Source organism: Rhipicephalus sanguineus, chromosome 5, assembly GCF_013339695.2.
Source record: "Rhipicephalus sanguineus isolate Rsan-2018 chromosome 5, BIME_Rsan_1.4, whole genome shotgun sequence".
Classification (NCBI taxonomy): domain Eukaryota; kingdom Metazoa; phylum Arthropoda; class Arachnida; order Ixodida; family Ixodidae; genus Rhipicephalus; species Rhipicephalus sanguineus.
Genome location: NC_051180.1, coordinates 57,986,351 through 58,130,529, shown reverse-complemented (window position 1 = coordinate 58,130,529; position 144,179 = coordinate 57,986,351). Strand labels below are relative to the sequence as shown.

General features: G+C 45.5%; 3 protein-coding genes across 3 annotated transcripts in view; 2 read left to right on the top strand and 1 right to left on the bottom strand.

Moving 5' to 3' along the window:
* Positions 1-22,701, top strand: part of LOC119394675 (ATP-binding cassette sub-family A member 17) — a 24,183-nt gene extending 1,482 nt beyond the window's left edge. The window contains exons 2-13 of the mRNA XM_049415947.1: positions 1,639-2,641; positions 3,056-3,356; positions 7,376-7,665; positions 7,979-8,126; positions 8,769-9,081; positions 12,306-12,953; positions 13,884-14,511; positions 15,146-15,274; positions 16,274-16,610; positions 18,780-18,962; positions 20,749-21,189; positions 22,019-22,701. Coding sequence (XP_049271904.1) covers positions 1,639-2,641; positions 3,056-3,356; positions 7,376-7,665; positions 7,979-8,126; positions 8,769-9,081; positions 12,306-12,953; positions 13,884-14,511; positions 15,146-15,274; positions 16,274-16,610; positions 18,780-18,962; positions 20,749-21,189; positions 22,019-22,616 — 5,019 coding nt within the window. The 3' untranslated portion in view covers positions 22,617-22,701. The remainder of the gene's footprint in view (positions 1-1,638; positions 2,642-3,055; positions 3,357-7,375; positions 7,666-7,978; positions 8,127-8,768; positions 9,082-12,305; positions 12,954-13,883; positions 14,512-15,145; positions 15,275-16,273; positions 16,611-18,779; positions 18,963-20,748; positions 21,190-22,018) is intronic.
* Positions 22,702-40,380: 17,679 nt separating this feature from the next.
* On the bottom strand, positions 40,381-122,132 carry LOC119393670 (uncharacterized). The gene is made up of 23 exons (XM_037660787.2): positions 121,927-122,132; positions 116,954-117,060; positions 111,879-111,928; positions 108,504-108,567; positions 107,852-107,896; positions 100,530-100,591; positions 100,236-100,376; positions 97,028-97,163; positions 95,645-96,433; positions 93,622-93,860; positions 85,240-85,515; positions 81,350-81,491; positions 77,536-77,669; positions 76,647-76,864; positions 66,421-66,630; positions 62,817-62,904; positions 61,054-61,236; positions 58,165-58,372; positions 55,756-55,832; positions 47,785-47,909; positions 45,960-46,051; positions 42,030-42,174; positions 40,381-40,566 (listed from the first exon to the last, which is right to left on the bottom strand). The coding sequence occupies exons 1-23, from the start codon at positions 122,016-122,018 to the stop codon at positions 40,524-40,526; spliced, it is 3,666 nt and encodes a 1,221-aa protein (XP_037516715.1). The 5' UTR covers positions 122,019-122,132; the 3' UTR covers positions 40,381-40,523.
* Positions 122,133-139,738: 17,606 nt separating this feature from the next.
* The window catches only part of LOC119394674 (probable serine carboxypeptidase CPVL), a 17,065-nt gene continuing 12,624 nt past the window's right edge, over positions 139,739-144,179 (top strand). Inside the window, exon 1 of the mRNA XM_049415946.1 lies at positions 139,739-139,809. Coding sequence (XP_049271903.1) covers positions 139,739-139,809 — 71 coding nt within the window. The remainder of the gene's footprint in view (positions 139,810-144,179) is intronic.

The following is a 144,179-nucleotide window of genomic DNA, read 5'->3' as shown; positions in this document are numbered from 1 at the left end:
CGGCTGCTCGTGGTAAGCGGGATAAATGTCGTGCTGCACAGAGTGAAGTAGCAGGCAGTTTATGTCCAACATCTTTGTGCACCGCATTCCTTGTGAGCTCTTCCCTTTTACTTGCCCAAGAGAAGTTTAAAAATCCAGGTCATCTGTTGGTGCAGCGATCCATGAACTGCACTGAATCCTTAGCTGACAACTGCACTTTCAACTTCATGAATCTAGTAACGTTGGTCATGACGGTCGGTCATGTAGGCTCCCTAAGCTGCTGACAAGGAAAGCGTGCTCTTTCAGTGAACTCAATCAATTTTCATTCATTATCCTGGCAGTTAATTGGCCCTCATCATTACTAGAATTATGATGACATATCATATGTACTCAATATTTCTTAGCTTAAACCAGAGCCGTCGACATCGTACCAGTTTTATTTTTTTTAAACAAATGTTTAGTATATTCGGAAAACTGGAAGTGATTCACGGTTACCCGAATGATCCCCCGGTGCTTCGCCCACTCATCATCATTCACTTCGTGGATACGCTGCGATTTTCTTTTATCTTTACAGCCGGTACTTCGTCGATGTTGCCGACGCCTAAGATCATCGTTTTACAACCTCCATATACAATATTCCAACCCCGTCCAAGTTATCTCTGTTCAAGCGTTCACGCCGGCAAGAATGACAAATGAGGCCAAATACATACATAACTATGAAAAGTAATAGCTTATACGTAATTATATGTAAGGCGCGGATGAGAAACACGGTCAATGGTGTTATGACTGACGTCGGTGGCGATGCGTTGACTATGAGAATGGACGGGCGCTGCGTTCTCACACTACTGGAATGCATAGGCGTTGCATTGGCCGACAAGCGTGTCGTTGACCGCAGGATCTTTGTGGTTTCAGTGAGTGCAACGGCCGCTCAGCGACAGCGTTATTGGTTTGTGCCATGGTGGGTGGTGTCGTGTGTGTGATTGGTTGTCATCAAGAAGGAGGAGCCAGCCTGAGGGATTAAAACGATGGTGCTGAGTAAAAAAGGGCTCTGAGCCCTCGGTTACAGGCTCATCCAGTTCACTCGTCGCTGAACTCTTACCTTTTCACTATGTAATTAAGTGTACAAAAAGTGCCAGTAAACATGTTTGTTTCGTTTTCCCAACTGGCTAGCATCAGTTCCTCAACCCGGAGACTTTGTCACGCTACAAAATGGAGTCTGGGTACGACGCAGCCCTACTTCGCAACAAATGGTTGCCGCGGTAGGACGGATCTGAATACCCGGTCGCAACAATGGGCATAATGGCAATTCGTAAACAGTCCACAAAAGTGTTGAGGATTGGGCGAGTTGGTTCGTCGTACTTGAACCGTAATGCGATATACCATTTCAAGTCCACAAAAGCTTGCATCAGCATGTGCGTCATTCGCAATATTTCAGTTCCGTTGCATGTATTACACTTATGATCTCTCCCATTAACACTCGTTGCAAAATCTGCCGAAGACCTTTCAAAAGTGGCAGCGTCGTCGCATTTCCGTCTAACACTACTTCATCATTCTCGGCAACAAGTTAAATAACGGTTACATTCTTTATTTATTTATTTATTTATTTATTTATTTATTTATTTATTTAGTTGTTTGTTTATTTATCCCCTCATTTTGCAGATCCTCTACACTCCGCGAGGGCCTAACAAAAAGCTGGTCGAGACCGCCTTTCCCACCAGCGGCAGGGTTAGAACGCACGGCTACGACACCGAACGTGAGCTTCTGCGGGCATTCTACCAACTCAGCCCGAGGCCCAAGCGGGGTCCCGAGCAGCGGGTCGTCGCGCTCGTCTTCGGCAACACCAACGGCAAGCGGAAGAACGACCTCGAGTTCACCGTTCGTTTCTTCGACGACCCTTACTACGTCATGCGGCGAAACAAGGTGTTCGCGCTTTTCAGCACGCTGCCGAACCCGGTGACGCAGCGCGAGAGCGTCGCCTACTGCCAGATCGCACTCGTGCGCGCAAAGACCCAGCTGATCCATCAGGCCTCCGCCGGGAAGAAGGCCGCTGCTCGGCCCTTGTATACAATGACGACGCGACGGTTCAGCGAAGGCCCGCTGCCAGAGGACACTACGTGCCTACTATGGATCATGGTGGTGCGCATCGGCATCGGCTACTTGGTCACCTTCTGCACGCTCGTCGGCCGGCTCGTCGAGGAAGCCCAGAGCGGAATGCGCGAGAAGCTGCGGCTCTTCGGGCTACACGACACAATCTACTGGCTGGGACACTTCATGGCCGCCATGTTCAAGGGCCTCGTCAGCATCGTCTGCATCATGGGCTACATGACGACAGTCGAGGCGGACAAGAACGGACGGGTGGCCACTTTTCTCGCGGGCACCGACAAGACGGTAGTGTTCGTGTCGCTGGTGCTGTTCAGCTTCCAGTACGCCACCACGGCCATGTCGATGTCGCTGTTCTTCACCAACAACACGGCGGCCATCTTGTTCGCCATGTGCTATTGGATCACGGCGTACGCCGCGCCCTGGCTGGCGCTGGAAGACTTCGACGGTCTATCGGCGCACTACATTATGCTCTCTCGCAATACTAAGCTCGTGAGTTCGCTCCTGCCGTGCATGGCGCTGCACTGGTGCTACCGCATCATTGGATGCGCCAACGTAGTCGGTAAGGGGCCTTAACAATGACACAAAAACTTCCTGAAAAGTGCTACAAGTTTCTATACATCGTCGGAACCACTTCAGTCGACAAGTTAAATCACTACAAAATCGTATTTCCGTTTCCCCTTGCTGATACCGCGTTACCTGTGCATCTTTGCTTTAGAATCCACTAAAACACGTCTACGAGTTGCACGTGGAGGATAGCTTGCGTCTTATTTAGGGTATACTATTCCCAGCCCGATATACTATATAAAACTATAGATTTCTAAAGTATACGTCTGAGGTACATCTGGCAAACCAGTCCATGCCGTTGCCGCTTAACGGTAACAGGCAATCTCAATGTAATGTTTCCACTGGTTTCTGTACTTTTGTGGTATACCTTGTAGATTTCTAAGAAACGCACGTTTATACTGCTGATCAGGTGAACCGTACAGACTGTCGTCCGTGTCCAAGTACGTGCTCCAGCTTGACAATGTGACCATGCTGGACATCTGGACGGTTATGCTGGCGTACAGCGCCCTTAATTGCGTCGCCATCTGGTACCTGGGCAACGTGCTGTCATGGGCCCGCGGGACGCCGCTGCATCTCTGGTTCCCCATCTCCCCGTCATACTGGCTTCCCAGTCGCCAGGGCGGATTCCAGAAACTACCCCCGGCCACTCAGGACGGTGTGCACTTCGAGCCCTACCCACCAGACAAGCAAGAGGCCGTATTTGTCAACAGGTGACCGTTCTGGCACCGCATGGCACGGCATGTAGCGCGAAATCGATTACCGCTGTTCGTTAAGAACAGACTGTGTACTAAGCGAAGGCAAGCGCGCGACGGTGAGGCAGAAAGTGAGGAGGACAGGTGAAATCAAGTTTGCCGCAGCAAACTGCGCTGGAGTTTCCGCGGTGTGGGCAGTGCCGCCCTGGCGGTCAAAACGCGCATACTCCAGCCGCTCCCGCGGACGAGTGTGGCGATTGGTTGAGGCAATGCGGGCGCGTATCGCCGAAACAAAACAAAAGGATGCTGGCGGTACTGCTGCGCATTCAAGTGCGACAATGCGTAGAAATGAGGGAGGACGTATCCTTCTATGTTTTTCCTTCTAAAACATAAGAATAGGAACGGATGCGGCGTTGCATTCCGGCAATCAGGCGAGCACAGTGTGTTCTGCTCTTGGTCTCCTGTCTAGTGGCGTCGGGCGGGTTTCTTAACCGAACTTCGCGTGTCTGCTAGATTTATTCGATAGTGAGGGCCACCAGTGGAAACCGGGGCCAACGAGCAGAATTTAATCGGTGTTTTGTCGTAAATAAAACATACATATTATGCAGCATACGGCATATGTAACAATCTTTTCATCTGACCACCGCCAAGCTCCTTCTGATGCTACCGCGTGCAGTGAATATGATACGATAGGCAGCTAGTCTACATTATTTGCAAACAGTTACACAGAAGGAAAGCTGTGGGTCTACGAGATGCGTACGGGGGCACGTTCGCCGAAGCCGCTGAACTGTTAGAAATACGCACGCGATGGATCCGTTGAACTTCACTTGTGTTACAGACAGAGTTCTTGTCACGAACAAAGCAGCGGACTACTCGAAGCTTAGCTTTCTGGAGTCAGCCGACGCGGTAAAGCTTCTTTGGGCATTGGCTGCCGCGGCGAAGTGACATCGCAATTTATGCCCCACTAGAAAAGGGTCAAATGTCTTGGATTTTTACTCGCCGTTTAATTCGCCTAACGTACTATGTTAGTTTTTTCGCTTGCCTGTGTCTGCTTAGAATAAACTTGTTTGATCAACATCGACAATTGCTGGCATTTTACGTGCCAAACAAAGTACGATTATGAGGCACGCCGTAGTGTGGGAATCAGGATTAATTTTGACCGCTTGGGGTTTTTTAATGTGCACATAAATCTCAGTACGCGGGTTTCTTTGTGTTTCAACCCCATCGAAATGCGGCCACCGTGGCCGGGAATCTATCCCACGCCCTCGAGCATAACAGCGCGACACCATACATGCTATGTTAGCACGGTGGTTTGTTTGATCAACGTCCGCGTGCAGACATACCGCGGGCTGGGCATACATACCACGGCAGAAAAACGTTGACGCAGCTACCCCTTGCCTCTTAATTTTTTTTTTTTTTTTTACTGCAGGAGTGGGCAGCTGGTATCGACGCAGCACGTACTTATCAATGGAGGCTTGTGAGCCTGCGCTAGCTTGACACAAATCCCAGGACGCAACCAGAAAATGGTGACGACGGAGTCGCCACCACGGCACAGCACTGTCTCTTCGACGCCGTATGCACAGACGTAGTCTGCTTTGCAGGGCTTCTCTCCGTTTTCCAGTGCTTTTCTGAGAAAGTAGCCTTCAGACAAAGTTATTTTTTTCTAAACCATAGAGCAGTATCACTGGCGCAATGGCTGCTCGAGCTGTTTGCGCCAAAATGAAGCACGGGAACGGCGCACGCGCGTGCGCTCACCGCGGTACTGTGCGGCCGGTCGTCTGGGCGCGAGCGGCATGGCCTCCGAGATGAGCCGGCGGCGCGGAGGCCATGCGAGCGGCTGAGTTTTGTCGCGACTCCCCGCCAGGCGCCCTTTTTCGGCGCGCCACCTATCCAGCGCTGGTCTCCCATAAGCCGCTACCAACATCTTGGGCTACCAGCGACATCCGTGGAGGACATTCTCTTCCCTGCGCGGTCACCACTGCCAGCCCTGCGGGCTTTCCTGGAGTTTGCGGGAGCCGCTAACCTCCATGATATTTAATCGAGATGCGCTGGCCTCCTTCCCGTGCCAGGGTGGAAGACCTCCTCTCCTAATACCCTAGCTACTCTCCTTCTCACTATCTCTCTCTCTCTATCCCTTTTAAAGGACCCCTGACAGCAAAATTTTTGTTGGTGACTTTTTTACTGTAATTTGTAGCTTTGGGTCTGGTAATCCTTAAGTTAAATCGTAAATGCTCTAGCATATCGTATAACTAATTGTAGCGTAGTTAATTGTGACCATTTTAGCGTCACTTCAAAACGCCCGCCTAAAAACCACAAGAAACTAGCGACCCATGCGGGGAGCGTCAAAGACCACGTGCACTCAAGCTGTGGTGACGTAGAAAGCGCGGTTTTCAAATCGGAGCCCCGCGCGCGGTAGAGATTGAAAGTATGTGGGTGCCTCGGTATGGGTTAAACCTGTTAAGCGCGTGACCCTTCACGAAAACTACCTCGAGAGCAGCCCGACAACAGAGCGAGAGGGGTGCGGAACAATAGGCCTCGCCGGGTGCCAGTCGTCGTATGTGCACGTGCGCCCCGCAAACCTTCTGTGACGTCCACAATACTCGCTTTACTCGTGGAACGTCACGCGGGGCCTCTATCTACGTCATACCAGGATGTCGCAAGGTGCAGCCAACTCAAGTGAGCACTCATGCTTACTTTAAAACCAAATTAAGATATCTTAAAGGCAACGTTCGTCGCTAATAATCGGTCAGATGTGCCCCCATATACAGGAAAGTCAAACAACACAAACATCTCGAGGTTTCAATTTTGGTGTCAGGGGTCTTTTAAGCCCACTCCCCCTCCCCGCAAGGCGCTTAGCCGTGTCCCCGATACGGGAGAGAGAAAGAAGCGTCTTCTCTTTCCTCTTTTCTTCTACGTCTAATAAATAGCCACTTATAAACAAGGGAGATGGCTTCGCCCTGCAGTGGGCGTAATCATGCTGATGATGGTGACAGTTCCAGATAGCGCGCAACCGATCACATGTAATGGATTGCGAATCATATATAATTTGTCATTTATTTATCGATTACTTCTTTAGTAACGGTCGCTGTAACTCAGTTACTCTTCTTCTTGTAATGGATTACGCGTAAGCGTTACATTAATCGCGAGGCAAGCTTGTAAAAGGAGATGCTGCATTCGTATTTGGCGCGAACAAAACTATAGCGCATACCCGTCGCCGTGGAATGCGGCAGCCTTGGAAACCTGAGCGCTGCGTATGTTTTCTATGGACAGCTCGCGCGGTCTGTGTTGTCGACATTTGGCATCTCGCCTTCGTTTCGCTTTCCCATTTTTCTTCGATGAATATCAAGCTCTCGTCTACAATTTCGCCGCCCGAGCCCCGGAGTTTTGCATTCGCTTCAAATAGCAAATTTGTCATAATACAGCTGTGGAGCACACAGACGACACTAGGCCGCGAAAAGCACCGACTGACTAGATCGAGCAGGCGTGTGAGATATGCATCAGCCACATGCGGATAGCCATAAGGCCGACCGCAAAGCACCCGAACTCATACGTATGGGGAGGTTCAACTATTAATGCGATGATTCGCTGGAAGTCGTATACTTGTTTTCACTGCGTGAATTTCTGATGGATCAAAGCATATGAACTAGTGAACGAGCACACATTGCCGCAGAGACTGCCCCAATGAGATTTAGCATAAGGGCCAAAGAGCCGCTGTGTTAGCGTGTGCAATGTCTCGCGCCTGCTCGCGCTTCTTGTGACAGAGCAACACATGCCTCGTGCACGGGCACGAGAAAGCGGGTTGACCTGCGAGGCTTCAAGGAAGAAGACGACGTGCATTGTTAGAAGGGACACTTCTGTGTGCAACGCTCTAGCGGACTCCTTGATCTTGCATCTACTTTTCCGGGCACAATTAGTTCGCCCAGAATAAGCAAGTTTTTGTGTTTCCCTTCTGTCAATACTTTTCAATAGATAGCGTTGATGTAGGTGACTGACGGCGACAACAGTGACTGACGGCGACACGTTCTTTGTTTCAACAGGCTAGAATACGAGCAACAGCACACGAACGTCCTCCACGACACCAGCTTCAAGGCGTACCCCAACGAGGTGCTCGTGGTGATCGGCCCCAGTGGCTCGGGCAAATCGTCGCTGGTGAGGATCGTCACCGGCATGCAAAAGCCCAGCGGCGGCCAAGTCATCGTAGGGGGCTTCGACGTGACCAGCCAGACCGCGAGTGCCCGCGCCAGCATGGGCGTTGTGCTGCAGAGTGCTGTGCTCTTTGACGATTTGACGGCCTTCGAGCACCTGCTGTTTTTCGGCAGTCTCGCAGGTATGCTTGCTAAGTGTGCGGTGGCCTGGCGCCTCCTTCAAGCAAACACGTACCTGAACCTGGTGGTCTACAGCCGCTATTACACGAGTCAATACACCGACAGGTGTAAATTATGTAAGGAAAGGGCGTCCAAAGGCGGTCCGACAGGGTCGCGCAATTGCTAATGATGAGCAGACCGTGCTGATCAGCACAGATCCAGAGGAACAGCTCTGGGCAATGCGACGGGCCGAGGACGCCGCCAGGGCCCAAGGGCTCCTGAACCGCAACACCTAGGCCGCCGCATAATATAGTTTTATCCCCCTCCTCCTCGCAGGTATGCTCGGCGAGCCGCTGGTGCAACGAGCCGTGCAAGTGGCAGACATGATGCTACTGAACGAGCTCTCCTCCGTGCTCACAGTCAACATGGACCGAGCGTCCAAGAGGCGACTTGACCTAGCCATTGCCATACTCTCGAATCCGAGGTGCGTTATATAGTGTTTGCAGCCGGTGAGCGTGCAAAGTCATACGGTGCACTACTGATCGCGATAAGAAGTGAACATATTACAGCGGTATTAGAAGCCCCCCCCCCCCCGCACACACACACACACGCACGCGTGTGTGTGTGTGTGAAAGGGGGATGAACACACACGTCTAGAGAAACATAGTTATTAGTTCACTAACGTTGCGGCCGGTGGCCCTGCCTTCACAGCAGCGAATTCGGCTGGCCGACATTTTGCTTTCTAAAGTGTGGGAGACGACGGTAGTTCTTGATGGGCATACAAAAGCCTTTTAGGTGCGTCGCGCCACGGCGATGCAGGCTCATTTTTTTTTACACCATTATAATGGCTCTTTCGACGCACGTCAGGAGAGCGGTTGTGGATGAGTCCCGCGTAGCATTGTATAGTAGGCGCAGCATTGTGTGTGTGTGTGTTTAATATATAACTATATATATATAATGCCGACCGTATTTCAGATGCATCTGCACAATGGCGTTATTATGGCTTAAAGCGTTCGATTAGGTTGGAGAGCGAGGAAACTATTAAGTTTACGGACCTTTTAAGTCATCGTCCTGATAATATTGCTGTTGCTCCGAGCAATGTTGTTGTTTTTTACTTCATCAACAGGGTGCTCATACTTGACGAGCCCGTGTACGGCATGGACATTCCTTCCCGCTACAAAGTGTGGGAAGTGTTGAAGAATGTCAAGCAGAAGACGTGCGTCGTGATGACGACGTCGGATGTCGACGACGTAGATACGCTGGGCGACCGAGTCGCCATGCTGGGCCATGGCGGGTTGAAGTGCTTCGGCACGCCCGCTTTCCTTCGCTGGCGTTATGGCTGCGGTTACAACTTGCACGTCATCAAGGCGCCCAACTTCCAGACCAATCGTCTCGTCCTCGCCCTCAAGGAGGCGTCCAAGGACGCCCGCCTGATACAGGCAAGGAATATTCCACGCACGCGCCAAGCCGTACGGGTTTCCAGCTTCGTTTCAATGCGCGCGCTTATAGCGCTAATATGGTTGAGCGATAAACGTCGCTGTAGCCACCACTTCAACAAACGGACTTGTTCTCGCGGAAGAGCAAAGACAAGTCCCCTTGTTACATAACGTGAGCTGCAGAGATCCGCATTGCTTGTTTTCTTTGCAATACCCCGATAATCCCAAGAAAACGGGGCATTACACGAAGGACAGGACAGAAAGTGAGAATGGCGGGTCGGTTGGTTAGATGGCATGATTTAAAAAGCAAGCAAACTACGGTCTCCTTCAACGGTAGTTCTAAAACGAGAAAATGACGGTGATGAGGGCGATTTTAGAAGTGTGTTCCATTATCGGGATGTGTTTACAAAAGGACGTTGATATGAAGGTGTGGGCACGTTTTGGAGCATACAAACCATTAGAATGCGGAACTGTGGTTCGTTGGGATAGTTGGGTACACATCTTTTATATGAAAAAAGAAAAACAGCACAAAAAGAGAAGATTCACAAGCGAACAGACGCACACACGACCAGCACAGTATAGAAATGAAATGCAGTAGTGTGGTTCGTTGCGCTAGTTGCTCATATACTTGAGAAGGCCGCCGGACTTGCGTTGGGCTAGACACACAATCTGCAGTGCTGTCTCTCTCTTCGCTTATGAAGCGCGTCCTTTTTGGCGCTGCTTTTTCCACTTACAAAAACCATTATATTGCGTCTGGGGGAAGGAACGGTGCGCTCGTATGATTTGGTTACCTGGACCATGCCGCTAGCTCACCGATCACTTTGAGCATCCGCATTCCTGTGAACTTGTCTTGTTTTTATTACTATATCCTTTGTTGCGCGGACAATTTGGCGCAGACGGATTCACTAATTGTGTAGACATGACGCCAGGGCCGCACCCAGAAATTTTTTTCAGGGGGTGTTTGTGTGTAGAACGGCTAACTTTGCCAACTGGTGGTCGCTGTGAAGGCGTGAAAATATTTTAGTGTCACCCGAAAAGTTAAAGCATGAAAAAATTTCGGGGGGTGTCAAAACCACCTCAACCCTCCCCCACCCCCTCACTTGGTTACCGCCCTGCATGACGCACTCTTCCGTGCCACCCCGCCAAAGCCTTTGCCTGTTGAGACGATGCATTTCAAACATTCTTCACCGAAGTAGAGTGTACTAGAACAGGGGAGTGCTCGGAACGGCCGCATCACCAATGTACAGAAACCGTGACAGAAACTGTAGCCCAAACAGGGTCAATCCGCCTGTGGCGCTGCGATCGGCAGTCTGCAATGTGTCGTCATTCAAGAGTTGCGCGCGGCTCCGCCAAAGTGGTGCAGGGGCAGAATGCCCGCTTCCCACTGAAAAGGCCCGGGTTTGAATCGAAGCTGTAGGTAGTGGGTTTTTATTCTTAGTGTCACCTTTTAAAGCTGTATTGGTTTTCCTTTGTTTCTTGAAACTATAGCTTCTGTTGCGATGTGTTGCTACAAAAAAGTAACGCAATAAGTGAAATCTCGTTTCGAGTCCCGTATTCGCGAAAATCTCGGAGGCCATACTTTACGTTTTTGTTCAATCCCGGGCGGTGGCGCTGCAAATAACTGCGCTCACTGTCAAATTTCTTCTATTTTACTTCCCATTTTGCGTTACTTTTAGAAGCAACACGTAGCAACTGCAGCTAGTTTTAAGAAACGGAGGAAAACCAACGGTGACATGTACTAAGAATAAAAACCCACTACACACAGCTGCGATTCAAACACGAGCCTTTTGAGTGGGAAGCGGCCATTCTACTCCTGCACCACTTCGGCGGAGCCGCGCGCAACTCTTTAACGACGACACATTGCCGCGCGCAACTCTTAACGACGACACATTGCAGACTACCGATCGCAGCGCCGCAAGCGGATTGACCCTGTTTGGGCTTCACTTTTCGAGGCTCGTTCCGGGCACTACCCTGTTCTAGTACACTCTAACCGAAGTTTCAATTTACTTGACTTCAGCTTCAACGTCACTTTAATCCGCCCATTTTTTTAACCTGAACGCGCGAGCATCGACCGCCGAGTTGATAAGCGCCGTACAACGGAACGCAGCGGCGAAATGAACGAGAATACGCGCGGCTATCGTCTGCTCGGCTTTTCCGGAAACCGGACACCAGCCCCGCTTCTTTGGAGCACCGCTATTGTCATCCTTTTTTTTCTTGTCTGAACGCTGCCACCAAGTTATAAAGAATAGGTCAAGTGGTCGTGCTTCAGATGGATGGCGTGTGATTATACGCCAGCTAATTATACTACGTGCGTATCAGCATTTTTAAAGCGGAGCTTTTAAACTTTTAGTTATGCCGTGCGGAGTCGACAAAAAACTCTCATCAGAGGCAGGTGCGCGCTCTGCTCTCTTCGTTCTCTTCATCGTCTTAGTCTTCATGTTTAGTCAAGCCATTTAAATCGGGCTATGCGTTGCTAATATCAAGGTAATTAAGACCATACTAATTATGGATATTGTAATTACGGCTTTGCTAAGGGGATGTTAAGAGCTTGCTAATTAAGATCCCGATGATTACACCCTTGTTAATTAGGACCAGAGTAACACGGACATTAATTAGTTTAAAACTACTCGAATTAATAATTTGCTCATTATGATTGTGTTATGTGAGACTGATAATGAGGCCTTACTTATTAGCAAGCTTCTCATTAAAATGACCCTAACTTGTAAGGTTATAACTAGCTTGTTCTTAAAGGTGCTCAATAGCATGGTCCTAATTAGGAAGATCTGAATTATCGTATCGTAGGTAGAACTTAGAAATGTCGTAATTATATTATCATAATTAGCAAGGCATTAATTGTCAAGACAACGAAGAGAGTCAGAGAGCGCTCTGGCTGCTGATAGCTTCTTGTCGACTCCGCACGGCATAACGAAAAGCTTAAGAGTACCGCTGTAAAAATGCTGATACGCACGTAGTATATTCAGCGCGTGTAATCACATCCCATCCAGCTCAAGCGCTACCACTTGACCTTTTCTTTATAACTTGATGGCAGCGTTCAGAAAGGAAAAAAAAGACCGCTCGCGCATTCAGGTTAAAAAAATGGGCGGCTGTACACGCTATTCCACCACCCTCAAAAACAAATGTTAACAACCGAGTAGCGAAATTGCGTAAGGTTCGTGAGGTGTTGCAGCGGAAAGTCAACGCGAATGAAACTTGAAATCCGCCCGCAGGACCGCATGCGTTTCGCGATCATAAACCTGGGCGAACAGAAAGCCTACGACACCGTGTCAGAGGCACTGCGGATCGTCGAGCACCGGAAAGCCGAGTATGCCATCCAGTCGTACAAGGTGTGCGTCATTACCATCGCGGACGTCTTTCTGCGGGTCATCATGGAGGTGGACTCCGGCAGCCTCCAGAGCAAGCGGCGCGCCGCCGCATTGAACAAGAGCCGTGTTCCTCAGGGTGCCGACAAGCAGCAGCCCATGGGCACGCAGATAGAGCACACCGAGGGCAACATGGAGATGGCCACCGCGAACGTCGGAGGCGTCACGCAGGTCCAGTCGGAGGCGTACGAGTCGTCGGTGCAGATCGAGCAGCACGTGCACGCGCTGTACGACCTGGCGGCGGGCCAGCCCCGGACCGCCCAGATCTTCCTCGCGATGCTGTTCAAGCGGCGCCAGTACATGCGCCAGACGCTGTCCACGCCGCTCGCCTGCTGGCTCCTGCCTTCGTTCCTAATGTTCCTCGTGTGCCGCTTCGAGGCCAGCGCGCAGGAACCGCTGTACCTGCACTTCGCGGCCGACCGTCTCGTGTACGACCTCGCTCAGCTGCAGCCGCGCACGGACGTGCTACTCGCACGGGACAGCGCATCCTCCAAGGTATTAAAGCGAAATCCTTAAGCCTTAGATGTCTCAACACTGAAAGTAATCGTCGGCGTCAAAACGAGTGGTACAAAAATCACGTGATGACGTCATTATATGACGTCATCATAACGTCACACATCGCCAAAATTTATGACGTCATTATAGCACAATCACATGGCATTGTCGCTTGGTAATAGTGGGCCGATCACGTGAGGTGCAGAAAGCTTCCAGTGCCTCTGACTCCGGAGGCAGTGCAAAACCACGCTACGTGCAGAAAGCTTATTCGACTGAGAAGAAAAAGAAAAAGATGGCTTTCGCCGTCGAGTCCTGGGCGATTGCATAAGGAACCGTGTGAGTTTCAATGGTGTCCATTAAGCGCCTCCACTATCGACTATTCGCTCGAACCTCGATATTACGAAACTCGGTTTTATAGAAATATTAAATGAAAGAAGCGCCAACGTATCGCCTGATACAAGTATTATAAATTTATTTAGTTACGACAAAGCAAAATGTTTTGGCCCCACATCTATCGTTAGTTAACTCGTGGTTTACTGCATATCGCAAGAGAGAGCGCGCTTGGCTTTGCGATACGGGAAAACATGTCTTCGCCGAGAATACAATTACGGGGCAGTAAAAACCAGCCAAGAAGCAGGGAAGTTACAAGAAACGGAAGCTGAATTCACATCGGTATTTTTTGGTAAGTACTAAGTGGCGATTTCGAACTCGTGTATACGATTCAGCGCAGATCCAAAGCACATGTTCGCATATGCATCCACGAAATCATTATCATCAATCACCATCTAAAACTTAATCCCCGCTTCCTTATAGGTAACTGGATCCGCGCTAGATACGAATAGCTAGAGGCTGTTTGATTTTGTGATCGATTCTTGAAATTTTCTCACTATAAGTGCCTTCCGATCACGAATTATGCAATGTACGTCGCAGCTAGCCGACTCAATCTACCTGCCCAACATCCACTCCAAGTCGCTCGCCGTGCGCACCGTGGCCAGCATGGACACGTACATGGCGAAGCTCAAGCAGGACAGGTCGGCCCCCAAGGACGCCCTCGCGGGAGCTCAATTCGTGGCCGAAGAGGGACGCGGTGGCGCCACCGGCGCGAGCGGTCGGGCGGTCGCCTGGTACCAGGGCGACGCCTACCACACGCAGTCGGCATCGGCGAACCTCGTGGGCACCGCTCTGCTGCGCTGGACGTCCGACGACCCCAAGGCCTCGATGCTGTCCATGTTGCAGCCGATGCGGCGGCAAAACCGCAGCATCTACTCGCGAACTCTGCGCCGCTACCACGTTGCCGAAGAACTGCACCTGGTGCTGTCCCAGCGCCTGATGCGGTTCGTGCTACTGCCGGCTGCCATGTCGGTGACTGCGGCCAGCTTCGTGCTGTTCGCCATCGAGGACCGCGTGAGCAAGTCCAAGGCGATGCAGCTCATGTCGGGCGTGCCCCCTCTGGTGTACTGGATGGGCAACTACGTCTGGGACATGCTCATGTCCCTAGTCTCGCTCGTCTGCATGTTCTTCCCGATCACGTTGTGCTTCCCGCAGTTCTTCAGCATTGGTACGTCGACACCTCGTGCATACACTTCGTGATGCGGGTGACTACAGTATGTTTATGACGCAGGAAGTTAATTACAATATGACGTAATCGGTGTAAGAAAAAGAAAGCTGAGATCAAAGCATATATAGCTGTCGCATTAAATAGCTGTATGCATTGCAAGTTTGTACACACTCGTCATTTGCCTGCTACACACCTTGCAGTCACTTTGCAGTCACGATTTGACCAGCGTCTAGTCTTCTCTCTCTCTCTCTCGCGCGCATCTCGTACACACACACACTTTATATATATATATATATATATATATATATATATATATATATATATATATATATATCTATATATAATATATATATATATGTGACGCTATGAAGGGGAGACGGTCCAGCGGCACAGACGCCATACTTTATTATTCTATTCACGCGCCACCTCTTCTTCGTACGGCTTCTAACCAGCCATTCCTTCCTTACGTCATATATATATATATATATATATATATATATATATATATATATATATATATATATAAATAGTTTTTGTCAAAGCGCGCAAATCGTATTCCGCACTGTAACACACGTAAAGCACACCGATAGAGTGCCCCGAACGGTTTAGAACATCGGCCATTGTTGTGACGCAGCGCCGGCGGTGATAAGCATCTTCATGGCCTACGTGCACAGCGTGTTGGCGTTGGTCTACTGGTTCTCCTTCTTCATGAATTCCAGGCTGGCCGGCTTCATCCTGGTCAACGTCGTGACGTCTCTAACCGGTACGTGCGTTTCCATGTTTGAAGAAAATAATTAATCACCATCTGATCCTTCTTTGAAAGCCAAGCCTCCTTTGCATTCCTACCGCCCCTCTTGTTTCACCTCCTGTTTTCTTACCTCGTCTCATCACTCTCCCGCCAAAGCCTATGACGTGATTTTTTTTTTATGAAGATGCACACGTGCAGGCTCTATAACTACTGATGAGCGAGCTTTTACTAATGCTATGTACGAGTACATTGTAGTACGAGTGAGCTAGTTCTCTCAAACGCGACTACCTCCGCTCAGATTGACAAATACACTGTCTAATTACACCTCTTCACACGCTCAGCAAGAGGAGCTCCAATCCGCCTTTTTCACGAGCCACGGCGCGTGCGCCCTTCCCCTGGCGGAAGAGTCGCGAAATGCCCCTTCATCTCTCAGGCTTTTTCTACCCGGCCCCTACCAAAACCCTACCAAAACGCCAGAGGGAAGCACAGAAAAATGGAAAAGGCGGATTGCGTCATACGTGGCACATCAATGGCGCCATCTGTGCAATCGATTTGCACATAATGCAAAATGGCATGTTGGATAGCATGCAAGTTGGATAGCATGCTGAGCCTCTAGCATGCATGTTCCGACGCCAAAGGCGCATGACACACACAAGCAAAATACACATCTGTGCTTCTCTTGCTTATGTCGCCGTTTATGCTCCCTTTGCCTTGGAACAGCGATGTCAGTAAGGCGCATGAGTATACAATCTCATATGGTTTCTCAAGCCCCACGCTGACCGAGCTGAAAAACGTTGCATGTCAAAAGCAAGTGGCAAGCATGGCGGTGGATGACTTCGCCACACTGATAATAAATAATAAAATGGGACCTACACTGCTTCAAGATGTCCGACTTTGCGTCATCTCTAACAATCCTGCAAAAGCGCAAACACTACAAAGCACAAGGCGTAGGCCCGACATTTCGACGTTCGAGACATACCAAAAGCGCGTCAACGCGGTGTATAAATGTCGCAGGCACGGTGGCCGGCCTCGCCTACCAGCTGTCTCTCATAACAACTGAGCAGGGCTCGGAGCTGCTGACGATGAACCCTCCGCGGGACGCGCTGCTGTGGGAGCTGTACCTGCTGCCGCCCTTCTCCTGCACCTGGGCTCTCATCAAGACCTTAGAGAAGACATCCGAGGAGCGCTACTGCACCGGCGATACCATCGACGTGCGCGACGTGTGCGCCTACGTGCACAACAGCCTGGATGAAGGCGCCGTGCTGCTTCCGAACCTGCGCTACTGCTGCGCCAGCTTCTACGCCTCCAACATGACCAGCGTCCGCTTGCTGCCGTCTTTCTCATTCCACAGGTATTGCGCGACACAAGAAAAGTGGTGTTAAGTATTAATTTACTGTTTCCCAGGGCCGCAGCGATGTTATAAACGAATGATTGCCAGTAAACTTTGTAGACGTCAGCGATCATGCAGCTTGTAGCCCCTTGCCAATTTCAATGTGCTTTTCTGCATGATACAAGTGTACTGTGGCGAAAGTGACTTAAGCGTTCCACGCGCGATCACAAAATTTTATAACTGACGCATTCATAAGCGTGTATACATATACATGCAATGCTTCGGAGGCAGGTTCAACCCCTTCCTCCCCCCGAAGTACTGCGTGTATATGTATACACGCACACATAAACACACACGCACTAACATACATAAAGTGTGGTTCCTGAACTATTCTCTTTTCACGGTTGCGCTAGCGCTGTTTTTCGGGTGATTTATGGCCGCGCCCGTACAAAATTGTTCAAGGGAGGATTGCTCAAGATTCGAGAGTCTCCCGGGCAAATCGGGAGAGTTTGCAGGTATGCAGTGTCGGGAGACATTTTCTATATGGCTTTAGAATGATATAAGCTCACAGTAACTGTTACCCTGCACCGCATCAAAAATGAGTGAAACACATTAGACAATTTGAGTTTAGCGTCAGCGTGATAGCGGGGGTTAAGGGAATAGCGTTACCGTGCCGCAAACGTTCGTTGAGTACAGCGTTTACGTGCCCAAGCTTAAGGACGTTACCCAAGCTGTGACTGAGGCGTCACCTGGCGGAGGATGGACGCGATAAAAAAAGAGAAAAGAAAACTGAAAATGCTTGCCTGCCCCTGCATCAGGCCCGTAGTCAGGAATTTTTTTCCGAGAGGGGGGGGGGGGACGCGACGTGCTGAAAACCTTGACTGTTTGAGAAAAACACATATTTTCATTATTTTTTGGTAAAAACACCTACATCAAAAATTCGGGAGGGGGGGAGGGGGCCGGGTCCCTAGCTCCCCCCCCCCCCGCCTGGCTACGGGCCTGCCCTGCATGAAGCAATATTACTACTTTTAGTAATAATAAGGTATCATCCGTCTTATGACTGTTAAACCTCGATATAACGAACTTCAATACAACGAAATTATTTATATAACCAAGTATTACACTTCTCACGACTTCATGCCCCTGGAACAGCATATATTTTGAACCTCAATACAACGAAGCATGTTATCCGTGATTTCAAGTTTCAATGCTGCCCTAGAAGAAGTGAATCCTTCAACAGCAACGCCAACTTAAGTTCGAAGCGCGCGTCCGAAACCACCGCATCTTCTACGTGCACTACGCAAACACGGTAAAGGGAAGTGAAAAATTGCGGAAAACGCTACGGCTCGTTTAGCGTACTACGCATGCGCATTTCGGCCCCGCGGTTCCCCTAAGGCCGTTAATCTATACATAGTTATAGTTTAGCGTTAGCGTGATAGCGGGGGCTAAAAAAATTGCATTACCGTGCCGCAAACGTTCGTTGCGGACAGCACGTTTTAGTTTGCCGGGTTATCGTTTACGTGCCCTAACGTCACCGTACCGCAAACGCTGCGACGGTGGCGTCACCTAGCGGAGGGCGAATGCGCTAAAAAAAGTGAAAATAAAATAACAATCGAGAATGCTTGCCTGTATCCCCGCATGCAGCAATATTATTGCTTTTTTTAGTAACAATAAAAGTAAATAAATATGAATACCACGCATTAAAAGCGAAAAGTTTTATCTTGCAGACTTGTTTACACCTATCTTCTAGTTAGGCCTAGGGACGTTCGACATAAGAAGCGATCTCAAAAACTGCGCTAAGTTATCCGTAATACTCGGTCGTCGAAGCTATCTGAAGGCAAGCGAAGCCATTTTACACGGTTGTTTGCTGCGAAAGAAGTGGAACCGTCCACATCAACGCTAATTTCAGTTAGAAGCGGGCGTCCGGAACCGCCGCCATGTTTTACTTCCACTATGGTCCCTTACTTACACTACGTTAACCACGCAAACACGGTATCGTTAAATCTGAAGTGCGTACGGTAAACGCTACGGGTCGTTAGCGTACTGCGCATGCGAATTTCGATCCCGCTATCCCGCTAAGTCCGCTAAACTATAACTGTCTTATAACTGTCTGTTACGTACAACGACCTCTTGCGTTGTTCAAGTCGTTTCCTCACGTCTAACCGGACCATCCTGTGCGTCTCCTTTCAGAGATGGCATCCTGGCCGAGCTGCTGGTAATGGTGGCCGAAGGATGTGTGCTGCTCCTGCTGTTAGCGCTGTACGAGAAAGTCTTATTCCGCTCCTGGGAGCCCGGCCGGGGAGGTGACGCCATGTCAGCTGGCAGCCAGATGTCCCTCAAGGACCTGCCTGCGGACGTGGCATCCGAAGTGAGGTACACGGTATACAGCGACGGAGCGCAAGAGACTTTGCACATTGTCCATTCTTATAAAAATCGCCGTTCCGCCGCTGTTGACAGAAGCACCCGTCTTATATACAGATAAACCTTGATATGACGAACTTCAATACAACGAAATTCTCGATATATCGATATAACCAAGTATTACACTTTTCACGACTTCATGCCCACGGAACAGCATACATTTTGAACCTCAATACAACGAAGCATGTTATCCGTGATTTCACGTTTCAGTGCTGCCCCAGAAGATCGATGTGATAAAACTTCCGCTGGGTCCAGTCGTCATATGGTCGAGCAAACGCTTTTTGCGAATCCTTATCCAATATTGCCACAGCGCGTAAGAGACTTTTTCGCCAGCGCAGCATCAAGCAGCGGTCGCCGGCTATCAGGTTAAAAAAAAATGTAATCTTTCCTTCATATGTTATCGAAATGAGTTTTTGTATTGCCGTATTACTACAACATTCATCCGGCACTTCCCGGGCAAAAAAAAAAGAGGAACCTTTGGAGATTACTTGGCTTAAAAGGTCAGTTTTAAATTTAGCGAACTTTCGTTACGACGCAGTAAATTGCCGAGTTTACCGGCTTTCTTTACATAGAGGTTTAACTGTATATAGCAGGGGTGAGACAGCTGCGCATATTGCGCATTTTTGATACAATTCCGTTTTCCTGCGCCAAGCTGCTCCAAAAGCATGAAAATCGCAAAAATTGCGCCGAACTGCTCCAAAACAGCCTCGAAAGCCAGAATTTCGATGCCCACGTCAGCGCCGTTGGGAAAAAAAAGGCTTAGTTGACATGATTTTCCAAGTTCCTCGCGTTTCTTCGTGCTCCTTCAAGACAGGCGACCCGTTTCCTCTCTGCATGAGTAGCCATCAACGGCAGGCCTGACATGCGGTGTTATGTTATTGCATGCGCCCTCCGTGCAACAGGGATCGGTCGGCTGTTTTCATCTCTGCCTCAGCCGCGTTCGACGACCTCGCTCGTGCGCTTATTCCCAAGAGTAAAACATATGACGCGCTGGGGATGTTATCGATTTGGACTTATTACAGAACATGCTGCGATGCCGACGGCAAAAACCTGTTCAGAATGTCCATATAATTGCTATCGCAATAAAAGCCAAAGCAGTAATCTGCTAAATTAGGCTATATCACTAGGGGATACTGCTATGTAACTGCAATAATTGCGCAATCACATTCTTTTTGTTGTTTTTTTTTTTCACATTTTTATGAAGTGAACTGCAGAACCTTTTCTTTTTCAATTATTTCATGCATTTCTTACTCGTGCTAGATAGGTCGCATAGTATTTAATAGTTCATTCCTGGCGATACTTTCTCTAAAGGCTGCTTCAGTGTTACTTGTATCCTATAGGCCAATTTAAATACGTACTTTTCCCCCCAAGTTGCTACAAATCTGTTTTTCAAGCTCCTGAGATGACATAAGAAATTCTGCTATTTGCTCCAAATCAGGGTTCTTCTGCTCAAATTGAAATTTTGCTGCTCCAAAAACTGCTCCCAAATCAATTTCAGCTGTCTCACCCCTGCTGTATAGTGATGATCACCTTCGTTGCATGCAAATGAGCTGTGACTAATGAGTTACTGGTGCCTCTCGTGAAATTCTAGGTTGTATGCGAGTTCGAAGGTTGCATGCAAAATTCAAATAGGAAGCGAGTTTGCGCATTGCACATTGCACATTGCACGGCTGCGAAACGCGCACTGAAAGCGGCACGAAAGACCAGGGACAGTAAGGATCATGAATGCTTGACGCAGACGCGTGAACAAGGCCATCGCATCGCACGACCTGAACAAGCCGGCACTGCTGGTGCTTGACCTGAACAAGCAATACCAGTCGATTGCCGTGCTACGGGGCCTCACCTTCCACGTTGAACCCGGCGAGGCTTTGGCGGTAGTCGGCCTGCGCGGGTGCGGAAAGTCCACGTTGCTCGACGTGCTCTCGGGCAGCACGATACCCACGTCGGGCACGGCCCTCATCGGAGACGTGCCGCTGCAGAATCTGGCCCAGTGGGAGCGGCGCATCGGTATCTGCCCCGCGCACGACAGCGTGCTCGGCTGCCTGACTGTGCGCCAGACGCTGCAGCTGTATGCGAACATCAGGGGCATCCGGCCGGAGGACATCGACCGCCTCCTAGAGCACCTTGTCCTCCTGCTGAACCTCACGAGCTCCGTCGACCAGACGGCCGAATCTTGCAGGTGAGCTCCTTGTTGCTATAAGTGCCGCATATACAGTACCAGCCGTCATTAAAAGCTGCTGCGGTCGCAATACGCATCTGGGCCGTGATTAGCTGCGTGAACAAGTAATAGCGCAATCATGAGCCCTGTTCATTATACCGACGTGGATTTATTGTTCCAATATATATCTGACATTGGTCTTTTCGAACGCTTCAAATAATTTTATCTTTTTCCCACCGCTCTCTGGAATCTTTTGATCCCATGCCCTCTGCCTATCCTGCAGAGTAGAATGTGAGTGGCCGCATGCATGCCGGCACAAATATCTGAATTTCTATCAAGAGCTCCTGTCCGTGTTTTTCTATAGTGTACTAGAATAATTATTCTAGTACACTATATGTTTATCCTTCGTTAGAATGTAGCCAAGCAGAGAAAAAAAAAAGGGGGGGGGGTCGACAGGCGTTGCCATGTCAACACCCCTCCCCCGAAAAACATTTCTGGCTACGCCACTGTTAGTCAGATATCAAACGTCTGATGCCTACGATGATTAAATGACGCAAAAGCGACTACGTCTATGCTGTGTCAAGCACCGAGGTGTACACTAAAGGCTACGTAATTCTAAAACTCCCCACTACTGAAAATCAACCTAACCAATTTTTGTTACGGTGATGACGATAATTTCGTTTTCCTTTCCGCGATACATCCCGCACATCTCTCGGATGCTCTCAAGCAGGTGCAGTCTAGGAAAATCGGCGTCACGAGGATTCGAATCCTGTGGCTCTTTGTCGTAAAACAGATAGAAGTTACTATACACGCGTCCTGAAATTCGCGCGGCGTTTCTCGCAATCCACAGCGCCGTGACGCGCCGCAAATTGGCCGTGGCTATCGCCATCATCGGGCTGCCCCCCGTGGTGCTGATGGACGACCCGGCCGCGGGGCTGGACCTCATGTCCAAGCGCAAGATCTACCGCACAGTGGCCCTGCTGCGTCTCCTGGTCAAGTCGGCCGTCCTGGTCGTGACGCACAGCGTGAGCGACGGCGTCGTCATGTCGGACCGCATGGCCGTCATGCTTGAAGGTCGCTTCAAGTGCCTGGGCACCGCGAACGAGCTGCAGGAGCGCCTCTGCACCGGCACTGTGCTGCTTGTCAAAATGGCACTGGACAGCTCCATGGACGCGGAGGCGCTCACCCTGGTGCACATGCTGGTACTGAAGATGTTCAGCGACGCCATGTACAATGGTTGGATCGGCCGTTCGCTGGAGTACACGGTGACTCCCACGGCGCCCTGGAGCCAGCTGGTGCTCAAGGTTCGCGATCTGCACTCGCAGATGGTCAATAACGTCACCGACGTCATCCTCACCGACGTGACGCTCGAGCATGGGCTGCTCAAGATAGTCAAGTACCAGAGGCCCAAGCGAGCTGCTACGCCGGCCGAAGATATTGCCGTCTAAAGATGTGCGCCTGTATATGCGCTATTACGCGGTATCTCATGAAGTGCTGCAAGAGGAGCGCACCCACGCGCAATAAAACCTCGTTATTCTATTTGAGAATGCATCCATGTCGTTCACGCTGCTCTGTACAACATACGGTGTTCGCGAGCTCTTACCCCACCTTTGCGAATGCTGGCTGTTGCTGCGTTTCCGAGTGATGGTATGTGGCCCGAATGGAGAACTTTATATTAACCCCCCTATAGCAAATTTGATCATTGGTCACGTTGAATTTTCTGCTGCCTGGTAACACTCAGTCAGTCCTCCGGCATAAACATATATTTACACAAGACCTAGACGTATCTGAATGTGTTGTACTTATCTGTGAATTTATATTAATGATATAAACAGTATTTGTAGCGTCGTTCTTGCCACGAGAAACATATCGAGCATTACCTTCGTGACGCGGACATGAGCCGTCGTGCTCGTGTCATGCCACTACTACTGCTATACTGCTATAGCAATATAGCAGTATCTTAAGAATGTATCGGAAATCAGTTATGCGGAAGCCCGCAAGATCATGTGCAAGTCATGCACCCGACTGCCGCTTAAAGCTACAAAGATCGCACAATTTTCTGACAAAGCTCGGTAGTTTAGCGAAAATTTGTCGTGGTACGCGGAACACAGAGCGAGGGATTACATGGTCAGCAGGCAGATTTGATGCGAGACGATGCTGACAAACTATTTGCGAGTGACGCTCTTTCCCTGTGCTTCTTCGTCCTTCTTTTTATTGTTTTAGGCGTCTAGTTTTTTGCCCTCATTACGATGAACCAACTGGCCCAGCAACAAGTGCTGCTAAGTAACTTTGATTCTAAGGGCGCGGTCGCGATCACTGGCGCGCGTGCTATCTCTTCCAGCAACGCTATCTAGCGCTCTTACACCAACCTTTTGTAGAGTTACGCGAGATCGCATACAAAAGAGTTTGCTGCCGTCCTCACTTCGTATAACATTACAATTTGTTGCTAACGCATTCACTGCTTCGTCCTTGCGGTGAAACTGACTTTTAAATGCGAAGCATTTCTTAGCGAACTTCTGCGACTTTGCCTGCCTGCCTGCCTGCCTTTGTGCTCTCCTGGTCGCTTGGTTAATCGAATGTACACCAAAGCTGGTATGGCGTAAGATGACTATGACGAACACAAATGACAAGTCATAACGTGAAAATCATGACACGCATGTCATGTACAGCATGATTTACATGCCACGCTCATGGTGCGCTGGCGGCCGTTTCGCTAGCTTGATATGCACCAATATGGGTATCTTGCGACGTGACTGTGTGACGAGCATAAATAACGCGAGTTAACATGAAAATCATGACACGCATGTCATGTACAGCATGACTTACGTGCCACGCTCATGGTGCGCTGGCGGCCGTTTCGCTGGCTTGATCTACCCCGAAATTGGTATTGCGTGACGTGACTGTGTGACGAACATAAATAACACACGAGATAACATGAAAATTATGACACGCATGTCATGTACAGCATGACTTACGTGCCACGCTCATGATGCGCTGACGGCCGTTTCGCTAGCTTTATACACACCAAAATTGGTATCTTGCGACGTGACTGTGTAACGAACATAAATAACACACGAGTTAACATGAAAATCATGACACGCATGTCATGTACAGCATGACTTACGTGCCACGCTCATGGGGCGCTGGCGGCCGTTTCGCTAGATTGATCTACCCCGAAATTGGTATTGCGCGACGTGACTGTGTGACGAACATAAATAACACGAGTTAACACGAAAATCATGACTCGCATGTCATGTACAGCATGACTTACGTGTCACGGTCATGGGGCGCTGGCGGCCGTTTCGCTAGCTTGATCTACCCCGAAATTGGTATTGCGCGACGTGACTGTGTGACGAACATAAAAACACGAGTTAACATGAAAATCATGACACGCATGTCATGTACAGCATGACTTACGTGCCACGCTCATGGGGCGCTAGCAGCCGTTTCGCTAGCTTGATATACACCAAAATTGGTATTGCGCGACGTGACTGTGTGACGAACATAAATAATAGGAGTTAACATGAAAACCATGACACGCATTTTGCTAAACGACATACAAGACGATGTATGCAGCTCTTTGCTGGCTGCTTCGCATTACATCGATTCCCACAATGCGTGGGATCTGCCGGCTTTTTTTCTTTTCTTTCGCGAGGGGCGGGGGGTTACGGTTAGACAGGGGCGTAGCCAGAAATTTTTTTCGGGGGGGGGGGGGGTTCGTACGTGCGTTTGTATGTGTGCGTGCCTATATACGCAAGCCAAGTTGAACAATTTCGGGGGGGGGGGTTGAACCCCCCCCCCCAACACCCCCCTTGGCTACGCCCCTGCGGTTAGGGCATGCGCGTCTGTATTGGATGATGATGCCCACGCTGCAGATGACCAACGCGGCCTCCATTTCTCGCTAAAATTTGCGCAACTGAGAAAATGTTGAAACTGGTCGGGCATTTCGGCGCAGCGTGGCGCAATTTCAACAAATTTCATAGTTTGGCTCAGCTTGGTGCAAAAATAAGGAATTGTGTCAAATTGGCGCAGCTGGTTTGTTCAATCAAAACCAGATGGCGCCACCCAGTGCTGGGCAGTATCGAAGATACATGTATCTTAGATACTATCTTAGATACTCTATGGGTATCTTGTATCTGTATCGCGATACGTCTCGAAAGACGAGTATCTGTATCTGTATTTCCGATACATTCGATAATGTATCGTGTATCTTAAGATACAAGATACTCCTATCGCAACACAACCATGCGAAACAATAATTGCTGGCCAAGCTCCGCTTCTCAAGCTGGTACTGGTACCACTAAGCCATCTGGATAATTCTAAGGGCAGTGACGCAATTTTATTTTTCTGCCAGAGTGCTCCAGTGAGGGCAGAAGATGAGGAAGACAATTCAGGGCGCGGACGTCTACGCCCAGCCCACGCACCTTTCGCTTTCTCGATTTTTTTTTTCTTTTTAGTTGCGCCATTTCCGCGACACTTGCTCTTAGCCACTGTCCTGCGCCGCGTACTCCACTACGTGCAGCGTCTATCGCCCGAATTCTGATGTTGCTGCAGTGTCGTTATTCAAGATTCTCTTGCGTCTTGTGTCTTGCTCCGTAACGAAATGGGATGCGTGCAATGGGGTTGCTTTGTGTCTCGTGGATTTTGCATATCAGCGATTTGAAGGATCTCTTGGATGTAAGTTTGACTTTCATGAAATGAATTAACTTATATGCAAATAATATTCCAACAACTTCAGCACAACTAGTACTGATGCTAGATCTCATAGAGCAAGCGTTTACTTCGCAGAAAATATCTTGGCGTACCGTATTTTCACTTCCTGATACATTTATTCGAAGCATTTATGAAATCATAATTTGATTATTAGCACAAGTGCTTTCTTAGCTGTCATATTGCATCCCATACATTACCTAGGTCTCTGTACTGTTTTTCCGGTCTGGTCACTGCAGTATGTATTTTGTAACGCGCTCCCAAAATAAGATGTTTGCTTTATTCTGTCTGTTTTATATTTCTACTATTGTTTACACATTTACACGTTGCTAAGGCAATTTTGACATGTCGTTCCGCTTACCGCTTAGGAAAATAGCGAAATTGAGTTTGAATTATAATAATGGAAATCATTAGGAGCCATTTTAAAGGTATTAGGAAGGGGATTTGAGAAACGTTGTTTTACTGAATGCTCCATTTTACTCATGAGCATCCCAACGAGCCGTTTCAGGCAATTTTTGATAGGAACTGAATTTTCTATTGTCTCAACAGGTATTTTGACGATACTTCATGCTCATAGATATTAAGGGCGCCGTCTGTATTGTATTGCTGTACTCATTCAATGTGAATGTTTGGTACAGAACCACCTCTTTATTTTACTTATATTTGTTTTCCTGTTTTAGGCCTTCTTAAATATTTTTTGTATTACTAATCGCCACGTAATGGGAGCTATAAGCGGCAATAGCGCGTGTTAAGAATTCCGAAGGCCTCCGCGGACCCTCCCGCCGCAAAGACTGCGCGCGCGGCCCAAGCCGTCATTTTCAACAACGCGCTGTTGTATTTCTATTTTGTTTCTATCCGTGTTAGTTGAGCGTGACGTGCACAGTCGACGCTTTCCAGGAAAGAGCCATAACTCCTCGTCTGCCAACATCGAGGGTCTCAGACCGCGCCACCTCCACCGGCATGACCTCGGCGGGGCAACCTTTGACGGCGGTGTTGACTGAAGAGGAGCAGTGCGTCGTTCCGCGAGTGTTGTGCTTGTGGGGGTGGTGTACGGTTACGTCGAAAGGAGGGGACGGACTGCGTGCCTGCGTGTTTAACCAGACGCTCAGAAGAACGAGTAGAGAGCGGACGTGTGTCCAGCGTTGAATGTATCGTGCCTTTTCTCTACTTTATATAAGAATACAAGTTTTCCATTTTACAACGTAATGTGAGTTTGTCTTCATTCAATGCCTCACACGCGCAGTGAGAAGTGACGTATACCTGGCGATAGCGATTAGAGTCAGTAAGGAAGTTAGGGCGCGAGTAACCATCTACAGCGCGAATAGCGGCGGTGTCCTGCGACGCTTTGTGCAACTATACAATACGTCTGAGACGTTTCTGTGTTGCACATGTTCTCTCGTTGAAGAAATATTGCTAAAAGATTGCACGTTAGTGAGTATATCAACACAGAATCCTTTACGCTAGCAGATAAGTAGAGTATGAAAATTCATTGCAGTTTTACGTCATCTACGTATACACCAGGGGTCTCAAACTCAGCTTATAGCCAGCGGGCCGCAGTCGCGAAATTTAGTTCCAAGGGCCGGGACAGTGAAGACAGTGGGAGAGAGCTTGAACAAAATGACGTTGCCATTCGAAAGGAAGCCTTTCCCGTGTCTCATATATAGGTCATATCCAAGGGGCTTTGGAGTCAGGATTCGAGAAACATCGATACCGAAGTACACAACGAGTGAATTCTGGACGCAGATTCTGAAACATTGGGTTTTTGTTCCACGGTTATGTTTCAGCACATGGTGACCACATGTTCATCACGAAAGGAACACTTGAGACCTGTCATGTCTGTGTAGCTCACGAACATACTTATTTAGAAAATAAAAACAAATGGGACGAAGACGGTCATGTGTGCGGGCCGGGCTGCTAGCGAAAGGTCTCAAACCCCTAGTATACACCATGCGTCCCCCCCCCCCCCCCCCCACAAAAAAAAAATGTCGCTACCAGCATTGTTGCTGCTGTACACCTGTCTGGATATACGGTATTGTGCAAACTGTCTTTTACGGACAAGGTAAAAGTCCACACCGGTATTTGCGCCGTCGTGCGAAGGCTTCTTATAGAAGATGTTGTGATTATATGGCAACCCGCTAGCTGGTCGGCAAGCTGAGCAGTGGCTCCCATCAATTCCAAAAATGACAAGCAAGAACCGCTGTCAGCGAAGTGCATAAATAGTTGTCCTGTGAAGAAGCCAAAACAAAGCCCAATAAGTTGTTTTATAGGGAAGCTAATGTACTTTGGGCAAGAAAGGCAAAACTTTTGAGATACTAATAGACATTTCGTTCAAGTGAAACAAAATAGGTCACAGTTAAGAAATTTTCAAGAAGACATTTTCGTGCGTAGGCGTTTGCTGCTACATTATATAGATCTATGATAACAAATTTGAGAATGTATCGAAGTATCTTAAGATACAATTGCCAAGTATCGTATCGGATACAATTATTGCGGCAGTATCTTGTATCTGTATCTCCAATACTTCTTGCCTGAGTATCTTGTATCGTATCGCGATACAATTTTAAAGTATCTTTGCCCAGCCCTGGCGCCACCGCACCGTGGCCGTCCCCTTACCGTGGCAGTCTCCATGGCCATCCCCCTGCCGCGGCCTTTGGCAGCGCTGCTCAATATGTCTCCATCCGCGTCGCGTCGTCTGCTCGGCGTTCTCATAGCGTCTGCGCGCACGGGAGTAAAAGCAAGCAGACGACAGCGCCGGAAAAGTAAACATGGCGGCACCTGCGGATGCAGTTTCCTTCCGCCTCGAATTTATCACGTCGTCGTCCTCCGCTGTGTGGCCCGTAAGTTCAAAATCTACCAAGTGTGCAAAATTGGGCTAGTTGGTTTAACTTCATTGTTTAAGCAGCGAAAAAGACGAAGACACGAGAAGGAGAACTACACAGGACAGGCGCTGTCCTGTGTAGTTCTCCTTCTCGTGTCTTCGTCTTTTGCGCTGTTTAAACAATGAAGTTCAAATCCTACGCATTTATTTGCTTTATGTTCGCGTTCTGAAGCTTCGAGAGCAATGTACTCGTCGGTATTTTGCAGTGTTTCCAAGATTCATTCGCATATTGTCGGAGACAAGGCTTAGCAGGCATGGCTAAATAAACACAGCTGATCGCAATAATAAAGACAACGCATACCTGACGCTTTTTCTCCAGCGTACGTGAGCTGACACAAAGCGATGGCCGATTTTGCCATTTATTTATTGCTGTGAGGACAGTGGGCTAGTGAGAGTTCGGATCGAAGCGGGCTGTCGCGTCTGCACGAGTGCTGCCATGTTGGTTTGTAACCCCAGCTACAAGCGGTTGCTAATACAACAATAAAAGGCATACACCATAACTGCGAAGTAGATTAAACATATCGCGTATCGTTGTGACGTGGTACGTACCAAACAAACGCAAATGTCTCAACTTTTTCAACTTTGAGGCGATTGCATGTAGAACTATGTTTCGCTGCGCAAGCATGTGACTTGCTTACACCCTGCTACAACCAGCTTGTGTGGTACGGCCACGGCCGCTTCGCTGGCCCAATGCGTTGGCTGGGGCAAATGGCTGGGGGAAGGCCAGTTACGATCACGTGATCAAACATGGCAGCGCCCATGCGCCGCTGCGGAAAATCGTCTATAGCCTAGCTACCTCAAACTTTCACACTGACCCAACCCCAATTTTCAAGTTTGCTCCCACCAAGATTTCCTAAATAGACCCACGCCCCCCACCCCTTGTTTTTTACTTGGCAGCCCTACTGCAGGTTTCCGAGCACACGTATAACGCAGAAAAATACGCCTGCAAGGCGGCCTGACGAGAGCTTTTTTTTTTACATTTTCTTTTTCAGTTCCTTATCGAGCTACATTACTACATTTGCACTATTAAATGCGAAGCATTTCTTAGCGAACCTTTGGCACTTTGAGCATGTCTGTCTGTCTGTCTGTCTGTCCACCTACGTCTGGGTCTGGGTGCTCTCATGATTGCCTCCTTAATTGGCATGGGAGGGTAAAAGGATTTGACGAATATGACTGCCTGGTCAGGACATGAATGACGTGCAAATCCTATCGCGTATGTTGTCACAGCCTTTCCTCCAGACACGTGTGGCACATGCCCATTTACCACGGGCCACGGTGTACGAGTGCCACAGGTGATTGACAGTTTATGTCTACCCGGGAATGGCGAGAACAGACATTGGTAATTTAAATGCGAGAGTGTTAAGAAAAACGGTCATCGCAGCGTTGACTGGATGAATAAGGAAAGAATAAGAATTAGGATCCCAGCAGGAATCAAACCCAAGCATTCTGCGTGGCAATCAGGTATTCTACCACACCACGTCTATAAACTGGTTTGAAAAAGACAGCCTATGCAGGTGTAATGTCGGTGCAACGTCAATTGTGTTTGTGGTGCTGGCTATCTAATTTTACAAGAAATCAATAAACACTACATATGTACTCCTACGATACAGGCATCACATCAGATTAACGTCGGTGGTTTCAGTGTTGGCTCCACTTTGACAGCAGTCTAATAAACATTACATTTGTAATCCTATGATTCAGCAAGCTATATTGAAGCATTGCTCGACCACGGTGGAATACAATAATGAAAGTTACGTGTGCTATTCAGATGATTGCACCATAAAGTACACTTCGTTTCCATAATACTGACGTATGTACTCTAATGTAAGGGCTGACATTCCATCGCACCATAATTTACCCTTTAAACGCCAGTGTCGACGTGCCTGGTAAGCCCACGATGTGTACACAGCTACTACACTTACAAAAACACGTTGATCCACCTCGTAACGCTTGGCTCAAAGCCATGAACTACAGCATAAAAGTACTCGCTGACTACTTCGCATGAAACTGATTCCCACAACGTGTGGAATCTGCCGATTTTTTATGATCAAATATCATAACTTCGCTAATTACGATATTTTTTTATAAATGCAGGGCCCGAGGAAGAAGCGACACCGACCACGCAATTTCATTATGCCACGCGTGCTTCTTTTTCTATTGTCACGTAACCAACTCGTTACACTTGCAACCACTGCCTTGCACGCGCCGTGCCGGAATGCCCAACACTCCCGATTATGTTAGATTCTTCTGATAAGCTTGAGCGCACATTGCGCAAAGTAGAGTTCATTCTAGAAATAACGCAGCCACCAACGGTAAGGCTGGACTCTTCGATGCCACATGCATGGCCAGTGAATTCGTCAACACGTGTCTTACATTTGGGTTATCGCAAGTTGTCAACAATCTCACTCGCACTACTGACCATTCGGCTAACATTTTAGATTTAATATTAACTTCGCACACTGTAAAACTTTCCGATACCGCATACCTGAATGGTCTCAGTGATCATAAGATACTGCATGCTACTTTTTCATGTCACATGTCCAATCCAACAAGAATAAAAAAAACACTCTCGCTTTATGACAGAGGCGACTACAACAGCATGTCCGAAGATTTAACAACCTTTTATGATAACTTTGAGGTGGACTTTCACCACCATTCACTCTAAACTAACTGGTTGCTGTTTAAATCTGAATTTCTGCCCCTAGTTAAAAGATACGCTCCCACCATAACAATCAGTGAACGGAAACAATCTCCATGGTTTAACACAACACTAAAATGTCTAAACAATAAAAAGAAACGTCTATTTCGTGCTGCTAACTCCTCTCAATCTGACTTTCAGTGGCAGAAATACCACATTGCGGTCAAGCAGTATGAGAAGCATGTCGCAGATGCCAAACGTGGCTTTTTTTCAACCACGTTGCCCTCCATGTTGGACACTAACCCGAAACGCTTCTGGCAATGCATTAATCCCCAGGGGTCTAGCACTGTTTTTCTCCGTGACAGTGCTGGCTCCCCTGTTCCGGAATCCAAGACTGCTGATGCTCTAAACACTGCTTTCGATCTGTTCTGTGTTCACTGATGAATGCCCCAAAATTCTTCCTCAATTGCCACCGCCTAATTGTCTAATTAACCCCCAATGGAAAACATCGCCTTTGACGCGAACGGCATTGTCAAAATTATTGAGTCATTAAAAAATTCATCTTCGTGTGGCATTGATGGCATAAACGCTAAGGTATTAAAAAACACCAAGCACATCACCAGTCTTTTCCTTAGGTTAATATTCCAGCAATCCCTCTCCACTGGATCAATCCCCTCTGACTGGAAAGTCGATAATTCCCATTTTTAAGAAGGGCGACCGTACGAATCCTAGCAACTACCGGCCCATTTCCCTTACCAGCATTTGTTCTAAACTAATGGAGCACATTCTACATTCACACATTGCCAATTTTCTGTCATCTGTCAACTTATTTCATCCTAACCAGCATGGGTTTCGCAAAGCTCATTCTTGCAATACCCAGCTCGTCTTATTCCTGCATGATGTACATTCTAACCTGGATCTCAACATCGCCACTGACACTCTCTTTTTGGACTCCGAGAAAGCCTCCGATAAAGTATCGCACATTCTTCGCATGCATAAAGTTTCGCACCTAAACCTACACCCTGACACAGTTAATTGGATACGTGAATTCTTGACCGATCGCCTTCAATTTGTTTCCACCAACTCATTTTCCTTGTCTCTATCCCCTGTTTTATCTGGTGTGCCGCAAGGCTCCGTACTTGGACCGCTACTCTTTCTCGTATATATTAATGACCTTCCAGTTAATGTATCAATAAATTTACGCCTTTTTGCAAATGACTGTGTTCTGTACCGTCCAATAACAAATTCCATAGACTCCTCCTCTCTCCAGGATGACCTCCTTGAAATCCAGGCGTGGTGCAACCAATGGTACGTGTCCCTCAACGTCAGTAAGTGCTCCCACGTGTCCTTTTATCGCTGCCATAACTATGTTGCACCTTCTTACTCCCTCAACAACAGCACAATAACCCAATACGAGACATTTAAATACCCAGGAGTACATATATCTAGTGATCTGTCCTGGGCCCATCATATTCTCTAACTAATTCCTGCAATCGTTTATTAGGTTATCTACGCCGTAACCTATCATCAGCATCCCCTGCAGTCAAACTACTTGCATATAAAACGTTGATCCGATCCAAACTAGAATATGCCTCTGCTATTTATGACAATAATCAAGTTAATATAACCAATTCCCTTGAATTGGTCCAGAACCACGTTCCCAGGTTCATTCTTTCAGATTATTCCTACAAGTCAAGTGTAACCGCCCTAAAATCCCAGCTCTGCCTCCCCTCACTTTCTTCTCGCCGCAAGACTGCTTGTTTAATATTATCTTTTAGGTTTTTCCATTCACTGCCTCCAGGAAACCAAATCATCATACCTGCACATCGTTCCTCTCGCCACTCGCACCGAAATGCTGTGTATTCACCACATGCACATACGATCACCCATCAACATTCATTCTTCCTGTATACTGCTGGAGAATGGAATGCCCTTCCATCAGATATCGCCCTCATCACCGACATTGCTCAATTCAAAGCTGCCAGTGAAGACCATCTTTCAAGTCATGAAATCTAACCTGACCTGCCAGTTTTTTCGTTTGCCCACCCCTCATGTAATGTCCCATGTGGGACCTTTGAGGTATTATGAATAAATGACTATCAACGTTGCTATCAGTCTAACTTTAACTTTTCCTTTCCTGGGCACAAATTCACCCAATAAAGTTTTGTCTTGAACACACAGACTGCTGCCTTATGAACTTTCATGGTCGGTGTCCATTTTTAATTGTCCTCATGTCTTTTCCCGAGCAGACTGGTTTCCGTCCTACTCGACTACAAATACAAGGCATTATTGTTTTGTTTCAGATTTTACAGGGGTACTCACGAACAAATGCTTACGCATTAATATACTGTGATTCTATGGTGCTCCAGCTTATGGCTTATTTTTCATCGGTAGATAGCCAAAACTAACAAACTGTGCTGTCTTGGACTAAATGAGCCAAAGACTGTTCATACCCATGTTTCAATAACTTCTATTGCGTCACAACGGACAAAAAGTCACAAGAAAAACATTTAAGATCGTTATGTAACACTGGCATACCACCACCGAGGTTTCGGCACGAAAGTATAAGCTTAGCCTCAGGGGCAGCCACACCAGTGAAATAACTTGCACGATTTGCAAAAATCTGCAAGTACACTTTCCTGCAAGGGATGGTTTTCAACGAAGAACTTTCGTTCAAGGATTGCCTTTCACGTTCCAAGTGCATTTCCCCACCCTTCACTATTTAAGTGAAGTCGCACGAGCAACACAATGGCTTTTCACACAATAGTGCAGGAAAGCCCTGACAAAGATCCGAAAAAACTGACTGCGCACATGAGAACAAGAATATTTTCTAACCAGTTCATTTTAACCTCGACACTCATCAAGCGATACCAAGAAGCTGAGCAATTTCAAGAGTTAAAATATAATATGCACCTTGTACCATAATGCAATCAATGGTTTGAAGAGTGGGTTTACATTGCAGAATGTCGTCCATGTACAAAGAGGCTCTCCAGAAAGGGATTGTGTTGACTCCTGGATAGTAAAAAGCTCTAGCCGTCGAGCAGTACATTAGCAAGATGCCAAAAGCTGTGGCATAGGTATATAGAGTGACAGATCCTTCAGTGTACACATGCACAGTACCTCCATACATTGTATAAATGTGAAGTAGGGTAAGTTGAGGCCAACAGATGATACGAGGGACTCCCTTGCTATCCCGTCTATCATAAATCTAAGAAACTGTCAAGGCAGGACCCACACAGGTGTTCCACGAACACACTAGGGAGACAATCTCAATGCTAGAATGCTCTCACGCTGTGCTATCGCTCTTGAAAAACTGCAGTCAGGGTGGTTGGTTAGGAGAGCTGATGGGATGTTGACTACATCAGGTCACAAGCAGATGTGCACTCGAAGAGGCTTGTAGGGCATGTATACACTGATGGGACAAGCCTGAGCTTCCGAGATGGTTTCCCACAGCACAAGGATGGCAAATGTAACTAGGAAATGCACAATTTTACAGAGTGCAGTGATGGAGAGAACTTGGAAGCTGTGTACGTTTAATGCATACCGATTCTTGCATCCATGCCTTTTCTATTTGCTGCCAAGTGGCTTCAGCGCCAAAGATGGAACAGGATGCAAGCTCACAGAGCAGTGAGAGAATTGAGAATATGTCCCCGTCCCCCTTTGACTTCTCCCTATTCCAATAAAGTTTTTCACTAACTCTCTCACCTAAAAGAAAAAGAAACTTCATAAATTTTCCCCAGTTTGAAAGCAACACCGTGCATCGTGTCAAAGTATAGCATATTTTTTCTACGCGATTACCATCTTCAATGGGCAACTAAACACAAGCCTATAAGTTTTTTTTTTTTTTTGCATAGCTCCCATTGCCTCTATACTCTGCTGCACAATATGTGAGTGAATGAATAACTTTATTCAGTTCCTGCAGGTTTCCGGGCTGGGTTCCCGCCTAGGAGCTGGCCAAGAGACCGTGTCTCTCAGCAGCTTCCTTAGCCTGCTGGATTGCCCAGAGTTGATGGTCTAGTCCTGAGCTGAGCAGCGCGGCCCACAAACACATCAAAGGTCCTCATTGGAGGCTATATCCCTAGTTTTATGAATTAGTGCTGGACACTCCCAGAGAATATGCGCTAGTGTGGCCCTATTGGTGCAATACTTGTACGAGTTGGTCGTATACAAATCGGGGTAAATGTGCTTTATAATCGCAGGATTAGTGTAGGTGCCCGTTTTTAATTGCTGCCATTGAATGGACTGGGCCTGGCTGAGTTTGGGGTGAGGCAGGGGTATTCCCTTCGCTGAATTTTATAGTGTTGGATATGTGTCTGAAAATATTTTTAGCGAGAAGTAGGACACTTCTGCATTTAGCTGATAAGTTTACTTTTCCTTGTGAAGCATATCCTTGAAGAAAAAGTCCCTAAAAAGCATAAATTTCATTACGGGCTTAAAAAAAAATGAAGAAAAATAGCTGATAATCAATGAATACAATTTTAGGTGTTACACCTACCTTCATTGGTATCACATGAAAAACAAGTTACTATTTTTCATAGTATGAGCAAATTTTTTGGCAAAACCTTTTATGGTATGTAGGTACTTTCAGGAAGAAATTCAAACATTTAATAACAGTGACGATTTGATTCCAGAAACAAATTGAATAGCAGGTTACATTTGCAATTCAGGATTCTCAAATAGTACTGTCGCACACCTGCCCATTTCCTTTGGCTGGAAAAATGGACCGTCTATTAAACAGTGAAAGATACTTCTATGCATGTCTGCCCTGCCTCAGCTTGTATTGGGACTGAGATGTGCATTGGTGGCCATAGCAAATGACATGACTCAGATCAATAGCTTTTAAGATTCCACTTGTCTTATTAATATTAACAATATATGTGCCAAAACCACGACAAGATTCTGAGGCACGCCATAGTGGAGGGCTCCGGAAATTTTGAATATCTGGTGTTTTTTAAAGTGCACCAACATCGCACAGTACACGGGCCTTTAGTATTGCACCCATCGAAATGAGACCACCATAGCTGGGAGTGAACCCGCGACCTTCGGGTTACTAGCCCAGTTGCTTTCGTAATAAAGGTCAAAGAAACGCGTAAGAAGTTTCATCAAATTTTATTTGAGAAACCTGTTATTTAGCAAAAGCCATATACGGTATAGAAGACAAAGTAGATCCAATTCTTGCACAAAAAAAATACACAGAAGCCCTTTACTGTGACCTTAGCAGCATTGCTGGTGGGCATTCAGGAATGTTATATAAATACAGCACATGTTTTAAAAGACATGTGAAACCAGCATAAAGCTATTTACAACAAGATTTGTGTAGGCAGAAAATGCAAGCTAGAAGAGAACACAAAGCACTCGTGCATCCAACATAAATACAGACATTTGCACAAGTGGAATAGAACATGCGGGCACACAAGAGTGCTCACATTGAGAGGAGGTTGAAATGTTTATAGTTTATATATGAACCAAATAGTTTGATTATATGTAGTTTATATATCAATGTTTGCTTCAAGCGAATCCACTTTGTAAAGAAACATGAAATGCACTGAAACAATGGCAAGTGACCTTAACTCAGGAGTACTGACACAAATTTTAGACATTTTTGGATTGTTGCTCTAAATAAAAACACTGGTGTCGAGAAGCCTAAAAAGAGCACAATGGTCCCTATGAATGCATTGAATATATATTTTTAATTCTGCTATCTTAAAGAAAAACAATTCACAGGGTCCCTTATGCATTCGCCTATGACAACACGAAAGCGAAAGCCATCTTTTTCTTCTCAGTCAATGCACTGATCCTGCCCTGCCCTCCTCCAAAAGCTTTCTGCATGTCACCTGATTGCGCACTGGCTCCGTGATCGTCCACCTCTTACCAAGCAACAATGCCATGTGACGACATCTTGTGACATCACATTGTGTGGTGCCATGATGACGTCCCAAATTTCGGTGATCTGCAATGTCATGATGACATCACAAATTTTGGCAACCTGTGATGTCATGACGTCATGATTTTTTGCCCAACTCGTGCTGACGCCACCACCGCAGGACGCCGATGCCTACGATAAATTTTTGACGTTGATGAGGCATCCACGGCTTTCACCTTAAAAACACTTTCGGTTTCGATATGAAGGGGGTGGTATCGCAGTGACGTGACAACAGTTTGAAGTTATGGGGAGACAGCAACTCGTGACGTACTAGCAGCAGCTCTGTCATCTGCTGTCAGTTGCACGTGGCACACGTAAACAATGATTTCTGTGATTTAGGCTGCATGCAGGATGCAGAGTTCACAAACTCAGTGAACTGTGTTGACTCGTCGTGATAACGTACATTGTGGTAGGGCTGGCTTGCAGATAGGGGCGATGAAAACTTAAAAATCAAAGTAAAATATTTTATACGTGTTGTCCAACTTCGGTGTGTGGAAATTGTTAACACTGCACACCAAGAAAACGAAAGATGTCCCTTTTGCATTGTCTCAAAATGGTGTCAATATTCCTTTAACACAGGGACAATATAACGGAGGAATCCTTGCTTTATTTCTTTTTTACTAACCATCTTTTCCTTTTTTATTAACCACCACTAATCACCGGTTATTCACAGAGAAAATACTGGCAGAGTGCTGCTTATACCTTCAACAAAGTGTGAAAAGAAATTTAAATAAAATTGTTGCAACATCCCAGCTTCGAATGCCACCGTAAAAAAAACTTTGAGGATGCTTAAAGGGGTACTGACACCAAAGTTTGAAGCCAAGTTTACTCCATGATACGAATCTCCCGCATACAGAAACCACCACTCTGAGCAAGTGTGAAGCTCAGCAACTTATTTTGACATCAGTCAACTTTTGCATGGCTCACCTACTGACATTGACACTAGCGTGATGCCAGGCTACAGTGTCAATTCTGGTGACTACATGCACCTGTATGGCTAGTTGTAATGACATCAGGTACGAAAACATACATTATGGCCACTTGTGTGTCGCCAAAAACATACAAAATGGCCGCTTGTGCATCACCAATGGAGCCATGCAGCAAAGCGGCCATGGAAAGATCACAATATCGTGTGTGAGCATGTGACAAGAAACACATGCCGTGTCGCGATGTCAGGGTACAGTAGGAACCAAAACTAGCTTTTAAGACATGTTGTAATTAATTACAATTTTTCAAGGTGCACTCACGCTTGCCAGTACATTTCCTAGGCCCTTGAGGACTTGGTCTTTCATTTGACAGAAGAAAACGACAAATGAAAATTTTCGTGTCAGTACCCCTTCAAGCTTTACCTACAAGAGTGGAACGTGATAGCGTAATAGGGCCCCGCTCACATCACCTCCTCATGCCAAGCTTCCTTTCTCAGTGGACACCTCAAATGTCCATGAGGAAAGGAACATATACAATGTAACATTTGTGGTTTTAAACTATAGTAGCATGAATTGTATCCACCCCTAGGGCCCTTAGGGGCATCGTCAATAAAATATAAAATAAAAATCATAATGAACATGAACGCAGAATCCAACTCCGCATTCACTATATTATTCTTCTTTCATCGTCAGTCTTCGTGTACCTTCTCATGCAGTGACTGGCACTGAACGAGACGGTTGCCGTGGCGACCGCCTTGCACTTATTGCGGAACGAAAGTTTTGCGACTATAGGCATTGGCCCTGACACTGTCAGTGGTCCTTTTGCGAGCATGCTTTTCTTTGTGTGTACAAGGGCTTTACCAATGCCCACAACATAACCCAAGTTGACTGCAAATATAATCGTAATAACCCTACAACATTTCAAACTTTTAGGGTGTTATTCAGTAGTGCTGTAGCCAAAGATGTCGTAACAACCCACAGTAACTATAGATATTGTCACATGCATGTTTTTATTCAGTTTCTATAGCAGCAAGCAGTAAGAAATAGTGCTCGCCATTTGAAGTACTATTAGCGCTATTAGGCAGAGCTGTGCGAATAGCAAAATTATGGGTGCGAAGCGAATTCGAATACTGAAGTGTGAGTGCGAATCGAACCAAATATTTGTGAATACTTTGAAGCAAAATTGCAGAAAAAAAAGTTAGAGAAGATTCCTACGGATATTCTTATGAGCTAGCAATATGAAAGTGGTTCTTTTCGCTAGGTTGAAGCGCAATGTAGAGGCCGAATTGTATTTATGTACATGATTTGGTGCAACCAAAGTGCTGCTGACAACACTTTACATGTGATGGGCAAAGATGCCATTTCCCCAGCCTCTCCTCCGCTTTCAACTTCTGTGGAAGCCTAACTGATGTGGCGGACAAGGGTGTGCTCCCTTCAAGTCCGGAGTTCCAAATCTGCCTCGTAGACATCGATATATAATAATAACATCTGAAATTTTGGATGCTAAAAAGCTTCGGCGTCGGATTTTTCGGACTTCCTGCCCAAATTTCAGGTCTGAAACAGCATTAACTGAGCCCCCCACCTCTGCCACATCTTTCATCTCCATGTTGGAACCAGCGTTTTCTTGTGTTAATACACTTGCGACCGCAGTGGAGCTTGAAAGGCAGCTTTGCCGCAATACGGGGGTGTGATGAGGTGAAGCATATTGAAAATCTAGGGATCTCTTCCAAACGGACGTTGTGTCTTAGCTAAGTTCGACCGTAACGGAGCTTGAAAGGCAGCTTTGCCGCAATACATGTTTGTAATGAGGTGAAGCATATTCACTTTCAGTGTGACATTGACTGTATTTGTCTTTGGGAAGTTCGAATAGTTAAATTCCAGTGCGAATCGAATTGAATAGCAAACACTATTAAAAAAATATTCGAAATTTCGAATATTTGCACACCTTATTAGGCTAATCCTACCGCCGACTGTTTCTATGCATGTTTGTTAAATCATACATGTAACATTATTTTTCATTGTTGCCTGCTGGTTTCATACCTTCATAAACAACTCCACATTATTTACCAAATTATTTACGTTCAATGGGTACAAAAGTCCAAACTTTACATACACACTCTTGCAACAACCACCAAAGTGCTTGAAGAAGAAAAGCACCACAGAACCAGTTTTGGTTTAATCAGCTGTTGGTTGGCTGAATGTGTACAAATGCATTAAAATGTTGGCAAACCCATTTCAGGTTGCAGGGCAGAGGCTTGCTCTGGCCTCCAGCGAAACACTTCACTCTGCGAGTTCGGACAGGCTGAGTCTGCTTAGAAAGGTTCTGGAAAAAACAAAATCACACATGTTGAAAGCATCACCTGCAGGCACAGTGTAATCTACACTATAATTACATTCTATTGCAGTAGGACAGCTACAGTTCCTTAGTACAAATCGCCAAGACTAGCACAAACTTTCTAGATATCCGGCGCTGAAGTGGGCTATGAAATACATAGTACGTAAAACCCCGTTAATTCGGACTTCACGGGACCAGAGAGAATGTCCGAATTAACCGAGGGTTCGAATTATCGCGAGTACGATCAAAACACTAGAAAAATGTTTCCGCCACCACCAGACTTTTATTTCTTAAAGAAGTCGGTGATCGCGGTTTGCTTCGCGGAGGCAACGTGCAAGGAAATCACAATTTTGCTAAGTTCCTGAAGGTCCGCGCACACTGTGCCGCAAAGCGGCGGTCTAGCTGACGCAGCCAGGTCATCCAAGCCTTTCTATTAAAGCGGTAGTCGACAGGCAGCTGCTTAATGTTCTTCAAACATCTTGGCTTCGCAGCCTTTCCTATCACCGGCAGCGGCAACTACTCTGTGCCGGTCATGCTCGTAGCCAGAAGAACCGTCACCCGCTCTTTTCTCCGTTTCCCGCCGACGCACGGGTCCCCCTTAAACACGATCGTCTTGTCAGGCGCTGTCTCGTCAGTGTTGAAAATGTTGCACGGCTCGTACGTAGAAAGGAGTGCGGAAAGTCCGGAACGCCAGGCCTGCACAACGCTTCACCGCGCACGTTGCGGAACACCAGGGGTGCTATCGCGGAACGATGCCTTATGCCATATTCTATGCTATTCTTATCATCCACCACTCATGGCTGGCTGATCGCGTTGATACAGTGGCTAGTACGGTCCGATATTCTAGGGACCGTAACTGTAGCGTTGATAACGCGGACGGACCGTCGCCATGTTGCCTGTTGCTGATGACAGTAGCGATGCACTGCCTTTCATTGTGTATGTGCCTCCGAGATGCAAAGCTCGTTTTAAATCTCGGAGGCCATAATCCGATCTCGTTACCTCGTTTTAAATCTCGGAGGCCATGATTCGATCTCGAAATTGTTGATGCGCCGTCGATTTCGGCTGCGAATCCGAATTATATCCGAACCGCGGCCGTGGCGGTATCCGCTGCTGCTTCCCCGTCTCGACCCGACCTCGGTCGGGAGTTCGAATTAACCGAAGCGCGGTCGAATCTGTCCGAATTAATGAGAGTTCTCAGCCATAGAACAATGCACATTTTGGCCGGGACCAGATGCCGCGTCCGAATTAACCGAAATTCCGAATTAACGGGGGTCGAATTAACGAGATTTTACTGTAGTATGCTTCGACATTTCAGCTATGTCAACCTGTCAAGAAGTCTGTAATGATCTAAATTGCAACACTGAAGCAGTTCTTTCACAGATTATGCGGACAAATAAACTACTAGAGTGGTGCTAGGGCTAGGAGTCATGTGATAGGAAACAGCAACTCACAGGTCTTCGAGAGGCGCGAAGGATGCCGCAGTAGATGACTGTATGAGTGCTGCTGCAGCACCACCGCTGGCGATGACCGCAACGACTGCCTGGGAGACTGTTCTCATGAAGACCTGCTCCACCACGCTTCCCGATACACTAACCTCTGGTGTTTGCAAACAAGAAAAAAAAAGCATAGAACAATGGTGAGCTCATTAAATTAAGGGCGTTTATGTTAAGCTTAGTCAATCATCAGCTCACGATTGGCATGCCAGACAAGAATGATGTAGGGGTGGAGCACATGCAATCAGGTCGTGCATGCTCCGTGCAGCGATGGCAGTGATTGTAACGGCTAAGAGGACGAGTGGCTGGTGCTCGTTATCTTGCAGGTAATCTGAGGTACGTGCAATGTAGTGGTGCAGAATTATCGGTAAATTGACTATCGATAGTTTTTTGAAACTATCGATAGTGTAAACAAACTATCGTTAGTGCTACTATTGACAAACTATCGATGGTGCAATCGGTAGTACCATCGTTAATATTACTATAGCGATATTACGGCCACGCGTCTTTATCGCTTTGTTTTGACGTATTCAGGTTTCATCCACAAAGACTGTTCGCAACGTTTGACGCAGACCGCGCCGTAATGTTTGAGAAGCTTCACAATTGTTTGAGATCATTCTGTCAAGATTATGCGCCGAACGCGAATAGTAAAGTATATTCGAGAGCTTACGCGAGCACCAGCGATAACGCTGGAAGGTTTGATGACTGATGTATAAAGGACGACACGTTCTACCGATTATCAGATTACTCAACGACTGACGACTGCCCCCGCCATCAGTGCGCAGCATATATCGCTTGTATTTTGAGTTTTGATTTTCTGGGCACAAGTTCGCCCAAATAAAGAGCTCTGTATTTGCCAGTGTTGCTGCAGCATTCTTCACTGTCACAACCACCTGACAATACTATCGATAGTGGTGTGAATAATGACGCAGTTGCTGGCCGGCCATAATGTCAAAATATTTGCGATAGCCTACTACCAGCTTCGCTTATTTTATGAGCAATTTTTGGCAGAGAAATTATGTGTTTCCGCAGTGAAAATGGCAGAATATATCCATCAATAAATTCGTACCCAAAAGCAACCAGTTACACCTTACAATTAACTATTTTGAAATCATAAAATGCAATATCAATTTGAAGCCGCGCAGTCCCACCAAATGTAAAGGCTTCCTTTCCGCTACAACTGAACAGTTTGACTTTATGATCATGTGTCAGCAAAGAACTCTGGTGAAGAACGCAATGATGTCAACTTTCTTGCCCTTCAGCCTGCTCCTCCGGCTCCACTATGTACCACGCGCATGGGGAACCAAGTTTATTCTGCAGTGAGTCGGCGCTGTTGATTTTATACTATCGATAGTAGCACCAATTTTTTTTACTATTGATAGCGCTATCGATAGTATTTTTCACCATCGATAGTTCGATAGTGATTCAGCTATCGATAGTATCGATAGTACCATCAATAGTTCTGCATCACTAGTGCAAAGGCCAGGAGAGCCAAGATGGCCAGTAACTTCATATGTGTTCTCTTACTGTGCATCTAGTGTTGGAGTTGAACCCCTTTATAAGAGGCACGCATGGGGGAGAAATTCTTGCCTGTTATACGAGGCGTCTCTTATAAGCAGGGTACTAAGTTATGCATTTTCCTATCAACCCTTACTTTCATGTAGCACGCTAGTGTCTCTTATACCCCACGTGTCTCTTATATCAGTGTCTCTTATAAAAGAGTAGTTGCATCACCTCAAAGTTTTTTGAAGATACATTGAAGCAATAAACAATACAATGCAGCTTTTTCCTAAAAGATGAGCCATAGGCACGAGAAGTTTCATTTGAAATAGTCACTGTACGGTTTTAAATCCACGATTTTTTCTTATTCAAATACATAAATCTTGTCGGGACCAACTGAGCAGTTCGAAGTGATTGTCAAGTCAAGTTACATAGATTTTACTCTACGCAACACCATGATGTTAGATTTAAACCCAATATAATGCACATTGATATAATTAATAATTAGCTACAGTAAAACCTCGCTGATACGAATCTCGCGGGGTTGCCAAAAATATTCGTATCACCCAAAATTCGTATCACCAGAAAGAATGGAAAGTTAGTATGCGACAAAATAAAGTTGGCATACGTTTTGATTTAGTGTTTCTAAAGGGCCGCACCGACGTTATGAACAGCTCTAAATTATTGCCAGTAAAGTTTTTAGACGTCAACGATCATACTTGTACTCGTAAATATATGGTGCGTGCGCGCTTGTGTAGTTAATGAACCAGATGTGTTGTGACCCGTGACCGCTGGTAGATCATCCTGCCTAATCTTACTACGCTTTCCTGCATAATATTAGAGTACAGCGGCGAAAGTGACTTTAAGAAGCGCTTTGCAAGCGATAGATGAAGCCAGAAAATTTTATAATCGCTGTCCTTTGTCGCTGTTACTTTCTTATCGCGGTGGTTTTGGGGGTGCTTTTCGGGAGATTTGCGGCCGTGCCCACACAATCGGGAGGTTTGCTCAAAATTCGGGAGTCTCCCGTGCAAATCGGAGAGTTGACGTGTGCGCGTACGTTGTGGGGCCTAGCTCCTTCGCAGAGACCATCCGCTTCGTCTCGGGGTCGTCCACCTTTCATGGGACTTCATGATAGACCCGCAGCCTAAGTTTCAGTCTTGTTTCATAGAACGTCTGATTGCGAGGACATGGCTTGCATCGATGTGGCAGGCACGTGTTTACACAGAACAAAGACGCTGCTGCCTCGAGCACAGCAGCGCGCGTTAACGCTTGGAAAAAATAAAGAAAGAAAGAAACGCAATGTCAACGCCATCCGTAATCTAAACGCGAAGGTGCATAAAGGCATCCAAGATTCGCGCACACTATCTCAGAGGCAACGACGCACTGTTGACAGTCGCGCAGCGCGCATGCCCGCACCCGCCGCGACTGCCGCGTCTTTCGCGACAGCGCGGGCAGCACCTGTTCGTATACTGTGCATTAGCGTACGTTCGTATCAAACGTCGTGAGGTGAAAATCAGTTCGTAACAACCGTACTCCAATACATTGCAGGCTAATGGGCCTTGGCCGGGACCACAGAAAAATTCGTATCACCCCGAAATTCGTACGAGCCGTGATCGTATCACCGAGGTTTTACTGTATAGAGAAGTAAATATAAATTTTCGTTGGCCATGCTTCATTTTGACAAGTATCCTACTGCCCGCAATAAAACTGAAAATGCAAGAAGACCTAGGACAATACCGGCGAGACAGACAAAAGAATAAGTATCTGTTTGCTCAGAGCCTATGAATGTTCTGTAAAATAAAATGTCTTATAAGCAGCAAAAGAAACTGGACACACATGCGTGTTTCGGATAACTGCTTAGTTTGGATGACCCATCACCAGTATGCTATAAGACCGATCCCTTGCGACCATACTGACAGCATGAATGAGCATTAAAAATGGTGCGATGCTCACGTTTTGCAATTCAGCATAGGCCATGCAATATTAACCGGGCAAGAATCTGATGGGCTATCAAACAAACACCTTGCTGATTGATCAGGAGGCATCACATTTACGCATTGTTTTGCATAGACTTGATTGCAAATTTTCCTTAGCCAATGTTGGTGTGTAAGCTTAATTTATGTGTAGAATATAATGAAGGTATATCTTCATTTCATCTTTGACATTGTGATGATTACGTTTGCCCACAGTAAAATACACTGCAGTTCCTTGCACATGCATGAACTCACCCAAATTTTCGTTCCTATGAAGCAAGACCTAGTCAGACATAGTTGCAATAAGAATTAACATAAAGGAAGAAAATATTAATTTTCAGGGAGGCCAGCCTTCTTTCTCAGCAACAAGCAGCAATCTTAATGTTAACTACTATTTAAGTTGCAATGTACTTACCCTCTATTTTGCCCTCATTCTCAAAAGATGCGAGGAAGGGCAACATCATTTCTGACGGATGTCGCTTGCATCCAGAGGACTTCGAAAACACCCTACAATGACAAGTTCATACATAAACTTGAGTCTATAATAAACCAGACTGTGACAAACGATCTATATACATTCATATATATATTCATAATATTTGGGCTGCTAGTGCTACCCATAGCAAAAACACTTAAAAGTAGGCATGAGTGAAGAGTAAATTTTAGGTTTGAAGTGAACAGTAATTTGGTCGAATCATTTCGAAGCGAACTCGAATAGTATAATTATCACATATTATAAAGAAAAATGAGCATATTTGTCGTGACCAAACTAACCTGCACAATATTTTTTGAAGTTGAAACAAGGCATGAGCAAATGTCATTCTTTTTGGTTCAAAGGGAAGTGGAAGCAACTTTGAATAGTAGCAGGATTAGGGTTTCGGTAGAACGCAAGTGATAAACTGTAAAATATGTTACACTTTAAAATTTCCTATATCGATGTGAGGGTAATATGTTAATTTAACCGTAAGGTGTGGCTTTGTGGCAGTACGCATTTTCCCTGGATAGGTGTATTCACGGTACAGCACCTTTCCACTGCAGTGAAACCACCTTTACAGGGGGTTTATATATGTCTATTTGTTCATTTCAATAATTTCAATAAGTTAAATACGAGTCGAAACGAATTCGAATACTGTAATATACGTGCGAATATTTTAAGTGCTTAAATATTTGCACAAGCCCAGTTAAAGGGACACTAAAGAGAAACAATGAATCGGTTTAGATTGATAAATTGTGCTCTGAGGACTCTAATGTCCTTAATTTCGCCATCATAGGTTTATTAATAGAGGAGAAAATCTAGTTCAAAGTTTCATTTTTAAATTTCACGCCGAAATCGCCCCACGTGAAGTCGCAGATTTCAAAGTGTATTTATCGTATTTTGGCGCTATTGACTCAACAAAATTACCCCGAACTTGGTATGTTAAGTTTATGGCCCCCTCAGAGGACAATGTACTTCATTTTTACCGATTAGAAACTATGTAGTCCCTAATAGGCGCCGTCAAAACATGTGACGTAATGGCGAATGGTGCGGAAACTTCAAGGTGGCGTCGCCAACCACATTTTGTTTCTGTGTGTTTTCTCGCTTACTAAGCGTAGTCTCGCAGAAAGCGTGGTGTTTTTGGTGTCTTGAAAGGGTACTTTACTAATATGAGAAAAATCGCTTTGCTCTTTAGTGTCCCTTTAAAGGAATAAACTCATTTGTACAAATAAAGGTGTGAACAAGACACCATTTGATTTAATAGGCATTCTTCACAGTGCAACCTGCATCACTCCCATGGTCAGATTGGATTGTTGGATAGAAATCGAAGTGCAGCAGCAAACTGTAACCACATCAGATTTAAATTATGACTTGATCTACTGAAGGTATTGCACAATTATTTTTCAATTCTGACATTTGCACACTAGTGGCACGGAGTTATTTGATTGACCCTCGTAGCATAGTGAGCAAAAGTCCAATGGCAAGAACCGCCATTTAGCCATCACCATCAGACATGAATCATTGTTTAGCCACCATTAGCCATCATTTAGTTAACACTAGCAAACATTAACAAACACTAACCACTGCTGGTATGCCAGCAAGTATGCTAGGCCAAGACAGTAGTCTTGGGGCTAGTGTAGTGGCCTACCTTCCTTCTGCGCCAACAGTTTCTGGTTAGCTAGCCATGCTGTTGCTAACACACACGCTCATACTTTTTCCCAGGGACCAAGCTACAGAATGCTTGTGAATTAAATAAGAGACTTGCCTTTTCGCTGCCTGCCGCAGCGCTTCAAAGCCGAACAGCACCCGGATGACAGACAGCGTGCCAACCTGACCTCCAGCACACAGCTGCGCGTCGATGGCTCCAAACTCATAGGTCAACGACACCGTCTGCACAATCAATGTCTTTCTCAACACAGAACAGTATGCGCAGCAAAGCACACAAGAAAAATGCGCATTGGTAAGGAACACATCAAGAAAAATTGGAATGAATAGAGCTATAAGATGCATTGCACATAGTGGCGAGTATGGCACAAACTTGGGTGCAATCCAGTGAAAAATTGTACTCGAAAATACAGCCGAGCTACAATATAGCAAACTCGGATATGTCAGAATGTGTCTATCACAGCACATAACAAAAATATGTGGTTGACAAATATCAGAAATAACATATTTCTATGCTGTATGTGGTTATTAGTATTTCAATAAATAGTATTTCAATAGTATTTCAATAAATATAGGCCAAGATTTTTTTATCTTCGAAACGTGCCAGCCTCAGAATTACCTAATGCCGTGTCATATCTGGAACAATGCTCCAATGTAAATTGAGTAATTTTTCTTTATACAGAGTACGTGCATTTTTTTTTTAATTTCACACTTCAACATGCGGCAAGCTTAGCCACATCATGGCTAAGCTTTGTGAAAAGGTCAAGGGGTACAATTACAGTAATAAATGTTACCTGCAACTTCAGACCTAGTGAATGGACCAATCAACTTGCATGTTTACACAGCCCCCTCTAAACATCTTTGTGGAATTTATGCATCAGACGTTTTCGCACATCACACCTGGTATATTTGGAGCATTCCCGCTTGAACAGTCAGAACTAAAATTTTAGCACAGCGTTACGAATGATCCATTACCACGATGCATCCCTGTTTTTTGTTCAAGATCATGTGTACAGGCAGAGTTTCAATAACCGATAACCACCCATTGCACTATGCTAACATACCCCATCGCATGGTAACTAGGGGTGTGCGAATGCCAAATAGTAGCTTTCAAATCGAATACCGAATCGAATCAAAACTGCCGAATATCGAATATTAATTTTATTTGCACAGGCCTTGACTTTTATGAGTTTTCATACAATATATAATTTTATTTGTAGGATGCGGTGGTGAGTGTCGGTTTTGATTTGTTTGCTTTACTTGCAAAATGGGGGAGGGGAGAGCCACAGTTGTGTAAATTTCTGTACTATTATATGTGTTCTATTTTAAGTTGCCGAACTAGCACGTGATTTTAAAAGTTGAGCAGAAATATCAGCTTCCTTTGAATATCCTCTAGACGCCGTGCCCCGAAGCTGTTGGAGGGATCAAATTATCGAGCAACGACTATATAGCACCACGTTAACACCCACCCGCTTTAAACGTACTAGCGGTTAAAACGTAGTTGCAACAGATGCCCGGTCGAGTCTCATCGATCCTAATGTATTCGCTGACCGGCTCATCCTATGCCTACCGGCTAGTGGGAAGTTGTGGGTACTGGACCCAGTATTAGTTTTGAAATGCTCCTTGGCATCGCAACTGCATGCTATCGGATGTTCGTGCGAGAGAGGACTTTTTTCATGCGAAATTTTTGGGGACACTGCATCTGTTTCTTTGTTGGTATCAGCGGCGCACGTCAGATGCAAATTCATACTCAATGGTTAATGCGTGCTACAGTTTAGCGCGTAGTTACGAGACATTCCCGTCAGGTAGGTAATCAGAACCCCGATTATACGACTTGGAGGGGACCATGCAGAACCATCGTATAATCGAAAAACTAACAATATGGGCGGTGATGCTAAGTCTTGCCCCCCAGAAAACGGGCACAGACTGACTGAATAAGCTCGCGAAACGACCCTGCACTTCACCAGGAAAGGTAGATTACATTGTTTTAGAAAATGACACCTAACCGTTTAATTGTAGGAGGTGTGAGTGAATCGTTAATCTCAACTTAAACAAAAATCGAATCTAACGCACATCTTTACAAAACGAGTCCGATAATTGCCTGTGCTTAAAAACGAAACCGCGTTGGCAACAGCCTCCCATCAGAAGAGTCAGATACAGTGTCATCGCCATCATATAATGGTGACGGAGCACGTTTTGTTGCAAGTTTGCGAAGGATGATTCCGTGCGCGACTGAACTGTGCGCGTCGTATTTGTTCCTTTGTGTTTCCTTGTGAAGTGCAGTTGGTGACTATAAACGCTCACGTCAAGTTGAAATTTTTTTGCACGCTGATGATAGCTGCGTCGCACCATTTTTGCCTGCTCGAGGCCTGTGACTGCGAGTGCTGCAAACAAAGGGAAGAGACCTTCAGTTGCATGACGACCAGGAGAAGTTTCCACAGGCTGAATGCGTGAAAATATCTGGATCTCGAAGATGAGTTTGTCGACTTCTCTATATAGATCGAGCTTGCCTCCTAGGTAATGGCGATGGGATACTCCCTTGATCAAGGCATATCTAGAAGCGATCTTGGAACTATGTTCGTCTGCAATCAAGGCAAACTGGATCACAGACGAACATGAACTGCCAGGAGAATAAATTCTCCATTCTATGAAGCCGTTCTCTCCCTGTCTCACACTCTCTTTCAAGCTAGGGGCGTGGGTGCAAAAGAAGATATTTTTTTTCTTGGGTGGTGTGAAAGAGTTGTATGATGTAGGGTCGGCGTAAAATTTCGTTGTATAACAGAGGCTTTTAATACATTATTTTTATGGGGGTTCACCGGGACCAAGCCAATTCGTCGTAAAATGTGGGTCGTCCCACTGTTTTACGAAGTTTCGGTATTTGAAGAATCGAATACAGTGGAACCTTGTTAATGCAAACCTGCCGGGAACGCCGCATAACTATGCACAAAACGGTAGTACGCATTAACCACCAAGTAAAAATTGGCATTCCCTCGCGTACGCCATCGCCGCCAGCAAAGAAATAAATACAGTGCCACAGCAAATATTGCCTAAAGTACCCATTGCAAAGCCTTTTCTTTCTTTTTGCCAAAGTGGAGAAAAGATTCTGGTACTCTCGCGCGACCGTCCGATAGCACGCGGTGGCGACGCCAAGGAGCATTTCGCGACTATATTACATTGTCCGGTATACGCAGTGACCGACGTAGCGACAGAACGGACAGTGTCTTCTTTCCGTGGTATATGTGCATGCGTCTAACCGCGATCTGCTCCTAAACGAAAACTGACGCAGTTCCAGTGAAACGCGGTACGGCTGCGTGGAGCCGATCGTCTCCTGGCTAGTTGCGTGCAGCGCGTTGCCTTCTCGGCTCACGGCGTCACTGCCGGGCCGCTTGCTGTACCGCACGCGCGCATTTGTCGTGGGAGAGTTCTTCGTACCCACTTCGCTTGCGGCGAGTAGCTTGTTTGGTTAACGCGGCGATGATGAACTTCCTGCAAGTGATGCGCACTCCGCGACACTCAAGCGGTCCTGGCAGCGGACAGGACCGCTAGAACGCGTTTGGGTGGTCACCCAATAAAAGCGTGCAGCATGGTTACAACAGCGCTATGCTTGCTGTACCATACGCGTGCGTTTAGCGTGATAGCGTCAATGCAAAGAGGTTTCTCGTCGCCTGCGACCAGCAATGCTCAACTCCTCAACAGCGAGCTGCTTTCGTTTCTACATAGCGGCGCGTGCTTGAACACAGCCCCGCACGAGATGGCACCGATCGGCGGCCCAGCGTGTTCAGGTTGTCGCCTATTAAAAGCGTGCAGTAGGCTTAAAGTAGTGCTGCGTCGCACGCATGCCCGAGCAGATATCTGAAGATGTTTATTGTGATAAGGTTGTCAGTGATAAGTCATGCTGGCTCGTTCGTCGGTGGCCGCCACCTCACCTTCGTTCTTTCCCGATGCTTACACGCAAAGATGTCGCCGCAATCGCGCGGAAGTCGGCATCAGTGATCGACCGATTTACGCACATCTAGAAAAGACGGAAAACCTTTGGTGGCACACTGTGGCGTCGGGAAGTTCAGCGCCGCAGTAAAATCTTATGGCGCAAAAAGTTATAGCAGTACGCAGGGTACGCACTAACCGGTAGGCGTAGGGCGAAGCACTACGGCGCCAGCGAATGCATTAGGCTCTATGAAACTCGGTCGGGGGTTTGTCGCAACTACGTTTTAATCGTTAGTATGCTTAAAGCAGGTACGTATTAACGAGGTTTGACTGTAGTTTGATTACGAGTGATTAATTGTAGCCAAACTCTCTCACGTCATCGGGATCATTTCCAAAATGTGCCGCTCGTGGCGTTCATCGTGCGATACATTTAGATTAATTTCTCAGTAAGTAGGGCACTGCTGTTGATAATATTGCTGTTTTAGACGTTGTCATACATTGAGCTTTCACTCTGACATAAATTGTCGTTTGCCTTTAGTGTCCCTTTAATTGTGGAGAAGTAAAGATAAGAACAGGGCGAGGGGACAGATCTCTGTTCTTGTTGTTCACATGAACTGCCCACATGAACAAGTCTCTAACCCACAAAAAAAAAAAAAAAGGAAATACAGTAGAACCCCGCTGTTACGCTCCTCACTGCTGCATTTTTTCTGGCAGCTAAGTCGTTTTCCACCGGTCCCGGCATAGCTCCCATAGGATCTAATGTATTGGGAACCTCGCTGTTACGTCACAACTCGTATCGTATCATAGTTGCGACATATCGTATGATATGTCGCAACTGCAGGACCGTTCCCATATGATACATCACGAAGTGTGCTCCGAGTAAGATTAGTCAACATACTTTTGATCCGTATTGCAAAAATGGCGTCTACAGTCAAATCTTGTTAATACGTACCCGCTTTAAACGTACTAACGGTTAAAACGTAGTTGCGACGAATTCCCGACCGAGCCCCATAGAGCCCAATGCATTCGCTGACCGCTTAAGCCGTAGTGGTTCGCCCTATGCCTACCGGTTAGTGCGTACCCTGCGCCCGAGATAACTTTTTGTGCCATAAAATTTTACGTCACCGCTGAAAATCTCGACGCCACAATGTGCCGCCAAAGGTTTTCCGTCTTTTCTAGAAGTGCGGAGATCGGTCGATCACCGATTCCGACTTCCGTGCGATTGCGGCGACGCCTTTGCACGTAAGCATCGGGAAAGAACGAAGGCTAGGCGGTGGCCACCGACGAACGCGTCAGCATGACTTATCGCCGACAACCTTATCACAATAAGTATCTTCAGCTATCTGCCCGGACACGCGTGCAGCACAGCGCTACTTTAAGCCTACTGCACGCTTTTACTTGGCGACAACCTCAATGCGCTGGGCCGCCGATCGCTGCCGCCTCGTGCGGGGCTGTGTTCAAGCGCGCACCGCTATGTAGAAACAAAAGCAGATCGCTGTTGCGGAGTTGAGCATTGCGGGTCGCGGACGCCGCGAAACCTCGCTGCATTGACGATATCACGCTAAACGCACGCGTACGGTACAGCAAGCGTAGCGCTGTTGTAACCATATTGCACGCTTTTATTAGGCGACCACCCAACGCGCCTCCGTTCGCTGCCAGGACCGCTACAGCGTCGCGGAGGAAGCTCGACATCGCTGCGTTAACCGAACAAGCTACTCGCCGCATCTGTGCATGGTCTGGAACGAGGTGGGCACGAAGAACAATCCCACGACTGATGCGCGCGTGCGGTACAGCAAGCGGCCCGGTAGTGACGGCGTACGTGAGCCGAGCAGGCGACGCGCTGCACGCAACTACCCAGGAGACGATCGGCTCCACGCGGCCGTATCGCGTGTCAGTTTTCGTTTTGTAGCAGATCGCGGTACGGACGCATACACATATACTGCGGAATGCAGACACTGTCCGTTTTGTCGCTATGTCGGTCACTGCGTATCCCGGACCCTCTAATAGTTTCGAAATGCTCTTTGGCGTGGCCACTGCGCGCTATCGGGCGGTCGTGCGAGAGTGCTAGGATATTTTCTCCACTTTGGCAAAAAGAAAGAAAAGGCTTTGCGATGGGTACTTTAGACAATATTTGCTGTGGCACTCTATTTCTCTGCTGGCGGCGATGGCGTACGCCAGGAGAGGCAAATTTGTACTTGGTGGTTAATGCGTACTACCGTTTAGTGCGTAGTTATGCCGCGTTCCCGGCAGGTACGTATTAACGAGGTTTCACTGTATGATGTAATTGGTTTCAGACTTGTTTTTAGTACTCATGAAAGTAAGCCCTTCGAGACTGGCATTTGTTTCCGCCGTTGTGTTGGTGTGGACTCACGATTATCGTTATCTGTCAAGAGGAGTTTGTGCATTTCGCGGTCGGACTTGTTGCGCTCGTCATGTTGCTTGTGCGCAGTTCTTTTATGCCTACAACTGTTGGTGCCAAAAGAAACACATATGTTGATTGTATTTCTGTGGATGATGCCGTTCTTAGCTCCGCGGTTTTATCCGTCGACCAGATTGTGGCTGAGTGTGCCAATCTGTGCACCAGTGACAAAGTTACCAGTTGATGGAGCAGGGGTCATTTTTTCGACGATTGCTTTCAGAAGTACCGTATTTTCTGGTGTATAAGACGCACCTTTTTTCCTAGATTTTCGCTGGTGCGTCTTATACAACGGTGCGTCTTATATACGCAAAAAGTCACGCGATTCTGCGAGACCAATTTGTTTATATTTAATTTATGAGTACGATAAACAGAGCTCGAGAGCATTCGTAAAAATATATCTAATTTTGTTGTAACAATGAAGCGGCTGCGATCTTAGATGTCAGCTACTTGCTGTTCAAGCAGCGCGGCGACCACGGAGATTACGGCTGCAATAAAAGCCACCACTGTCGCGTGCCCCATTGTACTGTTTGAATTGTTTGTTCTTAAACGAAGAATTAAACCCACAGAACTGAGGCAATAAATAAAAAAGAGCACCACAACGGTCCATTGTAACGTTGTAGCGCCCACAATATCAGTTACAAAAGCGAAAGTACCACTTCATTATCATTGTCATCAGTTTCCGTGTGAGACGTCGCTGCAGTCCAGCAGCAGTCGCAGCTTCCGGCTTCCGGTCGCCATTTACGTTTTGTATGCGTGTGTAGGTGGTATCCGACAATCGTGTGATAACCGTGCGGCGCGTTCGTTGTTTATGTGTTCTCGCCAAGTCTGGTAATGCCCTAAAAGTATGGTAGCCACCATAGTACAGGCAGTGCCAACGATGTGCTTCAAGGTGCTTACAATGCTGCGTAAAAGTTGCTCAGAGGCTGACGACGGCAACCCAGCGATGCTGCCAACCGAGGCGGAAGAACTTTTGACAGTGCGCCAGAGGATGTGGCTTCAAATCCAGTACAATAAATAGTGGTTTTCTGCGCCTTAATAAAACTGCTGCTTACAGATATTCAGTGCCGTGCGTGACTACGCATTTCGCAATCAATGTACTCTGCGTGGGTCATTGTGTTTTATCATGTAGACTGAGTTAAAAATAGATGCGTCTTATACAAAGGTGCGTCTTATATATCATTTTTTCTTTCGAATGTCGTAAAAAGTAGGGGGTGCGTCTTATACAAAGGTGCGACTTATACACCGGAAAATACGGTGCTTTCATTCTCGTGAGGCGTTTGACCGTCTACTACGAGCCACGGTGCTACATTATCGCTCGGAGACACCGACACATCCGGTGAAAATTTCACGAAGGTGAAAGTGATTGCTTGCCAAGTGTCGACCTTGGTGGCACTAGATTTATTAAAAGGATATGACTACAAGTGCTCCAAAAACTTCTCGCACTGATTGGGCATGAGTAAGCGTTGTACGGTCTTTTTCAAGTGTAGGCATTGAAATGAAATTCTGCGCCTCTAAATATTTGTTTGTTTTTTCCGTTTTTTCGCTGTTGCGTTTCCCGGCTCTCACATTTATCTCCCAGGGTTCTTTCAAAAACGTATCAGCGAAGTTCTACTGTATTATTAATCTAAACAATGGAATGTTGCCTATTTCAGTGATTCATTTTAGTGCACTTTTCTGCTACGAGCCTGTTACGCTCGTAAAACCATGAAAACACAGAAAACCCCGAACCTTGGACTTCTTGCGGCGCAGCACAAAACAGGATGGAGTCACCGAAATCGTGCCTCGACCACCTTTACTTGAAGACTCTGTAACAGGTGCAGATGCCAGCGACAGGTAAGAAAAGTTAACAGGATAGACAAATTATTATGAGAGCAATGAGGAAATAAGATCTGGTGGAAAAAAGACAATACAGTTAAACCTAGAGATAACTCAGTCGCAAAAACAGGCACTTCCTGACATTAAGCTCTGTACTACGAAAGTATAGCACAGTACTACTATGCACGGTATATTAAACCAGTGTTTGTCTACGACTTATGTATATCACACGCTGTGTCTTACTCCGTATCAACTAATTGGCTTTATTAAGTTCCACCGCAAGATAGCCGAGTGATGTGAAGAAAAATAGTTATAGAAAGTAACAGCCTGTGCAACAAAGCACGCTACTAGGAGAATTACTGAAAGGAGGACTGCCGGGCTACTTGGAACGCAAAAGACGTACCTGTCCTACCGGTACGTTCCATAAAAGGCGTGGATGAAAAATAAATGTTTATGCCTTCAACGCAGTCTTAGAGAAATATAGTTTTTTTTATTAACAGTGGAGCCGCTTAAGCTCACCTTTCTGCTGTTTCACGTTAACAAAAACTATCATCATCATGACCGGCCTGTACCTTCCTAGCATGTGCAACGCAATAACTCTGCCGGTGTGCACTCTCTTCGTCCTCCTCTTCATCCTCCGCTTCACTCCCCGAACATGCGCACCCAGCACACGATCTCCCAAGGCGCCGATTTGTCTGGCATGGTATGCAATAACTCAGGTGTGTGAGAGAACGAGTACAGAGAAAGAAAGAAAGAGAAGAAGGAGAAAAAGCTAGAAAAATAAATACACAGAGAAAGATAGAAAGAAGCAGACAAAAAAGAGATGGAAAAAAAAGAGCAAGACAGAAAGAGAGAAAGATAGAAAGAAAGAGGAATCGAGAAATCGAGAGAGAGAAAGAAATGGAAAGAAATAGAGACAAGAAAGAGATAAGAAAAAATAAAGAGAAACAAGGAAGACCATACAGCTCTGCTGTTCCCTCAGGTTTGGCACCACTAGTGTGAAGCTTAGGCTTGTGCGAATATTCGACCACTTTGAATATTCGAACAAATATTAGAGTATTTGAGTTCGCTTTGATTCGAATTTAAATTCTTGGAAATTTCGAAGTATTCGAAATGAATGAATAGGTGTACATTAGCCCGCATGTAACCCCCTGTAAAGGTGGTTTCACTGCAGTGACCTTCCAAGAAAAATCTGCACTGCCGTGAAGCCCCACTTCAAGGTTAAATGAACATATTACCCTCACATCCATTCATCATTTTTTAAGTTTAAAAGCTCGTTATACCGGCTTATATGCTCCAAGTATAGTAAATTTTAAAACATAACATATTTTATAGGTTATCACTTGCATTCTACCGAAAGTCAAATTCTGATACTATTCAAAGTTGATTCCCTTTCCTTTGAACCAAAAAGAATGACATTTGCGCATTCCTTGTTTCAAGTTAAAAAGATATTGTGCTGGTTAGTTGGGTCATGACAAACATGCTCAGTTTTCTTTATAATATGCGATATATACTATTCAAATTCTATTCGACCAAATCACTATTCGCTTCAAAACTAAAATTTACTATTCGCACAAGCCTAGTGAAGCTGCCTCAATTTTTTTTAATGATCTTAATAGACTGCTATCGCGACTCCCTTCAAGTTTGTTCTGTCTATACTCCGTTTCAAACATCAAATGCAACACTTTAGAGGCTAGCGAGACTTCTTGCAGTAAGTACGTTCACATCAACATACAGTTCAACGTATTTAACACCCGGAATGCTACTTCTTTTTCTTTTTTAGGCTGAGTATTATGCGAAGGTGTTTTGTGCATTAGAAATAAACTGTTATATGGCTATCAATATGTTGTTCCACATCACTTAGCGCTTGGTTGTTTTTCGCTTTCTTGTATTTCATTCACAGCCGATCTCAACGCCTCACGTGCAGGCTCATATTTACAACTGCAAAAGCAGACCACAAGATGCGTGGAGTTATACATTTTGCTGACCGAACTTCCTGCATAGCTTCGACAGCATTGCATCTGATGTGTGAAATGTAGCGCAGGTTTGAGTGCATTTTACATTTACAATATTCAAATGGGTGCAGTTGTATGACACAAGAAAATGTTCTGTATTTTAGTATCACTACAGTAGACTTTCATTAAACGGACCCTGAAGGGACCAGGAAAATATGTTCCACTGAACAGGTGTTCCATTTACTGAGAGATGAACAAGGATGCAGAATACAAGTACGAAACCAATCTTGTCAGAAGCACTTGTTACATTTTAGCAGCAGTTCCGTTTACTGAGGGTCTATTGTATCTGGTCAACCCATTCTATCACCTTTTGGAGTCTCCAAGAGCGGGCTGCCAGGGATTGCGAGGTAGACGAATGCATCCCAGTCACCTTTGTTGACAACAGTGAAACTATCGGTAGAAACGGCACCCGCCGCTAGCGGTGCGCCCATGTCCACCAGGTGGCGTGTTTGTCCAAGGCAGTGTGTGTCGCGCAACTCCACTTTTAGCTCACCTCCAAGTGCATACAGTGCCACCTAAAAAAGAAGAACAAAGAAGAAGGAAGAAAAAGATCAAAAAGCTATGAATCCCTACAGGTAGTGAACATGTATCAATGCCTTCACTGCTTGTCGATACCTAAAATTGCATCAATGTTTGACAGTACTATTCGTAACCTTTGCTTTGTAACTTTTTTTATTTGATGCAGAGTTTATTCTGCTCTGTAGTAACCATAGGTCGGCAAACTCTCATGAGTCGACTCACTCGGACTCACTCCAACTCAGACCGGGCCGCGAGTCTGAGTGAGTCCGGGTGAGCAATATTTTGGAGAGTTTGAGCACGTGTGAGTCGGGCTGAGGAAAATATTGGCGAGCCTGAGTCCGAGTGAGCCCTAAGTGTAAAACATATTTCTTGAGCGAGTCTGAGTGAGCTCCACCTGTTATTGTTGACCTATGGTCCTATCTACTCATGTTCAGCATTACTACCAACCTTATTATATAGGCTGAAGTTTATACTCAAGTCTACTCGCATATATCTCAACACACTCGCGTTCATGCGCCATCTCAATATGTATTGATCAGAGGCGCGAGTTCAGGGGGGCGGTTGCCATGACTTCCCCTGCAAATCTTCTACGGGAAGTTCATGATATAAATATCTTGTGAGTCGCGTATTTCATTAAAATGTCCTTAGTGGATTGAAGCCACTGATAACTCGTATAAGATGGTACAAGATCAAATGGCGTATCGTAGAGCACAGATCACTTCAGGTATTGGGATTAAAAAGCACTAACACCGTGATCAAAACAGCAAATTTTACCCTTACGGACTCATGAATCCACTCACTCAGGCTCACTCAGGCTCTGGTTAAGCCATGAGTCTGAGTGAGTCCGGCTGAGTAATGTGCTAGTGAGTCCGGTAGAGGAAAATTTTGGCGAGTCCATGTCTGAGTGAGCACTCGGAGCAAAATATATTTCTTGAGTGAGTCTGAGTGAGCTCCAATTTTTTTGCCGACCTATGGTAGTAACTGTTACCCATCTCACACAATGGCCTTCAATGGGCCTGTTAAGTATTTGTGAATAAATAAGCAGACATATTAATGCAAATCTAGTGAAACTAAATGTCCAATAAGTTGATTGTCGAGTGAAGGTTCCGGCCATTGCCCGGGCATTTCAATAGGGCCGAACTTTCAATATTTCAATCCTGAAATCAGCCTCGAGATGATTTGAATATGGTTTTCAGATTATGAAAAGAGATCCTCAGCACCTTCAGCAGTTTTTCAAGATCCCAGGACAATTGACCAAATCTGTCCAGTTTCACATGTTCGTGCTTTAGCAGGCTGTTTCAACTAGCCAAAATGATAATGAAGATGACTACAGAACCAGAGCACGACGAGTGGCTAAGGCTGGGCAGGAAAGAGGCCTCAATGAAAAACAAAAGTAAGCCAATGTGCTATCAGAAATCAACTTGAGTATGTCACACAGAATAGATCAGTGGCCTGCATTGTAGAAAAAAATCAGGAAGCACACGCGCGCGCGCTCGCTCGCACACACGCACACACACACACGAGGAGGGAAACTGACAACACAAACCCCAGTTTTGTTTCTCTTGTGTCCGCATTCACATACCTTACTTTATGCGACAATGAATCGCGATTAACCAGCTCAACTTTAACATTTGAGTGATCTGCTATTCAATTTAGGCTTCACAATGAGTGAAGTTGAACGATCACAAAGGTCACCGAGTTACAGAGAAAACTGTTCACAGAAATGCAAAAAGAACTCCCTGTAGAGCATAGAATTGAGAAGCAGTGAAGGAAGACTTCAGTCTTGCAATGAATTCTGAGATTTTTCCTGTTGACAGGTAGACAAGCAAAAAACTCGTTGCAGGTGACAACACAGTGAGTCTTTGTAAAACACCTGAATACAACAACAAAGGAAACACACAACATGCAGCTGAAGAAGCTGTGACAGCAGTTCCTACAGTGCTCGGAACACGTAGCTGTGCTCTCACCGAATATTACATGTACAGACGGCATAGGTACTTTATCATTTGCAGTTGAGGCATCGAGTGTGAAATCTAATGTCGCACAGCTGCACACTTGACTGCAAAAAACACCTCTCTGAATTCATCATTATCACCAGAGATTTTTTTCGTGCATGCATAATTTGGATACAAGCTTGCAGCTGAGCCCACCTATTTTGGAAAGTGGCTGTCGTAGTTGGCAACAAGACCCGCAACCTTGAGCTAAGCAGAATAATCTTTTTTTTTTTAATTAAATGCTATGGTTTTATGCACCACACCGCAATATGGTTTGAGGCACGCTGCAGTGGGAGATTCTTGATTAAATAACCAACTTTATAATGAACCTAAACTGAAATACACGGGTGTTTTTCGATTCGCCCTCGTCGATATACAACCACCCATGGCTGGGAATCAAACCCGCAACCTCAAGCTTGGCAACTTTTCACCTTAGCCACTAAAACACCATGGCAGGTAGCGAGGGAATTTCATATCCCCGAAACCACGACAGTGCGTTGGTTTCTTGGCATCTGTGTTAAAAAAATTTCCACACCTTTTGGGGTTGACATCTTGTTATCACCGTCCTATTTCACTGTGCTGAAATTAAACGCAAGAGGAGGAACATGCAAGGACTGCAGAGGCTTCCAACGTGATGTTGGCTAAGCACAGCTCTGCTGCCACCACATGCTAGTGCAACTCACGTTCTTGACATCTGTGTAGCTAGCGCTGTAGCTCTTGATGACCAGCCTTGACTCGATGAAGCTCACACCCGTTGCCATCAGGCTGCTGCAGTTGGCGTTAGATACATGGATGTCAACGGTCGCGCCGGCATCCAGGCACAATGTGGATGACGCGCGGTTACAGTCTCCGGCTTGCATTTCCACCTGAGTGAAACAATGATCATACACAAGGGTGATGCAACAACGATTGGTGTACAAGAGCACGTAATGGAGATCTCTATAACAGCTCTGCTATTACCCAAAGCCCAGCCTACGAGTACAGTGGTCAGAAAGACAATGTAGAGAAAAAAAAATGCGGAAGACATTTTTATTGCGATAGCAATTATGGACACTCTTGATGAGTTTCGGCTGTTGGCATCATTTTTCCGTATAAGTCCAAATTAATAACATCACCCCGCACATTGTATGTTCTACTCGCGAAGTAAAAGCTCGTGAGCTGCTGACGACGAACGCAGCTGAAACGAGCTGGCAGTCTCCGTTGCATCGATGGTGCTTGTGATCACATCACTTAACGTGTGAGGCCTGCCGTCCATTGCTCATGAAGCAGAGAGGAAAGGCCTCCCTGTGTCTTTCATAAGGAGCATGAAGGGTTGTCAGGGCAAGGGAGGGGGGCTGCGTTGCTTGAAGGATGCAGTCGCTGGTGCGTGCGCTATCTCGACAGGCATCGGGAGACAGCTCGTAAGCTTGCTGTGCTCTCAACGATTACTTCACTTTTAGAGAACTGACAGCACGAAAACCGCTTCGATCCCTGGAGTGGCCATATTCCCTTAAACCAGCATTTTGATGAGTTACGCGAGATCGAATCCAAAAGAGTTAGCTGCTAGCTTTACTTCGTAACATATAACAGCTACCAACTCGTAATAAGTTCACATGCTACGTGACGCCAACAGGCAGAAAAAGAGTGTTCCACACTCGCCGTCATGGCTACTGGCGGCGCTGACTGACGCTCCCACGTTTAAATACACATATATACCCCATAAAGTGAACGGGGGGATGGCCGCCGCGGTAGCTCAGTTGGTAGAGCATCGGACGCGTTATTCGAAGGTCGCAGGTTCGGTCCCTGCCCGCGGCAAGCTATCTTTTCGTCCACTTTTCTTTCTTCACATTTACATTACATTTACTACTAATAACGTCCCCTATACTTTCCTTGGCATTATTGTCTGTTAGTTCTCATTAATATTGTGTATAACAAAGAAAAACGAGCCCTTAAATTTTCAACTTCTTTCCTTCGTACAACATTACAATTTGTCGCTATCGCACTCAATGCTTTAAGTGAAACCAGATTTTTTTTTAGATCACGGGCACATCTCCAGCAATCTTTGTCGCCGATTTCACCTGCTTCATGAACCCGTGTGGATAACTTACTCAAAGCAAGATCCCCTTGGCAGACGGAATCTTACACAGTCAAGAAAGGGAAGCACAGATAGCATCACAGTTTCGTTATTGTGTGCATTTTTCTTGAAAACTTGTGGCCTTCATCCTAACCTTCAACACCTTTAAAACTTTATCAAAAATGCAATAAAATTAAACATTTGTAAGATTGCAGAACAGACCCAAATTTGTCACTATAATAACTTTTTATAAATCTTGCAACGACATTTGTAAGATCATAAAACGGGTCAAGCTTGTCCGCATTACAGAAAATTCGGGCAAGTTAGCAAGTACAAAACTAAAGAGACATGCCTGACGAGACCCCACTTATGAATGTGGTAATATAAACTCACTTGAAAAAGCTTGTGGTACGGTTTGGGCACCGAGACCTCCATGTTTATAGGCTCAGCATTTGGGTTCCTAATCTTCAGACTCTTTGCCCTGCAGAGGTTAAACAAACAAATACAAAAACAGTCCAACTTACAATTGCCTGTCATTAGGGGCATTGTAGTACAAACATGCACTAACACAGGTGGCAAAATAGAAGCTAAGTAGCAGGTGTATGTGCTGCAAATGTCAGGCTGAAGTTTCTGTCAGCAATGTGCAACAACAACAACATAAGAAAAAAGGAGGGTCATGCAAATGTTCAATCGAATGTTATGTTATTCAATGTCCACTTCGTCTCAAACTTCCGAGCTTTGCTTTTCGAAGTACATACTATATACGACACTGAAAATTTTGACATAATCTAAAGTTTCAGTTTGGTAAACAATTTCAACATCACATGGCGCATACGTAAGAGTAAGACAAGCCAAACATTGCCATATCATACGAGTATTTACATTTCACAACCAGTCTCGTCAGGACTGTCTATTTTGCATGCATGCACCAAGTGGCAGCACAGTCAGCAGTAAGCAGCAGCTCGGTAAAGGTTAACACATGCTGTGTCACGTCACTTTCAACACAACCACAATGCACTGCACCACTTGGCTAAATGCTTGCATGCCAAAGCCAGTTGGGTCACAGCAAAACTTGCAATGTTTGCTGTAGTGGACAGAGCCGTCAGAATAAAAGGGGCTATGACATGGTCACCCAACAATTATAATAATAATAATTGTTGGGGTTTATTGTCCCAAAACCAAGATATGATTATGAGAGACGCCGTGGTGGAGGGCTCCAGAAATTTCAACCACCTGAGGTTCTTTAACACGCACCTAAATTTAGGTACACGGGCCTCGAGCATTTTTGCCTCCATCAAAAGTGTGGCCACCGCAGCTCATCCAACAATTTGCAGTTTTCAGCAAAAAAAAAAAAGAAGTAGAGGGTCTATTGTGCCTATATACATATGAAGAACAGACTCTCAAAGAATATTTCTGTGCAAAATGAGCCCTGGAAGTCCCCCGCTATAAATCCCGCCCACCACCGGTGACCGCCACATTGCCATGACGTGAGCAATGTCATGTGCTGCATGGAACGGAGCTGTTGTCTCTTACCAAAGTTTCAGCCACTGCAAATCATTCCGTTTCAACAGCAAGCTCAGAAAAGCTGAAATAGCTCGACTGCATGCTCAGCTGACCATAGAGCAAAACTGTTCGCCAAGACGCAGACACTTGCGCAGCAAGCAGCTTGTTACATCATGGCTCGTGAGTGCACCAGTATTGCCCAACTCTCAGGCCGCTCGCATGTTTATAAAAATATTCAATTATAAATTAGGTGCGCGAGCAAATGTGCTAAAATTTCGCCAGTTTGTGAATGCACAAGGATTAACCCACATAACATAGATTATGATAGAAAATTGGGTGTCACGATGCCCTTAAGGTCATTAAACAAGCTTTTTTAAAAATGTAGTGCATACAGTAAAACCTGTCATTTAAATTTATCGTTTACCTTACAGTACATTTGAATTAGGTGAAAAGATGAGTCCTGGTGAGAAATCATACATTGTTATGGAATAAAAACTCAGTTTAAGTGCAAAACAATGCCATTGATTTTCATGTCCACCGATTTTACCAAAAGCTTGAAAAATTAAATTCGGTAGACATTGCTAGTCGTTCCCTATTCCCCTGTTTTACATTTATTTTTTAGGGACCAATGCTCCCTCCAACAGTGAAGGTACCATCTCTGTTCCAGCTTGTTTTGTGCCATGTCATGCTGTGCAGTGTCATAGCCATTGCTGCTTGTTGCTGAATGCTGATTGGGTCCTGCTCAAAAAGCAAAGACAAGGATAATTACAGACTTCAAACAATGCAAACGTAGGTTTAGTGTACCTTGCCGGGTGTTTATTATTCCAACCTTTCAGTCAATATTACCGAATCATTTAGTGTGCGGGGACCACGGAGTAAGATAAGAGAGGAGCGCCGACTCCGCCTCCGCCCCACGCATTCACTCGGGACAAACCGTGCAACACGGACGCAGTGGCCTAACTCATTCCTTTGCTCTCCCCCTCCGCTTCTCTTCACACTTTCGCACATGCTTTCTTCTTTCCCGGCGCTTATTGCAATGCGTAGCGCCATCTGTTGAGGTGCATAGAAATCATTCAACACCTGCGTTCATGAGCGCATGCGCCAATTCGAAAAGGACGGCGGCGGTGGCAGGGAACGGCGTGCGCGGAGCGTGTCGCCTGCTAGAAAGCAGTTCGCTGGGCATTCTCAATATGAGAAAAACACAAAAAAAATGCGTATATATGCGAACTGATACGAAAATATGAAATAAAAACATTGTACCGCTTTTTATACACATATGCGAAACATTGTAAGATATCTTCCGTGAAAGAAGACAAAAAATTATGCTGAAAAAAAAACAGCAGAGCAGAAGTACACTTGTTTTCCACGTCTGGACGTCCATGCGGTAGTGTTGATTGGACATTTTCGTGTTACACCCGTTGTTTAGCATGTCTGCAGTGTGCTTCTTCATACTCGAAGGGACAAGGTGGCTTGGTACTTGTGTGTGAAGACATGGAGCAACCGGACAGGAGGCAATGAAGTGTTTTGTTCCTGGTTGTAAATGTGGTTACGACAAAGGGCAAGAGAAGATTCTGCTCTTCGGGGCTCCATCTGTGACAAAAGCTATGCTCTCTACAGAAAAGAATTGGTAGCAGGCGTGCAGCAAGCGCGGAGCAGACGACAACACGCATGCAGGACGTGAACGCAACACGCAACACGCAACAAGGCATGCAGGACGTGAACGCGGCCAAGCACACGTCCGCGCCACTACTATAGCAACGGCAGACTGGGTCCCCGCCCGTTGCTCTGCTCGAGGACAGCGTCTCTCCTACGCCGCTTTTCTCCATTCGTAGCGCCATCTGGCAAACACGCCGCGAAGCATGAAGCGGCGTTGCAAAATGTGTCCCTTCCAGACGAGCGGAGTCAGTGCTCCTGTCTATCTTACTCCGTGGTGAGGACCAAATTACAGGGCATGAACCATAATCGGAACCTTTTGTGCCACGGCCCATATTCTTTAACTGTCCTACGAGTCGTACTCTCGCAGTGTTTTAGCATTTGCAAAACTTTGCTACCATCATTGAGATGATGACTTTATGCCACAGAACTTAGTCGGATACAACTTAAGAAGTCCGGATAAACCCCAACCAGACAACCGAAGCACGGCAGCCAATTGCCTCCGCAACTAAAGAAATAGTCCAGCTCATGCACTCTGCAATGTTCTCCGAAGGCGGCATCACCGGCCATCCGGCTCACAACGTCAGCCAGGAGTGCACACCATTAGTGCGGGCTTATGTGCATCTGCCTATGAGGGGGAAATGCCGCGGACATCTAAAGTTGGATCTGAATATAGTTGCTTTGTGACCAGCAAACATATCTTAAAATGAAACAAAGAAAAAAAATGAAAGTAAGAAAGGAAGGAAGGAAAAGAAAAATGTTGGATTTCGGCTAATATGACAATTGGATGAGGTAAGGAAACAAAAGATATGAGACAAGCCTATAGCAAGGTATGTCTTACTCTGATGCCAAGTTGTGTACGTGTGCCCACAACAGGAACCTGCGGTTGCTCTCCAAGGTCATAAACTTCTTGCAGTTTCCACTTGCAGCACGCTTTGAGGCCGCACTGGCCAATGTCATGGCATCCGATGCAGCATGCTGCTCAAAGGAGCCCACCAGGTTGACAAGGGCCACCTTGAAGCCCTGTGGCGTGACAGTGGCTTCCAGGATGCTGCAAGCAGTGGGACGTTTGGCTGAAGACTATGAAAAGTGTCGTAATGCACAAGATCAATACAAGGGTCAAAAGTTTTCTATGTTGGTGAATCTTTATGTCAGTGCGATGCAATTAGGAAAAATGCAGGTGTAGAATGAAGTCAGCTGACATGAGGTCGTCTATATTCTGGAATGAGCAGCCTCGCATCAGCTCATTCGAGAATATAGGAACATACAAAAGAGACACTTCACAACAAGAGGATATATGACACAGGGACTCAAATAAATTAGTCAGTACCAGACAGACGAGCGCAGTACACGCCATTTAAAGCAAATGTGAGGAAATCATTGAAATCTGTTTACCTGATAAGTCCATTGTACTATAAGGTATATTGTAGTATGTCCCGTTATGTTCATTTACGATATGTAAAAAAAAAAAAATGCTGTCATAGTGCCCTGTTAGAGAGAATGTGGATAAAAGACAAAAACAATGAATTATCCAGTCTGCTTCATATTGATCCAAACTTGAGCAGACCCCAGGATTTCGTTTGAATGAAAAGATGCAAGCATAAGCATACTACTTCAACATAGCAGGAAAAGTGGAGATGGTCAATCATCAAGTGCACTGCTGCAGTATTTGTTTTCTTTTCCCTTTCTTCTCCTTGTGATTCTGAATGCTTTGACAAGTGTAGGCAGGCAATCGACATTACTTTTGGCCATTTCAAAGATCATCACAATCGTTGCCTGCCTATCTTATGTCCCACAGCAGGACGAAGACCTCTCCTAATGATCTCCGACCAAACCTGTCTTGAGCAAGCAGATTACATTTTATGCCTGTGAATATTCGTTACCAAACCTAAACCTTTGCCATCCTCGTCCATCCTTCCCATCTGTTGGTACCTTTCGATCACTGACTGACTACTGATTATCGGTTCTCGTGACATGACCTGCCCAGGTCCTTTTTTTTTTCTTTTAATGTCAACTAGGGTATAGACTACCCATGTCAGCTCTCTTAGCCACTCTGCTGTCTTCCTATATATAAATGTTACACCTATCGATAAATTAGTGCAAATGTTAAGCTGGATAGAAATACTAGCAGTATCATATTAGTACCAATGAGAGTTGAATGATCGATGGACTCCTGAGGTTCAATAGAGATTTAATGCTGAGGCCCCAAAGCAGCTTGCATATGTAAGCCCTTGCGTTTTTTGTATTCTCCATGGGTGCGGTTGGGAGAACAAAGGAACGCAAGAGCGTGCACACGTAAGCCGCTTGGGGCCCCAGCACTAAAGCTGTCTAATGTCCTAAAGCAACACTAGGTGCAAGAGAGACGCTGTGGTGGACAGATTCAGATCAATTTTCGACCAACCTTACTGCGCACAGTTATACCTAGGCAAGTGAGCGCTTAGTAGTAGAAACTTTTTTTCAAGGTTTTTCAACACAGCAAGGGTGAGACAGCTGAAATCGATATGGGAGCAGTTTTGGGAGCAGCAAAATTTCAATTTAGGAGCAGGAGAACCTTGTTTGGGAGCAGTTAGCGGCATTTATTATGTCGTTTTTGGAGCTTGAAAAAAATTACACCATCTCCCGCTAAAGGGGACCATGAGGCGATGCGAAGCCGGAGCACTTGCACGATCGCGTTCCGTTGGCGTTCGTTGGGCATGCTACCGACCTCGCGTCGTGGAACGCGAAGAGGGACGCTACGCGCGTCGTATCCTCCATCTAGCCTGGCCGTTAATTCTCACAGGGCGAGCGGGGAACGCGGTCGACAGGCGGGCGAGAGGGGGGCAGCGTAGGAGAGGAGAGAGAAGGGGAGGGGACGCGATAGGTATCGATATGGTATCGGATGTTCGAGATAGGTATCGATATGTTGTTGGAATCCTGTCCCTAAATACCCTTCAGAAACGAACCTCTGTGATATATCGAAAAGCTCTTCTTTTAAATGGCAACGTTAGCTATACGACCTAGCCTCTCCCCACATTAGCATTTTGGATATGATAACGAATGCAAATAAAACACAGAATAACGACATGTTAACTGTATAAGCGCTTGGTATATCTACTTTTAGCTCACCCGTTTAAGTTAAATTAAGTAGTCCCATAAGCAAGGAGCAAAATAAGTTCAGTACTTGTCCCTAATAAAATTTCTCCAAATAGCTTTCCCCACATAAAAGAAGTGTTTTTTCGAGAGAAAATGTGAAACATAAGTATGCACAACGAATATGGAACAAACTTGAAGGGGCACTAGAAAGTAAAACAATTTTTCTATTATCAGTAAATTACTTTTTTGCAATTTCTAAATCACCACGCTCGCCGGGACAAGACTCTTGGTAAGTGAGAAAACGCGCAAAAAGATAAATGCGGGTGGCGACGCCCCCTTGAAATTCACGCAGCAGACGCCGTGACACCTTGGATTCCGACGGCGCCTAATGAGGCCTACGTAGCTCCCAATCGCTAAAAATGAGGTACATTGACCTCTGAGGGGGCCATAGACTTAACATACCGAGTGTCAGCAAATTTTGTAGAGCCAGTATCCTCGAAATACGACAACTACAGTTTGAAATCCGTGACGTCATGCTCGGAGTTTCGGCGCGAAACTTAAAAATGGAATTTTGACCTTCATTTTCTCGTCTGATAATAAAGTTATGATGGCGAAATGAATGACATTCGAGTTCTTAGAGTACACTTCATCAGTCTAAAACGATTCAGTGCTTCACTATAGTGTCCATTTAAGAACCGAACAATGTCCATGCCCGGCCCGACCCGAGCCCGCCACCTCAAACCCGGGCCCGGTCCTAAGCCCGGAGCTTCAGGGCCGAGCCCGGCCCGGGCCTGCCGTGAAAGCTACTTTACCCAGCCCGGCCCGGGTTTCCGGGTAGGCCCGAGCCCGTGCAGTGCTCTAATGCGAACCTCTGACTGGCGGTTGCTCCGGCAATTTGCGCACTTGCACTGCTGGCGGAGTTCTTGCCTGTAATGCCTACTTCGAAAACTCAGTTCAAAAACTTCATTGATCATGTTTTCCAGCCAGAACAGATCGCGGATTCCGTCACACTGGTCATTATCATATTCTTTATTTTACCAGAAAGAATGGGCGAATGGTCGCATCATGACGCGCTGACGCTGCGAGGAGCAGGTGACAAGCTGCCCGCGTGTCACCACTGTGCTGCAGTGAAGCACGCCGTTTTTTCCGCAGGCACGCATTTCAGCTGACCACGAGACTGCTTTTTTCTTTTCTTTTCTTTTTTTTTTGCGCTGACAGCGAGGCCCGCCGTTTTCCCGGGTTTGCTGCAAAAATGGGACAGGGTATTGCTGGAAAACAACCCTTGGAGCCGCAAACTAGAAGGCCAAACGACCACCACTTTTAGTAATTCAAAGTTCCTTGCATCCCGCTTTTTGTATGTTTCGTTAGTTCGAAAACCCGCTTAATTCGAAAGTTTTTCACAGTTCCAGTGACTTTGAATTAACGAGGTTTTACTGTATTACGCTTACAACGGTGCTACGCTTGCGGCGCCGTACGCACACGCGTTTGACGACTTAGTGTCCGAGCGGTAAGGTTTCTCGACGCTTGCGACCCATTCTTGAAGGCAGTCCCGCACGAGGTGGCAGCGAACGGTGGCGCAGCACGCTTTTGTTATCACCTGTTAAACGCGTGCGGTACACTTGACGCTATGCCACCCGCGCGGCCGAGCAGATAGCGAAGGCGCTTTATTGTGATCGGCTGTTTATAGGCATACGCAGGGTTCGTTCCCCTTCAGGGAGGCCGAAGGTTCATCGCAGCGCCCCCAATCCTGATTAAGTCAAAGTATGGGCGGTATGGGGCATACTTTGCGCTCCTCCCCCCTCCCCTCCGTGAAGGGGAACACCGACCTATAGGAAGCTCTGGGGAAGCTTGAAAAGCTAAATAAGCAGACCAACAAAAAGTCAAAGCAGTAATCTGCTAAATGCTATTGCTTATCTAAAGCAAAGACCTACTGCTATGTGACTACAATTCTTGTGCAATCATTTCTTTTATTGTTATTTGAGATGTGTGATGTTTTTTTTCTTTTTTTTATTTTCAAATGTAAAGTGAACTTAGTTGGAAAAACTTTTTTTCATCTATTTCATATGTTGTTACCCGGGATATATAAATTGCGTGGTTTGTAAAAAGGTAGTGTAGTTGATACCTGGCGATAACCTATTAAAAAAAGCTTTCTCTAAAGGCTGTTTGAATGTTATGTGTATTCTAAGCCGATTAAATTATGTGCTTGTTCCTCCAAGTTGCTACAAATTTGTTTTAGATGCAAAGTATCTTAAGGCGGAGCTCAATCCGGTGGTGGTGGTGTGCGGCGTGACCACCCTTACTGCGCATGCGCATACCCTCTCCACACACCCTCTCCACTTTCCCTCTCCTTCCCCTCTCCACGTTCCCTCTCTCTTCCCCCTTCCCACAACTCTCTCCCCTCCCCCTTTCCACTCTTCCTCTGAAACGCGGGCTAGACATGCCGAAATTCTCTCCTGCGCAACGCCGCGATGAGCTCGAGCGCATGCGCGTCCCCTCCCCTTCTCTCTCCTCTCCTACACTGCCCCCCTCTCGCCCGCCTGTCGACCGCATTCCCCGCTCGCCCTGTGAGAATTAACGGCCAGGCTAGATGGAAGATACGACGCGCGTAGCGTCCCTCTTCGCGTTCCACGACGCGAGGTCGGTAGCATGCCCAACGAACGCCAACGGAACGCGATCGTGCAAGTGCTCCGGCTTCGCATCGCCTCATGGTCCCCTTTAGCGGGAGATGGTGTAATTTTTTTCAAGCTCCAAAAACGACATAATAAATGCCGCTAACTGCTCCCAAACAAGGTTCTCCTGCTCCTAAATTGAAATTTTGCTGCTCCCAAAACTGCTCCCATATCGATTTCAGCTGTCTCCCCCTTGCTGTGTTGAAAAACCTTGAAAAAAAAAACTGTTTCTACTACTATACCTGGCGACAACTTTCTGTGGCAGCACAGCTAAAGCTACGTGGGAGGAGCTTCTGCACATGTGTTACTACGCCAAGTAGTCCGTTCGCGGGCGATTTCGGTTTTGGTTTCGCGAGCGCATAAAACATGTGCGTTTCCACACGAGTATTCATGGCTCATGATGTTATTTGGGAATTTATGCAGATAGTTTATTCACAGATGTAGTCGAAATCTACCACATGACTTGATATACTTAAGCATGCAGCACAAATACCTGGAATCGTTGCTGAGCTCTTCTACAAATCAAATTATATAACGCTAATGTGCTAGTGGTTCAAGTCCACGTGCAAAGCGAGCACTATTTAGTGTTGTTTACATTTATTTTTTGGGAAAGCGACAGAATATTTTGCATTGCGAAGGAACGCAGGAATCAGCTTTATTAAAGCGGTCGGTTTTACTTTTCAAAGAAAAAAGAAAGCCACGGCCCAGCAGTAACTGCGCATTCGGAAATCTTACGCAAAGGTAACAAGCCATTTTCTTAATTTCGGTGCACACAGGGTCGACATCGTCGTTTTCCTACATTTGGAGACGCTGTAACTTTCTGGAGACGCTCACGGCATTTTGTCAGGGGACGCGAAGGCATCGAAAGGCAGCAGATATCTTGGCCACGACCAGTCAGGAGCGGGCGTCTCACGTGTGTGATTATACAAACGGGTGAAACGCGTTCCTTACTCCCGTGGTCAAGAATGCTTTTTTTGCAAATTGAAAATCACGCTGTCAGTCGCATAATAGACATGAACGCGTCTGTTGCCGAGGCAAAGCTGTGCATGGGTGATTTTGTCACCGTAAATCGCTCTCATTCAAAACGCCAAAACACCTCCCGCCGTAGACGCCGACGGGCACGGTGTTAGACGCAATCTTCGGTGCGACTGTATCAGTAATAGTAGGCAACCGAAATACCGACCATGTATGCAACGCATTTTATGAAATGGGCCACTTATTTTACGTACTGTTTCCAATCGCAGTTTTGCTTTCAAGCGGCTCTTCTTGCTGAAGACTTGAAGGTCACCGTCGTCACTGTCAAGGAAGCTATCGCGATGAGAGACCCACTTGCGATGGTGGTATCACTTGCACACTTCTTTCTCGGTGATAGTATGGGCAAATCAACAAAATAATTCACAACGCACCGCTGTCTTCGTTTGTTTCTGGTCGATGAACACAGATATCACCTAACAAACACGCGCCTATGCTCACTTGCAAGCTTCGATGTGCACCTGTTGCAGCCGAGCGACGCCATCGTTGTTGAGTGGGGACGGAAAACGTGAAACGGACACCAGAAAACCTGAAAACTCGAAAGAGCGAAAATCGCTAATCCTTTACGGGATTATCATTCTTACTTTCAACGCAAGCAATCTTGAACGTAATACCTATTTCTTTTCTTTTTATGTTTTCTTTTATGCTCCGTATTCTACAAAACCTAGCGTTCGCGGACTACATACAGAAGCGGAGTAAAAAAGTGCGTGGTTCGGTTGCGTAGCCTTCGCTGTGCTGCCACAGAAAGTTGTCGCCAGGTATAAGCGCTCACTTGCCTAGGTATAACTGTGCGCAGTAAGGGTGGTCGAAAATTGATCTGAATCTGTCCACCACAGCGTCTCTCTTGCACCTAGTGTTGCTACCCGGCCCGGCCCGGCCCGACGGCAGATCAGGCCCGACAGAGGCCCGATCCAATAAAATAGGTGGTGTTGCCAGAACATAGAATATACAGCAAAGTGTTAAGTAGCAAATATCTAAGCTTTCATGGCGAATGTTTGGCTAGCAGTTCTAATTTAACCTATGGTAATTTGGTGTAAAAAGGGGCTCACAGTGGAAACAGTTGAGGGGACATACTGGGGAGAATGAATCTTTGCTCGACAATGGTATACTATAACTGTGTTTTTTTTGTTGGTTTTTTTTTTTGCGAATGCAATGGGGATAATCAAGAACGTTTTGCAGCAGATATTGCAGCAAGGAAAGTGATTTGTAGCATGAGTTCAGTTTCGATAGGAAGTGCAATAAAAACAGAGAAGACAGAGAACAGAACGCTCGCTTCAATTTGTTTTTATTGCGCTCTTTATTAAAACTTAAAACATGCTCCAACGACAAATGCAATCGTACACCCGGCTTCTGCATATGTAACACCTGTCTTCAGCATTATAGCACCTTGCCACAGCAAGATAGAGGAAGAAAGACAAGTTTATTACCTTGTTGTAAATACACTAACCTAGATAAAAATTATAACGAACCGTGTGCACCACGTGTACTTTTAGAAATACGTATAGGCAGCCGAAAGGAAGAAAAAAATATTTGTGGTGGAATTCTTTTCATATATCACACCACTGCTATTATATAGAGTCCATAAATCTTCTGTGGCATATTTTATAGCTTATTTCTTCACGTGTTATTGTGCAAAAAATCAAGTTATCTAGAGATTCCGGCTTTAAGCAAGCCATACACCGTTGCATCACATATCCTGCTGCGCTAAAGTTTCTCGCACTGCATGCGCTTGCCGCAGGGGTGCACATCTGCCTTGCGAATTGTGAAGGTGCCGGCAGTCGTTGTTCTTAACTTCCTCCACTGGAGCAAATTTAGGATGTCTTTGTGGACCTCTGCAGAATGAACGTAGCTGTGCATTTCTATAGTTCCCGAACGTCGTGACACTATTCAGTACCACCTATAAAGCTCCTCTTTGAGGGCTTCTCCTGGCAGTTTTCAGCAGTGTATGTTATGCACGACTTGCACCGTGGTCTTTTTTTTCTATGTCATAATGCTCTATGCCTTCCTAACAATGTTGTACTCAGGGGCGTAGCCAGAAATTTTTTTCGGGGGACACGCTTGGGCACGTTAACGTGTTCTGCGAACGTATCCCTGGCGCTGCTTCTAAACTTACATTTTCCCATGCTGAAATTGACGCAGGTTTGAAAAGTCTTGCTTGTGAGGCCGTTTCGGCGCAGTTTGGCGCAATTTTTGCAATTTTTATGCTTTTGGAGCAGCTTGGCATAGGAAAACGGAGTCGTATCAAAAATGCGCAATATGCGCAGCTGTCTCATCCCTGACAGAGTGATGTTCCCTGAAAACTGCATCACTGGGCAGCACAAAAATTTTTTTGGGCAAAGCCTGTGATTGGTCAACAAAACTGTCCTTATTTCTTGAGCGAGTCTGAGTGAGCTCCACCTTCCATTGCCGACCTATGGTCCTATCCATCTTCAGCATTACTACCACTCTATATCTGCTTACTCTATACTCAAGTCTATTCACTAGGGGTGTGCGAATATTCGAAATTTCGAATATTTTTCGAATAGTGTTTGCTATTAGATTCGATTCGCACTGGAATTTTACTATTCAAACTATTCGAACTTCCCAAAAACAAATACAGTCGACGTCCGATTGAAAGTGACCCCTTCAGATTTTCAATATGCTTCACCTCACTGCACTCTCGTATTGCGGCACAGCTACCTTTCAAGCTCCGGTACGGTCGAACTTTGCCAAGACAGTCAACGGCCGATTGGAAGTGGTCCCTAGATTTTCAATATGCTTCACCTCATCACAACACTGTATTGCGGCAAAGCTGCCTTTCAAGCTCCGTTACGGTCGAACTTTGCCAAGACACAGTCAACGTTCGATTGAAAGCGGCCCCTAGATTTTCAATATGCTTCACCTCATCCACCCCGGTATCGCGGCAAAGCTGCCTTTCAAGCTCTGCTACGGTCGCAAATGTACTCGCTCAAGAAAACGCCGGTTCCAACATGGAGATGAAAGATGTGGCAGAAGTGGGGGCTCAATTAATGCTGTTTAGGACCTGAAATTTGGGCAGGAAGCCCGAAAAATCGGAATCCGAAGCTTTTTAGCAAAAATATTACAGATGTTCTTATATATCAACGGCTACGAGGCAGATTTGGAACTCCGGACTTGAAGGGAGCACACCCTTGTCCACCACATCATTTGGGGTTCCACAGAAGTTGAGAGAGGAGGAGAGGCTGAGGAAATGGCCTCTTTGCCTATCACGTGTAAAGTGTTGTCGGCAACACTTTAATTGCACCAAATCATGTACATAAATTGAATTCGGCCCCTACATTGCCTCATTCTCGATAAGACAACTATGAAGCACCACCCCGCCAGTGCTTCAGCAACCTAGCAAAAAGAAACACTTTCATGTTGCTATCTCATAAGAATATACTTAGGAATGCTCCCTAACTTTTTTTTCTGCAATTTCGCTTAGAAGTATTAAAAAAATGTTCTAGAAATATTTGAAAAAGATTCGAAAAATATTCGATTCGATTTGCGCTCACACGTCAATATTCGAATTCGCTTCGCACCCAAAATTTTGCTATTCGCACAGCTCTACTATTCACACATATGTCAACGCACGAGCATTCATGTGCTACCTCAATATTTATTGATCAGAGGCATGAGTTAGGGGGTGGTGGTGTCGTGACCTCCCCCACAAACTCTTTCACGTGAAGTTCTTCATAAAATATCTTGTGCGAGTCACTTATTTCATAGAAATGTCCTTACATGCTTGAAACAACTTTATAATACGTATTTGAAGGTACAACATCAAAAGGCGTAGAGCACCGATTATGTGAGATATTGGTGTTAAAGAGCACTGGCAACATGATTGAAAAGCCAATTTTATGCTAACGGACTCAGGAGTCTACTCACTCAGGCTCACTAAGATGTAGGTCAAGCCGTGAGTCTGAGGGAGTCCGGCTGAGTCATATATATGTTGGAGAGCTCGAATCCGAGCGATTCCGGTTGAGAAAAACTGTGGCAAGTCTGAATCCAAGTGAGCCCTCAGAGCAAAATAATATTTCTTGACTGATTATAAGTGAGCTCCAATTTTTTTTGCTGATCTATTGCACTGCATAAAAATGCTTGGACATAACCGATGATATTCTGTGCCAACTAGTGGTCATCCCTGGGTGGTAACCCTGACAGTTAATGTGCGCTTATCGCCAACGACGATGCACATTTCGTGCTTAATTGCAATAAAGAGAATAAAAAAAATTTCCTTGACCACAAAACCAGGGGTCGATAGATATATTCCGATTTATGCAGTAAGCTGACTAACCTTTCGCACCTGCTGTCACTGCCATGTGTCCCAATTCTTCCATCAGATTCTGCAGCACTTATGAGCAGCTCCATGTGGTCCGCAGCCTGAATCCTGAACCTTCCAGGTCTCACATGGAAAAGCGCTCCAGCTGACAATTCCAAGTCCAGAGAGCAAGGGCCATCGTTTTTCAGCCAGACGCTAGTAGCACGTCCCCTGCCGCAACACACTTCCAAGGGCTGCGTTGAATGTGCAAACTCATCATGAATGGCCCATTCCCAGTAGTAAACTAGGAAGGAGCAAAATGCTTCCTCATTCATCACCAACGTACTGAATTTGACAATGAAGTCGTACACATCGTCAGATGAACAGGAACAGTACAGAAACGTACACAATTGTGACAGTACTGACCTGAATATAGTGTCACAACTCCAGCAGCGAGAAAGAGAATACTACTATACCAAACAGCACGTGTTTGGTCTAGTAGTACACACCATATATAGTAGTAGTAAACACAATATATGTTAAACGTGTAGCACATTTAATGTGCCATGACCTGTAGAGACATTACAGAGGTCATGTTTGCAAACATTTCATGTGGTTTGCAAACCTCCTTTTCAGAAGCCTTACAATAAAAAATCTTCACAAGTTACGTGAGTAAATAAGGTGCTATTACAAGCATTTTGGATGCAATATCAAAGAACAAAAATAGGAAATAAGACAATGATACCTAATTGCAATACTAAATGCAGTACAGAGTGCCACAAAACATTATACATGTGATAATAAGAGTCAGAGGTAACACGGAAGGTACAAAATAAAATATGAACCCTGAACATAGAAATAAACATGAATTGCTAAACAGACAAAAAAAAATTAAGCAAGCAAGAAGCGAACAAACTAGTCATACCTTGCAAGTGCTGACATGTTCCAGTGTTAATGATGGTGGCTTAATTGAAACACAAACGCCAACTCCTGCCAGAAACCTGCGAGAGAGCAGGCAACCATCCAGGAGCACTTCCATCTTGGCCTGGACAGTGAGACCTGAAGAAAGAAAGCAAGAGTGCAACATCCCAATAGCAAGGAATTACCGAGTCAATGGAAAAGGAAAGAATTAGCAATGGGCAACTGCAGTAGAGCTCCATTGCGATGTTTCTCAGGAAAACACCGACCAAAATAAACACTGCATCCAATAATGCTTGCAGCAGCAGCACCACCGATGAGACGAAGAAGATACTCATCGATGCCAATGAGTATCTTCTCAAGAAGGTATTGAGTACCCAAAACCTTCTTGAAAGGTAAATATGAGGTCAAACTATGAAAGGCCTGCTTAGTAAAGCTCCTTATAGGCTTCGACAGCTGGTATGATGGTGCTGCGGCGCTAGGAGAGCCAGCGCCACCAGCAGCGACCACGCGCGTGATCCCGCCGTGACATGTTGCAGACGACCTTTGCAATGACATTGCGGAACAAGCAGTGCGCGTTACTGTCTGGATTCCGCAGAACTGAACACATAGAAAGATATTTAAAATGCAAGCCGTCTTCTTCGCGACGATGTTTACACTGGAAATCATGTTTGCGGCATTAGGGAGGAAACTATGTCTGCAAAGGGGCTCTCCGAATTCATTCGCAAGTGTGTTGCTCAGATGAATAGCGTCAGCTAGGACATCCACCTTCAAGTTATCAAAGCTTTAACAAGGTCTTGTATTATTTACATTAAATAAGATTTTTTCATCTAATATGCAAAGAGCTTCCTTTGACTTTTGCGTCCGTTCTGTTGGTACGGGCTAAGCAAGAGAAAAGTTTGTTCGTTCTGTTCCTCTCACTTTTTAAGGCAAAAGCCTTAGATGCCTCATCAAACACGAAATTTGACCGTGGGTGGTGTCTCGCGCAGCGCTGTGTCGGGGACGAGTGATGCAAAAAATAATCATCACAAGATGACGTCACGATCATGTCACAGATCGCCAAAATTTGTGAAGTCATCATGACGTCACAGTGACGTAACGTCACATGATGACGTCATTACATCATATTGTAGCTTGGTTAAAGGTGGTCTGATCACGGAGGCAATGCAAAATCACGTCAGGTGCAGAAAGCTTTTGAAAAGTGGCGTGGCAGCATCAATAAATTGGCCGAGAGGAAAAAGAAGATGGCTTTCGCCTTCGAGTCGTCTTAACTGAATGCATAAGGGACCCTACGAGTTTTTTATGCTCGCTCGTTCCTTGGGGCTGTTCGATGATTTCTGCACATTTTCCCAGTTGTCTATAGGACCAATTGCATGTTGTGAGAGCAAGGTACACATGCAAGGCTGGATGCCGAGGACGGTGTAAGCACGCCGCCGCCTTGGCTTGTTTGTCAACAAGTGGGAGCAAGCATCATGCACAGACCTACCATGCGCTTGATTGGCAATCGCCGCATCCCCTTCCAGAGATGAAGATTAGGGGTGTGCGAATATTCGAAATTTCGAATATTTTTCGAATAGTGTTTGCTATTCGATTCGATTCGCACTGGAATTTTACTATTCGAACTATTCGAACTTCCCAAAAACAAATACAGTCAACGTCCGATTGAAAGTGACCCCTTCAGATTTTCAATATGCTTCACCTCATTACACTCTTGTATTGCGGCAAAGCTGTCTTTCAAGCTCCGTTACGGTCGAACTTAGCCAAGAGACAGTCAACGTCCGATTGGAAATTGTCCCTAGCTTTTCAATATGCTTCACATCATCACACCCCCGTATTGCGGCAAAGCTACCTTTCAAGCTCCGTTACGGTCGAACTTGGCCAAGAGACAGTCAACGTCAGATTGGAAGTGGTCCCTAGATTTTCAATACGCTTCACCTCATCACACCCCAGTATTGCGGCAAAGCTGCCTTTCAAGCTCCGCTACGGTCGCATGTGTATTAACTCAAAAAAACGCTGGTTCCAACATGGAGATAAAAGATGTGGCAGAGGTGGGGGCTCAATTAATGCTGTTTTGGACCTGAAATTTGGGCAGGAAGTCCGAAAAATCGAACGCCGAAGCTTTTTAGCATCCAAAATTTCAGATGTTCGTATATATCAACGTCTACGAGGCAGTATTGGAACCCCGGACTTGAAGGGAGCACACCCTTGTCTGCCACATCAGTTGGGCTTCCACAGAAGCTGAAAGAGGAGGAGAGGCTGAGAAAATGGCATCTTTGCCTATCACGTGTAAAGTGTTGTCGGCAACACTTTGGCTGCACCAAATCATGTACATAAATACAATTTGGCCTCTACATTGCCTCATTCTTGATAAGACAACTATGACACCCCTACCCGCCAGCGCTTCATCAACCTAGCAAAAAGAAACACTTTCATGTTGCTATCTCATGAGAACATACTTAGGGATTCTCTGCAACTTTTTTCTGTAATTTCACTTCGAAGTATTCGAAAAATGTTTGAGAAATATTCGAAAATTATTCGAAAAGTATTCGCTTCGATTCGCACTCAATCTTTATTATTCGAATTCGCTTCGCACCCAAAATTTTGCTATTCGCACAGCTCTAATGAAGACTACGTGACCTTACACTTCGCCGTAAGGTCACGTAGTGGTCTTTCCCATAGCATGCAGGAAAAAGTGTCCAAACATATAGGCAGAGTGCAGGGCTATCGAGCTTATCTGATCATTGCCCAAGAAGTGGGCACTGCATATGCGGTTCCGGTGCTTTGCAAGCTGCCGAAGACCTCCCTCGGGGCTAAAAAAGGCAGGGTATATGACCATGACGAGCAAATATGCGCAATAATAGCAAGGATAAAAAAAAATGAAGAGCATTTGTTTCTCTCGCACATTGCACCGCCCTCATCTAACGCTCTCATCGCTCATTCTCCTGAGCCTTCCATATAAATCCATATAATTTTAATTTTGACAGCTTACCGGCAGCGTTTCAGTAGCTGTTGTGACGGCCATACACGCAGCAATAGCATGGTTACACTCCTGTTTGACCACGAATTAGCGTCATTTTTTCGAGCTGCTGTAGTTCCGCCCGTACGCACACGCTCTCAGCCGCGACTGATTAGTAGTGCGCTGCGCCGCGGGCGGCGCCACTTGTTCAGTCAAAGCTGCAGCGCACTAGGCTTATTGCTACTTCATGACTAGAATGAACATTAAAGACCTTGTTTCGCAGTTGCAGCTGTGAATCGTATCAAGTGTGGCTTGAAATTTCCATTTGGTGCTTGTATTGAATCTTCAATGACTTAGACTAGGAGTTCTGTGAAGGGAGTTTCAGTGTTCCGCGAGTGGTCAGAACAAATGCACAAATGCAACCAGCTCCCATTTTGCCCCCATAACACCTAGTTTATTGATTTAGAGAGGAAAATTTGTATCGCATTTTGCATTTAACGAAGCCATGGCACACTGCACTCATACATCAGGAGTCTGCGAGTAAAGAGATGCACAAGGTAGCATCACTTAAGTTATGGGTTCCGCAGAAATATTAGGGGTCCTACAGCAAGGCCATAAAGTTTGAGAGCCCCTGTCTTAGACAACAAGCCTTACCAAGTACTCGCCGTCCTGTTTAGTTTTTACACAGCCTCATATACTCAGGTAACTGTGCAAGGTATCGCATTGTTACATACACTGCCTTTGGAATAGAGCCATATCTTCAGCCAGATATCAAGCCCCATTACATAACGACGGCGGCAGTGGCCAAGGAAAACTTCTCGGTATTACTAATAAAATACCTGCTCTGCAGAGATTGAATACTCACAGTCCGCACTATGTGTAGAGCACTCCACAACAAAAGAAGTGGCAGCGCGCTCCTCCTTGCTTGGAAGGACGACGGAAAATGATGTTGCAGCAGCCTCGTTGCCCTCGACTTCCTTGGACCTCACAGTAAACACTCCTTCGCCCTGCATGCATCATTTCATGATTAATAGCTACCAACTGTCCCAAGTTGTTTATTTACCATATATTGCCGATTATAAGTCGACCCCCCAACTTGCAACCCCTTCTTGGGAAAAAAAAAGGTTGACTCCTTACACAGCCTCATGCTGCGGCCATAGCTCACCAATAAGTTTTTCAGAAGAGGGAGTGATGCAAAGAAACATTTATTTGCCCGTGAAACATTGCTTACAACTCGTCGTCGTTTGAGAGAAGGACGCAGTCACGGTCATTGCCATTGTGTGAGCCACTGCTGCCGCTCGCCGTCAGAACGGGTGCCGGTGGTACTGAGATGCCGCACGTGGAAAACGCTGCACGGACCATGTCGGTTGGCAGTCCATACCAGGCATCGTTGACCCGAAAGGAACGGCGTGTAGCAGCGCACGCGAAGATCTTGGTCCTTTGTTTTCTCCATTCCCTCCCACACTTTTCCAATACATCAAACTTGCACCCTGCTTCAACGTTACTTTCCGACTCTGCGTAGAGGATCGCTTGCCTCTTGAAAGCAGCGCTGTACTGCTGCCGGCGTAGCGGTGGCATCTTGGCGTCCGTTTGGCAGCGTCACAAATCGCGCACACCACTGCTCGCAAGCGAAGCGAAATGCAGAAATGGCGAACAGGCGTGAGTGCAAAAAGACGCGAAGACGCTTGTGGGCGCATGTGACTAGTCATGTGGTTTAGTTCCACGCGAAGTGTTGCCAGCCCACACGGCGCTGCCAGCTTTTCTGTGGAACGCCGATGGTTTGTCAACGAATCGTTTCTATTGTATGAAATGAAAACAAAACTGCAGGGCGCATCGCAAGATAAATTCCTCTTTATTCATAGAGCACCGTTCGCCCTCTATCAAAGGTTTGAAATGCTGCTTTCGAGACAGTATTTCCCAAGCAGTTCGCATTAATGCCGCGCGGCGGTGATTTTTAAATGCGCTCCGTAGTTTCACCTCGCGTGGTTTCGCTATAGTTTCGTGATCGTCGTGGCAGATCGCAAAAATGTCCGGCTCCGGCGGCGCGTGCGCGTTGGGAGATAGCTGTTGCCGCGACTCCGCTGCCTCTGTGGCTGATGTTATTGATGCGTCGAATACACTCAAACCTCGGTATAACGAACACGGATATAACGAAATATTGGTTATAACGAAGTCATTGAATAATAGTCTTGTCATAGCTACAGTGTTACAAGTAAACGTTTATAACGAATTTTGGGATATAACGAAGTTATTTTCGTGGCAGATGTGACTTTGTTATAATGAGATTTGAGTGTAGCAGGAAATCCGAGGACGACGACCTTTCGTCGGACCCCACAGATAAGTCGACTTTACGATTCCGCGTATAGGTCGACTCCGATTATAGGTCGACCCCCGAGCTTTGGAAGGTCATTTTATGAAAAAAATGTCGACTTATATTCGGCAATATACAGTAACTTAGAATTTGCAACTTGGAAAAGTATGCCAGCAGTGAAAAGAATTAGATGGAAAAAACTTAGGGCAGGAAACAGAGAAAGGAACAGGATGCTATGCAACATAAATTATACACTATTGGTGGTTGGGCTAAAATGTCTTATGCAGTTAACCACATCACTGCTTGGTTTGTGTGCCTCTAGAATTAAAACTGCGTTTTAAGTGCAATGCCACAGTGGAAAACTACTTTCTGCCGGATAAGATTCTTAAGCTATGCAGAAACCCAACTCGGTAAAACAGGACCCAATGATGATTAACAGCCATAAAGTTTCACACAATAATTACTAGAAGGAACTTTGATGCTGTGATCCCTAAGCTACCATGGCAATGATCGGTAATAAATGGTTTTGTCAAGTGCCTGTGGCTTCAAATGTACTTGTGCCATTATAAATATTCTCTAACTTCTGTTTCGGAAGAAGACTTGGCTAGCTGTGGATGTAGCGGAATTGGTGAGGTAAAGAGCTGCAGCTGAACCCTGGCATGGTATTCATCTCAGTGGAAGCCTCACTTTTAGTATAATCAATTTGCAATGTAGACATGTCATTTGCCTCAATATTGTGTGTGTAATGTAGCTGGGACTAACTCTTGGTATTTCTGTTTGTATGTAAGAGTTGCTTGCAAAGCACAGCGGTAAGCATGAAGTACAGCAGAAGCAGTGTGGCCACTTTCACGGCCAATACTATTTATTAAGAGTAACACATAATAAGGTCTGTTCATGCCAGGAACTATAGTTTCTACAGCATTTCTCTCGTGTTACCTCAGGAATTCAACACCGAGCTAGTAGACACCAAACGGATGCGACGCTGAAGCTCTCACAGACAACATGCTTAAAAAAAAAGTCCTTTCACTTGCAGTTTCAAATGCAGTCAACACTGCTGTGTAGTTTAAGATATTTAATCAAGACCAGCTGTACACTGCCTGCAACAATGAAGGCCAAGACAAGGAATCATTAGCAACATGCCTCATTGCTTATCACCATACGGACTAAAAACCTACCGTATTATCACCATACGGACTAAAAACCTACCGTATTTACTCGATTCTACCGCGCCCTCGATTGTAACGCGCACCCGTTTTCCGCGACCAAAAACAAGAAAAAATCTAAAACATGGATTGTAACGCGCACCCATTTTTCGTGAGAGAAAAGAAAAAAAAGTTCGTAGGAGTTAACCTTCGCACATTCCGAAGAACAAGTATTTGGGTTTTAAAGAACTAAAGTTCCAAAAAATAAAACACAGTCAAACAGCGGGCCTTGCCGCTAAACTGTCACCACTACGGCGGCGATACGAGTCACGTAATGGATCAGTCCTCGTCGCTGTCGCACAACACCTTGTCGCTGTAAACGCTTTTCGATATCGGGAAACCGGCCCTGCTTTGGTCCACTGAAACCTTTTCGTGAAGCTTTGCTGTAAAAAATCTTCTGCTTCTGTTTGCGCCAGTCTTGCCCGCACGTTTCGGGAACTCCGAACGACCGCGATGCGGCCCGATTTCCGTCCGTCTCTGCATATGTAATAACTTTTCTTTTAAATGCGGCATCGTGGTGCACTTGTCGAGTATTTCGAGTCGGCACTTCCATGCTGTCGATGCGAACGCAGAACGGGATGACGAGCTCCTCAGCACACGTACGAACTAAAACAATGGCCGAGGCGCGTAGGAGGCGGCCATTTTGAAATGCCGATGGCAATATGATAACCGAACTGTAGAAGGGTACGCATTTGGGCTGGTTGGTTCATGATTACGGGTGAGAAACAGCGCTAAAAAGACGGGACAAGAAAGGACACGAGACGACGGCGCTGACTAACAACCAAAATGTGCTTTATTCCTTCAGTCAGCATAAATATACTTCACCACTAACCTTCGGAGATAGAATTCATGTCTCGTTGATCGCCCTACTGCCTCTGCGCAGGCTGAGTTTTCTGTATTTTCATTACGTTAGTGGTGAAGTATATTTATGCTGACTGAAGGAATAAAGCACATTTTGGTTGTTAGTCAGCGCCGTCGTCTCGTGTCCTTTCTTGTCCCGTCTTTTTAGCGCTGTTTCTCACCCGTAATGATAACCGAGTTTTTTTTTTTTTTCGGTACTCGATTCTAACGCGCATGCGATTTTTGGACTCGTTTTACCGAAAAAAAAGGTGCGCTTTAGATTCCAGTAAATACGGTATTAGGCCCGGCAGCTCAGGCCTAGCATGACCAATGGACCACTGATGACAATATATGCAAGAAGGCCAGCAAGACAAGCATCGCACCGCATTCTTCAAGACTCACCCCGCGTATGCAAACTACAACAGGGACGGCGCAGGAACTTTCGTTGATCACAGTCACTTCCTGACTGCTGCAGCTGTTTGCACCGCCTTGTTCAGCATCGAAATGCAGACCTTCAAAGTTGATGTTCTGGCTTGGCTCCAGGGTGACGCATGGCTCCTCAACTCGAGCAGCCAGAGTCAGGCTGTGCAGGATTTCATGGCCACCCCCAGCCTTGTCCTCAGCGACAATGCCAACCACGATTTCTACAAAACCAGGACTCAGGGAGAGGAAGGAGCCCTGGGTAGCAAGACACAAGAGGCATAACAGTTATAGCTGTTATATAGTTGAACCCCTTTATAAGAGACATGCACAGGGGCGCAGTTCTTGTCCCTTATATGAGGCGTCTCTTATAAGCAGGGTACCATGTCCTCATTTTCTGAACAATATCTTTTTCGATGCAGGCCCACTGGTGTCTGTATACACAGTTGTCCCTTACATCAGTGTGTCTTATAAAGGGGTTCAACTGCAACCAAACCTCATTACAGTGAAGTCACACTTGACAGAAACACCTTTGTAATATGCAATACTCCTTGTAAACAGATACTTTCATTAGGAAATTTTTTCCAGATTTTGTTCTCCCCATTATAGCAATGCAATATCCCTACAATGCCCTTAAGGCACTACAGGCACTTCTAATGAACCAAAATAAATTAAATGAATGTGAAAGCAAACAAATGCTTACGACACAACAATGACTGGACTCCCTGCAACGGTGGACTTCACATTAATTCCCATTTACACAGGCACCTAAAACTACTACTGTAAAATCCCGAGCAAGCGTCCCCCCCCCCCTGCTGTGCAAGATAATCGGACAAGATTTGGAGGGGGGGCCCTTGCTCGGTCGCGGACCAAAATTCAAGATGGCAGCGGAATAGCCTCTAAGAAGAATGCACACTTGTGCTTCTAATCAAATACTTTATTGAATACTCATGCATTTACTGAACCAGAGGGAACCCTTGTGTGAAATTTCATGTGTTATGACAAGAGGGAAAGACCTTCAAATGTTCTGACAATTTGTGACAACTCCGAACGCAACCTTGAGGCACCACTCTGTAAAAGTACAAAGAAATTGTGCACTTATCTAAAGACTCTCAGAACTTAGGTTCCTAGGAACCTCTGCTGCAGGATTCCCTAGTGGAGAACACGTTGGAAAAAAAATTGTGGTAGGGGAGGGGGGGGGGGCATGCTCAGTCATTGGTGCGCTTGCTCAAATAGAGGAGCTTGCTCGGGATTTTAGGGTAAGTAGGTACACGAACATATCTGCATTTTGTCACCATTGAAATGCGGCCGCCGCGGCTAGGAATCAAACCCATGCCCTCGTGCTTAACAGCACAATGACACAACCATTAGGGCAGTATGATGGGTGGTGCATTACATTACACTCACAACGTCTCATTAAGTCGGATCTCTGAACAAAGCACTGCAATTCTTTCTCTATAACTACCGTAAAATGCCGACCAAGTGCCCCCACCCGAGCAAGTGCCCCCCTCCCTTTTTCGGGTGATCTGAAACAGGCGCCAGTGACCGAGCAAGCACCTACCCCCCCCCCTCCCCTGCGGCCACTTTTTTTTTTTCAAACTAGCATCGCTTGTGTAAAAAGAACCACAAGAATGAGTACACTGAATGCATATCATGTTTATGAAATTCCGTTGTCATGTGGCCTGTCGTATATTGGTCAAACCGGTCACTGGTTCAATGGTTTGAGAATAAAAAGAGTAAATAAATAAAGCATTTTATTAGAAGCATGGATGGGCATTTTTATTTTTAACGGCTCTCCCACTGCCATTTTGAATTTTGGTCCTGGACCGAGCAAGCGGCCCCCTCCAAATCTGGTCGAATTATCCATCACTGTAGGGGGGGCGCTTGCTCGGCATTTTACGGTATGTAATGGAAGTTCATAGTTTTCCAAGTTGCTACATTCGCTTTTGATACATCTTTCACATAGTCTTTCTGAACATTCATCCAGACTTTACAATAGGAAAATCATAATCATCAGTCTAGTGAATTCACGAAATAAAACAAGGGAAATTTGCAAAATTAATTGGCATCTCCCACTTGTACCAAGTTTTCAACCCTCATTCTATCATAACTAATATCGTAATTCTGTTCAGACATCTGAACAGATCTATTCAGACATCTGAAGAGGACAAAATGCATTTAAACATACCACTCTCAAACTTGCCACTGGTTTCTTGGTTATCCTTTGTGTAACCTCCTTTCGAGTATTGCAACAGTTTGACATAAGCTGTGCACGCATATCGAATTTGCTTTACAGTGATGCATACAGAGGACTTCTGATTCGAAGCAATTTCTGGAGCAGCAAAATTTTCATTTTGACACACTTTGGCGCAGCGAAAAATTCCATGTTGGAGCACTTTGGAGCAGGTAATTTTGCATCTGGGAGCACCCTGGAGCAGCTAATTTCACATTCTAGAGTACACCGAAGGAGCAAGTTGCATTTACATTCAGACACCCGAAGAATTATTATGGGGCTCCTATGAAAAGCCAGATAAACATCTCGATTGGTTGCGAATCTCATGAAGACAATGCTTGCCAGAGCACTCCTTATTTCGCTCGATTATGCAAAAATGAGGGTGTCATGGAGTTGGATGTTGTGGAATAACCTCTCCAGATCTTTCTTTGACTCAGCCAAATAAACCGATCACTGGATCAATAAAAGTGCATGTTACGAAATTACATTCTACAATTATGTGGTCATCAATGCACAGGGCTCCTGCCAGAAATCATCTTAAAACGTTGCACTTTAAATCAGCAGGAGTGGCAGAGAAACGCCACAACATACAACATCGCCTCGATGCTAAGAAGCCAAGGTCTCCCTTTTTATGCATTCCATGAAGACAACTTGAAGGCGAAAGTCTGCTTCTTTTTCTTCTCAGTCGATTGTATTGATCCTTTTGATTTACTATTGCTTACTGCAGGGATGCAACAGCCAAAATAGAATGTAGAGCAAGTTTTGGAGCAGGAAAATCTCTCTTTTGGAGCAGGAAAATCCAAATTTGGAGCAGATTACGGGAAAAAGAAACTCCCGTTTTGGAGCTCAAAATTCCAAATTTCGAGCAGCTTCACAAACAAAGCTTGCTTTTGGAACAGTAACAAAAAAATGTATGCAAACATTTCAATGTCACCACCACAATCATGTTTTCAGTGCATAACATGCTGAATAATGCCAGTGAATTCTCCGGAAACCAGTAAGGCCTTGTGCATTGGTGAATTTGCACCAAGGTCCTTTACACCTGGCCTACGCCACTGGCTGATCACGCCACTGTTGCAATCCACTTCATTCAGCACCGATGCGCTGAATTTTGTATTCCGCCCTGCTAAGAAGATCTTAAGGAGAAAGTCCACTTTAAAGAGAGCCGCCATATGTGTATATAGTTCAAGAGAAAAGTCTAAGTCCGGTGTTTATATGTCATGCAACGTCCAAGACAAACCAGCCAATAAGTACAATCTTCATAAGTGCGTCCTCCCCTTATCTTTATTATATATATATATATATATATATATATATATATATATATATATATATATATAGAATGAAGAAAGAAACTACGACTTTCGTTGATTCGGCACTGTATATTTTCACTAACGTTTCGTCTGGTGGACCAGACTTTGTCAAAGTCTGGTCCACCAGACGAAACGTTAGTGAAAATATACAGTGCCGAATCAACGAAAGTCGTAGTTTCTTTCTTCATTCCTTATTCTATCGGGGTCCGCGTGATTCTTTTCCCACTATATATATATATATATATATATATATATATATATATCAAATTGCACCATTTGCGATAAAGAAAGTCTCACGTATACCATTGTTTCCAAGCTCCAAAGAAAGCCCGCAAAATACAAAAAGAACCACGTGACTAGCGCATTCGCTTGCCGCGAGAATGCTGCCTTCAGCCGTGGTTTGAGGGAACGAAATCAGCTGCGGCCACGACTCGCCGGCTTCATTGCAGCGGTAGGCCGATAAGTCGACGGTGTTTTTTTGGCCCGCGTCAGCCAGTTGGCGCGCGTGACGGTGCAAGTTGTAGTGAGCGCAGGCAAAGAAACCACCGTCAACTTGTCAGCCTACCGCTGCAACGGAGCCACGGCTGAGGGCAGCATTCTCGCGGCGGGCGAATGCGCTAGTCACGTGGTTCTTTTTGTATTTCGCGGGCTTTCTTTGCAGCTTGGAAAAAATGGTATACGTGAGACTTTCTTTATCGCAAATAATGGAATTCGGGTTTCTGAAGACGCCCTCGAACTTTGCAAGCCGCATTTCTTGCCTACAGTCAATATTTAGCAATTTAATTAAATAATCTTAATTAACAAATTAGTTAATTACCAAACAAAAGATTGTCTGTAGTGTGCGAGGTGACTGTCAGTAATTTGCAAGTGATTTCACTTGCCTGCCTCTAATATTGTATTTGTAAACCCTTGGCTAAAGACAGCTGGGACACCCTGTGTGTGTGTGTGTGTATATACATATATATATATATATATATATATATATATATATATATATATACATATATATATACATATATATATATATGTGTGTGTGTGTGTGTGTGTGTGTGTGTGTGTGTGTGTGTGTGTGTGTGTGTGTGTGTGTAGAGAGAGACAGAGAGAGAGAGAGGAGGGAGGGAGCTATGCACAGCGAAGTCGGCATCGTTTCATTGAATGCAGTGCCTGTCGCCGCGTAGAGTCGAACCCTTCCTAGTTTCGTGCAGCACGTCTCCAACAAAGCGGACGCCATCACTCCCGGGTCGGTCGCGTGCTCTACCGTACGACAGCTTTTCCCGAGGAGTATTCCTACCCGTTCCGCTCGTGACCACATGTAGGGATACGGCAAAGATTTCGTTGGGTTAAACAATGGTGAGCTGCTATCGTTTCTGCAAGCGACACGCAATCTGCGTTTCCGCTCAGGTGGCGTCAGCCAACAGCATACTTGGGTTCGTCGCCTATATTATGCGTGCAATATATTAACAGTATAGCACCAATAGCGCTATGCCGCACGTGCTACCGAGCAGATATAAAGATCCTGATCGCGATAAGGTTGATGGCGATAACTCGTACTGACGTGCTCGTGGTATCTGCCATGAAACATTCGCGCCAGGAAAGCGGTGACCGCACTCGCGTTGATGTCAAAATGATTAGTCGAACAATGTCCACATTTCCAAAAAAACGGAAGGCCTTTTACGGCACATCGTGGTGTCGGCCTCACCGCGACTGGGGGGGAGCAAGTACCTTGATGAACTCTTTCGGCTAAGGCGGTCAGGGTTTTCGTGTGTAGTACTTCTCTATACAACACTTTACTCGTCAGTAGATTTAAAAAGACTTTACTGTATACAACCCGCGAATTCGTGCACGTGAGTACTGCTATTTGAACAAAGGCAGCGCTGAACCGGAATCCACCAAACAATAACGACATCCCCACTAAGATTTGCAGCACGTGAAAAACGGCTCTTTTGTCAGTTAACTTTCTTTATGCGGTGCTTCCACATTAAATGGGCGTTCACCTTTGCTCATGCTGAATGACCCTGTAAAGCAGCGTTTGAACCAGCAGTAAAAACTTCATTTAGGCCCACCGGCCCACCGGCAAACACACCAGAACAGATTAACGTCCTGTTTGAGTCAAGCGCCACTGGGTCAAAGAATTGGATTGGATGAAAGTGCCTCTGGTGCTTCTCCCAACATTAAGTCGCCAATAAGGGCTTCATTTTGCGTTAAAACGAGGCTAAAACTAGCGCAACCGAAAAATTTTGCGATTACCGGGGGCGTTTTGGCGCAGCGTGGCGCAATTTCGAGAAATATTGCGGTTTTGGCACAGCTCGGCGAAGAAAAACGAAATTGTATCAACATGGCGTAATTGGCACAGCTGTTGCATCCCTGTTACTGCCTTAATTGCATGCAGTGTGGCGCTTGAAACGAGCTACCAGCAACGTTTCTGGAATAGATGACGTCAGCCGATTAATTGCCGCCACCGAATGGCTTAAAGTCACGAGCCTCTGCTGAGAGTGTCAAACCGCCTTGCACAACAGCAGTGGTTAAAGTCTGGCTCCATCAAGGGTGGAGTCTCTAGTTATTAAAACAAAGATGGAGACGGCTATCAGGTTGTGTTACGCATCATTCTATACAAATGGGCAAACTAAATTTTAAAGGCATTTTTTCTTTTGCTCAGTTAATGACACAGACCTGAAACAAGCGATCCCCAATCTCTACCACGGTGCTCGGCAGTATCTGACGTAAAAGAGCTCAAACTAAAACAGTGTTGGGGGTTCTAACGTATGTGCTATTAGTGGCGAAACCACTACTTTATAGTAGGAATGGACAAATATTTGGGCGTTTCGAATATTCGAACGAATTCAGATTATTCAAAATTTTGAAGTATTCGAAATGAACGAATATATGTATACATTTGACCACACATAACCCCCTGTAGAGGTGGTTTCACTGCAGCGTCCAGTTGCTGTGCCGTGAAACAACCCATACAGGGGAAATGTGCACTGCCGCGAAGCCACACTTAAAGGTTAAATGTACATTTTTTTTTTAACTTTAAAAGCGTGTTATATGGGCTTATATGCGTTAAGTATAGTAATTTTTAAATTCTAACGTCCACTTATAACTTGCACCCTATTCAAATCTTGATACTACTCAAGGCTGCTTCATTTCAAACCAAAAAAGTGACATTCACTCGTACCTAGTTCCAATCTTTAAAAATATTGTGCAAGGGTCATGACAAAAATGCTCATTTTTCTTAATAATATGCGATAAATACTATTCGAACTATTCGATTCAAAATTATTCGACCAAATCACTATTCGCTTCAGATTCGCTTCGAACCTCAAACTCACTATTTGCCCATCCCTACTTTATAGTATAATCATGACATCAAAGACAAAGGTAGCCTTTCTGAACAATCTTGACGGTCTGTTTTGACACACTTGCGCAGGATGTTTGAGATGAGAGGATGAACGTGCAGGGGCCCCAAATGTTTTGCGATTGTGCCCTCGCAGGTAATCTCAACGCCAATCTCATTAGCGCGAGACACATGGGGGCATGAAGCCCTCCACACTGAGTAATGCGAGGAAACAGTGCGAGCTTTTTTGCATGGGTAGAACTTATAACATTGGTCCATGGCACACAAGGCAGCCAGCACATTTTGCAAGCACACAACTCTACACTCTAGCAGGGGTGGTCTCGCATGTCTCGTCAATAGTGGTAGGGTGACTGAGAGCCCTCAGGACCTCCCTGACATCACTACACAAGAGAAGCCGAGTCGGCACCATGCATGGCTTCGTGGCTTAATTGGCATGCACACGCGAGCAATGCATCTATAAACGCTGCATCTGTTGTATGGCTGCAGGCAGTCTAGTATCTATGAACGTTGCACAGGAGCACTGTTTCGTCTGTAGAATAATCCTTGGTTTGTGGCTGTGACTTTGGTGGCATCAAGATCAAGCTGCACGTCTTGAAGCATTGGAGATGCTATTGCCGGTGACAGACACCACCAAACTTGAGACTTTGGTGCAGTTTGGCACAATTTACGTCAGTTTTATCAGGATGGTGCAGTAAATCTAATTTGGTGCACTTTGGCGGAGTTGGCGCAGGAGTGGAATCACTGGCTTTAGATCTCCTAACAGGCACAGTTAGAAGAACTGTAACACATACCTTATCAGTGCAGAGGTGTTTAACTGTAGGCTTGGTGGTTCAAATTTTTGTTAATTTTGAAGCACTAATTTTCTGCAGCTTTTGTAAAAAAAAAACTAAAATTGCGGTCCTATATCAATGTAGTACCGTTTTCTATTATTGTTACAATATTTCTTCATTTCTTGTCTAAACTGCAACACATTTAATCCAGATCACTCTGGCGGAAAAGCTCATTTGTGTGTTTAACAGGTTTTTGAATAAGAGAAATGGAGTTTGTGCTGAGATTCCTCTTCAGGCTGTAGTAAGCTGCAACACAACCTTTAGTCATTTCGAAGTTTATCAGCCGATAAAGATTTAAATGGTTTATGAGACGATATTTTACCATCCACCAAATGCTTAAAGCCACTGCATGTGTATTTGCAAGTGCAGGGAACAATGACATGCCTATGCAACAGCCGCTAACTAAACAAAGATTTCCTGACTGTCATATTTCGCAAAACGAATTTTCAGTATCAAGCTATCCTTGAAATTTTGAAAGAAATTTTGAAATGCCCTTATATCACTCTTAACAGATTTAATGTCTTCTTCAATGTCCCTTTATTTCAAGGCATCAACTACGACAATTCAATCTTCAAGAACAACTACAAACCCCACATCAACATCAGCTGCAGCGTGCCTCACAGAAAATCTTACCTGAATTTCTGCAAAACTGCCGCTGGCCACAGTGTGCTGGCCTGGAAATTGAACGTTGACTGTCTCGGTGTTCTTGGGTGTGCGGCCATCAACACTTGAGCGAAGCTGCCGAATTTGGTAGTGCCGGCTTTTCCCCGTCGGATTTACCAAAGCAAGAACGACGTTCTGTGGTGCTCCAGCGCAAAGCCTACCAAGCTCTGCTCTCGAATGCTGAAGAAAGCCCATTGGAAGAACCAGGCCTGCATAAGAGATATCAAAAATAACGAGGAAGCCACACGCATCAAAATGTAATCGTACTGCTTTCCCTCTCCATGAACTTGTTAATGTTTGACGAAGAGAAATCGGCTTCCTGGAATGTTCTAGAACCTACCCTTACAAGAATAAATTTAGACAGTCCATCGACTGTCTGGACAAACTTTTATACAGTCTATAGACTGTCTAAATGTTTTTGTAAGGGTATGTTCTGTGAACAGCTGAAAAAACCACAATTGACATGCACTGCCTCAGCGGGTTAAACTAAAACACACCATACAGACATATGCAAGCCATACACAAGAGCTGTGAACCATCAGCGCCATAGTGCTTCCAGAATACATCACAGAATACTAAATGTTTTCAAATACGTGCAACTGGCACATTTCAATCAATGAGGGAAGGGAATTTTGAGGGCTCGTTTCTTTGTTTGACACAAAGAAACGTTTCATTGTTTTCATTAAGGGGACACTAAAGGCAAATATTAAGTCGACGTTGATTGTTGAAATAGCGGTCCAGAAACCTCGTAGTGCTGCTTTTGTGCCAAGGAAGTGCTTATTTTGAAATAAAATCACGTTTTTAGTGCTCCGCATCGCGTTAGCGCGCTTGAAATCTCCTGCCTGAAAATACGACTTTCATACGTCACTGCTGCCGTGCCCAACGTTGCCCGCTTTTACTGCGCGGCCGCCGACACTAGTAGCAGCCGAGCGAAAGTAGCGGGACCCACAGTAGCAACAACGGCGCTGCGGCAAAGACTTGCTCGGATGGGCACATTCAAAGCCTTCACCAAGTTGCGGTTGGTCTCGTAATCCTCAGTACGAAAGGGCAGCGAGCACACATGCAGAGGTTTTGACTGTTTAGCACACTGGCGCAATGGCATGACACTAAGCCACTTCGAGCGTAAGGGTTCATTCCGCGGCACCCAGTGAAAATACACACCGGTTTCCTTGCTGCAGCACTAGCGTTGTGCACCATTCGGGCATCCGGCAATATCACACGCATGCGGCATTTTGTCGAACTTTCTGTCAGAGCGACTTTCACGAGCGCGCAAAACACGCCCGGCAGTACGCGATCCCGAAACTACCACTGAGACGGGCGAGGCGCAGTTGGCGCAGTTCGGCGAAAACGGAACCTTTGAACCACGCGCGCCGTTCCCCATGGCAAAGCCACGGAGGTTTTGTTTTCCATGAATCAAGCGGAAACGAACAAACAGCATTTTATTACGTCTTTTTATGCTCGGAATGTTCTTTTTTTACTGCTGCTAGTTTGATTACTAGTGATTTATTGTAGGCCGACTTCCATACGTCATCGGGATCACTTCAAAAATGTCCCACTCGTGGCGCTCATCATGTGATACATTTAGCTTAATTTCTCGGTAAGTAGGGCACTGCTGTTGATAATATTGCCGTTTTAGAAGTTGTCATACATTGGGCTTTCACTCTGACATAAATTGTTATTTGCCTTTAGTGTCCCTTTAAGGTTGTGTCAAACAAAGAAACGAACCCTCAAAATTTTCTTCCTCGCATCAGGTGCGTAATCCGAAGGTTGCAGGTTTGGTCGCTGCCAGCGGCAAGTTGCCTTTTTGTCCACATTACTTTCTTCACATCTATATCTCAATTACTACAATACACTTAAAACAGTACAATTAACATCCCCTATCCTTTCCTTGGCTTCATGATCTGCCGTTTTCATTGAGGCACACTTCAAGTCCTATGTTATTTGCCAACCATAACCCCTTTGGTAGTGTTAGGAGTGCAAAGACAACCCATACCTGACGGTGCAGGCCATGACTTGTAGTTCGAGAGCACCGGGCTGCGAGAAGTTTGGATGCTACTGGCTGTACCAAAGAACTGGCTCGATGGGTTCTTGGTAGAGTTTCCGGAGCCACTGAACAGTTCTCTGGCTGGCAATCGGCCCTCTTTCATGGCTTCATGGTTTCTTTCAGGACGAAGGTTTTCGTCGCTTCTACATATGCTCTTTGCTGCCAGGGGTTGCTTGTCCCCATCGCCACTTTTAAGTGTTCTCAGGTCGGGACTACTGATCGACGACAGCTTTCGAAACGCACCTGGCGACTTAAATGCCGTGGTCTTGGAGACGATGGGAGACACTTTGCCGTGAAGTCTTGATGGGGACTTCAGCGAGGAAACGTTCTGGCCCCTGGAGCAGCCAAGATGTGGAGCCCTGCTGCGGACTGGAAGCTGTGACCCGTCTTTCTTAAGAGACGACGAAACACGTGGAGGAATCCGCAATGCCGTTGATGAACATGTGGAGCCCAGGCCGGAGGAACGAGACTTCGATGCGGAAGAAGACGTTGATGCAGTGGATATCCGAGATGTTCTTGCACGAGGAGCAGCGCCAAGGGGGCGCTTGAAATAACTGTCCCCTTGAGCCTGCCTGTCAATTTGAGAGACCCGCTTGGAAGAAGCTGCATGGCTCAGACGAGTGGCACCAGTCTGTCTGTTGGCAAGCCCCTTCGACCTGCTTGAAGATGCATCTTCCAAGGAATAGTCTATGCCCGACTCTGAATGCAGCGATGTTAGGCTGGTCTCCTGTGACTCATCTGAAAAGCAAAGTCGCACGAATGGCATAAGCACACCACTCGGCTAGTTTGGTGGTACACTTGGTCATATGCAAGGCACTTTCCATGTAATAAACACGTTTTACTACGGAACGTGATAAAACATAATGATAAACATAATGCATGATAAACATAAAGTTGAATTGATGGCACAAATGCACGGACGGGAAAAGAATTTTGTTATGTCAATAAAATATAACAGTGCTACATCAAATTACATTATGTTTACTTGCATGTTTCTTTGATATGTGTTGCCAATATATTCCGTCCCAAATTCAAACAGTGAAAGAAGTCTCTAGGCTTAGGAGCACTGCCTGCTACGAATGAAATGGAGTACAGTACCACATATGTGGAGTGACATTTGGCCCACTGACAAAGTGTGAAAATGAAAATAATTGGAGTACAATATTTACGTAATCAGAGCCTTAGTCTGGTGACTGGGTCAAGCAAGCACTTTTACCATGACTGCTACCCTACCTCAACAGTCATCGAGCAACCATCAAATTCGCAACACAAAGTTAGTTTAAAACTTGAGAACATGATTACTAAAATGAACAGTTAACTGCATGTAATTACCGTCATACTGCTGCCTGTAGGTGGACTTTCTCATTCCAAGCTGTTGTTCGACGAGGTCTCGAATAGACAGCTTATCAGATGCTGATGCAGATTCGCCTTTGGCTTCTTCAAAGGGCGGAGGTGCTTCTGAGAATCCCTGGACCACCCACCGCCACCACAAAAAAAGAGCACCTATCATCACAATCAAGCTTTTGCACTGTTAACACACAACAAAATCTCTGCCAAAATACAATCTTCACATGCTATTTCATTACATTCATACTAATAATAATTGCTGGGGTTTTACATGCCAAAACCACAATATGATAACGAGGCACGCCTTAGTGGGGGACTATTTTCGACCACCTGGAGTTCTTTAATGTGCACCCAAATGTAAGGACATGGTGTTAGTATTTGCATTTTGCACCCATCGCAATGAAACACCCTACGTGCAATGAGACACCCTACCACAGTGGGTCCCATTTCATTAAATTCCAGAATGCTACTAGTCAGGCTTATGTGCAAAGCTATGCAACAACAACTGACAAGTTGAAAATATGTAACATGAGTAATGCCAGACTATATGAGCATTACAGTGAGAGTGAGGTGCACAAAAAAATTACACCATCTCCCGCTAAAGGGGACCATGAGGTGATGCGAAGCCGGAGCACTTGCACGATCGCGTTCCGTTGGCGTTCGTTGGGCATGCTACCGACCTCGCGTCGTGGAACGCGAAGAGGGACGCTACGCGCGTCGTATCTTCCATCTAGCCTGGCCGTTAATTCTCACAGGGCGAGCGGGGAACACGGTCGACAGGCGGGCGAGAGGGGGGGCAGCGTAGGAGAGGAGAGAGAAGGGGAGGGGACGCGCATGCGCTCGAGCTCATCGCGGCGTTGCGCAGGAGAGAATTTCGGCATGTCTAGCCCGCGTTTCAGAGGAAGAGTGGAAAGGGGGAGGGGAGAGGGGGAGGAGTGAGGGACAGTGGAGAGGGAAGGTGGAGAGGGTGAGTGGAGAGGGGAAGGGGAGAGGGTGAGTGGAGAGGAGGTGTGTGGAGAGGGTATGCGCATGCGCAGTAAGGGTGGTCACGCCGCACACCACCGGATTGAGCTCGGCCTTAAGATACTTCGCATCTAATACATTTGTCACTGTTGTGATCAAAATTTGTAAGTTTATGCAAGGTTCATGCCAGCATTATACTGCAGGTCTAAAACCAAATGCAGCCGCTAGGTTAGGGCTGCTAATGTATGTAGCCTGGGGTGGGGGGGAGGAGATCCCTTCCCGGACGAGTTCAGGATGGGCAAGCGCCACACCCCCCTGACCTCCAGTAACAGACAACTCTGGTTCAGCACTGCGGCAAGCACAATTGCGCACACCATGCTGGAAGAGGATACTACACTGCAAGGTAAACTGAAATATTCGGAGCATCTTTCTGCCACACAACAACGATCATCATCTGGCTTCCTTGGACTTCCTTTATTGAAACTGTGCTGTCGCCACTTTCCTATCAGGAGCACTCAGTCATGCTGATAAATGTTGGAAGTACCGGGCGCACTGTGATAACGCAAGGAAAGCACATGAGTAGACTATTATTTACGTGTCACCCCGAATGCACCTTTTTTTTTTTGCCTTGAGTGTATATTTCCATATAATGAAGAAGAAGGCTGTCAATTTGTAACGTCGGGCTTGAACACAACTTTTGGATGTAAAAGGCTAAGCAGTACTAATAAGAATGTGGTAAGAAATGCATAAACTTTGATGCGGCACAGTAAAACCACAATAACTAGAATCTTGTTGATTTGGTAAATTAGATAATTCGGACTTGTGCTCAGGTCCTGGTTAAGTGGTTTATTTGGATTACCTTCAGAAGGTGCTGATTGCTTCAGTTATGCAACAAAAGGAGCAAAAGCTGAACAGAAATTCAGCAGCAGAGTCCCAATCACTGCATTCATAAGCGGAACTACATAGAAATGAATACAGCCACACATGAAGCATGTTGGCAGCCTCTATTCAGAACTTTGTAGTTGCCATCCACAGTCACATTGACAGCAGCAGCAAACTCTTCCACAGCAACTGTGTCGAGCAGTAGCTTCATATCAACTCAGTGCAGGTTCACTGGTAACAAATATGTCAGGGACCATTAAGGATGAAGCATGATTGCTCTACAGCCTGTATGCTGGTCTCAACATCCAAGCTATATGATGAAAGTACAAATGTGTTGCCAACCACAGCATTGGCAAAAATATTTTCGGGCATGCGCTCAGGGCAATTCTATGCAAAGACATAAATGTTACCCTGCGGTCTCGCTGCAAAGAAGTTGCAAGGCCCTCGCCACTACGCACACTAAGTGACGAGGTAACGATAATAGAATGCCAGCTTCTACGAGTATCTCTGTGAAATAAGAGCAAGGATCATAGATTTCTCAGTAAGAAAAGGCATGTTCACGCAATAAGCATTCGCCTAATATTTACTGGACGCATTTGTAAAATCAGCCTACATTTTATTCAGACTGTTGAGATCGACATAGATGCATATTTGCTGCCCTTGAGCACACAGGGTGCCATGAAAATCCTTGAGAGGCATATAGAGGTCATAAAATTTAGCTAGGAAAAAAAAAAAGTGGGCTAATGTCCAAGCAGATCCCCGCATAGCTATTCAAGAAGTATAGAAGTAACTACTAAATGTACATGTTTATCTGATGGCATTAGCACTAGCACGTGCTGCAGCTAAGATAGCTTATATATTTACAAATAGACCTTGTGACATTGTCAAGACATTTTCTAGTGTACGCTTTCTATGAAAAACAATTTGCAGATATTGTTACACATGTAAACTGCAGCAAAAAGGATCACTGTACTGTTCATAGTTCCTTTTCATGTTTGATATGTTAGCCTCCAAGTTTCATGTACATGAAACAGTAAGCTGGACAAGTTCATGTAGACATATAAAAATAAAAACAGAAGAATAAACTAGAAAGAAATGTACAGGTGCTATCTGTTCGCGCCATTTTCATAACACCGTTTCAGTACAGCATTGTACAAACATTACCTGAAGCAAATCCAAGTTTTGACTGTACAGGTGAATGCTGAAGGGTTACCAATTTCTTTTGTTACAATTCTCTAAAATACTGATGGACTACTCTGCATATTGTTTAAAGATGCATGGACAATAGAAAAAACTAATCTCTATATGCCCTGGATCTATATTTTATAGAAATGATGACGGCACTTACCAATACATGATCCATTGGTGCTGACCGACTTCGCAGGTAAGCGCTGATAGTAATGCGATCGTCGCCGCCACTGGACATCCACGACGGCCGGCTGATTTCGCCAAACTGTGCACTTTCACAGGATGATTGTTCTTCATAGGCCTGAACAATGGTAAGGCAGTCACAATACCTAATGTGCCTTCGCAGTGACATACGAGGTGTGCTTTTTAACTAAAGATATTTCATGTAGGTAAACACTTTTGATCATACACCTGGGCACCTTTAGAATAAACAATGTGCCATTAGAATACTCACATCCAGAAGATGCTCCCTGTTGAACTGCTGTTCGTCGTGTTCAATTATCTCTGCAGCAGCATCTACAAGTACGAATTGTAGAAGAACAAAGCACTTGTTATAAGCTAGTCACAAGCAAATGCAAATACATTGGCGTACGTAAAGCGCGCATTAAGGCTTTATCATGTAGAAATCATCTGCTCTTTGCATGAATAGCAAAATGAAGAGTAAAAAGAAAAACAAAGATTGAGGAGCCATTCCACTCTTTGAAGCTGTTTAGCACACAACACAGAGGTTACACAGAATTTTAAAGCAAAGGTACAAACTCACTGCCTGGATCGGCATTGGCTGGCATCATCATGGCATGTTCTTTCTAGCATTCATGAGCTTGATGAGTGGCCCCTTAAAAAGGTGGATTGCTCGACTACCGAAAGACTCGTGTTGGGCATCAAACTTTCCCGAAGCTGAAATTTTTCTGGTGTGTACAATTCTCTATGTCGGTATTACATCTTGTCCTGCAAAGGGCTTTTACACCACTACCACAAAAGCCAACAAAGCGTTCATAGAATGCATTTTTTTTACATTTGTTTTGCGCTGCAGTTACAACGCATTCATACAATTCAAATATATTCACTTTTCGCAAGCATGGGTGTGTAGCTCAGTGGTCAAGACACTTGTCTTCGAAGCATGGGAGCACATGTTCAAATCCAGCCCCAATAGAAAATTTATTTTGGTTTATTCACTCACTTCTGAGAGTTTCCTGTTGGTGGACACAAAGAAATCCCATCGAGTACATACAGCTTTGCTGTAAAAAGACAATGTACTAGTTCGAGGAGAGAAATGGAGGCCTAAGGTGCTGTGCTGCCACGACTGGCAGCAGCTTAAACTCAGTATTCAAGCTCAAGTGCAACATACACATCATTACTAAATCTGTGCATCACACACAGCTGAAAAGTACAGTTAAGGTCTTGCTCATACTCCTGATCAGTGCTGGGCAGTATCGAAGATACATGTATCTTAGATACTATCTTAGATACTCTTCGGGTATCTTGTATCTGCATCGCGATACGTCTCGCAAGACGAGTATCTGTATCTGTATTTCCGATACATTCAATAATGTATCGTGTATCTTAAGGTACAAGATACTGCTATAGAAACACCACCGTACGAAACAATATTCGCTGGCTCAACTCCCCTTCTCAAGTTGGTACTGGTGCCTATAAACCACCTGAATAATACTAAGCGCAGTGACATAACTTTATTTTTTCCGCCAGAGTCCACACTGAGGGCAGGCGATCAGGTGTGCGCGTCCCTTTTGGGGGAGCATGATAGCGCTCGCGTAGTCTCGACAGAACAAGCGCGCGAACGTCTATGCTTGGCTCACGTGCCTTTCGTTTTCTCAATTTTTCTTTCTTTTTTTCTTGTGCCAGTGTCAAGATACTTAGCCTTATCTACTGTCCAGCGCCGCGTACAACAATGCGTGCGGCGATTATTGCGCAAATTTTGATGCCGCTCCCCTGCGTAGTGCTTCGTTACGAAATCTGGAGAATAGGGTTGCTTTGCGTCTCGTGGCTTCCACATATCAGCGATTTGAAGGATCTTGTGGATGTAAGTTCGACTTATATGCGATTGGCTTATGTGCAAATAAAATCCTAACTATAGCACCACTAGTACCGATGGTAGATCTAATAGATGAAGCGTTTACCTAGCAGAATATATGTTCGGTACCCTATCTTTTTCTTCCTGCTGTCGATCGAATCTCGGCCGCGGCGGTCGCATTTTCGATGGAGCCGAAAATACTTGAGGCCCGTGTACTTCGATTTATGTGCACGTTACAGAACTCCAGGTGGTTGAAATTTCCGGAGCCCCCCACTGCGGCGTCCCTCATAATCGTCCCATGGCTTCGGGACGTTAAACCTTAACAATTATTATAATTATCTTCTTGCTACCTTTACTCAAATAGTTCCTGAAATTATAATTTGATTGTTGAAACAAGCGCTTTCTTAGTTGTCCTTCTTTTGCGTCCCGCACATTAACTAGGGCTCTGAACTGTTTTTTTTTTTCGGTCTGGTCACAGCAATTTCAACGTGCTGCTACAATAATCTCTTCTTTATTCTTACCTTGAACTGTCTGATTTATTTGTGCTGCTACTGTTTACACATTTATATCTCACTTGAGTTTATGCTGTTCTGCCAAGGAGATTTTGAAAGCAAATATGTAATTATATGGGTGCGCTCTGAGTATACAGTACCAAACATTCTGCTTATTGCATAGTGAAAAAGCGAAATTGAGCTTGCAATATAATTATGGAAATAATTAGGAGCCATCTTAAGGTTGTTAGGAAGGGGATTCGAGAAACATTGCTATACCAAATGATCTGTTTTTCTCATGAGCGTCCCAACGAGCCGTTTCAGTCAATCTGTCATAGCACTAAATATTTTTATTGTCTTACATTGACAGGTGAGTTGGCGATACTTCATGCTTAATAGACATAGCAATTAGGGGTGCCGCCTGTATCGTGTTTCAATACTTATTGACGATGAATGTTTGATACAGAACTGTTTTTCTATTTTATTTACATATATTTGTTTTCCTTCTTTTAGGCTTCCCTATTTTTTTAGTACTACTAATAGCCAGGTAGTCGGAGCTATAGGTGACAATAGCGTGAATAACAGCGGTGTGCTGCGACTATTTGTGCAACTATACTGCCACGCGTTCTTATTTCTTTGTTTTGGTGTAATCGGGTTTAAACCGCGAAAACATTACTAGCAGTGCTGGGCTCAAGCCGCGCCGAGATGTTTCAGAATCTTCGCGGTTGTTCTAGATTGCTCCGTTAAGATTACGCTCGAATCCCAGCCGCGGCGGCCACATTTCGATGCAAGCGACATGCTCGCGGCCCGTGTACTTAGATTTAGGTGCACGTTAAAGAACCCCAGGTGGTCCAAATTTCCGGAGCCCTCCACTACGGCGTCCATCATAATCATATCGTGGTTTTGTGATGCAAAACCGCAACAATTATTATTAAAATGATGTGCAGGACGCGATCATTGTAGTTCATTTGGGAGCGTATTCGCGAGCACCAGCGGTAACACTGGAAGGTTCAATCGCTGATGTGACCACGCGTTTCGCCGATGATCAGAATACCGAAAGCCAACGACATTTATTGCCGCTATCAGTGTACAGCGTTCTTTTCCTTGTACATTGAGTTAGTTCATTTTCTGGCCACAAGTTGACCCAATGAGCAGTTTCGTCTCTTAGAGTGACTGCCGCCTTCTTTATCGTCATCACCACGTGATAATGCAATATGTATTAGGCATTTCTGGGGTGCACATGTTCTCTCGTTGAAGAAAAATTGTTAAAAGATCGAACATTAGTGAATATGTTGATAATGAACCTTTTACGCCAGCAGATAAGTAGAAACATGAAAAGTCATTGCAGTTTTATGAGCTCTACAGGTATAAACAACGCATCACGAAAAATGTCTCTTGCAGCGTTGTTGCTGCTGTATACCGGTGATTCGGTATTACGTCAACGGTCTTTTATAGACAAAGTAAAACTCCACACCGGTATTTGCGCCATCGTGCGAAGGCTTCTTATTGAAGTTCTTGTGATTAGATGGCGACCCACTAGCTGGTCGCAAGCTGAGCAGCGACTCTTATCAATTACAAAAATGACAAACAAGAGCCGCTGTCAGTGAAGAGCTGTCCTGTTAAGCAGCAATACAAACCCCAATAAGTTCTGTCGGAATTAAACTATAGTGTACCTTGAGCAAGAAAGAAAAACTTTCGAGATACTAACAGACATTTTATTAAAATGAAACAAAATTGGTCACATTAGAGAAATTTTCAAACAAACCTTTTTTGTGCATATGCGTTCGCTACTACATTATGGGGGTCTATAATGACAAATTTGCGAATGTATCGAAGTATCTTAAGATACAATTGGCAAGTATCGTATCGGATACAATTATTGCGGTAGTATTTTGTATCTGTATCTCCAATACTTCTTGCCTGAATATCTTGTATCGTATCGCGATACAATTTCAAAGTATCTTTGCCCAGCCCTGCTCCTGATAAAGGATATAAAGGATTGATTATGGATGAAATATGGCCTCTTAGATGGAACATTATCGTCATAAGCTTATGTTCCTTGCTGTATGAAGGCTTCTCGCATCTTTCGGGGACTTTCAATTTGCTCTTTACAACTTCAGTTGATCACATCTCATGTCTGCTAATTTTGTCACTTTATCAGACTACCTAACTGGCACATTACCTTTAACCAGGGTTGTCAGGTTTGGCTACACTGCACCAATTTGGCTACTTTTTTTAGGCCGGTGGCAGCAGAAAAATTGTCTCGGCTACTTTGCTCCTTGGCTATCTTGTCCCCTCAATTTCAGCAAAATTATCAATATCTGGTGACATCGCAGCCGCTGGTGTACGAGCATATGGGTGCCAAAACATGGCAGTCAAAGCATGCTTCCAACTCCGAAAATTGAATTTTGCACTTTGTTTACGCAGATAATGAGCTTCAATGAGAAGGATGGCACCCTAAGCAGGTGTAAGCATGAATGGTGGAGATCATAACATAAAGATAAATATTGGCTGCCATCCCGCCCTGCAAACGTGGATGTGCAGCGAAGCTGCAACAAACACCACACATGCTGATGGGGGTGGGGGGGGTGGTATGTTTTATAATTACATTAGAGTAATGGTAGTGATAATCTTGTGGTCGCTGTGGTAGACTGTGACTGGTTCCGCGACCATTTTCAGCAAGACCAATTTGTTCCTTTGGTCGAGCATTGTACTCGCGCTGTTCTTCTGGTGTGTTTAATTTCCGTCGTCTACCCATGGTAGTCTTAGAATGAACTGGATAAGTTGCTAGACGGGTCTCCCTTTTATAAGTGAAAGTGGGAAACACGCGGGGAGAAGGAATAGCCGTTTGATGTCATTCGAAGCCCTTGTGTGAAGTCAAAGCAGCTGCAACCTAATCTTTACCAGGAACGTGTGGGAGGGTGTTCCAATGGTTCACAGGTGTCTTATCATCCAGCACAAGGCTCTGATGCTTGTTTTGTAGTGTTCTTTATTAAAACGAATACTGAGCTCCATGCTGTATGCCTGATTGCAAGGAAAGATATGCAGTTTGCCTTCAATTGTTAAAGGGTTCCTAAACCACCCAGAGGTCGAAATTTAGTTGTGGCGTTGCAGTTGTGCACGAGTTTACAGCGAACGCGTTCGTCGGCTCATCTGTCCATCTCTCTGAATGCTTTCCTTCAGCGTCCGAGGTGAAAACGCTAGGAGCGCGCGCATCTGCTAGCAGAGGAATACGCGAGCGCGAGTGTCTGTTGGTGGTTAAGGGGCCTGGAGTTTTGTGTTTACGCCATGTAGGCCACGTGTTTTGCCCACGCGTTTTTTGGCCATGGAGACAGAAGTGCTGGGGGTAGAAGTATCGAGCTTCGCTTGCAAAAACTACACGTTTATAACCTGCCAGTCAAGAAGCAGGCCTTGCGCACACAAAAACAGAATACTTTTGGATACCTGGCTGGGACTCGGCGGGAGCTGTTGCATAGGGCCTCATTTTACAGAGCAGCCATTGCTGAACGCGGCTTTCAACCACAACTGGAAGTGAAGATGAATCGAAAGCGATCTGTATCCAGGGCACTCTGCACTCGTCGACATTAGAAATCGGGCATCCGACATTTCAAGAGTGCATTGATAGACAAGAGGCAAAGACGGCAACAGAAGCGCTCACTAACAACTTTTGTTGGTGAGCGCTTTGTTGCCACTTTGCCTCATGTGTCCTTTTTTAGTGCTTGCTTTAGAATGTCGTACCAACTCGCCCACGAATCAATCCTTTTGGATATCTGTCAAACTGCTTGTATCATTTCTTAGGCTTAGGTACGGACTGCGACTCAGGATTAGTCATCATGGAAGAAATTATTGTGACAATGGCTACAATTTATGCTTCAATGCCAGCAATTGTGATTTTGAGTGCACTAATCCTGCCGTAGACTCATTTTATTGTCGCAGCTTTCAGTCATTTCAAGAAAAGTCACGCAAGACGCATGAGGAGCATCATTTTTTCAACAGCACAAACATTATGTCCTTATGCATGAAATGATTGATAAAATTAATGATTAGTGCTGCAATCTCAGGAATTGTGATTTTGAAGTGTTCGTGCTGCACATGTTTACATTTTCACCAAAAGGCTTTTGCATTTAGCTATTAAAATTTTTAAAAATTGCGGGCAGTTTGCACTAGGTTGTGCAAAGCTTGGCACAGCTTGGCACAGCGAAGCACGAACCCGTCGTCGCTCATACTTTCTGTCAACTGACACGTCTAGCTTCGAGATGCGCGGCTTCCTCCTCAGGAGTACGCAGCCAGGCTACGCACTATACAGCAGAGGTTGCACGCGATATCTCTGTCTGTGGGCGTGGCTTAGCTATTGTGTATGTGCGGCTTGGCCAGGTGGTGCTGTGTCTGGTCGCTAGACGACGCAATGCTTGCTTCCTCTTTCTATCTCTTTTTCTCTCTCTACTCCTTTTTCTTTCTTTCGTTCATGTTCTGTCTCTTTTCCTTTCTGCATTTCTTTCTATTTCTCTTTCTCATTTTTTATAAACTATGCTTCACTCCCCCCTCTCCTCCTCACCATCACATCTCTTGTCACGCTCACTTCCCTTTCCCACCCTCTTGCTACACTATAATGCACAAGGTTATGCTATGCTCTGCTAGCGTGCCTGGATAGCCCAGTGGTTAGGACGCTCGCCTTCAGATCGAGGGTACGCGGGTTCGAATCCTGCCTCGTGAACTTTTTTTCTTTCGGCAAAACGTTTCCTCTTTCTCTTTATCTATTTCTTTCCGTCTCTCTTGTTTGTTCCTCTCTTTCTTTTTCTCTCTCTCTCTCTACTCGTTCTCAGGTAGCCGCACAGTGGCACATACCCGTTAGGATGATGATAGTTTTCTGCAATCAACTCACAAGGAACGATTTGCTACATAACTTCACTGTTAAAATGTGAAAGCGGTCTTCACGCATGCGTGGCTACTTTTGGCTACCCTTATGGCCCTTGGCTCAAGTTGGCTACTTTTTGGCTAGTTTTTCAATCTTCGACCTGGCAACATTGTTTAACTACACCACTGATTATATGTTCAACACATTACGTGGGCTGGTCAAATCCATTTCTTCCTCTTAATGTCAACTAAGATATCAGCTACCTGCATTTGCTCAACTGTTCATGCCAGCGTAACCTTGGAAACTAAAAATAACTTGATACATGTTCTGATATTTAAGAACACAACTGATAATGTGCCTATAAACAGACTGAATTCCACACTGGAAGGAAAACTCACCCGTGAAGCTTTCTTCAAAGCCCAGTGCAGCCTGAGCATCAACATCTGAAATGACCGTGCCAGTGAGAAAAATGCTAGTGAAAGTGAATACACTAAGACCCATCATGTGGCACAAGTCTAGATTCCACATTACGCAGACATTGATTCCATGATGCCCGTACGACATCTGAAGTGTGTAACGAAAATAAGATGTGGGTTCAGTTTATGTTCGTTTCAGCACCTGGTGGCATCAATCAAACAATCCATCTAGTACTCAAGTTACACACTGATAAGCCTACATGTAACGAACTACATGTAAAATGAGCCTACATGTAAAATGATCACTTCTCAAGGAGTGATCGTTCTCATTGTGAACAGGCGGAACTGTGTAGGGAAGACATGTTTTTGAGACATTTGCAGCCCTGTCGTGGTGCATGGCACAGCACGCCTTTAAAAGTAATGAGAGAAACTGTTTTTCATACAAGCGAGTTCAAGGAAACTTGGTCAGTAACGAGTCATAACAGACTCAACATTAGTGAAGTCAACCCCTTTATGCCAAATGCAAAAAGCTGCTCGTTATGTCACCATTACTGTAAGATATCTACTTGGATCTACTGATGTTTACTGCATCAGCATTCTCCGGTCATTTCACTACCATAACTTAGTCACTCACCTGCGTCAGACACATCAAAGCGTTCTTTCAGGTACGCGTTTGAGCTCCTCCTTGAAGATGCCTCCTATAAAGTGCAAAGTGAATGTGAAATAATGCTGCAAGTGTGGCCAACCTTACTGCAAACTGACACATAATTCCTTTAGAGGGACACTAAAGGCAAGTAAAAATTTATGTCAGAGTGAAAGGTCAATGTTTGAGAACGTCTAAAACGTCAATATTATCAATAGCAGAGCTCTAGTAATCGAGAAATTAAGATAAATGAGGAACACTATATGCGCCACCAATGGAACATTTTGGAACAAACCCGATGACGTCAAAAGTCCCGAGTACAGATTATCACTAGTATTCAAGCTACTTGTGAAAAAAAAGAAAGAGAGAACATTCTGAGCATTGCAAGATATAATAAAATGCTGCTTCTGTATCTCTGTTTGATTCATGGAAAAAAGAACTTGAAACGGTGCAGGTTGTGCAAAAGTTTCGTTTTTGCAGGGCTGCATTCTGCTCACGAGGTCGCATCTAAGTGGTAGTTTCATTATCGCATATTGCTGGGTGCGCCGTGCATGCTCATTTAAGTCGTTCTAACGGAAACTTCGACAAAATGCCGCGTCCATTGGATGTTTAATGTGCCCTTCAGAGCAGAAACCACAGAGTCGGCTGCCGGGTGCAAAATACAGGCAATGTTGGGCAGGGCAAATGGTACTTCAGGAGGCCTTTTCAGGCACACGATTTGAAGTGCGCTAACGCTGTGCAGACCACAAAAATTGATATTCATTCAAAATAAGTATTTCCTAAATATGGATATTCATTCAAAATAAGTATTTCCTTGGCATGAAACAAGCACTACGAGGTTTTTGGAATGCTATTTAAACAATCAATGTCGACTTAACATTTGCCTTTAGTGTCCCTTTAACACTATGCAAAGAGATTATCTTTTTCTCAATGCTGAATGCCGATGTTAACATAAAAAACAAAAAAAAAAGGCTTGATGATGTATTCATATGGATCATCCATTATTCACGAACATGGCCAGCCAGCTATTTTATCAACACAACAAGAAGCCTAGAACAACTTAAAAGCTTCTTTTATTGCGGGTTTTCCATGCATATTTATAGCAGTGACAGTCTTCAAACTGCCTCGTACCTCTGTAGCCAGCTGTGCACGGACATGCTAGAAGAATTCTTCCAAGTTGAACTGTGTAGAAACATAAGTGCCTCCAACCATAGGCGGAGAGTTTTCCTTTTACCGGAGGGGGCGGGGGCCCGACTTGCCCTTCCACATTTCTTTCTCCCTCACTCTCCATATATATATATATATATATATATATATATATATATATATATATATATATGGAGAGTGAGAGAGAGACAGAGAGAGTGAGAGAGGAGTCCAACTAGCTTCCAAATTAAAGAATTTAATGTAGCTTTGATCTCTTAGGTGCCCGCGATATCATAATGCAGATATGTAAGTGGAAGACCCTAGATTTATTTTTCAGTTTACACAAAGACATCGATCCACCTCTTAACTCTTGGCTCGAAGCGAAAAAGGTCGCCTACGCGACCTTTTGCGTTGACTCATTGACTGTGTCGCATAAAATCGGTTCACGCAATGCGTGGGGTTAGGCTTTACTTTGTTAAAACATGCGCCACAGAGGAGAGAGTAGGCTAACGCTATCACGGGAAGCTTTAATTATATGCCAGTGAGTTAGATTCAAGATGGCCGAAAGTAATTCTGAGATGGTAGCAAATACCATTTGCTACCACTACACCTTGTGTGAAGCTGCGGTTATGAATCTGGAAGAGTGATGGAGTTGATCATTGGTGGCCGAACTTTTAGAAAAACCCTTTACTGATAAATCAAAACTGCGTACAATCTTTTCTCGGCACTTTTATAAGCAGGCATGTCGAAGGGTAACAATATGTAGGCAACCAAGAAATTACCCGTTTTTTTATTGGCGAGTAAGTTTGTGCAAAAGCGTTCACTGACTGGCTGTGTCGGGATTGCTTTGTATTCTCAGTATCATTTTTGTGTTCTCAAAACCATTCACTACTGGGTTCAAGACAATTAGAGCGCAGCTCTTAGGGCGTCCCTTCCTGCGTTGAGCGGCATCGCCATTGTCGTCGGCGGCGTAACCGATAGCACGAACGAGGACGAAAGAGAGCGAACGCGGAGTCTGTCGATATCACGAGATACTGGCCTCTAACCTCGCTTTCTTCCTCTGTCGCTCGTGCACATGCAGGGCTGGCACGTGCACTGCGGCTGGCTTCGTTTGTCGTAACGGGGCTGTGGGCGTTTCACTTGGTTTGCGACAGCTGCAATGCACAGAGTATATAGTGTGCGTAGCACTCGAGTGCTGGCAGTTTCTGTGGCAATATGTAACGAATGTTACATTGCTACAACTGCGGATAGTCAAAACTTCAAACACAGCTGGCGTTGCCCAAACACGAAGCTGCGCTCAGCGAATTATGCAGTATCATAATCGCCGGTGAATTTTTTAATTTGTCATAGCTTAAGTCGGTCGCTTCAGTTGTTCATCAGCACAACATATTCTGCACGAAAAAATCCGTTTGAGGGGCATTTTTCCATTGAATTGTTGACTTGTCACTGGCTCATGTGCCGAACTTTAAATGGCTGAAATGAAAAAGAAGCGGGCATAAACAGCCTCCTGTGAAATAGCTGCCAGACAGGACGACCCGGGGACCTAAGCCAAGCTCTTAAAAAATACCCTGGGCCGGTGCCAGGGGGGGCTTTGCCCCCCCATGAGGCAGTCCCGGGGGGAAGGGGGGGGGGGGGCAAGCTCCCCAGCGCTCTCCGCCTATGCCTCCAACTCTTCAATAAACATTCCTGCTTACTGCAGTCACTAAAAAGTTCATTATTCAATCTTAATTGGGCAGCTGACAGTGATAATTATCTCTCTTCATGTGCCCATGGCCACACAACCTATTCAGAGATGTGGCCTCCATGTACCTTCGAGTGCCTCATTTTGAGAAAGCCATGAAACTTAATTTTGATCACCCTGTATAATGTCCTAATACATTAATACATGCCATGAAAAAGTGCTGAAGTAGGTTTTATTAGCGCTAAGAAGTAGAACTTTTTATTTCTGAACCCCAGACGGCTGTGAACGAATCATTTTTGTGTGGACATAATATGACCAGGCTTGCAGAAAGCAGCACTGCACTTGCTTTTCTCCTCTTACACTGCACACACTGCAGTGCCACTGGGCATTTTCAGTAAGCAGTATTTAATGTAATTCAGTGAGGAACATACACACTCTGCACTGGTGTGTATGTTGGTGCGTAGAGCATAGGTGTCAAAATGTGCATTACGCTGATGTGAACATGCAGAAAATTAACGAAAGGGGAAAAAAATATTCACCTCCATCAAGGCCTGTTCACCAGCTGCAGATATTTCGAGAAGGCTGAAATCTGGAAGTGCACAATAAAAAAACAAGATGCAAAAAACAATTTTCCGTCCCTAAAAAGAGTGCTGCATTGTATGTAACCTTAGAACATGACCTCCGATGCATTCCTGGTCCAATCAAAAACACATTCTCATCGAGCTGCCACACCCAATCTCACAAAGCATATATTGTGAAGCATTGCCAGGGTTTCAAAGGCCTGGGGCTACGTCTAGTCTGATACTAGTCAGTGTTCGAAGAGTCTAAAAATAGCCCTCAAGAGAGTTGTTAAAAAAGGAAGACACAGCAGACAAGCGGCAAGCAATGGCGGCATAATCTTCAGCTACACAGAACAGCATGGAAGCACTTGGTTAGTTCCCCATTCACATCACAGGGGTGGAAGCGGGCTTCAGTCTTTTGGAGCAGCTCACGGAGCAGTGATAATGCTGTTTTGGAGCAGCTTTGGAGCGGTAAAAGGGGAGTTTTGGAGCAGCTTTGGAGCACCAAAAGGTGTGTTTTGGAGCAATGTAATTTAGTTTTGAAGCACATTTCTAGGGTAAAACATCATTGTTAACTGAAATTTAGATTTCTGGTAAACACAAAAAATTCAGATGGTTTTTACTAAACATCGAATATTGATGAACAGACCATACTTCCACAAATTAATGTTTCCATGATTAAAGCATCACAGCTTGCGCAGCAGTAACTAAGATAAAACAAGAGATAAGCGATGCATTGGATAGCTACACTCGACTACCGTAAAATTTCGAGCAAGCGCCGTTTCAAATTTCACTGTGAATTTGACATTTTCACACCGTCCCGGGAAAGCGCAGCCCCCCCCCCCCCCCCCGCCTTTTCTTCGTACCCGATTATGTGGCGTCAATGCAACAGTAGCCTCGTTGAATCCCATCCAATCCTGCTTAGCAGCCCAATCTCTAAGCACCTGCGGGTGAAACTTGTCGTAAAAATTTGATTCTTTGTTCTCCCGAATAATGATCGCACCCCACACTTAGCGCAAGACACCCATGACGATTTTCAGGGTCCCGTGAGCAATAGCATGGCTTTCGAGATCTGTATTCCAAGATCGTAACTATGATGATGTGTGATGAATGTAAGGCCTTCGAGACCGGTGTTTGTTGCTTAGCGTTGCTGCGTTACATCATTGGAGGTGCTTCCGTGTTATTCTTCCCGCAGTTTGATCGCGTTGCCACTGAATTTGTTGTGCTTGAGCCTTGAGGGCCGTTGTTATGCGTCGTGCCACAAAGGAAAGCGGGAAGACTCGTGGGGAAGTTCGCATGCATCTTTTGGTTTTTCTTTTGCGGAGCAAAATGTTTCGCCGCCTTCTTGAATTTACGTCCTGTCCAGGAATCTGCCCCCTGCTTCCCTCCACTTTGCCGGTATTTTGGCTAGTTGGGGGCGAGGGGGGGGGGGGTTGCTCTGAATTTTACGGTAGACCTCACACGAATGAAAAACATTCATGTTTTGCAGCTGATGAACAACAACTGAAAAAAGACAAGATTTAAGCTAATAAAGATTACCTTTATTTTAAACACAATGAGACTCGACAAAAATAACTTCCCATGAAACACAAAACCTCTATAAAACTTCTTTAAAACATTTAAAACCTCTATAAAATGTTTTATAGAGGTTCCGTGTTTCGTGGGTTTAAAAAGCTAATGCTCCCGTTCTTAAACCCCAGGGCCGAGGTGAGAACCCAGGGAAAAATAGAGATAAGCAATGCACTGCGTATCTAAACCCAACTACACTTTCAAGGATTTTTTTATGTTCATATTAACGAAACACCAGCTGAAATGTACAAATGTGAAGACGAGAGAACTGAAATCTTCTCAAAATTCCATCACCGCCGGTGTGACAATGGAAAAGTGACTGAGCAGCTACTTTCTAGCTCTCTCCTGCCCTTTACCGTTCGCTAGCTTATTCATGCCGTAATGAATGTCCCGGAGAGCGCGCCAGCTTGATATGAGCTCGCTCGGGCGCGCCACGCCAAGGATGACAGTGGCACATGAAGGCACCAAAGGCCGCCTGGGAGCAGTTTTGGCACAATAATGCATTTTGGAGCAGATTGGCGCAGCAGAAGTGGATTGGCGCAGCGTGGCGCAAATGGCGCAGCACTTCCACCCCTGACATCATGCAAAAAGAATTGGTGTAACCCAAAACATGTATAGTCAGTCAAGCAAAGGTTTCATTCATTCATTCATTTCTCAAGGTGCCCACGAGCAGCCTTAGGCCTTAGTAGTGGATGACTTCTCGACTCAGCAAGAGGTCTGAAGTGACTCTGAGTTTTTGTTGAGAAAAATGGCTAGGCTAGTCTCAAAGATGATTAAAAAGCCTTTAAGGCTGTCTATCACCTAGGTGCCATTGTAAGCCCAGTATTACAGTGAGGGCACTGTCAAGGCGCCTTAAAGGAGTACTGACAGAAAATTTTGAAGGTGAGATAACTTGTGGGATAGTTTTATGTAGACGAACATGCATCATCTACAAAATATCAATGGCTAGTATAGCCTAGAACATATTTGAAATAAATTTTAAAGGGACACTAAAGACAAATACTAAGTCAATGTTGATTGTTGAAATAACGGTCCAGAAACCTCGTAGTGCTACTTTTGTGCAAAGGAAGTGCTTATTTTGAAATAAAATCACGTTTTAGTGGTCCGTATCGCGTTGGCGCACTTCAAATCACCCGCCTGAAAGCGGTGTTTCTCAAGTCACTGCTGCCGTGCCCGACGTTGCCCGCCTTTACTGCGCTGCGGCGTGCACTGGCGGGGTGCACCATTCGGGCATCCGGCAACATCACGTGCATGCGGCATTTTGTCGAACTTTCTGTCAGTGAGACTTTCACGAGCGCGCAAAACACACACGGCAGTACGCGATACCGAAACTACCACTGAAACACGACCACGTGAGCGAAACAGGGTGCCGGGCGAAGCGCAGTTCGGCAAAAACGGAACCTTTGAACCACGCGCGCCGTTCCCCATGGCAACGCCAAAGAGGTTCTTTTTTCCATGAATCAAACAGAAACAAACAAGCAGCATTTTATTACGTCTCTTGAAGCACGAAGGTTCTTTTTTTATTGCAGCTAGTATGATTATGAGTGATTAATTGTAGTCGAACTCTCTCACGTCATCGGGATCATTTCCAAAATGTGCTGCTCGTGGCGCTCATTGTGTGATACATTTAGCTTAATTTCTCGGTAAGTAGGGCACTGCTGTTGATAATATTGCCATTTTAGACATTGTCATACATTGAGCTTTCACTCTGACATAAATTGTTATTTGCCTTTAGTGTCCCTTTAAAGTGTGCGTCACGCCACTGCACGCGAAACGTCCAACTTCACGACATCGACACCAACTTTGTTTTAATGTAAACAACCAACAGCCACCTGCATCACGAGTTTGTGTTGGATGCCACGATCCTTGTGAGTGCTCTCCCCAACAGACATTTTCAACGGAAAGAGGGGGCACCTCGTTTATGGACATGCACAGGAGTACAAAGGCTGACGTCCTTGCCTCGGCAGTGGATTTTTGGGGGGCCACGCGTATTTACAACATCCCCTAGGGGTAGCAGCAATGAGGGAGCCTTCATTGAAAAGAGTTGTCAACATGGTGCTCATCTGAATGTGATTTTGTGTGCTCACATGGCCAGCTATGTTTACATGAAAACCATTCTGGGTCCCACCTCGCTCGGCGTTCTGAAAGCAAAACTGCGACTGGGCGCTATAAAACAGTCTCCAAATAATTAACCACTGCACGCTCAAGCAAACAAGGTTTCCAGCCATGATAAGTGGGTCGTTAGCTACATGTTGCTATAGAAAAGGCAAGATGTAAAATTTTTGTGCCAGTACTCCTTTAAGAACCATTGATCACAAATACTATGGCATACTTTTTAGACAAGATGGCATTGATGTCATTTTAAGTGAAATGCTAGAAAGCGTTAACAGCCAGCAATACCGACCTATGCAGATGCACTATGTGCTCTTTTTTACACATACCATTTGATCTTTGGGAGCGTAGAGCACAGTGGAATTTCTTTTATAGGGATCACTTGCATTAGAAAAATTTTTTTACATTAAAAAAAGATTGATATGCTCCTCTAAGTTTCTATGTCTTCCTCACATATTCTAGCTCACTCTAATTTTTGTCATGTAGCACTATCTACCAAAGCCTTTCAGGAAAAATGCTACAATGTCGCTAAAACCATGTTTGCTAGGTAATAATCTTGCACCCACCTTCACTACCTGCGTCAACGTTCATGGACATGAATTCTCAAGCAAATTACACAACAGCAAACAGCTCAGTGTCATTGAAAACGCTCGCCTTTGTCATGCAGAGTGTCTTTTACCCATACTTCAAGAGTGAGCAGCAGAAGTCAACATTAGCGGCTGGTGTGCAAGCAAAAGCAAAATGGCAGTGGGCAGATCGCGCAGCTGCTTTGGCCTAATTGCTTAAAGTTTCACAATTAGAATTATTTTGCGTACAAAGTAACACAAGCAAAAGTTATGCTATTGGTCACTGAGAATCAATTAAAAAATGAAGGAATGAAAGCCAGAATTTGCATTTATCGGCTGTGTTTTTGCCATACTTGCAACTAAACTACCCATTTGTAGACACCCATTTTTACCATTTGAAAAATGACACTTTCGTCGGAATGCTTTTTCTTTGCACTTGTGGAACTACATGAAATACGATTTTGCAAACTGCATCTCTGAATCCTAACAACTTTTTTGCACTGTCAGTGATGCCATGAGCAGACTGAACACACATAAATAAATAATGCAAGTTTCAAATATTTATCAACATAAGCAAGATTCTCATCAGAAAATATTTTCATGGAATCTCTGAAAGATGTCTAACAAGTATTACATAAAATATACGACCCTGTGAAACATATTGGCGAGTAATACTTTTCATGTCTGCCCATGTATTTCATTTATGCTAACCAATATCGCGAAAATACCAAGGTTTGCCTCAGTAAACAAGAGGGAAAGAGGGAGACAAACGAATAAAGGTGATAAAAGCAGAATGTTCATTCCTACCTAGGCAATCACCGCTGCCTAAGATGCCCAGAGACGAGTCGTCGCCACCGGTATTGCGAAAGAGGTTCGTGGCAATGTCGGAGCATGCCGGGCGTGAGCGGCGAATCCTACAGTACAGCAATGACAGCAGTGGAAGAAGTCTCAGGGACGGAAAACTAGCGAAGCGCATAAGTCGCCAGTGTTAGCTAAGAAGCTTCCAACTCCCAAAACACACGCAGCAAGTCAGTACTGGAACCTTTCAACACAGTGAAACAAAGGGGACAAATGAAACTGTGTGGTATAATCACAACTGCACAACATTCACCTTCGGACAAAAAATAAATATGCAGCTGCCAAACTATTATGCATGCATTCTCCCTTTGAACTTGTGCATAGTAAACCTGCTGCTGTCATTTGGCTTAAGCCATAATTATTAACACTCCTCTAATGCTTCACACACAAAGGCTAAGGCTCATTTAAAACTTTGCAAATACATGAAATTACAGTGACTACTGCATTTGCTGATCCATAAAACTCATGATGGAACATGGGTTTGGCTTTAAGGCATGAAAATCTGTCACGCGAAAATTAACAAAATGCTGTCAGTCACATAGTATTTATATATAATATTTCTAGAACCTTACATCCTTTTCCTGCTTTTACTTCTCTTGTCTTTTTTTTTTACCCTTTCCTTTCTGATGCTTGCTGTTCAGGTGATGAAATGAAGTTTAGACGGTTATATTAAGGGCACAGGGTAAGCCCTATATGTCCCATGCATTTTCAACCATGTTGGAACAGTTTTCTCAGTAACTAAAAGGGGGTACCCACATAATACATATGTCACTTGTTTTCAAATTCTGTGCTGTTTAAACTGTACCAGATTCATTAAAATCTGGCTAATATTACTATTTTAATTTTTTTACCACTAGGTCCTAAATTTTGAGTTAATTTGCATCTTTCAAAATTTGTAACACAAAAACTGAAGTGCATAATTTCAATCCTGGTACAGTAGCTGTACGCACTTATGCAGAATACAAGAAAAAATAATCAACCAGTTATCTTGGAATACACTGGAAATAATGGTACCTAAGTAATAAAAAACAGGGTTTTGAGATTATAGAGTTTAAAATAAGAAAACAGCTGAAAAGCGAACGTCTCTTGCTACAAACACCGTTCAAATATTTCATTTAGTAGCTACGAACTTTGTAATCGTTGCCAAAGTTATTTTTTCACTTTTGAGCTTGTCATCTTGCTTGCCTTGCTTCTTTTGTGAGCTGCTGTGCAGCTCTATCTGCAATGTACCGTGGATTCAGCAAATTGACTGTGTTTTGGCAAAGATTCAATTCTAATGATTTCAGAATTTTGGCATGTGTAATACTGCCATCATTAAACGAAATAACAGCACCAAATGTCACAATCCTTAAGACTTTGAAGCCTAAACAAAGACAGCAAAGACTCTGCGATGCAATTTCGATTAGCTCAACACTTTCACTGCACAGTTTGCATGCGCAATTCTGTCTAATTGCATCACAAATAATAATGTCCATTAGAGCATACTCACTGTCAACCTGCACGCAATTTGCCTCGAAGGACGCTAAAAGGCTTAAAGGTTCGACGATGAACAGCTTGCTATTTCAGCGTTCAGCACCTCAGTACGACACCGGTATTTATTCGCATTGACGAGAGAAATGTATTGGTTGCAGCGAGATTTACGCTTACTGAAAACCTTCTTTACCTTCAGCATCTCAACTTATCGACAGGTACGACACTCAAGGTGTAATGAAGCTAGGAGCTAAAAGTGTTCGAACAGACGTGTTTCGAAGAACAAATGCGAATAAAAAGGTGCACAGTGTTTTTGGACAGTCTTAGAAATTACACAACAATTTCTTATATACAGTGAACTCAGACATGCATTTTGGTTTTTGTACATGAAGTTTTTTTTTTAGAAAAATGGACCATAAGCACGGAGCGCATACAAGGGGGCTTGTCCCGGGGTGCTACTTGCTTTCGGAAAAAGTGGTTTCCAGCCACAAGAAAGACTGTTTAAGAAAAGCACGAATATGCAAAATATACACAAAGAAATACACTTCCTGAATTGCAACGAAAGAGAAAGTGATCTTTTTTTTTTTTTTTGAAATTTTGCCTTACCCTGTGCCCTTAAAGGACTTTCTGATTTACAGTTATGAGATTGACCAAAGCCATTTTGGCACAGCTTCCAGAGCAGCTAAAACCTTGCTTTGGAGCAGCAAATCAGCCTGTTGAAGCTCTAAGCAGGAGCAGTTGTACCATGTTAAATTGGTATGGTATGTGCATGGATGCATGTCTGTTCATAATATTTCACAATACAATCACTGCTCTTTGTAAGTGTAACAGGCCTCCTAACATTTCGTTGTAACACACTCTGTATTCTTAATTCTGCGAGGCTCTCGTTAATGCTTTAGGTGGAGCACAGAAAGTGCAGGCTGCATAAATTTTCCATGCATTTTACCATTGAAAAGAACTATTCTAATGATGTTTGGCTCCCAGTATAACCTAGGCCTTCACTGCGTGGTGAAGTGTCTGCTGTTGTGTTTTATGAACAGATTTGTGAGGATACTGATTCATGGGCAGTTAATAAAATGTGCAGTAATAATTGGTCCTTTGTGTCCGACATCTGCATCCTGCTCCATGAAATTTGTTCTAATGGGGGCACCATACTTAATTTTTCCAAATTGTTTAACATGAACTTTTGCCACGGTCGAGAAGCAGGGATAGAGTGACACCATGCTTTCTCAGTGAAATCCCAAATGGCCACTGCAGTGGCTCGAATCATTCATAGGTAGACAGCAATATTTAGTGACATCCCCAAAGATGTTAGCCTGGTTTACTGCCTCGCCTGCTACTCAAGAATCATTCATAAATTCTGACCAATGTATGGCGTTAATCCTGAGCACCCTGCATCAACTCTCACGGAAGTCAATTAGAACAAACAGTACTCGAAATTTTTGTAAACCAACCTAACTAAAACGATATGGTCTGTTCAAGTACATACACTACTCACTGCGGTCATTCAAATAAAAGACCTAAGTCCCATACAAACATGTAATTGCACCAAGTATTACTTTTCTCCAACTCCATAACAAACTATTTCACCGACCTATCATGTATAGTTGCAGTATGGTCTAGTAATAGTAGAAACCTTTATTGACGCAATATGGTGCAGTTGGACAGCTCTTACACTTCCCATCAGCCGGAAAGCTTAAGATCCAGAGTTACCGACTGAACCGTGTAAATTTTTTTTTTAGACTGTCAGAATGAACCTTCTGTACACAGACTTCTGATACATGGCAATACATGGCAACTTCACTCATCCCTTCCAGAGCATGATCACCACCTTGGTCACTACAATAAGCCAGAGTCCTTCACTCTTTACCAAAGTCTCATGCAAGCTGGTAGCCAACACACTTTCACGTGCTGCCAGTTATTTGTGCAACACAAATGCTCCCCGAGCATTCTTTCTCCTTGAAATGATAGCGGTGCAGCTTACGGCAGGGCATGCGCAAAGATGCTGAAGTCACCATTTACGATATGCTGTGTGCGTATTTTTGTAGCTGGGCAAGGTGATTGCAGCGGGCAACATTGTAGTGCAAATGGTAGTTAGGCATCGATATTCTGCTAAGCTGAATCCATTAAGAAGTGACAACTGCAATTTACTTATCACCATAAGCTCAATCCAGTAATCTGCTGAGAACGTGGATATTGGCCTTTCTTCAACTACACAGCTTTCACCTGTCTGCTTGCATGACCACTCAAAATAAATGTGAATTTCGGGCACTTGCCACTCTTCTTCTGTGAAGGACCACAAAAACGACACTTTAGTGCACACCTTGTGCAGATTGTATCTTTGTCAAACTGTAGCACGTCTCACCTCTTGGCACAATTGGCACGGCTATCACATCACTGCATTTATCTTAGAAAGATTACAGCGCACACAGGCGGGGCTGAATGAAGAAAAAGGAGGCAGCACGGAGTCTTGTTTTTTCTTCACTCTGTCCTCGTCTGTGTGCACACCTTTCTAAGATTCAATACCAACTAGCCCACCAAGCCATCCTCCTGAACTGAATTTATCTGCACATATCTTCCGATAACAGGCACTACTGCCTTGGCAAGCATACCTAGCAGTCCTAATTAGGGGTTGCATTTGGCTCAAGCTATGTAGAATCCCGATGAAGTGAGCCTTACGTAAACAAGGTTTCAAATTTCCATCGCAACAGTGACAGATTTACTTTGTGTATCTCACTCAATGCACAGTAAGTCCGGTTTCGCTCCCCGGCCCCACCACGGTAGACGCTGGTTTGGTCGCCCACGCCGGGCTAATGGTAGGCCTAAGTTAAACATACGGAGATCTGATAAGCACTTAAAGGCAGCACCGAAGCGCATTCTTCGAAAGCAACCCATAAATATGGCCCTGCTGTCGTAGGAGGCGAGAAATGCGCTGCGTCCTTGGCAGTTAAATATCGGCCTCTTTATAAAATTAAGCGAGATAAACGGGAACGTATTGACAACGAATGGAATAGCGGCAAGCAGAGCAAGCTCTAGTCCGCTGCCGCAATATCAGCAACTGGTTTCAACTCGACAGTGGTAGGCTCGCATGCTAAACGTTATCCCTGTAGTAGTGAAGTGTAGCGATATACTTCAACTCTAACAGTCTCCGCCACTTCTAAACTCGTGAAAACAAGTGAGACGTTGCCCGCATAAGCACAAATACACGAGCGTGCATTTACGTTTACCACTTGGGCCCTTCACACATCCCATTACTAAACGAAAAGTAACTCTGGTTTTACCCCACACTGTTTTAGGAAGCGTGTCCTCTGAATTACACTTTCGAAGACGTATTTTCACGGCGACCTTCTTACTAACGCTTTTCGAAGCAGTTATATTGCAGTTTCACGCGTTATACGACGATTGACAGAACACAGTTTAAACCCAAAGTGTAGTTTCAGTGCCCACTTTACCGTTGTTCAGGGAGAACTGTCGACGTTGCTCGCGGTTCACTAGTGTGCAGCGATGACAGGTCTGTATCGTTTAAAAAGGAGTTTTCGTCCATCGACACAAGCGAAGGCTGCAGCAGAGGAAGCAAAAGGAACGAACGACGCGAATCATAAAAGCATTTCTTCGTTCACAAAACGGCTCGCGCGCTTTTGTAGATTTCGTGGCTCGCGGCAAGCGGATATGAACTGGATTGGATCGCGTTGGATGGAGGGTAGCGATGGCAATGGTGTTGTCGAGTGGTGTACACTTTCAGCATCCAGCATGGCATCCAGAGCATCCAGAGATAATTTCTGATCACACGCAGCACTTTCGATCGCGATCGAATCAGATCTGGATTGAATTTCTTAATCACGATTGCCTGTCTTCCTCAGTCTGCTGAAAGGAGAAAATTACGACAGAGAACAATGACATCCGTTGAGCTAAAAGGAGTGGTGACAGAAAATTTGTGAACCTCTGTTTTTTGCTCTTAATCAATGGCTACTGACTCGATAATAGCGGCAACGAAACTCATTTGCCCCAGTGCGAGACGAATGTTTAATTATATGCTCGTACGTTACGACCGGAGGCAGTTTCGATTTCGAAGAGCACTCGGTAGCCCCGTGACGTAGATGGTCTACTTGGTAAACAAGACCGCAAGAACCAGTGATGTCACTGGCCAGCTTCTGCTATGTTGTCAGTGCTGCTGTTTCGTTTGCTGTGTTGAGCAGGTGTTGAGCGTTGCGAGTGCTTGTTTCCTCGAGTATCAAACTACGTTGCTTATCTAGTGCGGCGATGGACGAAAGAGCTGGCAGGAGTGTAAAAATCAGTAAGAAAAGCTCGATTCACTTTGCGAATCTCGCCGGTAGCTGCGATTTTGTTCTTGTAGTCGTTGTCCAACTGAGGCGACGTTTTCCGCCAGGCTTGGAGTAGCCGCAGCATTAGACGTGCTGAAACATTTTCGCTCGGATCATTCGTAAAGTAGCAGGATGAGAAGTGACGAAGGAAGCATTGAAATCACAACATTGGCACTCTGTAACAGTGTTTATGCGTAGCATGCAAATGACGTGATGTACGCTTTACTGACTCGTATTAATATCGGGCAACGCCGCGTTCTCAAGGCATACCAATCCCACGTACGCACGTCGGAGGGTCGAAGCAGTTATCTGTCCACTACGCAATATGATCCCGGCAGCAGAGAGCTTTAGTTTGTCTGTAGACTTCCTATCGTTTGCGGGCACCTGGTTACCGGAGCTGTTGACGGCTGCAGTGCAGCAGCAGCAGCAACTGCGTACAACTGCGGAGCCCGTAGCGACACCTTGTGGCGTTTTGTCCAACTAAAATTTTTTTTTTCGATTTTTTCCGTCGCGTTGTAGTTCTTGTCGGGAAAAAAAAAGCAATGAGAATACTGTGAGTTGCTAATTATCTCACTGCAAATGCTTTACATTGATTCAGTAAGCGGGTAAGTCGCTGCGATGTTATATTGTAGGTCTCTGGTTAGGCTATGCATCATTAGGTGTCGCTACCAGCTTTGTCGGTCTAAGGTCCCTCCATAATTTTTAAGGTAGCGACATCTGCCGCGCGCGCCACCTAGAAAGTTCCTGTAGCAGACGACGCCCAGGTTAAAGCACGGCATTCAGCTGGTGGAAAAATATCTGCACATGCTAGGAAATAAAAGCTACTGACGCCTGACTGTAATGAAGGCCGAAATAAGGCCCCAAAATGCTAAAGCTGTGCCTTTATTTCAAATAAACATTGAAAAAGAGAGCGGAAAAAATGTTTCATCGCCTACATTTGGCATGTTTACATCTCGTTTATTCGCGCTCGTATTACATTGCATTTGGAAACGACTTTCTCAACATGTTGTAAAACGAAGTTAACAACGCGCGCAGAGATAGAAAAGTCTAACAGTAGAACTCACTGCCGAAATTTATGAACTTTTATCGCTATAACAATAATAATAATTGCTGGGGTTTTACGTGCCAAAACCACGATATGAGTAAGAGGCACGCCGTAGTGGACTGCTCCTGTAATTTCGCGACTACCTGGGATTCTATTACGTGCACTGAATACGCGCCGTACACGAGCCTCTAGCATTTTCGCCTCCATCGAAAATGCGACCGCCGAGGCCGGGATCGAACCGCGTCTTTCCGGTCAGCAGCCGAGCACCGTAACCGCAGTAACTGTCATACCACGGCGGCGGACAAATTTTGATCGCGTGCAACACAATGCGGATATCTGTCGGCGAGTTAGTGCGCTTCCCTCGCTTTATTTACTTGCATGCTAGGTTCGTACTGCATGACCTACGTCAGCGGGTTCATAAAGCACTAGAATGAATAATCTCGACAAATGTGGGCCATCAAAACCAGCGCGCACGAATAAAATGCTATTGCAGCTCGGCACATGCACGCGTATGCTTTTTCTTGCGCCTTTGTGTCGCGTTACTTACCTCGCATAGTCGTGCAGTGGCCGACGGTTCGAAGTCTTTCCGTCCAATTCTGTGCAACCACACTTTTCTTCTGGTTAGGTTGTTTGCCCCGCGGGATGCAAAATAACTTCTTGCCGTCTTCCGTCCGGTTTCGGCACCCAAACGCGCAGCAACAAGGCATATCGGACTTTCCAGAACGAAATCACCGCACAACGTGCATAGCGGAACAGGCGAAGCGAGCGCTCTCCTCCCGGGGCGCGGGAACCTTCATGGCGGGGCAAGGTCACGTGTCACAGATCAGCCTATCGCGGGCGCCGTCGGCTTCATGAAAGCTTTTCGATACTTTTGAATTTATTGAGGGACTTTATGTCGGTCTCGTACACGCCTCCGGTAACACGGCCAGAACTCGTGACGTACGTGGTATCCACTCGGTGACCTCATCGTCTTTTGCTTCTATTTCCGATCCGGCACTTTCACGAACTTCAAAACTCAATTAAAATACCTTTTAGGCTGTATTTGTGGCTGATATTGCACAGATGGCACCTATATGCACCCATTAGTGTGATTCAACAGTCAAATTGTGTCCGAATTTTTGTGTCACCACTCGCTAAAGAAATCAGTCATGCCTACTGTGTTTGAAACCGTCTTGTTTTTTTTTTTGTTTTTTTTCATGGCAGCCATGCTGTGTCTTCGGTTTCTGCAACAGCTTTACGGCTCATTAACACACAAAAGAATCATTTTCGACATTGACTTCCATTGCTCCGAGGAAGCCGTCGTTGGAAGAAGAACGCGAACCGCAAGAAAAAAAAGCACAAAGCTAATTTGAAATTTGACGAGACATGCATTTTCAAGTTGTGGACCCAAATGGCCCACGTGCGGTGCCAGAAAAGCGACCACTAGCGCCCCTAATCGCAGCCCCAGTGGAGATTGGGTCGCACCTGTACAAAGCGAGCTGCTTGCTTGCGAAAGTGTTTCGACCATCATGGATCCCATAGCGGTCGGTGGTGGTGCGCCATAACTTTCACAATACCAGGGATCTGTAGAGCTGCACCCTTGCATGTGTATGTGTGTGCGTGTGTGTGTGTGTGTGCTGGAGGTGGAAAGGGGTTTCAGTAGCCTTGATGATGCGGGCAACGCAGATACTCTCAATGTCTTTGTGCACTTTCTTGAAGCACGATGCGAACAGCTTGAACAAACTCTTCGCAAAACCACCATCACTGCAATAACAGCGACGGCAATTTGATTATACATAAGAAATCAGCCGAGGACGTTTGATATTTTTTTTTCCCTAAAGTATGTGCCACAGTTAACGAATGAATCGCGCAAACACGGAGACATGTGAATGCACACATCAAAGACAGAGTTAATTAGGGAGAATACCTGTGTATATGGGGTGAGTTAATTCAGCATCCACACCGCTTTTGCAGCAGCGCAGTTCAGTCAGCATCGTGCAACAAGCTATCTTTTGCTTGAATGAATTACTAACCGACTGATAGCGAGCGAACCATGATACGTATGGTGTGGCGCAGAAAAAGCGCGGATTTACATCGTGTTACAGACATTATACAACTACAAAATTCCAGTAGCGAAGGAAAGCGATTCTGCTCGTCTTTTTTTTGTTCTTTTTTGTTTTTTAAATTATTGATAGGTCAGGTCGCTGATGCGTCTGAACAACTAAAAAGGACAGTTTATGATAGACACCGCTAAGATATGTTTCTTACACAACTGCGTGTAGCAGAGTCCTGTGTTGCAACACAGACAATTAAAAGGGTTTTGAACAGCCCTCGTTCTTGGTGAAATCAAGGAGGTCTAAAAAAGTTGGGGCAGCTATGCACTAGTAGTGCGAAGACTAAGGAAGCGGCGGAGCTGGTGGCGTTGCCCTTTTCCTCACCCTCACTTCCCTTTCCCACCAGACAGCTCCACTAACGTGAAACTTGGGGAGGAGCGAAACACCGGTGCCTCCCCTAGGGACACGTCAATAGTAATGAGAGGACAGCTTCCTCTCATTGCTGCAGACAGCGTCTATCGCAGAAACAGAGCTTTTCCTGAGCGAACGCGCAGTCTTATTTGCCACTTGCTTTACCGTGACAGGCGACATCTTGACGGGCTACACCTCGACGTGACAGTCGACACCTTGACCGGGTCCGAGCGCATAATGTGCTTCACACGTAAAAAGTTAAGAGTATAGCTTGCACAAAGTCGCGCAAGGCTCGGTCTCAGCAGAGCTGGTGCTGGACTGCTGGTGGACAAATCGGCGCACGCGTTCTGGGAGCGAAGCAGATGAAGACGAAGAAGATAACGAAGGGAGCGCGTGCTGGTTCGTGAAGTTGAGTTTTTCTACGCCACACGGCAAACTAACCTCTCTGCTCTGCCCGCAGGGTCGTGGCCGGGATGTAGTGCTCCTCTCCGCTACGTGCTAGTCCACGTGCCGACGGACCTGAATTAACTTGATTCCATTCTACGGCAAACTACACTTGCTGTACTGTACTATACATAGCTATGTTTTCTCTCTTTTTTTCTATAATCTTTTTTGTGTATGTTGCTTACTATCTATTTCTCTATCTGTCTATTTCTTTATCTGTCTTTTTATCTTTTTTTTCTCTCTCTTCCCTCTCTTTTCTTTCTCTTTCATTCTATGTCCTTGTTTCTCTACCTCTCGCTGTGTAGTCGGTCTCTCACCTTCTATCTTTTTCTCTCTTTATCTCTTGATTTATAACTCTTTCTTTCTCTGCCTATTAGTTTTTATGTCTTTCTGTGTTTTTCTATCTTTCTTCCCTTTCTGTCTCTCTTTTTTTTTCTCTCTTTCTTTCTACGTCTTTTTGTTTCTATCTCTGCCACTGTGTATGGGGTGAGTCTCTCGCCTTCAACCTTTTTCGCTGTTTCTTTCCCTTCTTTGTGTTCCTAGTTCTCTCTCGCTCTCTCTGTCTCTCTCTGTACTCGTTCTCCCATCCTCCTTTCCATCTTCGCCGGACGAATCGGTGCACGTATTCTGGTAGCGAAGCAAACGCGGAAGGTGATGAAGAAGAGGACGAAGACGGTGCGTGCCGGTTCATGATGATGATAATTTTCTATCTACGACACACGGGCAACCTCGAGCTTAACAGCTATGCTGTAAAAGAACAGTGGTTGCTCTCCACTGTATGTGTATACATACAGTGGAAAGTAGACACTGCTCGGCCAAATCTTGCAGTCGTACGTAACGAGGAGAGATTACAGGCCCCACCGCGAAGTTTACACTTAGTCAAGCGGCCTCTCTTCATACGGAGGCCCGTCCTCAGTCTTCGGAGGACCGGATCCAGCTATATTTCTTCATAGAGCAGATTTCTATCATTGGGCGATAGTCATAAGCGTGCGCAGGGTTCCCCTTCAGGGGGGGCGAAGGTTCGTCGCAGCGCCCCCCTCCCTATTATGTCAATGTATGCGGCTGCCTTTGCGCCCCTCTTCTCGCCCCCCCCTACAATGTATAGGGCTGACTTTGCGCCCCCCCTTCTCGCCCCCTTGCCCCCCCCCCCTGCGCACGCCTATGGCGATAGTCGATATAAACCAAGAGCGGCATTTGGGCCATTGTATATGGTCCCCTTAGCTCGCCTCTATAACTGTAACGCTTTTACACCAGGGTGCCGTCACGTGCCGCAATGAAAAACAAATAAATGTTTTATTCTCTCTATATATACAGTGCGCTACAATTACACAGCAGCAACATTAGCGGGCACCAGTCTCCAGAACCACACCGGGAAGTTACGATCGCGTTTCATGACGCGCACTGACGTAGCTTTCCAGCTCGCTCGTTATCCCTGAACTCCGCTCGTTGTCGAGGGATAGGAAAAAAAAAAGAATGCGGTGGTCGATTCGCAAGGCAACGAACTTCGATACTGAGCACATACCATACTGTATTATGTAATGTAATTGCGGGGTGTTACGTGCACATACCATACTATATATATATATATATATATATATATATATATATATATATATATATATATATATGCAATGTAACTGCGGGGTTTTAAGTGCACATACCATACTATATAGATATGTAATGTAATTGCGGGGTTTTACGGGCAAAAACCATGTTATGATTATGAGGCACGCCTTTGTGGGGATGGATGGAAAAACTTTATTAAGGTCCCTCGGAACGTGCTCAAGCACGTAGCGGGCCACTCCCACGTCGGAACAGAAAGACCAACAAATTATTTTTGACAGCCTAGGGCTCCTTAACGTGTACACAAATAAGAAAGTATACAGTGTTCTTACATTTCGCCCTCATCGAAATGAGGCCGCCGTGTCTGGAAATCAAACCCGCATCCTCGAGCTCGGTAGCGGGACGCTATACGAATATGCTGGCCGCTATCTTGCCAAGCAGAACAGTTGGTTTACCCGCAGAACATCTTGCTGGGCGAGTGGGTAGAGTGAAATGGCGCACACTCAGATGCAGTGAGACGGAGAAAAAAAAAAATGGCGCAGCTTGCACAAGTTTCGTGCGTAACACTGTCAAGAGCTTTCTCTAGGTCTAATCCTATATTAAACTGAACAACGGAGCTAGGCCTAGGCCAGCGAGTATACACCTATATTCGAGACTTCCTAACTAACAGAAAAGCACGTGTTGACATAGAAGACATTGAGTCCGAGGAACTACAGCTCGGAAGCGCAGGTACACTCTAAGAAAAAAAAAGTATGCGTGACTCTTTTTGGAGAGTTCTGACTTGCCACGTATAGGGCTCTCTTTAAATAGTCACGGTGACTCTCTTGGTGGGTCAGGGTCGGCTCGCTCTAGGAGAGTCCCCTGACCCTCTAGGAAGAGTGGAAAGACTCTCATCCGGAGGATCACGTTACCACTTATAGGGAGTCAGACGACTCGTGCCGGTAACGCTCCTAGGGGGGGTCAAGGGACCCACACCGAAGCATCAAGCGAATCCACAAGTATTTTAAGCTACTCATTTGATCCTTGCTCTACTTTTGCGCGACTACTGTTGAAAATAGTGGAGTATTCATTTTAAGCAAGTCCAATAATACTTGCCGTTCTGCCCAGCGACTGTAAAAAAAGAATAGTTCAGTTTTTGCATTATTTTAATAAAACTCGTCAAAACAACACATATTTTCCAACAAAGTTATATAGAAAGCGCGAAAAGATGGTATAATAATAATAATGTCTGGGGTTTAACGTCCCAAAACCACGATATGATTATGAGAGACGCCGTAGTGGAGGGCTCCGGAAATTTCGACCACCTGGGGTTCCTTAACGTGCACCTAAATCTAAGTACACGGGCCTCAAACATACGAAAAGATGGTCTGTGATTTCCAATTAGGAAGTCTGGGTATTCCTCATTTACATGCTTCTATGAGTATAGCCAACTAAAGTGTGTGACTGTGATGTGCACAGTGTCATTCGTGCTAAATGAACAGCAGAAATCGCCATCATGTTTCCATATTTATTCCTTGTGATTAAGAATAAATCAAAAAGTGGTGACGGCTTGAGGCATCAGACTTGTGGCTTGCTAGGTTGTCGCTCCTGTCCAGCGTGAGCACCATGAAAAACGGTATCTGAAAAGCAGAACGTGATATTATGATGAGAAAATGAAATTGCAGTAAAGGTTTGCAAAACCTACACAATAAGTGGTTCACACAGACATAATAAAGGCTAACAACAAAACAACAAGGCGCATCCTCCGGCAGCCAGGGGCATGACGTGAGCGGTTATTGACCGCACGTTTTACAAACGTAACCCATCCTTAAATACTCAGATAAACAGATGCGAGTACTAGAGCCCGAACGACACCCAGCGCGTGCGTACGCCGTCTACGTCGAGATCAGACATGTCATATGCTAGAATTGGCGCACATAACTCCCACAATCACATACACTCACTCGATTCTGTTATAGCGTCAAACGTCATCGCAGTGTATGCAAACCACGAAAACAGCAAACAGAAACGAGGGAGAGTGCACGCCGGCGGCCGTAACAACGCGCGCCGTCGAAAGTCTAGAGCTTTTTCACTTTACCGGCGAGGCGTGTCCAACTTGAATGACTACCGCGTACATTCTGGAAGCCACCGTACTATATCTGCACCTCAAACTACCGTCTTTAAGCCAACAAAAACCATTACATATAGTGCGTCTGAGCGTCCTGTACACAGGCTTTTTTTTTCGCGTTCCCACGCGCGGAAGCACGCTGCATACTCAAGGTCGATGGAAATGTTATTATGAAGTAGACTAAAGTGCATCTCAAAACGACATCTTGCACCTTCAGTAGTGCAGACACGACGTGCGATCAGCAAGAAATGACCCTCGATTATTGTTTGCATCGCTCACTCTATGGGAGCTTGTATAGCAACGCGCATAACGGTGGCAACTCGTTAACTGACAGCTTTACTTGGGCATCCGCAACAGCCCCGCGGATACAGGCTACTGTTGAAAATGGCTGGCAGATTCCGCAGAGCTGCTGCAGACGCCCAGCTAAAGCTGTATAATTAGTACCTACGAAAGCAGTACACTCACCCTTAACTGGCGCCCGTTGTCGGTGTCCGCAGCTCCATGAATATTCCGCCCTCCAAGCGTCACTTCGTGCACGGAGGCGGCGTCAACACCACCGAAGACGCGCAACCAACGCAACCACGCAACGCATTCCAATAGACCAGGAGACTGAGATGACTGAGAGAGGAGAGCGGCGCGCCACCCCGGCGCCAACCCCGTCTGCGTCGCCGAGCAAGGCGCCACAACGACGCCAAAGGGCGAGCGTGCGATATGTATGGCGCATACGGCGGCTCTTCCGTATACCGAAGCCAATCGAAACGCGCTTCAGGAGGGTCCAGTGACTCCTTCCCAAATGCGAACTCTTTTCCTCTGCCTGTACCTTCCAAAAGGGGTCAGATGGACACCCGAAGAGAGTGACGGTTCCATGACCCTCTTTTGACTCTCTTTTTTCTTAGAGTGTACACCCCAAGAGTCAGCTGTTTAATCTTGCTCTGATCGGATTGCCAGTTGAGCCACAGGAAATCGAGGGCCTCCATCATACCATCTATGATGACGATATTACCCTATGGGCAGGCCCGTAGCCAGGAATTTTTTTCGGGAGGGGGGGGGGGGGGGGCACTTGCATAAAACCTTGACTATTTGAGAAAAACACCTATTTTTATTATTTATTTTTGGTAAAAACACGTACTTCACCAAAATTTCGGGTGGGGCCCGGGCCGAACGCTTGGACTATTCTGCTTATTACGAACGCTTGGACTGTAGTCCTAGCGTTCGTAATAAGCAGAATTGTTTACGTAGCATCGTACCTACGATGGTAATCGTCAGAAAGATACAAATTAGACTGTTTACTCAGGAAAATATACAAGCAAGCAATTGGACTCTCCATCACCACTAGCAACGATAGTCTACTGCAGCTAGGTCTTCACAATACACTGGATGAGCTAATCGAGGCACAGCGCATCGCACAATACGAACGCCTGTTCAAAACTAAAACAGGCAGGCAAATGTTGGATCGGCTAGGTATTGGGTATCACACCCAACATGGCGTGAAAGTAGATATGCCCAGACACATCAGAAGCGTGACAACAGTCCTTCCGATACCCCAAAATATGCATCCCGTCCTCCATCAGGGCAAGCGGGAAAGCAGAGCACGCGATGTACGAAAGAAATTCGGTAACAGCACAGACACCGTATTCGTAGACTCAGCTAGATACAGACACAAGCGCGCCTACACAGCTGTGGTGATAAATTATGAAGGAAAATGTGTGACGAGAGCTACCGTCAGTACTCCGCACGTAGAAACCGCAGAGGAAATAGCTATCGTATTAGCTATAGCACAAACGCAAGCTGACGTAATCATTAGTGATTCGCAGATGGCGATACGAAACTTCGCGAACGGTCGACTCTCCCCAGAGGCACTACGAATCCCAAGACTTGGTAATAATCAAGAAAGAAGTGTCCATGTCAACTGGACACCCGCTCACACCCCATAAGACGGTCAATGAGGCGGCGCACCGCATGGCTCGAGGACTTACAGACCGAGCCTCGGTTATAGTCCCGCCTCAGGGAATACCGATGAGTGGGAATATGGAATGACCCTATTTCACAAAATTACGGTACACCATAGATTGCAGAGGCGTACATTCCCACCGCCTCACCCCAAATTAAACAAGAAACAGGCTGTCGATTGGCGGCAGTTACAAACCCGATCCTACCCGAGTCCAGCTATCATGCACATAATTCACCCAGATTTATACACGAGAGATAAGCGCAGACATTGCGACTGTAGAGTCACCCTAGAACATATCTTATGGGGATGTCCAGACATAATAAACAATAACCGTGATGCAGCCTTAAACAGCGACAGCCTCCGCGCGCGCTGGGAGTCTGCGTTGCTCAGCTCGGGCCTGGAGCAACAACTCTGGGCCGTCCAGCGAGCCGAGGAAGCTGCCAAGGGTCAGTAACCCTTGGCCGAAGCCTAGGCGGGATCCAGGCCCATCCCACCAATTCGCAGGGCACTCAATAAAGTTATTTGATCTAATTTGAGCTTGCGCTAGTGGTGCAAGGCTTGAGCAAACAGCGGAGCTTGGCGGCCTTCTTTGATTCTCTTTATTTTTTTTCTCTTTCCTTCTACCTCTATTTCTTTCTTTTTGTCTGTTTTTTATCTCTCTTCTGTCTCTGTTTTATTCTATTTAATTTTTCCATCTATATCTATTTCTTTCTCTCTCTTTCTTCCCTTTGTTTTTTGCTCTCTTTCTTTCTCTCTTTCTCTCTATTTCTTTCTTTGCCAGGTGACGTTGAGTTTACTCGCGTATACTGTGGACCGAATAAAGTTGTCTCACTCACTCACTCACTCACTCACTCACTCACTCACTCACTCACTCACTCACTCACTCACTCACTCACTCACTCACTCACTCACTCACTCACTCACTCACTCACTCACTCACTCACTCACTCACTCACTCACTCACTCACTCACTCACTCACTCACTCACTCACTCACTCACTCACTCACTCACTCACTCACTCACTCACTCACTCTTGACTTCGGTTTTTTTTTCTATCTCTTTCTTGCATCTGTTCCTTTTTTATCTCTTTCTCTCTCTACGCATTTTTTCCTCTGTCTTTCTATCTTTTTTTCTCCACCTTCCCTTTCTTTCTCTCTATGCCTCTCTTTCTCTCTCGTTCTGTCTCTGTGCCGTTCTCTCGCACATCCGAGTTATTGCCTCCCACGCCAGAGAAATCGGCGCAGCAAGAGAGCACGCGCCGGGCGCACGTGTTCGAGGAGCGAAGAAGAGGATGAAGACGACGAAGAGAGCGCGCTCCGGCATGATGATGATAGTTTTTGCGAAGGCAAATCGTGGGCTCTGCGAGCTTAAGTAGCTCCGCGATTGAAAAGAACGTTATGAGACGGTGGGTATGTGTGCCCCGAGAAACAATACTTATTGAACGACTGTGCTTGGTTTCTGCAGACAGAGCCCATCTTCAAGGGCCCCCACAAGCCGAACAGACAAACTGGGCACCGCATAAGTATTTTGGTGCGCGTCCATAGTTGGCCAATGCCCCATAATGGACGAGCCATTGTAGCACGCGCACGTCTTCTCGGCACCGGGCGATAAACCACAGGGACGTATCGGATAACGAGAGCTGACTGTTCGTTTTTCTTCTGCAGCTCTTTATCTGCGTATGCGCAAAATCGATGCAAAAAAAAAAAGCCGGCAGATCCCACGCATTGTGGGAATCGATGTAATGCGAAGCGGCCAGCAAACAGCTGCATACATCGTCTTGTATGTCACTAAAGAAAATGCGTGTTATGATTTTCATGTTAACTGCCGTTATTTATATTCGTCACACAGTCACGTCGGAAGATACCAATTTTGGTGTATATCAAGCTAGCGAAACGGCCGCCAGCATACCATGATCGTGGCACGTAAGTAATGCTGTACATGACATGCGTGTCATGATGTTCATGTTAGATCGTGTTTTTATGTTCGTCACACATTCACGTCACACAATACCAATTTCGGGGTCGATCAAGCTTGCGAAACGGCCGCCAGTGCCCCATGAGCGTGGCACGTAAGTCATGCTGTACATGACATGCGTGTCATGATTTTCGTGTTAACTCGTGTCATTTATGTTCGTCACACAGTCACGTCGCAAGATACCAATTTTGGTGTATATCAAGTTAGCGAAACGGCCGCCAGCGCTCCATGAGCGTGGCATGTAAATCATGCTGTACATGACATGCGTGTCATGATTTTCATGTCATGACTTGTCATTTATGTTCGTCATACAGTCATGTTACGCCATACCAATTTTGGTGTACATTCGATTAACCAAGCGACCAGGAGAGCACAAAGTCGTAGGCGGCTAGATAGATAGATAGATAGATAGATAGATAGATAGATAGATAGATAGATAGATAGATAGATAGATAGATAGATAGATAGATAGATAGATAGATAGATAGATAGATAGATAGATAGATAGATAGATAGATAGATAGATAGATAGATACGCTCAAAGTCGCAGAAATTCGCTAAGAAATGCTTCGCATTTAATAAACATTAACGTCTCGCTTGAGTGGGGTGACACACTGTGAGCAGAAAATATGCTGATACAACGTGTACGCTCATCATTGATACATCACAGGAGCGTGATGTGCAATCAGAATTTTTGTGCTCTCCGGAGTCGACGGTGCGATCTGTCACTTCACTCAGGCTGCACACCGGCGCACGTCTTCAACGAGTGAGCGTTTGCAAATTACTTACTGGGTGCTATAGGAACCCCTGGTTTTCTGTGCTCTTCGCTTTCTTCCTTGCATCGGCGCATGCAGGCAAAATTAGAAGCTATTGTTAAGCAAGCTGGGGCAACTTGCAGAAGCTGTAATATGATTGTAAAATTCCCGGAAAGCTTTCATTCATGGTGTACTTTGTCCCTCTGCTTCATAACAAACAAGCAAGGTATAATTAAAAAATCAGTAGCATGCTTCGTAACCTTCATATTCAGCAATGATATAAAATTATCTTATATGTAGTTTTATGCATTATGACTATGAAAAAATCTCGACACCGTTGATATTAACCGAAGGTGGGTGACCTGCGGAGCTGACGTGGGCAAAATCTACTTTGGGAGTTGTCTAAAAGATTCGTAAGCGTAGAGCTTTATTGTAAACTGCGGCCTTCACTACAGAACGCTGTTTTCGGGAGGCATTCCAACTGCGTCTGTTAGCGTTCGTCAGCATTTTGAGCGGCCCTCTACGGAGAGCATCTAAATAGTCATGTTTGCCATCAAATTTTAGCAAAGCCAGAATTTTCTTGATGTGTGCAATTATTCGTGTCGGCTTTATGCATGTTGTTCTGTCGTGGGCTTTTATTCCACTACTGGTACACTACCAGTAGTTGTGTACCAGTAGCGTACCAGGGCTGCTGCTCAAGAACTGGCAGCAGCCGCGACAGGAGCGGGCAGCAACCGCTGTCTACGCGCCGTGGTCTACGCACGCAGCAATGCTCTGGAAACAAGAAAGACCTAAAAATAATAATAAAAAAAACAAATCCTCCTTGGTTGGAAACTAGTATATAACAGCTCCGCCGTAAGACACATGCATACCCTTTGCAAGTTTTCTCAGCTTTCCGAAACCTGCATTTAACTTAAGACTTGTCGACGCATATTCGGACCTTGGTACAACATTGTCATGACACTCTGCACGCATCGAAAGCGGTGTTTGCCGGTTCCCGGTGCACTAGCGTTGAGTACACATTATTTTTTATTTTATTTGGTAATACCTCACAGGCCCCGTAAGAGGCATAGGGTGAGGGGGGCATACATTACTATTCAATACATTGTATATGAAGATTTCCACCGAGTACAAATTGCAGGGCAGTAGAATAAAATAACATAGAATAAACTAACATCTAGAAAAGAGATTAACAGGTAACTATTACAAACGAGGAAGAAGGAAAAAAAATACTTGTGCGCGACATAGTATTGCGTATAATATAATACGAATTACAGCCACAATACACAATATAACACAGCCACCATACAATTGCGTCATTATACATTATATAATCAAAAACAAAAAAATGTGTGACAGTGGCATGAAAAGACAGCCGCCATCAGTTTGAAAAGCACCCTTGCAATAGCTCATAAAAAAGAAAAGTTATACAAATAAAAAATTAAGGATACTAAGCGCAGTGTGTGAAAAAATGTTTGTTCAACTGAAGACAAAAAGCGTCATGGTCTCTAAGTGAAGAAATGTTGTCTGGTAAGCTGTTCCAGAGACGGATAGCGCGAGGTAGTGGAGAAGAAATAAATGATTGCGTCGCACCACATAGGCGGGCGCAACTGAGAGTGATGTGCAATCTTCGCGATCTATAGACTTGGTGATTCAAACAGGGTAGGGATAATTCGTCAGAGTGAATGACCTTATGGAACAATGACAGCAATGCAATATTACTGCGGGTACTTAACGGCGGTAATGATAGTTTGCTTTTGATTTGCGTGATACTAGACAGGGCAAGCAGTGAAACGGCTTGCCCTATTCTGAATGATTTCTGATGCTTCGATAAGGTATTTCTGATGTGGTGACCAAATGGGAGACGCATACTGAAGCTGCGGTCGCACGAAAGGTAGATACGCAAGTTTTCGCAAGGGGGGGGGGGTACACTGCGCACGCTAACTACTATTATTTGCTATAGCGTGTAGTTTGCGTGCGCCACGCCTGGACGATTCATTTCGTATAACAACCGTGAAATCTGGACACCAGTGCGAAGCTCATCGTAGGCACCGATTACTAATGTGTATCCGCCTTTGTGTCTCAGCTGCCTATCGCATAACGGACACTGGGCCACGTGCCCTGTATACATTCATTCTCAGCAAAGGTCGGCAATCTCACTCATGAATCAACTCACTCGACTCACTCAGACTCAGATCGGCTCGTGAGTCTAAGTCTGAGTGAGTCCGGATGATTAGTATTTTGGTGAGTTCGAGTGTGAGTGAGTCCGATTGAGGAAATTTTTAGTGAGTATGAGACCGAGTGAGTCTTGTGGGGTCTGAGCGATAAACGCCGCCGCTCTCGGAACACATGGAGACAGTTCACGCGGTCGTGCAACAAACACGTATACATTTCAAAATGTTAACAGCGCAAGAACGATTAGGAAGGGACGAGACAACAAAGGTAAAGAGCGCTGTTAACATTTTGAAATGAATCCACACCAACTTGCCCAAGCGTCAACCCTTGCAAACACGTATACATTTATTAAACACTTCTTTACATACGGCGAGCTCGCCGGCCGGATTAGTAACACGCTAATAACTTATACACTGACAATGAATACTGGGAAAACATAACACACACTCAAGACAACATAAGACATACAATACACCATAACACGAGCCAACATATGACATACAATACAATACGAATGCGGCGGCGCCGATGCACGACTCATCACGAGGGCCCGAGGGAAGCGAGCCGCGGTATCGTCCCCCGGACCCACCGCGAGGAGACGTCCATCAACGCACGCCGCCACACCCCAAAAAGAGACTCCTTGCTGTTTCTATGCGCCGGCCTAACTTCTCCGCGGCGGCACTGCCGGCGCCACCACGCTAAACTCGAGTTACAGCCAGCGCATCCCTGACCTTAGCCGATCGTCTCTGTTTACGCGCCAAACACGTGCGTTGCAAACACAGCGGCAGCGCCCAAGTTACGGCAGTCGCCTTTACATGGGATGATAGCACACCACAGTCTGGTTGAGGAAAATATTGGCGAGTCTAAGTCTGAATGAGCCCTAAGTGCAAAATATATTTCTTGAGTTAGTCTGAATGAGCTTCACCTTTTATTGCCGTCCAATTGTCCTATCTACTCATCTTCAGCATTACTGTCCGCCTTATATCGGCTTACGTTTATACTCAAGTTTATTCACACATATCTCAACGCACTCACATTCATGCCCACCACAATATTTATTGGTCAGAGACGTGAATTGGGAGGAGCGCCATGACCCCCCCCCCCCCCGCAAATTCTTTCACGGAAAGTTATTGATAAAAATATGTACTGTGAGTCGGTTCTTTCCTAAAAAAATGTCCTTAATGGATTACTGATAACTTGTACTTTAAGGTATAAGATCAAGAGGCGTATCGAAGAGCACCGATTATGTGAGATACTGGCATTAAAGAGCATTCAAACCAAGATCTAAAAAAGCTAGTTTTACGCTTACGGACTCATTAGTCGACTCACTCAGTCTGACTCAGACTCAAGTCAAGCCGTGAGTCTGAGTCTGAGTGAATCCGGCTTAGCAATATGTTGGTCAGTTTGAGTCCGAGTGAGTCCGGTTGAGGAAAATTTTGTTGAGTCTCAGTCCGAGTGAGCCCTCAGAGCAGAATATATTTTTGAGTGAGTCTGAGTGAGCTCCAACTTTTGTGCCGAGCTATGATTCTCAGAGCTTTTTGTCGACAGTATTTGCGAGGGTCCAAACACTTACATTACGGGTATTGCGAACCAAGACGTACCCTAGCTTGAAAATGTTGAACATTTTCCCCGAACTATAACCGCGTAATCTCTGCCCACATCGTAGGGAAATAGCTTCACTAGATTGCATGATCTGGCAGTGTGTAAAGGGACAGAGAGAGATAGAGAATTCATAAGGGTTTGGGATAAGCGGTCACGAGCTCGAACTCGTTCATTTACCAAAAATCACCTCTGCCCGATAAGAGGCGGCACTCCACAGCTCATCCACGGCAAAACTCTGGGCTGTCCACCAAGCCCGCGAAGCGGCTGAGGGTCTCGGCCTCTCGGTCCCGACGTGGGAGCGGCCCGCGGGACAGTGATCTGCATTTTGCAGGACCCAATAAAAGTTTATCCAATCCAATCCAATTGTGAGGGTCGATTCCTTACATGCGATTGCAAGGCTTTCAGCTTCTACTCGACAGGGTTTAATTTGTACCTGTAATCGGGGCTTGAACAAAAAGAACGTCGACATTCCCTTACTCGTGTACGCGCCTTTTTACGGCGAGCACTTCCCTATCTTGAGAGCGCTGGACATGACAATGATAAGGTATTGCTATCTTGAGTATATTTATGCCGGCAGTTGCCGGCAGGGCCACGTGACCAGTGCGGGCGCTCGCTAAGAGGGACGGCAGTCACCCGATGCGACCACACCCCGGTATGCGATATGAACAAAAAAAAACATTTATGTGTTTGATGATTATAAAGAGATAACGGCGTATTGTTCCTCTTAGTGGTGTTATCTGCTTAGGCAGCAATGACCTCTTGGCAAAAACTTGGTACCTTCTTTTCACACCGCTCATGCGATACAGCTTTTGCGCAAACGTGTACAGCCCGTCATTTCAAGATTTTCCTCACTCGTACAACCAGGCTGTGCTGCGGTGGCAATGAAGATTCTCTACCTTCTCGTTTCCCACGTGGGCCTGCTGTTCGCGCCTGGAATCCTTACCGACGACGGGTAAGTTATTTTAGGGTGAACAAGAAAGTGGAGAACCACGCGAAGCCTTTTAATTCTTGTTAAAAGTTGTGTGTGTGTGTGTGTGTGCGTATGTGTGCGTGTGTGCGTATGCGTGTGTGCCTGTGTGCCTGTGTGTGTGTCTGTGTGTCTGTGTGTGTGTTTTCGCGGTACAACTGTCGGTATAGAAAAGGTAGCAGTGCAAGTTCGGTCGCTTTGCCGATCTATTCTGCCACTGCCCATCCCACTAAACCCAACGACGTGTTCTAGAAGCCAGACTCCACGGACTTAGCGCACGACCATTTCGGACAGCGAGTTCCCGGGACCTTAGCCTATGGTGCCGTACAAGCACAAGGCCATGAAAGCCCTCGATATCGACCGGACTTCACGAGCGGTTGTGAACTATCAGCGCCAGTTCGTGTTGTGTGTGTTCCATCAACCGTTCATTTCTTCTTTTTTTTTACTCTGGTTCTTTCTCCCCTATCTTATCTATTTTTCCCCCTTTCCCCCACCCCGCGTGCAGGGTAGCCAACCGATCGAGCTTCTGCTTGGTTAACCTCCCTGCCTTTCCCATCGTTACTCTCTCTCTCTCGTGCTTATCAATGAAAAGTAATTTACTCAGCTTCTCTCTACAGTTATAGTCGTTTTGTAACGCTGTTCTTCTGAGTGTCCATTCTCGTGGCATTTAGTGTGTGCAGACTGTTCGCTTGTGTATTTTCTTTTAGCTCGTGTTTCCACTTAATATCTGGAAGTTCCAAACTTCCAAATCAGTTAAAAAAATATCGATTTAAAAAAAGAAGAACAAGTATGCCCGCCTGAGTACTCTTCGGGTTGTAGGAACGGGCGAATGGTAAACTTCCTCTGAATAACTGATTCGCTGGGAACATACCATTCGCCGTTTTGGAAAATTGAATTTTGCCTCGCGGATGTACAAATCGCTGAGCAATAACTCACTTATGCTGACAATTTATAAAGAGGCGAAGGAAGAACCGTCGGAGCTGTGCGCAGGACCCACAGGAGAGAAAAAAAAAAGAAGGAAGACCGGGGCAGGTTGGAGCCGTTCCAACTAATCGACAATGCGTGTCCGAGCCACATGATGTCATTCGAAGCGACTTGAACGGGATGGATATCCGACGCTAACACAATGGTCCCGCGACGCTCGGCTCCTTTTCGAAGCTGTGACGGTTTCCGCTGAAGGTGTCGCGTCTCCCGCTGATGCGTAGCCGACTGTATGTGCGGCCATCCTTTCTTCGGTGACAGATTTACTGCTGCACTTCACCCATGCCTCCAAGCAACACCACCTAGACTAGTCTAGGTGGTGTTGCTCCAAGCCGACTTGCCGAACCTTATTATGGCGAAAGCCTGAGATGCCTCGACAAACGCAAAAATTGACCGTCGACCGTCGTCCCGCGGCGTCGACGTCAACATGAGTGATACAAAAAAGCAACATCACGAGATGACGTCACCGTATGACGTCACAGTCGCCAAAATGCGCGACTTCGCAATGATGTAATAACGACGACACATAGTGACGTCATCGCACGACGCTGACGCTCGCTCGAAGGAGGTCCGATCACGGAGACAGTGCAAAGCAAGGGGATGTGCAGGAAGCTTGCAATGCACCTGATCCTGGAGTCAATACACAATTACGTTATGTGCAGAAAGTTTTCGGAGGGGTGCGGGTTAAGGGTCAATACGTCGACTGAAAAGAAAAGGAAGATGACTTTCGCCTTCGAGTCGTCTTAGGCAAATGCATAAGGGACCCTGTGAGTTTTCTTGCCCGCGCAGCTAACCTTGCTCTTGTTAAAATGTCGAGCAACGTCGAAAGCTGCCGTGCGCTACATCGCTTTTCACTCCGAATCGGGCCCCTTTCATTTGTCGACTAGCGTACTCATTCGCGCAGAATTTTAGCCCCTACGCGAGGGTACCATCCATGGAGACGTGTACGGAGTGTATAGTAAAATACAGCTAAGAACGTCGACTTCAGAAAGGGAATCTCTGTGCGCGAGACGCGACAACTCTGCGGCTGGGTGGGTCGTGACCGACGCTGGGAGTGACGGCGCGCCCGGAGAGTATTTCTCGACATGCATTTGACCACGGTGCTTTTTCTTCTCGTTGGTGCGGTGCCTTTGCTTGGACTTCGAGTGCGTGGCCCTCCCTGGTAAGGAAATTGGCTCGTCTTAACGCCTTTATTCGTGCCGATCTGTATTTGTGGCTATTATTAAACGGTGGTAATGTTTAAGCTGAGGCTTGGTATCGATGACATAAAAACCAGAGGATGCCAACCGAGCAACGCTAAAAGCACAAAATGCCGTTTGCAGGAATCTACGTGGACATAAATTGCTGGTGGAATGTGTGTGACTTTGTAAATAAGAAAATCCCATAAACTCGCGACGGTATAGGGTGCATCGCTTACCAGCTTAAGTGGAATTGGAAATCTGGTTGACTATCACTGTCCACAGGGATATGAATGGGGCTATAGTTGGTTCATTCTGATATTTTCTATGTTCGTGCTGACTTACAGCTACAAACAAAGGAAACAAGAAGAGAACGCAGGTTTACAGGACAAAGTGCGACTAGAAACTGTTTATCTGTCTATGTGAGGCTTATGAACGAGGATAAATAACCTATATTTTTCTTTCAACCCTTTCATTTGCTGAAACGTATCCGACTTTTCTCTTTTATAAAATGTACGATGTCTTTTAGTTCGTAAGCGTCGTTTGCCCATTGGCCGCCTCGCTTAGTTCCTAATATGACCCCATCGCGAATGGCCGCACCTGGACCCGTATTCAAGAAACAAAAAAACGACTGTCGCTAGAATTTTCCTAAAACGAGCAAATCCAGATGGCGCACATAATATTAGTGAAAGCGGCTACCCAATGGCAAAATACACCTAAGAAGGAAAAGCATTGTGGAGCCGAATTAAAAAAAAAACATAAAGACTTTTAGTTCGCAAATGCTCTTTACCATAGGCCCTGGACTCGTGCTCACAAAAACGTCTTGCGAATAAAATGATCTTAACGGACGGACGGACGGACGGACGGACGGACGGACGGACGGACAGGCAGGCAGGCAGGCAGACAGACAGGCAGACAGACAGACAGACAGACAGACAGACAGACAGACAGACAGACAGACAGACAGACAGACAGACAGACAGACAGACAGACAGACAGACAGACAGACAGATCTTTATTTGGGTCCTGAGAAACTCTACTCTTAGAGCAACGCCGCGGGCCGCTCCCACGTGGGGACGGAGAGGCCTAGCCTCACCGCCGCATCATGGGCACTCTGGCCAGCCCGTAGTTGTGGTAAAAACTCTGAACTTCGTAAGGCAGAGTCCCAATCCTGTTCTGTGAGCCGACTTAGGCCCCGTAACGAGGGCACCGCCAGAGCATAAGTTACTGACCTCCCCGCAGTCAAGGCAGGTAGACTCGAAAGCCTCCGAAGAGATGTTGCTGAGGAAAGATAGACTGGGATAAGACCTGTAGCATTCTAAACGTGATGGCCTGAGGTCTAGACAACTTGCTGTGCGGAGGAGGAAAAGACCGCCTACTCAACTGATAGTGTTTAGTGACTTCATTGAAAGTAAGTAAAGCGTCCCTAAACACTCCACAGTCAACCTGCGGACCTATGTCCACCCCAGCGCGGAGGGTTGGTGCGCGCGCCCGGGAGTGAGCAGTGTCGTTGAGGTTTGCGAGGGAGTCTAGTCGTGGTTCGAGATGTGCAGGAAACCAGGCAATGGTATGTGGAGAAAGTGTCCAATTTTCAAGTATTTTGAATGCTTCGGCAAGATTGAACCAGAGGCAAAAGACCTGACCGCCGACCTGGAGTCGGTGAAGATTTGCGACCTACTGTCGTCCAAAAGGGCAAGGGCTATAGCCACTTGCTCGGCTCTCGAGGGAGTAGAGTCCCTAAGCGATCCAGCATTTATAGTAGAACCCATGTGTTTGACGGAAATAACAGAAAACCTAGCCGAGTGACCGTACTGAGCGGCGTCGACAAAACACACTGAACTAGAATAATTCCTGATGCTCTTAAGAAGCGTGATGGCCCTAGCCCTGCGCCTGCTTGCGTTGTGCTGTGGATGGACGTTCGGTGGGAAGGGAGAGACATGAATGGCAGTGCGCTGTTCATCCGGAAGCTGAAGACGGCGCTCCTCTACGAGCGCAGGACTGAGACCTACGACGGACAGAAGCTGCCTACCAGCCGGCGTATACGACAGACGCACCGGCTGTGCAGTTTCTTGAGCTTCGACGATCTCCTCTAGGGTGCTGTGGACAACCAACTGCATGAGCCGTTCAGTGCTGGTGCACTCGGGGATGCCCAGCGCCCTCTTTATGCTCTTCCTGTTTAATGTTTCCAGCTTCTTT

Excerpts from the sequence above, each read along its gene's own strand:
- LOC119393670 (XM_037660787.2), bottom strand. The coding sequence starts at position 122,018 with ATGGACGAAAACTCCTTTTTAAACGATACAGACCTGTCATCGCTGCAC. Across the intron at positions 85,516-93,621 it reads GCAGTTTTGCAGAAATTCAG|GGCTCCTTCCTCTCCCTGAG; the intron begins GTAAGATTTTCT and ends CTTGCTACCCAG. Across the intron at positions 62,905-66,420 it reads GTACACAACTTGGCATCAGA|GGCAAAGAGTCTGAAGATTA; the intron begins GTAAGACATACC and ends TAACCTCTGCAG.